Genomic DNA, 143,283 nt, shown 5'->3' with positions numbered 1-143,283 from the left:
AAAGTACCAAGTCATGTGGCAAAGCTAATGTAAGAGTTAGCTAGTAACAAGCCTGAGCTATTGGCTGAGTATTTATAATTAATATTGAGTCTCCATGTCAGACTGGTGGGGGAGAAAGAAAATTCCACCTACAAAGCACACTATGGCTTGTAGAAACATAAAGACTTTTAATCGGACATTTATCGTGTGTGAGCTGGTGTGCTATAGTTCACTCATCAAGGGTCATTTTGTCACTGTTGACTAGAACAAATGAAATATATGAATTGACTTTAGTGGCCGCATTATTTATTGTTTGGAAAACATTACTGATACAAATATATTCCACATTCATCTGAGGCTAACAAATAACCTTATCTATAGATAGATATTCATGTTCATATAATAAAATGTGGAATAATATGTTCCAAATTGGCAAAAGAGGGCAAGACTCAGATCATCAATTTTATTATAGCAGTTCATTTGAATTGTTTCAATAAGCATCTCTGTGTGTATATGTGTGTGTGTGTATGTGTTTCTCTCTCTGTGTGTGATATGTATAAATGTGTGTATGCAGGCATAAGTGAGGGTCAGAGGTCAGTGTCAGCTGTCTTCATTACTTTCTTTCCGTCTTATTTTTGAGACAAGGTCCCTCACTAACCCAGGCTCTCACTGGTTCAGCTAGGCTCCCTGGCCAGTGAGCTCAGGGACCTGCCTGTGTCTGCCTCCCCAGCGCTGTGGGTGTTGATGCAAGCGCAGCTTTTATGTAGGTGCTGGGGATCCGAACTCAGGTTCCCAGATTGCCACAGCAAGAACTTTACTGACTGAGCCATTTTCTCCGCTCCCACTTTTGTAATTTAAATATTTGAAATTTCAAAAGTAAAACCTCAGCGGGCTTGGTGTCATTCACCTGTAATCCCGGCACTACGGAGGCAGAGGCAGGAAGTCAACCTAGCTAGCTTCCCAGCAAGACACTATTTCAAAAAATAGACAACAAGACATCACTGAGATAGAAAAACAAAGAGCCAAACAAATGGCGCCGACAGTGAAGATGAAAATGTTTCCGTTCTGAGTTGTGCTGACTGGTTCTATGTCAACTTGACATAAACTAGCGTTTATCAAAGAGAAGGGAGCCTCAACTGAGAAAATGCCTCCACAGGACTGGGCTGCAGGCAAGCCTGTAGGGAATTTCCTCAATTAATGATTGATGGGGAGGGCCCAGCCCATTGTGGGTGGTGCCACCCTGGGCTGGTGGTCCTGGGTTCTATAAGAATACAGGTTGGCAAGCCATAAGGAGCAAGCCAGTAAGCAGCACCCCTTCATGGCCTCTGCATCGGCTCCTGCTTCCAGTTTCCTGTCCTGACTTCCTTTAATGATGACTCCAATGATGTGGAAGTGTAAACCAAATAAACGCTTTCCTCCCCAACTTACTTTTGGTGGTGGTGTTCCTCACAGCCATAGTAACCCTGATTAATACAGAAATTGGTACCACAATTGTAGGGTATTATTGTGACAGACCTGAGCATGTGTTTCTGGGAGGACTGTGGAAGGACTTTGGAACTTTGGGTAAAATAAGCCATTGGGTGTTCAAAGCTTGGTGGGCTGTTCTGTGGGAGCTTGGAAGAAAAGAACATCAAGAGAAATGCGAATGATGGAGGCCTGGCTTGTAACATTTCATATGGAACTTTGAGACTCACTTAAAGACTTTTTGGACCATTGTATATTTGTTATTTTTGAATTAAGATTCTGTGGTTCTGGTGAGCTGGGCCTGAAGGGTCAACCGTGGTTAACAAATGCACCAACACCATTGAAGTGAAACCCTGCTTTACTGGGATAACTGTTGCTGGGGTTAGCTGGAGCTGAGAAATTAGCAGCGATTAAGAAGAGACCAGCATCTTTGAGGTGAAGACATCTAGGAAGTGTTTCCTGAGAGTCAGCACACAAAAGCTGTGCTCTAGAGGTGGCCTAGGTTATACCTTGTGTTGGCAGCTGAACTCGGTAATGTGTAAGGGTCACCCAGGTGGTGCTGGTTCTGAAGGTGTGCAGGGGTCATGGAGAGCAGCTGAGGCTTGGCTCTGTGAGAGGCCAGGAGAGGCCATTGGTGGAGGTTCAACCTCGGTGTTAGTTGAAGGCCCAGGACTAAAGGGTCACGCAGAGAAGCGGAGGTTTGGCATCATGAAGAGTCCAGGACTAAAGGTCACGCAGAGAAGCGGAGGCTTGGCATCATGAAGAGTCCAGGGGAGGCTACTGGTGAAAGTACTACCTAGTTGCGATAGAGACCCCAGTAGTTTGGAGTCTCCAGTACCATGGGATGACCAACAAGAACAGCAGCAGCCACAGAGTGGAGCCGGCTTGAGCCTAGAAGACAAGCTGTGGGTGCTGCAAAGGACGGAGCCGGGGAAGTGACCCAAGCCATTTGGAGGAGCCCAGAGACAGCGAATGGATCTCAGACCTTGGCTGCTGAGGTATTTACAGTTGGAGTTTGGTTTGGTTTTGATTTGATTGTAACCATGTCCTGGTTCTACCCTCTTAAAGTAAGAAAGTATTTATTTTTTATTTTATAGGAGCCCACAATGGAAAGATATTGGATTTTAAAATAGAGTAGATATTCTTAAGAGTCTGGGCGGTGGTGCACATACTTTTAATCCCAGCACTTGGGAGGCAGAGGTAGACGGATCTCTGTGAGTTTAAGGTCAGTCTGGTGTACAGAGTGAGTTCCAGGACAGGCCCCAAAGCTACAGAGAAACCCTACCTTGAAAACAAAACAAAACAAAACAGAGAGAGAGAGAGAGAGAGAGAGAGAGAGAGAGAGAGAGAGAGAGATTGAATTCTTAAGTGTTTGAATTTTTAACGACCAGATTTTAAAAATTTTGAATGATTATAATGAAATGTTCATATTAATGTGTGATCTTGGGAATGCACAAGAAAGAAAAGGTGAAGGAAACAGTGATGTGCTGTTGTCAGGTTGTCAAGGGTTCAGTTTGTGCTGGCTAGTTTTCTGTCAATTTGACACAAATCAAGAAGAGAGAGCCTCAATTGAGAAAATGTGCCCCCTAAGATTGGTCCCTAGGTAAGCCTGTAGGGCATTTTCTTAATTAGTGATTGATGAGGGAGGGGCCCAGGCCATTGTGGGTGGTGCCACCTGGGGCTGGTGGTCCTGGTTTCTATAAGAAAGCAGGCTGAGAAAGCCACGAGGAGCAAACCAGTTAGCAGCACCCCTCCATGACCTCTGCACTGGCTCCTGCCTTCTGGTTCCTGCCCTGGGTGAATTCTTGTCCCGACTTCTTCAGTGAGGAACAATGACATGGAAGTGTAACTGAGAATATGTACATATCCAAGCTATTTAGAGAATTTTACTTCAAGTGGGTCTTTGCTTTCACCTATGAATAGCACACTGCTCTGTCTGTGTGGCAGATATAAAGGACGTCTTGCTCCTTTTCTATTGCTGTGACAAAGCACCATGACCAAGGCAACTTATAAAAGAATGTGTTTAATTGGTTAAATGCATTTAATGGTTTAATTTCAGAGGGTGACAGCCTATGCTTGCGGAGCAAAGTATTGTGGCAGACACAGCTGAGAGCTCACATCTTGATTACAAGTTAGGACCCTGTGTCTTCCTGGGGTTGCCTGCCCTACCAGGCCCCACTTCTTTCCCCCAGGAAATTGCTGAGCAGTGGGTTACAGGGTTCCATCTGGGATGGTGGAGCCCAGGATGATGCACAGCCCATTGGCACCCTCACCAACATAATAACCCATTAGCTGCTAGAGTTGGCCAGGTAAAGGCAGGACCTCAGCTAAGGTAGGAATTTTCCATATAGGACTTGGCAGAATGGCCTCGGGATCCCAGGTTGGGCAACCCCTTCTGAGCACGGAGGGCCCTGGTGTCTGATACCCACAGCTGAGGAATGGACACGGCACAGAGGGCCCTGGTGTCTGATACCCACAGCTGAGGAATGGACATGGCACAGAAGGCCCTGGTGTCTGATACCCTCAGCAGTTTTGCTCTCAGACATCTCCTGAACCAGGTTCCACATTGGGGCGCCTTGAACAGACACTTCCTCTGCTAAACCCAAGTCTGAAATGCCACGCTGTGCACAAGGGCCATGCTGGCTCCTTCCTGTGATCCTCAAATCAAAGATCTTCCCCCAGAAGGTATGAAGGCTGGAAGGGTTACTAGCGACTAGTCGTGTATGTATGCATGTGCGCATGTATGTACGCGTGTAAGTAATCATTTATTCAAGACAGGGTCTGTAGGGTGCCTGAACCTGACAATCTTGTCTCAGGACAACACACACACACACACACACACACACACACACACACACACACACACACTACGCCTGGTAGCTACTTACTTCTTAATGTCCTCGATACCAATGGAATGTTTCTTTGTGGCTATTTACCTTTTAAAACTTGTTGTAAAATACATGCGGAGATCACCATCTGTACTACTTGAGAGCATCCTGTTTGATGGCATTAAATACATTCAGTCCTCCTCCTCCTCCTCCTCCTCCTCCTCCTCCTTCCTCTTCCTCTTCCTCTTCTTCTTCGCAACCATCTTCATCCTTCGTTTCCAGAATTTTTGATCAATTCAAACTGAAACCCCTCATTTCAAACTTAAACCTCTTTCCCAGTTCTGCCAACCACTGCTCCCCTTCTGTGTCTATGGATCTGGCTGCTCTCCCCTGTCAAGCTTCGCGTTTGAGGAATCACACACTGCTTACTTTTTGAGTATATAGGGCACTTAGGATAAGGACCTGGTTCTAGTTTGTTCTCTGCTGCCTTGAAAAACACCATGACTATGAACAGCTTGGGGAGGAGAGGGTTTATTTATTACTGGCTGGCCCAGGGGTGGCACCTCCCACGCTGGGCTGGGCCCTTCCACATCAATCATCGATCAAGAAAATATCCCACAGGCTTGTCTATTGGCCAATCTGATGGAGACATTTTCTCAAATGAGGTTTCTATTTCCAAGAAAAAAAATCCTAATAATCCATGCTATAACTTGTGCCAAGGGCTCCTTTTGCAAAGTTAAATAATGTTTTACTACCAATCCCAGTGATGTATTTAGGCATTACTGACCACTTGAGCTACGTCCCTCCAGGCTACAGACAATTCTAAAATGGCATGAACATGGCCGTGCACCTGCTTTTCAATCACATTCTGACATGTCATCATGTGTCTCATCACCCACCCTACTGCATCTTCTCCCAGCCTCCTCTGCCTTGGCTTAATGTGGCTTCCTCTTTCAGATCTGTTACCCTTCTCAGCTCCATAGTCTGAGCTGTGGCTAGCCAGCATGGGAAAAGATCCCTAGAGCACTGTGGACTCCTTCCAAGGGCTAACATCTCCTGTCTCGGCTCCCACGTGCCAAATAACCTGAACCCTGCACACCATCCCTGCTCCTACCAGTGACTGAACTACCCAGGATGGACAAGTCAGCTGGGAGACTCCCACAGAGTCCACATGCCAAAGCAGTGTTAAAAAAAAAAATAACAACCCTTAGCCTGGCAGTGGTGGGGCCCACCTTTACTCCCAGCATTTGGGAACTCTGTGAGTTCAACGTCAGCCTGGTCTACAGAGTGAGTTCCAGGATAACCAAGGCTATACAGAGAAACCCTATGTTAAAAAAAAATCAAAAAAACCAAACCAAACAAACAAAAACAACCCTTAAACCACCTCAGCTCAGGGAGGACACAGGAACAATTCTGTCCCAATTCCAATTCCTCCCAATTTCCTCTTTCTCTTTTCCTTTCTTTCCTTTCCTTTTTTTTTTCTTTTGCAAAACACACAAAGGGTTAAAGACTTTGCCATGAGGTGGATAAACTTCTTGGATCTGCAGTCGACTTGATTGTCCTGACACCACACTGTGTGGGATGCCCCATCCCTTTTGTTGATTATAATAGCATGTCTTCATTATTGTTCTAATACTCCTTACACACACACACACACACACACACACACACACACACACACACACACCCTAATCTTTCTCTGATGCTGGTGACTGCTCCAATGTGGAGATGTTTTATTTCTCTCCCCTCTGTCCTTCCCTTAACCCTTTATGGTTGCCATAGTCACGCTGGGGCAATAGCGACAGTGCAGGGTGGTTTCTGTACTGTACCGCCCCGAGCTTATTGTTGGAAATCTGTATTATCCCACCATTCTGAAGATTTACATTTTTAATGGCTCATTTATGTAATCCCATAAATAAAGTAGCGAAAAAAAGCATCCCACACAAATGAGTGAATTGGAGTTTGAAAAAGACCCTGAAGCAGGTCACCCAGGGTCTCAGCTGTGGGGCCTTGATTGGTGTGGCCGGTGTTAGCCAGGGTGGCAGTGGGCTTAAGACCACCCAGTCAGCGCCCAAATGGGGCATTACCAAGGAATAACAGGATGATGCTGGGGTTCAATCTCCCCTATTGATCAGAGAACACAGTTACGCTGCAACCCATTTCAATGTAATGCTCATTTACCTTGCTGCTCCGGCAGCTGCACCTCTCTCTGGCAGAGAAGTCCCTCCCTTAGCGGTTTCACTCCTGGCAGCTGATGTTTCCCTGCCCCCCCTTTCTTCTTCTTAGCCAATATATTCCTGGGGCTGCTAAATTCTCTCTAAAAGAGCCTGTGAATTCAAGCACCTGCCTCAAGAATGTATTTGCCACAGTGAACAGACATATCGTTCCAACAATTCCCTGTTGGGCCTCTCTCTACCAGGCTCTCTCTCTCTCTTCGTCCTCTTCCTGCCCCTGCCTGAAAAGCTTCAGTGAAACTTCTGCTCCTTTGGGGGAAGTTTGTACTAATTAACACAAATGAAGGAAATGGTCCAAACATAACTGAATCAGCAAATGTGGCCCCTGGGTCTCGGGCTGCTTAGATGCAAAACCGTGAAACATTGTCCCGTGCTCTAAGGCACTTGTTTAATACTAATTATTTAAGGCTGTCCCTGGAAGCATTTGTTATTTTAGGATCTTTAAGCAAAGTGTGGCCATGGGAGCTCTCTCTCTCTCTCTCTCTCTCTCTCTCTCTCTCTCCCTCCTTTGCATCTTTGCCGTGAACTCCGCGTATGCCTGTCAGTCAGAAATGCACAGCAGCCAGTCCGAGAGTTGCCTGGGAACTGGAAAGTGTTGTTTATGCACAGAGGTGTTGATATTTACAACAACGGTCCCCCAACAAGAAGGCATTCAAGTCCCAGCTTGCCCATTTTCTTGCCGTGGAAAAGTGAATTCTAGTTGCTGCAAAATGAGGACTTGTAGCCTGTCCTCTCATTTTGGCTGTTTTATGAGAAAGAATAAATGGGTTTTCTGTTATATCTCCCTGGAGGGGAAAAGCACTGTCTATGCCAGAGCAACAGTCAAGGAATTTTATTGCTGCTTTCCCCACGGAGATGGGATGGAGATGAGATGGCGATGGGATGGAGATGGGATGGAGATGATGGGATGGAGATGGGATGGAGATGGGATGGAGATGATGGGATGGAGGTGGGATGGAGGTAGGATGGAGATGATGGGATGGAGGTGGGATGGAGATGGGATGGAGATGGGATGGAGATGATGGGATGGAGATGGGATGGAGATGGGATGGAGGTGGGATGGAGGTGGGATGGAGATGGGATGGAGGTGAGATGGCGATGGGATGGAGATGGGATGGAGATGGGATGGAGGTGGGATGGAGGTGGGATGGAGGTGGGATGGAGGTGGGATGGAGGTGGGATGGAGATGGGATGGAGGTGGGATGGAGGTGGGATGGAGATGATGGGATGGAGATGATGGGATGGAGGTGGGATGGAGATGATGGGATGGCGATGGGATGGAGGTGGAATGGAGATGGGATGGAAGTGGGATGGAGGTGAGATGGCGATGGGATGGAGGTGAGATGGCGATGGGATGGAGGTGGGATGGAGATGATGGGATGGAGGTGGGATGGAGATGATGGGATGGAGGTGGGATGGAGGTGGGATGGAGGTGGGATGGAGGTGGGATGGAGATGGGATGGAGGTGAGATGGCGATGGGATGGCGATGGGATGGAGGTGGGATGGAGATGGGATGGAGATGGGATGGAGGTGGGATGGAGATGATGGGATGGAGATGATGGGATGGAGGTGGGATGGAGATGATGGGATGGAGGTGGGATGGAGGTGGGATGGAGATGATGGGATGGAGGTGGGATGGAGATGATGGGATGGAGGTGGGATGGAGGTGGGATGGAGATGATGGGATGGAGGTGGGATGGAGGTGGGATGGAGGTGGGATGGAGATGGGATGGTGGATGATGGGATGGTGGATGAGGCTGGAGGTCAGAGGCACGGATATTCTAGGACTCACTGGGCAGCCTCCCAGTTGCTCCTTAGAGTAGGGGCTCTGAACTCTCACGAACCTTCCCATATTTGCTGGTGGAAACACAATCACCAGGAGCAGCGCCTTGTGTGAGGTGTGACGGGAGACATGGAAAGAGAGGGAAACACTTACCTGAATCCTGTGGTCATCTGTGACCCTGTCGTTTGGGCATGACCAAAACCTGTGAGCATCCTTCATGAACCACAGTTTGGTGTTTCTTGTCAAGGCAATGGAGATAGAATTTAGAGCCTTGCATACTCAGGCGCAGGGCCAGCCCTCTGTACTCCCCGCCCCCACCCTGCCTCCTGATGGAGCATAAGGGGCTTATGGGTCAGACTTTCCATCATATGACAAAATGTCAAACAGAAACAACTTCAGGGAAGAATTGACTTCAGCCCTAGTCTCAGAGGGTTCAGTCCCTAGTCCTTGTTGCTAGGCCTGTGGGGCAGCAGAGTTCGTGGGAGTGGGGACACGTGGGGGCGGCTATACAGTTTATGGTAAAGCAGAGTGGAGGAAAGGAGGGCACCCTACTGTGTAGGCAATATCTCCAGGGAAACACACAGAAACTTTGTGTTTTCTGTGTTTCCTTTTCAAATTTTTCAGCATCTGTACTGGGGTTATTTATTATCTTTCCTAACAAGAAAGTATCACATTCCATCAGTTTAATCTTTCACAAACAAAGGTGATTTGGCTGGAATAATCTTGAAATCCTGAGGGCTGGTTTGTTTGTTGTTTTTTTTTGGGGGGGGGCGGGGAGTGCCCACCTGTGTTGTTTGCTGGGTTTGTTTTGTTTGCCAATTTGATACAATCCAGGGTCATCTGGAAGTAGGAAACTTCAATTGAGAAAATACTTCCACCTGATTGTCTTGATTAATGACTGGTGTGAGAGGCTCAATCCTCTGTGGGTGGTGCCACTCCTAGGCAGGTGGTCCTGAGTGATATAAGGAAGCAGGCTCAGCAAGCCACGGGGAAGAGCCAGTAAACAGATCCTCCATGGATGGCCTCTGCATCAGCTCCTGCCTCCAAGGTCCTGTACACACACACACACACACACACACACACACACACACACACACACCTTTTATAAGATTGATCATGATCCCCTCACAGTGATTTAACAAAACTGAGCTTGAATTTCTAATCGGTCTTTCCACGCTAAGCTTAATGTCATTGACAAGGGAAGGTAAGCCTGAACAAAAGCACTATCACCTCAGAATTTTCACACCAGGTACGTGTGGGACTGAAGTCCCCAAACACCAGCCGAGGGTCCTCCAATGAGTTCGGTTCTGAGCCTGTCTTCCTGGGGACAGCATGGGTTTCCACATTAGTCCTGCGACTCTGTCCCCTGCTATATGGGTGGGGTGGTTCCAAGTATTTTTATCTTTGTTTACATCCAACTGACTATAAATCAGGATTCACAAGACCCCTCTCAAGTCCAACTCATTTGTAGGATGGCTGAAGATACTCAGATAAATAAGTTGTTGATTTTCTATAAAGACTATTATTAAAGATATAGATTAATGCCCCATATTATTAAGTTGCCCAGTGAATTTGTTTGTGGTCATGCTCCCTCAGCCTTTTTAGTAGTTGGGATTACAACGTGGAGCCACAATGCCCGGATTTGGTGGAAATTCTAGCCAAGATCCAATGAGCATTGATACTGTTAAAAATGTAGAGGTCCTAGGACAACATAAATGCTCACTTGGGCACCTTGATAAGACTTCATTTTGATCAACCTGTTCTTTCTAAAATCCCCGTTCCCCGAGCAGCTAGCAGAGGGAAGTGGTGGCGAGTCCCAGCCTGGCGGATTTCCTGCGGGTGCTCATCCTGGGCGGTGGGCTGGTCCTGCCATGCGGCTTGGAGAGCCAGCCCGTGGCGGGTCCGGGAGAGCCAAGTGGGCGGGTGTGGACAGGCGGCGAGTAAAAGACACATACACACAGAAAATAGGCATAAACATTTATTAAAGGAGAGAGAGAGAGAGAGAGAGAGAGAGAGAGAGAGAGAGAGAGAGAGAGAGAGAATCTCACTGTGTAAGACTGGCTGGCCCAGAGCTCAGAACTCACTAAATAGACCAGGTGGCCTTGAATTCACAAAGCTCCACCCACTGCTGCCTCTTGAGTGCTGAGATTAAAGGTGTGTGCCACCACACCCAGTAAAAATTAGCTTTCTTAAAAAAGCTATTTTCGTTTTGTCTACTGTGTGCCTGTGTATGTATATGTACAATGCCTGCCTGTGGTTCCCAGAGGGCAGAAGAGGGCATCAAATCCCCTGGAACAGACTTACAGTCACTGGTGAGCCCCCATGTGGGTGCTGGGAACTAGACTCAGGCCTCCTGTAAGAGCTATATGTCGTCTTTACTGCAGAGCCACCTACCTCTCTTGCCCGAAAAGGAGATTCAACTTTTTTCCCCCTGATACCTCTTTGAAAAATGTTTGTGCCGGGCGATGGTGGCGCACGCCTTTAATCCCAGCACTCGGGAGGCAGAGGCAGGTGGATCTCTGTGATTTCGAGACCAGCCTGGTCTACAGAGCTAGTTCCAGGACAGGCTCCAAAGCCACAGAGAAACCCTGTCTCAAAAAATCAAAAAATAAAAAAAATAAAAATAAAAATGTTTGTTTTCCATTTTCTGGAAATATTTGTTTCTGTTGAAAGCCGTCAATGGAGCACTCGGGGAGAGGGGTACCACAAGTCCCAAGCTGGTCTGGTCTACAGAGAGAGAGAGAGAGAGAGAGAGAGAGATTTTAAGTGACAAAGTTTATCATCTATTTTCAGTCTTTCTAGATCTATGTTCCTCTCAGACATACCACACTGGCAATCCTTACTTCAAGAGCCAGTATCCCAATTGTAGTGTGATTGCTATCCTAGCTTAGAGGCAAGAGAGGGCATAATTGACCAGTAACAACCACACGAATGGTGAGTCAAATCAAATTCAGAGGGACCTAAGGCTGGCTGTATTCTTTCTATAGTTTAAATATTAAAGGGTCTGGAGAAATGGCACAACAGTTAAGAGCACTGGATAGTCACCCAGAGGATCTGTGTTAGAGTCCTGGTACCCACATGTTGACTCACAATAGGCTGACTCCAGTCCCAGGAGATCCAGCGCCCTCTACTGGCCTGTGAGAACATGGCATGCACATGGTGTGCAGACGTACATGCAAACACTCATACACATAAAAGAAAAATGATGAGGAAAACTAAATATTAAATCAAACCAAAGAATATATTTATCACAAAGAATAAACCTAGCAGAAGAGTCCAAGAATGTTACAAGGTATAAAACCCAAAGTTAGAGAGCCTCCCAATTAAATAATCATTTTGTATTTATATGCAAAGTCACTGGCTTAATATTAATTAGATTGAAATCATTAATCACTTAAAATCATAATTATTTATAAATTATAGTTCATTATAATATATAATTACACTGATTTACAATTGTGAGCCCCCTTTTTTGTTTTTGTTTTGTTTTTGAGACAGGGTTTCTCTGTGTATCCCTGGCTATCCTGGGACTCATTCTGTAGAGCAGGCTGGCCTTGAACTCACAGAGATCCACCTGCCTCTGCCTCTTGAGTGCTGGGGTTAAAGCTCTGCACCACCACCGTCTGGCTTTTTCCCCCTTACTTCATGTGAAGAACCAGTTTCAAATATTACTGGAGGTGTATCTCAGACAGATTGCTTGGTCGGCATGGGTAAGGCCCTGGTTCTCCCTAGAACTTTAAAATGAGAAGAGAACCACAACAGCAAAACAGTTACAAAGACTGTCTTAAAGACAATCACAAACAAGGGATAAAATCTCCAGGTTGGTGGTTTGGTTTTGTGTTGCACACAGTGTTTCAGGAGCATCCAGTTGTGCTCCGGATCCATTTTCATCCTGACTGCTGCCCTTCCTGGTGTATTAAGCCGGTAAGGGCTGTACTGAAGTAGCTGTTCAGCCTCTCCTATTGGAAACAGTCAGCCCTGTGCATCCATTGTCAAGTTGACCATGTAGCGCAGTCATTTGAATGATCACTGTAAAGTGGGATATAAGAGGGAAATGAATAAGAAGGAGAAAGTAAGTTGTGGGATCTTTCAAAGCTCTAAAGACTTGGGCCCAGATGCTGTGACATAATTATTTGACATGGGAACAGTGTATAAATTTTCTTTGGAAAAAAAAATCTTCCTTCTAAATCAAGGGTTTGCGGTCAGAGTAAACACTTGGTTGAAGACCACACTTGGGAAACTGCGTAGCACCAGTGAGGAGGCATTGACCAAGCAAGGAGCTGCGATGCAAAGGCCGCAAGTGTTGTGTTGGGAATGTCCCTCTGTCCAAGGCCAGGATCCAGAGTCCTCTCCAAGGACATCCCGGACCTTAGGCATTTTGTGATTGCCTGGAAAAAAGTAATTGTTAGGAGTTACCCCAAATGAACAAAATAGTATCAGTGGCTAACTTGGAGAGGCGTGCACACACACACACACACACACACACACACAAACACCCCTGACGCTGTTTGTGGAGAGAGACACAGCCCCCTCCTGCTACATTATTCCATTGATGGAAAACATTTACATCTCCTTTGTCAGCCGGTTTTCTGTAGGAGTTTTCTGATCACAAGGCAGCTCTCTTTGGCTGCTCTGTTCCCCGAGGAGTGTTGCTGAGGGAGGGGCAAGGCAGGCACATGTTTTCATTCCAAAGCCAAAACATTGTTGTTGTTTTGAACGTTAGTCTATCATACATCAGACCTGTCAAGCCTTTTCATCAGAGTTCATGGTTTTTAAGTTCATTGTAAATAACTCAAATTGATTTTTCAAAAGAGGGCAGAATGCTTTGCCCTAATGTTGCCCATTACAAACTGTTGTAATATTCATTGTCAAATGGGCTTTCTCAAGTGGATTTCTCAAGAGAGGAAAAGGGTATTTAAATAAATAAAAATACTTTGAGATTTAAATCAGGGTTTTGTGAGTTGACTTCTTTTTTTCTTCCCCTAAGTCTAGAAGTTTTTGTTCAGTTAACAACAACAGCAATAACAAAGCCAGTGGCAGAGCTGGAGCGATGGCTCAGCAGTTGCAAGCAGTTTCTGGTTGTGCAGAGGACCAGGATTTCATTCCCAGCACCCACACGGCCACTCACAACTGTCTGTAACTGCAGTTCTAGGGTTTCCAACGCCCTCTTGTGGCCTCCTAGGGCACTAGGCATGCATGTGGTGTGCATACACACATGCAAGCAAATACATAAAAATAAATCTTTAAGAACCCAGCAGCAACGTTTATCAAGAGACAGGCACGGAACTCCCTCTGACACCTTTAAGAGTCACTTGGTTGGAGAAGGTTGGAAGTGGCTTTCATCTGCATAAGAAGAGCCGTAGATTTGCTAATAACTCCGAAAATATTTTAAAAGTAATCAATAGCTCGCATGTCCTTTCCCAAAAGCATTTCTTGGAGCAGGGTCGTTGCGGCTTGGCCGCTTTGCGTCAATTATCATTCACTTCCGGAAACAGAAGCTCCATGGCGACACGGAGTAAGAGCCTCTTGGCACCGTAAGAACAGGTGAATGCCCAGGGATGGTCACTGCCTCTGCATCCTGAAGTTGGAGAAACTTCGGGAGAGTTGGGGAAAAACCTCAGGTGTGAAACAGACGCAAGCCGCGGCCCACAGGGACGAGCTTCTCCAGTTTGCTAGCCACTGGGGTTTCTAGGTCTCTGGCTGTTTTCTTTCCAAGCCTGGAATACAACAATGCAAGAGCAAAGCCAGGGAAATAACGACTCTCACGTTGCTCCTTGGATCCCAAGATCCCTTGGCCATGGGACCTTTCAGAGGCTTGGTCTAGTCTGGTGGGAGGCCATGGGGGTGTGACGTCACAGAAATGGCAATTCTGCCACACACACACACTTTGTCATTTTGCCATTTCTTATTAGACTCTCAGTGGGTTTTTTTGTTTGTTTGTTTTGTCCTGGAACTAGCTCTTATAGACCAGGCTGGCCTTGAACTCACAGAGATCCGCCTGCCTCTGCCTCCCGAGTGTGAGGGGATTAAAGGCGTGCACCACCACCGGCCTCTCAGTGGTTCTTAACCTCCCAAACACTTGCAACACTTTCATACAGTTCCTCATGTTGCCGTGACCCCCCAACCATAAAAGTATTTCGTTGCTATTTCAAAACTGTAACTTTGCTAGTGTTATGAATCATAATGTAGATATCTGTGTTTCCAGTTGGTCTTCTTGTGGTCATGACTCACAGCTAGGGGTTGGCTATTAAAAGGAACAGGGTGAGGAGGGGGTGGTACACAAGTGGCTGGTGCCCTATGAAAAACAAAGAGGGGTAGGGGTCTCAACCGAATTATAAGGCTACCTACTTCGGGCGTTTTGTGATTACATAAATCTTACTTGACTTTTATTTATTATTTATTTCTTTGGTTTTTCAAGACAGGGTTTCTGTGTGTCTCCCTGGGATGTCCTGGAACTAGCTCTGTAGACCAGGTTGGCCTCAAAACCACAAGGATCTTCCTGCCTCCTGAGAGATGGGATGAAAGGTGTCTACCACTTGACTTTTAATCTGCTTTGCAAAATTAAAGCTTATGATGGGTTTGCTAATACTGGGGCCCAGCTGGAGCACAATTGCAGTAGTAGTTACAGGACTGTGTGTACCGGCGATGGAAATAAAAGGCCTTAAGGGCCATAGAAAGGTTTAGACAACATGGGTCCAGTGTGGATTTCCAGAATAACTCAGTTCAAATGGCAGCTGCCGGCTATTGAGAGAACACCGATTAGCCATCAATATGACTATGATGTGATTCACTATATAACCATTTCTGGTAAAATGCCGCTTTTATGTGAGTCTGTATAAATATGCCTTTGGGACTGATAGTGGACACCTTCGCCTAGAGAGAACAACATCTGTTCTGGCTCCCTGCACCTTTAATTTCCCAGTCCCAATGATTCTCTTTCCCTGGCTTCAGAGCTCAGACTTGACAAGGCTTGGTGAACCTACTACATACTTTAAAAAGCGAAGAAAGCTGTCTCCTCCCAGTGCTTGCCCAAAGGAACATCCATGGAAACAGCTGTGCTCAGAGAGAGGGAGCCAGGTTTTCTCTAATAACTTTCACATTAGGAGCTGGTCATGATGGGGTAGGACTGGCAGCGTAATGCCATTGGATGATCTGTGTATGCTGTGAATATGTGTTGCTCTCATTGGTTGATAAATAAAGCTACTTTGGCCTATGGCAAGGCCGGATAAAGCTAGATGGGAAATTTAAGCAGAGATACAGGTGGAGAAGAGTGGAGCGAAGGAGATGCCAACCAGTTGCCAAAGAAGCAAGACATGTAGAAAATGAAGTAACAGCCGGGCGGTGGTGGTGCACGCCTTCAATCCCAGCACTCAGGAGGTAGAGGCAGGCAGATGTCTGTGAGTTCGAGGCCAGCCTGGTCTAGAAGAGCTAGTTCCAGGACTGGAACCAAAAAGCTATGGAGAAACTCTGTCTCGAAAAAAAAAAATAAAAAATAAAAAAAAAGAAAGAAAGAAAAAGAAAATGAGGTAACAAATCATGAACCATGTGGCAAAGAATATAAGAAATATGGGGTAATTTAACTGTAAAAGCGCTATAGTAGTAAGCCTGAGCCATTGGCCAAATATTTATAATTAATATAAGTCTCTGAGTGGTTATTCAGGCATTGGTGGGCAGGAGAGAAACCTCTGATTACAAATGATGTACCAACGTGAGGCTCTCAAATTTCCATAGGGCCTAGGAAAGCTTTTTAAAAAAAGATGAGAGGCAGAGGCAGGCAGATCTCTGTAAATTTGAGACCAGCCTGGTCTACAGAGTAAGTTCCAGGACTGGTTTCCTAGCTACTGAGAAACCCTGTCTTGAAAGAAAAAGAAAAAAAAAAAAACAAACAGAGGAGATGGCTTCTTTAAGAGTTTCTGCCGGACAGTGAGCCCTTGAGCAACTAGTACATTAAACTAAGTAAAAATGCTTGCAGCAACACAATCATTGGCATTTAAGAGCTCTAGGAAATATTTTTTTTGTTTTGTTTTTTTATTTATTTTTTCTTGGAAAAAATTTCTGCCTCCTCCCATCCTCCCATTTCCCTCCCCTTCCTCCCACTCCACTCCCCCTCCCCCCACTCCTTTCCCTCTCCCTCTCCAGACCGAAGAGCAGTCAGGTGGAAAGTCCAAGGTTCTCCCCCCTCCATCTAGGTCGAGGAAGGTGAGCATCCAAACTGGCTAGGCTCCCACAAAGCCAGAACATGAAGTAGGAGCAAACCCCAGTGCCATTGTCTTTGGCTTCTCATCAGTCCTCATTGTTCAGAGTCCGGTTTTATCCCATGCTTTTTCAGTTCCAGTTCAGCTGGCCTTGGTGAGCTCCCAATAGATCAGTCCCTCTATCTCAGTGGGTGGGTGCACCCCTCACGGTCCTGACTTCCTTGCTCATGTTCTCCCTCCGTCTGCTCCTAATCCCGCAACAGACAAAGGTCTGATCTCCAAAATATATAAAGAACTCAAGAAACTAGACTTTAAAATGCTAATTAACCCAATTAAAAAGTGGGGCACTGAACTGAACAGAGAATTCTCAACAGAAGAAGTTCAAATGGCCAAAAGACACTTAAGGTCATGCTCAATCTCCTTAGCGATCAGGGAAATGCAAATCAAAACAACTTTGAGATATCATCTTATACCTGTCAGAATGGCTAAAATAAAAAACACCAATGATAGCCTTTGCTGGAGAGGATGTGGAGTAAGGGGCACACTCATCCATTGCTGGTGGGAATGCAAACTTGTCCAACCACTATGGAAATCAGTGTGGCGGTTTCTCAGGAAATTCGGGATCAACCTGCCCCAGGACCCAGCAATACCACTCTTGGGAATATACCCAAGAGATGCCCTATCACATTACAAAAGCATTTGTTCAACTATGTTCATAGCAGCATTATTTGTAATAGCCAGAACCTGGAAACAACCTAGATGTCCTTCAATGGAAGAATGGATGAAGAAAGTGTGGAATATATACATATTAGAGTACTACTCAGCGGTAAAAAACAATGACTTCTCGAATTTTGCATGCAAATGGATGGAAATAGAGAACACTATCCTGAGTGAGGTGTCCCAGACCCAAAAAGATGAACATGGGATGTACTCACTCATAATTGGTTTCTAGCCATAAATAAACGACATTGAGTCTATAATTTGTGATCCTAAAGAAGCTAAATAAGAAGGTGAACCCAAAGAAAAACATATAGTTATCCTCCTGGATATGGGAAGTAGACAAGATTGCCGAGCAAAAATTGGGATCTTGGGGGTAGGGTGGGATAGGGGTAAGGGGAGATGGGGAGAGAAATGTGAGGAGAGGATGGGGGGAACTTGGGGAATTGGGATGGTTGGGATAAAGGAAGGATGGATATGGGAGCAGGGAAGCATATATCTCAATTAAGGGATCCAGCTTAGGGTGGGCAAGAGACCTGAACCTAGAGGGGCTCCCAGGTGCCCAGGGGGATGTCCCCAGTTAGTGCCTTGGGCAGCTGAGGATAAGGAACCTGAAATGGCCCTATTCTATAACCACACTGATGAATATCTTGCATATCACCATAGAACCTTCATCGGGCGATGGATGGAGATAGAGACAGAGACCCATATTGGAGCACCAGAATAAGCTCCCAAGGTCCCAATGAGGAGCAGACAGAGGGAGAACATGAACAAGGAAGTCTAGGAAAGATTTATCGCAATTTGAGAAACGGGTGGAGCCAACTCCCAAAGCCTTGGGCAGAGGTCCCTACCACTTAGCAGTTTAAAGGTTTGCTCACACGGTCAAAAAAGACTAAAAGACAAACGGTAGAAGAGGTCCAGATGGAAAAACCTCTAACCAGGTTCCAGTGTGCTTTACAATGTGTGTAGGCTTAAGAAAGAAATAAAAGGTATCAATAGTTATAGAAAAGAATACATAGTTCAAAAAATATAATAAAGTCTTTAAAGAGAGAGCTAAAACAATGAAAAAAATAAGCCATGTAGAGATGGAAAATACACAGGGAATCTGGATCCTGTGTGTTATTGTGTTGATTTTGAATTTTTGATGGCTGATGGACAAGAGGCAGCTGTTGGGAGACATGGGACTAAAAGAGAGACTGATAAAATACATCAACTGAATTATTTTTTAAATGCCTTAACTTTAAAACAGAAGTAAAAAAATATTATTTGTAAGATGGAACTTAAAAGAAGCATTGCTTTGGAGAAGCGGTTTTGCTTTTGTTTCCACAGGAAACAAGAGGTTATGGGTTTGTTCCAGGTTAAGATGGGACCAGGTTTGATAAAGGGAGACAGGTGGTATCTATCAACAAAGGTTATAACTGGTCTTTCCAGGACTTGGCCATTATCTCAAATTTTTTCAGGGTCCCCATAAGGTTCCCATGAGATCCCAGCAATCAGTAGGAAGTAGTCTTGAGAACGATGCCTAAATTCCCAAAACATTGTTTAGAAATGTTTGTTTTCATGTAAAGGAGGTTGATTATAAATTGCTATTGGTCATAGGCAATCTCTTTCTAAAAGAAGAAAGGGGATATGATACAGAGATGTATGATGTAGAAATGATGGGAGAAAGGGGTAGATTATTGATTCTACTCTTATTTAAAAAAAAACTGTTAATCTCTAAATATTTTACATTGGTATAGATTTTAGTTTATTGATATAAACTTAAGGTCAATTCTGTTATATTGTATGTATATTTCTACTATTGTTTAAAGTATTATGTTTATGTAGCTCATTAAAAAATGTAATATATAATTTAAAAGTACAGATCAATAGTTAGTCATCTATAATAGTCAATCTTATAGTCAGTTAGGTGTTTTAGATATACAAAGATATATTTCAATTTGGTAGGTAATCTTCAAACACTTCCAAGACCTACAGAATGTGGCATTTACGTTTTTTTTAAGAACGTAGACTTTTGTTGATGGTGAGACACATCTGCTCTTGGCAGCACCAATTACTTCAAAGAGGATGATGGGGACCAAATAAATGTGTTATGGAATTTGCTTCCAATGTGGCAAGACTAGTCATTTGGGCAAGAAACTGCTCTTGCCTGGACTGCTTGACAGTATGCTATGTTATAGGAGACTGCTTGTTTGTTCTCAGCTGCTCAGTACTGAAATAATTACACAGAAACCATATTATTTGCAATACTGTTTGGCCAATAGCTTAAGCATATTGCTAGCTACCTCTTACATCTAGAATTAACCCATTTTTATTATTTTATATTTTACTACAAGGCTTGTGGCCTGCCAGCAAGGTTTCATCAGGCGTTTGTCTCTGGCAGGGCTACATGGCTTCTCTCTGACTCCACCTTCTTTCTCCCAGCATTCAGTCTAGTTTTCCCTGCCTATCTCTATTCTGCCCTGCCATAGGTCCAAAGCAGTTTATTTATTTATTAATGGTAATCACAGCATACAGAGGGGAATCCCACATTACCTCCCCTTTTTTGTTTAAATAAAAAGAAAGGTTTTAACTTTAACCTAGTAAAATTACATATAACAAAACAGGTGTCAAACAAGAATTACAGTTACAATATTTATATATACTTTATATTTTATTATAACTAAGGAAAACTATAATTATAGCTATTTTTTAACTCCATCAAAGACTTCAGAAGGATCTTATATTACCTAAGAAAACAGGAAGTTTATTGTAAGCAACTTTTAAAACTCTAGAATTGACAGAGACATCTTACTGCCTGGACAGTCACCCAAAGGTTTTTTGTACTGTTGTGGGCATCCATCTTTATTTAGCCTATTGGTCCATAGTATCCTGCAAACTTTTTCATGAAGCAGCAAATTTTAAAGACAATTTTGCCTATATTGACAGTTTGTCAGTCAAATTTTTTGTGTCCTGCAGAATGTCTTGTAGACTCGTTTATAAAACAGGGACCCCGAAAAACAGTCTTGCCTTTTTTAGGCAAGTTTAGCAGTCCTTTTTTTGTGGGTCCTGCATGTTTAGCTTATACAGCATAGCATCAAGCAGTCCAGGCAAGAGCAGTTTCTTGCCCAAATGGCTACAAACACCATAAGGAGCCTCTTTTTGATGCCCTAGTGCTGCCAGGAGCAGATGTGTTTCACTGTCATGAAAAGTCCTAAGTTTTAAAAACATTTTAATTACCATATTTGTTAGTCTTTGAAAGGTTTGAAGAATAACTATCCAACTGAAATATATCTCTCTACATCTAGGAAACCTAACTAACATGACTACACATTTGACTATTATAGATGATTGTTTATTAACTTGTATTTTTATTTATATTATATTTTTAAATGAGCTATACAAACACAACACCTTAATCAAGAGCAGAAATACATATGATTGACCTAAAATTTGTATCAACAAACCAAGATCCATACCAATGCTAAGTATCCATCTTTATAGCATATTTCCCTTTAAATGTAAGCAAACATTTATAAACAAAAGGACTTCCCACATCAATGCTATATAAATTGGACAGGCAGGACAGGAAAATGACCACTAAACTTTGCCAAAAACAAGGTGGGATGGTCCTTCAGGTTCCTGATTCACAGAAAAAGCTGCCAGACATTCTGCAGGACACAAATTTCTTGCTTCACTGAAAAGTCAGCCAGACACTCTAGGCTTATAGGCTGAAGATGGATGCCCCAACATTACAGAAGAACTTTGGGTGACTGTCCAGGCAGCCAGATGTCTCTGTCACTTCTAGAGTTTTGGAAGTTGCTTGCAATGCAACAGTAATATAATAATTACTCAGGTAATATTATATACTTCTAGGGTCTTTGATGGAGTTGAAGACTAGATATAGTTTTCCTTAGTTATGATAAAAGATAAATTAGATATGAAACTTTAGATTCACAAAGATAGGATAGATGATAGGGTATTTTCTTTAATTTTGCAAAATACAAATAGACTAAATATTATAACTAATTCTTACTTGATAAGTATTTTGTTATATGTAATTTTAATGTTGAAGTAAAAACCTTTCTTTTTGAGTAGACAGAAAGGGGGGAGTGCTGTGGGTCTTTCTATATGTTGTGAATATGTATTGCTCTCATTCATTGATAAATAAAGCAAATTTGGTCTATGGCAAGGCAAGATAGAGCCAGGTGGAAAATCTAAGCAAAGATACAGGTGAAGAAGAGTGGAGTCAAGGAGACACCAGCCACCAAGGAAGCAAGACATGTAAAAAAAAATGAGGTAACAAGCCACGAACCCTGTGACAAAGCATAGATAAGAAATATGGGTTAATTTTCATGTAAGAGCTAGCTACTAATAAGCCTGAACCATTGGTCAAATATTTATAATTAATATAAGCCTCTGAGTGATTATTCAGGAACTGGTGGGCAGGAAAGAAACTTTCAATTACAGTGTAACCTCAGGTTTTCTCAGTTTGCTTCCCCTGGCATGGAACCATCTCCTATGATCTACTGGCATAGAATCATCTCCCATGAATCAGGGAAGTGATAAGGAAACTTGTTGGTGCCAAGATGCACATAGAGCCTTGTTCCCATCAGTGGGGACTGGATGGAATAAGGGCATGCCACTTCTTGGACGCATTTGCCTGCAACAGTCTCAGTTTAAGGTAGATGGAGATAGGATGACAAAGCCTGTGTCCTGCCTCATTAACGGAGCAGATACATTCTTTAGGATGCTCAGCTGGGGATCACAGTATGAGAAGGCAAGGTGCCAAATGCATTAGTGGATTGTGTGAGCAACAAAGCTGTGTACAGGCCATGGTGTTTAGACAACAAGGGAAAGACACAGACATTGAGTTTGAGTCAGCTAAAATGTAGTTGACAGAGCACATCTAGAGACCACGAATAGGTTAATAATGGCTGACAGGGTGCCCAGGGAAACCCCAAGGTAAACAGTGATGTAATCTGTTATAAAATGATTCCGAATGCCGCTTTTGTGTGGGTTTTGTCAAAACACAACTTTGAGCTCAGAAGTCTTTGCTTTTGCCAGACCTGCCTGTGTCTGTCTGTCTGTAGGCCTGTGTGCCCTCCTCCTTACGACCTGTGTGTGTGTGTGTGTGTGTGTGTGTGTGTTCCTGGGTACCTGCTGGCATCTTTCTTTATAGCTAGTCAATAAAGTATGAAATATTTCCCAGCCCCTAAAATGCTCCATCCTGGCCTCAGAGCTCTCCACCAGCATGCTCTCAGCTCAAGGCTGTGAGCACATCCTGCGGATGCTAAAAAGACAGACAGAAGTCCTCCTGATTCTGTCCGGCTTTCTATAAGGCTTTAGCTGAACAAAGGAAAAGGACATCTTGAAGGTATAGTGAGAGTTTACCCCCAAAGTTACCCCCATTGCTTAAAGCCAAAATCATTTTTTTAAGGAAGGTACTTACAGCCATGACCATGGTGCTCAGGCCCGTTTCCACTGCACCTCCTGGGTCTCAGAGTGTTCTCTTGTCACCTAACTCATCTTCCGTCACTGGTAGTCCCTCTTCCACCTGATCCACCCTCTTGAAGATGCTTTCTACCGTGTCTCTCATTTCTAAACTTTCAATCTGCAACACATGCACCACATATGTGTAGTGCCTCTGGAGACCACAAGAGGTCATCAGATCCTCCTGAAACTGGAATTACAGGCAGTTGTGAGCCGCCTGATGTGGGTGCTGAGAATCAAACCCAGGTTCTCTGAAAGAGCAGCCAGTGCCTTCAGTCTTTAAGTCAGTGGTTCTCAACCTGTGGGCTGCGGCCCCTTTGGGGGTCACATATCAGATATTTACATTCCAAGTCATAACAATAGCAACATTACAGTTAAGTAGCAGCAAAGATAATTTTATGGTCACCACAGCACGAGGAACTGTCTTAAAGGGTTGCAGGTTTAGGAAGGCTGAGGACCACTACTCTAAGCCATCTGTCTAGCCCCACAGTAAACTTTCCTTTTTCAGGGTCTCTCCATGTATCTCTGGCTGCCCTGGAACTTACTCTTTAGACCAGGCTAGCCTCAAGCTAAGAGAGATCACCTGCCTTCCTAGTGCTGGGATTAAAGGTGTGCCACCACACCTGGTGCCCACAGTAAGTTCCCTAAAAGTTCTGGTAGCTACTCAGTTCTTAGTCAATAGTCCTGGAAGACACTACAGTGTATTCTATATGGAAAAAAGCATGTCAAATGCAAATCAAGAGTTTAAATTACTCTATTCTGATATCTCACTAAGTTTTATCAGGTTAATGCAGCACTGGGCTAGACCCTCCAGAATCGTATGTAATTGCATGTAGAAGGAATGTACCTCAGCTGATAGGGCACCAAGATGCATAGAGCTCTTAGCACTGCATAGACCAGGTGTGGAGGTGCCTGTCTGTAATCCCATCATTCAACAAGGGAGGCAGGAAGAATATAATTCAAGGTCATTGTTCACTATAGACTGAGACCAGTCTGGTGTATATGAAACCCTGTCTATAAAAAAGTACCAAGATTTTGCCTTTTGAAATTTTATATGAAGAGTGTGATTTACCTGTGTGTCTTTTCCTTTGTCTCTTAACAAATAAAAACAATGTGTAAATTTTGTAACAAAAAGGTTAAAAAAACTTTGTGAAAAAAATCGCAAGACTACAGTGCCTCTCTGTGGCTCTACTCAGTACTTTCCCGCACAAGTCACAGGGGCTTAGGCTGGAGGCAGCTGTGTGGAGCTGGGATTCTTGGATCACTAGAGGTCTTTTGTGTGCAGTGGCTGGGGGTGAGGGTGGAGCTAGTGAGGGCTTAACACGAGGGCATTAGCAAAGACATTTGACTTTAAAAAATTCTTCATGGGGTGGCGAATTCTGGGCTGACAATTTTCTTTCTGTATTTTGATGATCTTGTCTGTTTCTGCTGTACTGATGACATTTTGTCTTAAGACATGGTCTCACTCTGTAGGCAGACTGGCCTGGAATTTACAATGTAGCTCCAGCTGACCTCAATCTCATGGTAATCCTCCTGCTTCAGTTTCCCAAGTCCTGAGATTTCTTGTATGAGCCACCACATCCAGCTATGATATCCTTTCTCCTTATTTTTCGCTGGATGTACAGTATTTTCCACTGGCTGTTTTTCATGTCTCGCCACCAATGGTTTAAAGCGGTTTGGATTTTAGTCACTGTATTATCCAGACTTTATCACTGAGATGCAGTAATTGAGCCAGATGTAAGGAAGCCAAGACTTGCAGAATTAGTTTCAGAGTTCAGCTCACTGTGGTGGGAAGGGTAAGGTGGGACAGAGTTTGTCTCATGGGAGCCAGGAAGAAAAAAAAATACCAGTGCCCACAGGGCTCCCCTTTTCCCACCGCCCAGCTCCCCAGTCCCCCACCCCCGAGACAGGGTTTCTCTGTGTCTCCCTGGCTGCCCTGGAACTCGCTTTGTAGACCAGGCTGGCCTTGAACTTACAGAGATCTGCCTGCCTCTCTGCCTCCTGAGTGCTGGGATTAAAAATGTGCGCCATCATCACCACCTCCTTTTCTCACTTTTATTCTATCCAGGTCGCTAACCTGTGGGGACCCTATGTTCTCCTGTATCTCCCTGTTTCAGGGAGAAGTTTTACCTTTTAGTCAACCCTTTCTGGAAACATCCTACCACAGATAGCCAAAAGTAAGCACTGATAGTCTCTCAGGGGCTTCTCATATCAATCCCTTTAATAATCCAGTGTGTGTGAGAGAGACAGAGAGAATATGAAGATGAGACTAAATGGGTCGCCTTTCTGTAGGCTTTCTCCTTTCCCCCTGTACTGCTGTCTTATCTGGGTCCTCAGCTATGGGATGGTACAGCCCACATCATGGTGGACTGCTCCCTTTACTCAGCCACCCCTGGGGCCACCCTCACAGATACACAGAGGTGTGCCTCAGTAATCTCCTGGGTACTTCTCAATCTACCGAGTGGACAAACAAGATGATCCATCCCGTATTCCTTGCTGTGGCTTTCTTCATATCCTTGTGTTTCTTATTCTTAGAGTTTGTTGAGCTTTCTGTGTTTGTGCATTTACCATTTTTATTATTTGTTTTCAAACAGTGTCTCACTTATAGCCCAGGGCAGATCTAGAACTCACTATGTAGCCCAGGCTAGCCATGAACTTATAGAATCCTGCCTTATTTGCCTAAATCCTAGAATTATAAGCATGGGCCCTCAATTTGGCTTTGATTTTGTTATATTTGGAAAATTTTTGTGATTATTTATGCAAATTTTTTCTCAACTTAGCCCTGTCTTTAGAGAGACCAGCTATCAGTATATTCGGTCATCTGAATTTGCCCCAGTGCTCACGGCTCCTCTGCTTGTTTCTGTAGTTTATGCTAAACATTACCTATTGCTATGTCTTCCTAATACAAAGTCTCGGTCCTCATTTACTGCATCTCAGATGTTATTGTCATGTCTTTTGGTAATACTCTGGAGATGCACATGTGAGTCATTGATTAGAATTTGTTAAATTGAAATTTTTGTATTTTAAGAGATTTTTAAAATTACTTATTAGTGGTGTGTGTGTGTGTGTGTGTGTGTGTGTGTAGAGGTCAGACGCCAAATCTGCAGGAGTTGGCTCTCTCCTACTGTAGGTTCTAGGAATTGAACTCAGGTCATCAGGATTTGTGGCAAGCACCTTTACCCACTGTCATCTCGCTAGACCAAAAGACGTGTGTTTGTTTTGTTTTCTATTTTTTTTCCAAAATGAAAATGAGAGAATCCATACCATTTACTGGAAAGCTCACTAATATGGAAGGTGGGAATCCCTGGGGGGGAACCAGGAGGAAGCAAATGTACTGAACAAGTCCCACACACCCTTAAAAATGGCACACACGGCCTAGAAGATCTGGGGGCGGTGGTGAAATAGTTCATGTGGCACCGGTGTGTGCTTCCTTCGTGCCTGCTTCTCCAAGTGAGCACTGCCTGCTGGCTGAATGGATGGGAACAGAAATGGGCGGGACTTCACACGCTACAGGACTGCCAGAGTCTTGCGGGTCTTCCCTGTAATTGGTCTGTTTAGCCCTATTTACCAGGCCCAGCAGCCGTCATCTTCAGTTCAGCTATGCCTGCTGCATAGAGAGCACATCAGGGTTGCTATCAACTGGTAAAAAAAAAATATGATATTCTTAACTATTGAGGGTTCTTTCAAAAGAACTGTCCAAACCACATGTATTTAAAAGTCAGTACAGAAAACCACCTTATCTAAGGGATGAGTTTGAGAATGGAACAGTCATTCTCTTAACCTTTGCGAAGTGATACAGAGCATCAAGTCCAAGTCACGTGAGCATGCCTCTGCTCATCACTTAAAAAGCACACAGCACGGCTGAGTTTCACCAGGATGGCGCTAGTCAGACCAAGCTTAGCCTTTGGCATCTAAAGAGGAAAGCATAGCGTTTCTAAGTAGTTTATTTTGAGAAATTCTGGGAAATGACCACAAAAAGTACATCAAAATACTGGGACTAGTTTTTAACAATCTGAAAATTTCGAATTCCAGAATTGCCTGTTTTGAAACTAACTTGCAAACAAGCTAAGATAAAAACAACATGGATGCGCACGGCAACGCTGTCAGCTCACTCTTGTCACGCCACCTGCAGGACAAGGTGGGTAAGGTTTGTTTTAGTAAAGGGTTTTGTTTTTCTTGTTTTTTGCCTGTTAACAACAACAACAACACAGTAACAACAGCCTCCTTAGAGCAGAGGATGCATTGGAAAGTCATTCTCAGGTGTCAGAGACCTGCCACCTCCCTGTCCTCACTGCACCCAGTGGAAGGAACGTGCAGTACTGGGCTGGCCCTGCACCTCTGCTCATCGCCTGCTGGCTCGGGAGTCGCGTTTGTCCCGGGAGGCCCGCTTCCTTGGGGGTGAACTGCGCGCTGAGTGCAGGCTGCGCTTAGAGGAATGGCTTCTGTGCTTCTTTGAGTTTGTTTCTTTCTGGTCTTGGCTTTGGCCAGGTTCCTTGCTGCCCTCTTTTTGTTCATGGTCTTGCTCTTTATGGGAGGGCAATGTGTTCTTAATTGTGTTAATTAGGAATCTTTTATTTGTACCAGCGAGAGGACACTTCATCCTGTGGAGGACAAGAGGGAGGAACAAGCCATCATAAACAAGAGCGGTACATTCCCTCCCAATGTGACCCACTATCCAGATCAGTACAAAAAAAATTCAGCTCCCAAAGAACCAAGGTTCTGTGTTGGTTCAGCTTTCCTTGCCACGCAGTGCTGGGGCAGGAGGACCGCCATGAATCTGAGGTCAGCCTGAGACACATGACAATTCAAGTACCAGGTTGAATTGTCAGGGTGCTACATACAGCAGGACCCTGGGAAGATGGTGCAGTGGCCTGTGCCTGAGCATTGTCGTGTCACCTCAGGAGACTTCAGACACCACGGTGGCAGAGTCAGTCCTCACACCACAGCTTGGGCACTGCAGAATCGGGGAAAACTGGCTGCATTCTAAGCGGCTAGTGACCAGAACCAGGGAAGCAACCGCAGCTGGAAGTGCATCATTGTACTCGGAGCTGAGGTTCCTCCATCCGGCAGAAATGAACAGAGGCATAGATAGCTAAGGATGGCTGGCTACTCAGGGACACAGGCCAGTCACAGCAGGGGCAGTGTTGGGGCAGAAGCATCGGCTGGCTCTGAGGTGCATACAGTATGACAAACACTGGGGACTGGTGAGTCACAATTATTTTTATGGCAGACAAATGCCTTGGACGTGAAGACAGGCTGTGTGTGGCACAGTTCACTGCCCCCTGGCGTAGACAAATCCATCCCCACACCCGCAACTGACTGGCAGTCCATCAGCTCCACAAAAACCCTTTACACTAAGGAGGCTACAAGACTAGAATGACATCTCTGCAAAGACAGACCGCAAGTCCTCGGTGCAGAGGTGATAGTTATCTTGATGCTATAGTTGATTACAACTCATATGAATGCCACCACAGCTACCATGATCACCCACGGGAGTGCAGTTTACAGTCTGGTAATCAAACGCCTCAGCATGTGGCCCTCTGAGAAACCATACTCCTTAGTTACCTTTCATACGACACTCCTGAAGCTTACTGTGCCCAACACTGTACCTAAAAGTGATGTGAAATAGTGGGTGCATGTGTGCAAATATATATGTGTGTGTGTTTATTCATTTTCAAAATCCAAGTCCCTTCCGTCTGTGGGATATTACATTTGGCCTGTGTGACAAAGACAAACCAGGCTATCCGTCGGTGCATCTCCGCTACGTGGGAAAACACTGAACAGAAGCAGGTAGGCGTACACGGGTTTCCAGCGCCCAGCACACCCTTTGTCCAGACTATGATCCCACAGGAGTCCACGCAGAGCCAATAGGTGCTGCACCACAGAGCATCATCAGGCAGTAAGAAAAGAGTGGTGGCTTGGCATGGGAGCAGACAGTGTGAGGCTTCAGCCTCTCACCAGAAAGTCAGGTGGGGTGGGGGTGGGAGTAAGGTCTCAGGAAACTTCTCTAGGCCCCATGATCTTGAAGAATAAAGAAAGTATAAAGGTTTGGATCTCTGCTGTCCTAAAATAAATACTGCAAAGGGTGGTATTTCTGTGACAAAGGCACACCCTACCAGCCTCCTCACTGAACTGGGATCACCTCTGTTGTCTATCCACCACCAGTGCATGCCAAGCTGCCTGGACTACCTATGGCAAGCAGCAAGTCCAAATGGATCTGGAAAACTGTATGTCTGCATAGAAACTGGGGAAGTGATTTGCTTTCCAATAATCAACCATTCCCAGCAGTGCTGGGAATCTCGCTGAGCTGTGTGTGAGAGGTCCTGGGTCAACTCCCAGCACTTGCAAGTAGAAAGCAGACAGCATAAAAAGCAGCATCATAACGTAGATGTTCTCCTCTCTGTCTCCAGACTGACCCCAACCCCTTTAGGAAAGCACCCAGCATTTACTGTAACACAACCGTGTTAAGTAACTACATGAAGCTGCTGTTCCATGGACCCTTGAACTGCTAGTTCTTCCCCTCGGGCATCAGACTTGGGAAGGACCCTGGGCTGCTGAGAAGCTAAAGTGAATGGAGCCAGAACAAAAACGGCTTTGCAGACAAGGAAGCTAGGCGAGCACAAATGTGTGTGTGCGGAAACACATCCAAGGCCATGCACAGCACCAAATGGTCCCTTTCTGTAGAAAATAAAAATGGCGTCCCACCCCCACTTCTCTAGTTCAGCAGCCTCTGGTGCCTGCTCAAGTTCCTAGGATCATTCTTAAGGAATAATCCCAAAGTAAGCAATCCCACCCAAGTCCTATTTTAAAAATTTAAAACCATTCTGGGTAAATACAGCCTTTCTATGCACTCTGGAAAACAAACCATGGTTTATAAGTGAGTAGTAACTGACTCTCTGTTCCTTTATGATCTGTGCAGAGAGCCATTTTCTGCTCTCCAGGCAAGACCTGGTGTCTGCACACCCAGCCAGGCTACTTCAGTGCAGAAGTGCTGGCTGCCCCTGACCTAGGTGCAAGGCCATTTGAGAATTTGCCTAGCAAGTAGTTACAATTCTTTTTAATAACTAGGATTCGTGTTTTGTCAAACACATGTGTACTTTTAGAATCACCTGGGTGTGTGTTTTGAGTAACAAAGCCCAGATCCACTCCAAAATCCTAACGGTGGGACATAAATAAACACCAGCAGTTTTAAAGCTTGCCGGTGAGTCCAAATATGCAGATAAAGTTGGAAACACACCAAATGTATTTGACGTGGCAGGTGGAATGCTTGCTACACGAGACTGACAGCATAGATCCCCAGAACCAGGAAGGGCGGAAGCAGAGGACCGCCCCACACAGCTGTGCCCTGACCTCCACGAGTGGGCCCAAACTCACTCACACATTAATAATTTAAAACAGCAAAACCATTATCAAGACTAAAAATCTACCACAAATTTTCTTGGTATCTTCAATTATCTTCCCTATTTATTTTCTTTTTTTAGTAATGTGTATGCATGTCTGTGTACCTGCAAAGGCATGCAGTGTTCACAGAAGCCAGAACAGGGGATCAGAGTGCTTGAAGCTGGAGTTACTGGTGGTTAGGAGCCACTCAGCATTGGTGCTGGGAATCAAACTGGGATCCTCTGCAAAAGCAGCCATACTTTTAACAGCTGAACCATCTTCTCACTCCCTCATATGTCTTTAAAAAGGGGCAGGGGGCAAGTCCAGTTGTGTACACATGCATACAGAGGCCAGGCGACAACCTTAGTTGTCAGTTTTCTGAATGCTGTCCACCTCCTTTCAGACAAGGTCTCACTGGCTGCAACTCAGCACGTAGACAAAGCTGGCCAGCCAGGAAAGCCTATCTCTACTCCCAGCCCACTGCCAAACCCAGCAGCTATTCCTGGGTTCTGGGATCTGAACTCAGGTCCTCAAGCTTGCAATGCAAGGGCCTGTACATCTGAGCTTGTCCATCTCCTAGCCCTGAATTGTCTTTTAACAGTTGCTTTAGTTTTCATGTGTGTAAGTGCTCTGTCCGTATGTGTGTCTGTGCACTATGTGTGTGCTTGGTGCCCAAGAGACCAGAAGAGTGCACTGGATCCCCTGAACTGGAGGTAGCGTTGTGAGTTAGCTGCCATGTGGGTGCTGGGAACTGAACCCGGGTCCTCTGGAAAAGCAGTCAGTGCTCTTAACCACTGAGCAATCTCCAACTTCCAATAGTCATTTTAGACAAAGATTCTGGTTGTGGGATATTTTGATAGCACTGTGATGCTCCCAAGACTGCCAATAAAGTTTGCTTTGAATCAGAGGGTGGAGCTAGCTACTAGTTGACCAAAATTAGCCAAAGAAGTTTTGGAGGACAAAGGACAGATAGAGACACAGGAAGCAGTAGTGCAGGGCTTAGAGAGAAACACAGTCTTTTTGGATTGAGGAAGAGAGAAATGGAAGGTCACTTCTACACTGCTTCTCTGATCATTCAGGTTCTTACCCCAATATATAACTCCCCAGTTTTTATTGATAAAGAATAACTAGATAAATGTTTCAGAGCCTAACAAAGTATTGTTCGATATGCTTCAAATCTATTAATTCACAGGATTCTTCTTTTCTTTATAATCCACTTGCTAAAGGCACTGCATCCTTGACCTGTGAAACTGTACATCTTGGATGCTGTGATTATAGCCTTTAGAGATGGACTAGACCCTGGCTCAGTGTCTTGACTAGGGTGTGTATGTGTATTCTTTTTATTGTAGCTTTTTTGTGAAGAATCACCAATGTGAGGGCTGTGGCTGTGGCTCAGGAAAAGAGAGTGTACCTAGCATTGTGTAAGGCCACACACAGGCTCTATCCCCAGCATCAGTCATCAGTCATCACTAATACAGTTGGCTACGGCACAAGAGCAGAAAGTGACACAAGCTACAGTTATCCAAAAGGGAACTGCAATTGAGAAAATGCCTCTCCGGGTAGGACTGGCCTGCAGGACTTAGTCTTGATGGATGACTGATGTGGAAGGGCCCTGATGGATGACTGATGTGGAAGGGCCCTGCACACTGTGCCACTCCTGGGCTGGAGGTCCTGGCTTCTATATGAAAGCAGGCCGAGCAAGCCAGTAAGCAGCAACCTCCATGGCCTCTGCACCGGCTCCTGCCCTGATTTCTATGGGACTGTGACCTGAGAGCTGTATGATGAAATAAACCTCTTCCTCTCTAAGTTGCTTTGGGTCACAGTGTTTTATCACAGCAATAGTATTCTACCACTTTTCACCTGACAGATTCAGCAGCCACTGATAGTCTTTGCATGGACACCATCAGATGCTGTCCTGGGAAACCAAACACACAACTCTGTACATGCTAGACAAGCGCTTTAGCACCGCGCTAAGTCCCTCTTAAAATATGGTTTACCATGATGGCATAATCTGCGTACAACTTATCTCTTTTTAAAAGATGTATGTGTATGAGTGTTTGCCTGCACATGTGTATGTGCACCATGTACAAGTCTGGTGCCTATTAGACCAGAAGAGGGTACCAAGTTACCCCCTCCCCATAAAGGGCATTTTGGGTGTTTGTGAGCCACTGTGAGGGTGCTGGGAACCCAGGTCTGGAAGAACAGTGCTCCTAACCACTACTCCTCCTCTCCAGTCCTCAAATTTATCTACTCAAGTGACAAGTTTTCTGGGCTTTGACAAATGCAAGGAATTAGATTCTATCCACAGTCAAAACACAGAGCATTCTGTAGGTCTTCCTCTAGCCTTCTATCTCCCAACAACTGGTGATCTATTCTGTGTTCCTAGTTTGGGGTCTCTATAAAGCCAAGCAAATAGAACCACACTTTGTTACGTTGTGTGTCTCCTGATATTCATCCAGGCAGTTTATTTATCTCAATCATTCTGTTTCTCCAAACTCTTGGGCAGTGTGGGTTTAAGGGTACAACCACAATTTGCTCATTCATAGTGAAGTGACAGCCATTTTGATGGTTTACAGCTTGGGGCTTGTGATAGTCTGAAAGAAAATGGCCCCCCAAAGGAGTTGTTTTGTTGGAGGAAGTGTGTCACTGTGGGGGTGGGCTTTGAGGTCTTTGCTCAAGCTTCTCTCAGCATGACAGTCAATTGACTTCCTGTGGCCTGTAAGATGTAGGACTCTCAGCTATTCTCCCAGCAGTACCAAGCATGCCTGCATGCTGCATGCTCCCCACCATGATGATAATGGACTGAACCTGTGATATTTATTTCTTTATTTATTAAAGATTTCTGCCTCCTCCCCGCCACCGCCTCCCATTTCCCTCCCCCTCCCCCAATCAAGTCCCCCTCCCTCGTCAGCCATCAGCCCGAAGAGCAATCAGGGTTCCCTGCCCTGTGGGAAGTCCAAGGACCACCCACCTCCATCCAGGTCTAGTAAGGTGAGCATCCAAACTGCCTAGGCGCCCACAAAGCCAGTACGTGCAGTAGGATCAAAAACCCACTGCCATTGTTCTTGAGTTCTCAGTAGTCCTCAATGTCCGCTATGTTCAGAGAGTCCAGTTTTATCCCATGCTTTTTCAGACCCAGGCCAGGTGGCCTTGGTGAGTTCCAAATAGAACATCCCCATTGTCTCAGTGTGTGGGTGCACCCCTTGTGGTCCTGAGTTCCTTGCTCGTGCTCTCTCTCCTTCTGCTCCTGATTTGGACCTTGAGATTTCTGTCCGGTGCTCCAATGTGGGTCTCTGTCTCTGTCTCCTTTCATCGCCTGATGAAGGTTAATATTCAGGAGGATGCCTACATGTTTTTCTTTGGGTTCACCTTCTTATTTAGCTTCTCTAGGATGAACCTGTGATATTTCTTACACACTGTCTTAGTCAGTGCTATTATTGCTAAGATAAAACACCATAAGCAAAAGTAAGTTGGGTAGGAAAGGGTTTATTTGGCTTACACTTCCACATAACAATTCTTCATCAAAGGAAGTCAGGACAGGAAGTCAAGTGGATGCAGAGTCATGGAGGGGTGCTGCTTACTGGCTTGTTCTTCATGACTTGCTCTGCCTGCTTTCTTATAGAACTCAGGACCACTAGCTCAGGGGTGGCACCACCTACAGTGGACTGGGCCCTCCTCTATTGATCATTAATAAATCCTTAATAAATAAATAAATTTAAATAAAAAAAAAAGAAAATGCCTTACGGGTTTGCCTACAGCCTGTTGCTGTAGAGGAATTTCCCAACTGAGGCTCCCTCCCTCCTCTTTGATGATTCTAGCTTGCGTCAACTTGACATAAAACCAGCCAGCACACAACCTTAAGGGTTTCAACATGTTTTAGGTGATTCAATCATTATACTTTCATATTTTTTGATCAAATTATTCCATCTTTGACTTCAAACTGGTTCCAGAGACTTCCTAACCTGATATTAGTCTTTGATAGTTTCTTTGCTTTCTGGCATGACAAGATTTTCCAGACCTTACAGTGTTTGTTCCTACGGAGTAAGAGTTTGGCTTGACCTAAAGGGAGGGCCGCCTTTGCCTTTAGCTTCTGGAAAGTAATCTACATCATACGTGATAGAAATGTCTTTGTTGAGGGTGGAGCTGGCCACACCTTTCAGTCTTAGGAGAGTGCTGGCCATACAAGAAAGATTAACTATGTTGACAGAAGGTGAGAGCTTTAGGTCATGTGATATGGGTGAACCTGGAAACTAAAAATCAACTACATAATCAACCAGTCAACCATGAAAACAATCAGTCAAATATGTTATCAATCAATCAATCAATCAACCAACCAACCAACCACACCTACACAATGGGCCACAATAAAAACTTTGAACACCAACATTCATGGCCCTTCCTTGGCTGGCATCACTCAACCCCTGATGAGGGGAAGGCAGCAGGTTCTGGTTCCAAAGGGGAGAGGCTAAGTGGCTTCCGGTGTTGAACCCTTCTAGATCCCCTGCTTCAGGTCTCATATCCTGCTTTACTTTCATCTGTATTCCTTTCCTGTAACAACCTGAAACCACAAGTGTAACAGAGTCCAGCAACTTTGTGTTAGTGAACCTCTGAAGCCTGAAGGCATTTTGGTAATTTTGGTATGAGAAATGAAGGCTATTTTATGAGACTGTGACCTTCAATCCCGCAGTCCGACTTATTCTGAGCACAGCTTCAAATGTGCAAGCAATGGTCCCTCTAGGGACGCCTGTGTCCTTTCGTGAGAAACAGGACTTTGGTAACAGGCTGGACCAGACTTCACTGCTAAAGGCTGGGCAGTCAGTATTTCTAGGGCTTTTCTGTGTTCCAGAACTTAAAAAAGAAAAAGTGTTATCTGAAAAGTCATGCAGTACAACTTCCTATGATATTTCTAATTCACATTTGGGCTGAGATTCAGTTTTTACATCTCTGGCTTTGACCTTTAATCTTATCCTACTATACAATGTTTACAGGAGAATACAGCAATTCCTCTTCACTCTCAACTGACAGACTCAGAAGCCACTGATGTCCATGGTGTTCAGGATATCAGCATTATCATCAACACCACATGAAGGAAAAATAGTTCTTTTGTCTTCTAGAACTACAGTCAAATTTTAGACCACTTGAAATACTTCCTTTTTGTGTGCCTCTGGTCTAAGATACCCACTTAATGGTTTATTCCGGTCTATGTGCTTTATTTTGCTTGATTTTTTAAGAGTTAGGTATTTTTTTCTCTATTTTGATTTAATTTATCTCTATATTTCATGAAAATTATGTGCATGGTTCTAAAAGCCAAATTTACAAAACAATGGGCTGGGATGTAGCTCAGTTGGCATAGTACTTGCCTAGTTGGCTTATATAAAACCCTGGGTTAAAGCCCCAGAGACACATGCCTGTAATGTTAGGACACAGGGGGGAGAGGCAGTAAAATCAGAATATTAAAGTCAAGGTGGCGGAGAGAAAGCTCAGGAGTTATGAGCACACACTGTTCTTGTAGCGAAGACCACAGTTTGAATCCCAGCACCCACAAGGCAGCTTACCACAGCAGTCCCAAGGCTGGCCAAAGGGCACCTGAACATACATATGCACACACACAAAGTGAAAAAATTAAACCTTAAAAAAATTTCAGAGTCATTCTTGGCTATACAGGGAGCTTGAGGGCAGCCTAAGATACAAAAGACCCTGCCTCAGAAACAAAACAAGGGGCTGGAGAGATGGCTCAGTAGTGGTTAAGAGCACTGGGTACTTTTGCAGAGAACTGGAGTTCTATTCCAGCTCTCACACAATCACCGTAACTCCAGTTCCAGGGGATCTGACACCCTCTTCTGGCCCCCCTAAGCATCAGGCATTTATATGTGGTACACAGATATACATGAAGGCAAAACACTCACACATACAAAATAAGAAAAACAGGCATATTTAAAAGTAAAAATTAAAAAATGGAGAGGGGTGCTGTGAAATGCACATTCTAGACATGACCTGGCATCCCAGTCATGAACTCCAAGCAGCTGTGGCCACCGGCACAAGGGTAGGCCAGCCCAAATCTTAGCATAGGTGAGGTAGGTAATCTAGGTACCATACCTCACTGAGGAGCTACAGGAAGCTGACAGCTAGTGGAGAAGGGGGAAGCCCCCAGGGGATAGCCCCAGCCCATATACCCACGGGCAGCACTAACTAGACCTAGTGAGTTATTTGAGAGAGAGAGAGAGAGAGAGAGAAGTTGGGAGAGGGAACATGAGGTGGGTTATGGGGGCGTTGGAAAGGGAAAATTAGAGACAGATATGATTATATTTCATTGTATACATGTATGAAAATCTCAAAAAGAAGAAATAATACAAAGGGGAACAAAACACGAAACGAGATGTAAAGGAAACTCATACTTCTGTTCTTACCCGTGTTCCACTGTGGTGAGCTGTTACTGTAGAAAGGACCCAGCACCAGCACATTTACAGAACAGCTACTGGACGCCGTACTGAAGGATGCCTGACGGACTAGAATTGGGTCTTACGGTTCAATTCTTCTGCTGCTCATATTATTTTACATTTTATCTATTGTGTGCGCAAGTAGAGGTCAGAGGACTACTTGAGGAAATGACTTCTCTCCTTCCACCATGTGGGTCCCTAAGATCAAACTAAGGTTGGCAGGCAAGAAGTCCTTTACCCACTGAGCCATCGCACCCACTCCCTATTATTACATTTGGACAACTCTAGTCTGCATAGAGACTCCAAGGGTAGATGTTGGTTCTGCTGACTAAACCAATGATGATCACAGGATTAACACTGCTATCTGGGCCCAGAGGTATCTCCAGATCTTGGGGCGCCTTGTGAACCAGATCGATGCTATAAACCCATCACACATTCTCTAAACATCCCCAGCGCCCACTGTGCTTATCCCCTAAGTGTTCTTATCTTACACTGGGATTTCCACAGCACCCAAGACTTTGCAACCTCTATGCACATTCTGGCATCTCCAGTCAAGACTTACAGGCTGGTATCATCCTTGTGGCAATCCTCCTGCCTCAGCTTCCTGTTTTGCTTTTTAAGTTTTAAGAAGGCTTTCTCAAGAACTTACCAGCCCATTGGTCCCATCGTCTCTGCTCTGGTTTTCCCACGCTTGGCCTCCTTTAGCAACTCTTCTATGGCTTTCCTGTGGGGAAAAGGGAAGATTTCTGAAAAGCAGCCACTAACGCATTTCTGGAAATCATTATGCATGAACAGAACCTTGCTGGGACCACGATCTAAAAATGACTAATAGTCTCCAATACAACGGAAACAGAAACTCCTCTCTCTCTCTCCCTGTGTGTGTATGCATGCATGTATGTGTGCGTGTGTATGTGTGTGTTGCTGTAGATCAAAGGCCTCACATGCTAGGCAAGCACTCTACCCTAGAGCTACATCTCCAGCCCTGAAAGAAAGAGTGTTTTATGGGGAATAGTGGTGGGGACAAACTGGAAATTGCAATATAAATTATTAAATCATATATCCTTAATAAAGAAATCTGTCTTGTCTCAATTTGAAAAAATAACCAAAAGATGTGAATTGCCAGATGAATGTGTGTGTGCATTCAAAATTTTCATACTAGTAAAAATCGACAATCTGAGGCTATAGTGCAGAGCCAGAGCATAAAGTGCCAAGTGCTAGGTTTGATCCTGAGCACTGTTCTTACACACGCGCGCACACACACACACACACACACACACAACTGTCAAGCCAGGTGTGGTGGAAGGTGGCTGTGAGTTTGGGGCCAGCCCAGCTACAATGAGACTGTGTCTCAGAAAACTAAAACAACAACAGAGACCACGAAACTAAACAAGCCTGTAATGTCAGTTGAGCCAACAACGGCAATCATTTCTGTGCATCATTGAGGGTGTACTCTTCTCCACACATGAAGAAAAAAGGTGAGGGGGCTGGGCATGGTGGCATACATTTTTAATCTCAGCACCAGCTGGTATACATGGGGAGTTCTACATTGGCCTGCATTCACTTTAACCTCAGGAGCAATACTACTATGTCTGCTATGATGGCAGCCTGGCCTCTTCACTAAAGAGAGGACTGCAGTGTCAGAATCATCTCACACCCAAAGTCAAATCAATTCGTTTTGAGATAACTTGGTCTGTTTTTCTTTTAAAAAATTTGAACATTGATTTGTGTGTGCGTGCGCACACATGTGTGCTAGTAACCCAGTAATGATCAGAGGACAACTTGTGGGAGTTGGTTCTCTCCTCCCACCATGTGGGTTCTGGGGATCCAACTCAGAGCAGGTTTGGTAGGCCTTCCTCACTGATCCATCTCACTGGCCCCTCCCCATTCCTTGAGTTAGAATGATGTCAGTCTATGGAGTAGTAAGTATTTAAGGCAACTAACACGAAGAACCAAAAAATAAAGAACAAAGGAAAAAGAGAATTTACAAGAACTCAAGTTGGAGCAGCTATATCTCAAATAGCTCAGAACTACGTTAGCTGACCTGCAGACATCCAGAGCTGAGGGACAGCAAGAACACAGGCTACACACACAGCACTTTCCCTGCTTGTACCTTTGATCAGCTAACTAGAAAGTAAAGGATATGTCACAGGGCAGATGGAAAAACAGGTTCAGATAAAGGATGTGTTCAAACAAGCAAGGCTTAGTGACAAAACACAGGCGTCTTAGGGAAGTGGCAGAAACTGAATCACTCACGCACACTGTGAGGAGCGTGCAGCGAGAGGAGTTTCGCTGTAGCCATTTGCCTTTCTTCCCAGGTGAAGAGGAAGTGGACAATCGCTACATCTTCCAAAAAGGCTGGACAGGGGGAGGGGAACTGGGTGTCCTGGCTCATGACTGGAATCCCAGCACAATTCTAAGGCAAGTACTAGACTGCCTGGGCTACAGAGAGAAGTCCTGTCTTGAACAAACACAAAACCAAGAGCAGATGATTGGATTTCCACAGAACAGCTGCAAACAGCTGCCCACAGCTACTGACAAGCCAGCAGTGAGAGGTTGTTTAGTGATAAGGTTGTACGGATCTGTAGAAACAAGACAGAGTATGGGTTCTTCATGATTTACTGTCTAAAAACAGACAAAGAAATTCAGGATATTTGAACTTAATTTCAGAAAACCATTCAATTATCTGTTAGCAGCCAAGGAGGAAAGTTTACATGTAGGAGGTTTTGAAGATGCGGGGCGGGGGGGGGGAGGGGGGCTCAACTGGAACACTGAGGTAATTTGCAAAGTGAAAAGAATTATTCAGAGATACAAGATGAAGGTCTGGGCATGGTGATATGTGCCTGAGGCCCCAGTATTCAGGAGACTGAGAAAGGAAGTTCCATTCCATGAGTGTGAGGCCAGCTTGGGAAACATAATAAATCTCTGCCTTAAAAACACCTTTAATTCCAGTATTAGGTAGGCAGGGGCAGGCGAATCTCTTTGAGTTTGAGGCTAGCCTGGTCAACAGAGCAAGTTCCAGGACAGGCAGGGCTACACAAAGAAACCTGTCTCAAGAAACCAAAACCAAACTAAAAAAAAAAAAAAAAACCCACAGGAACAAATGAATAAAGCACACACCTGTAATCTCAGAATTTGAGAGGTAGAGGCAGAAGGATCAGGAGTTCAAGGCCATCCTCTGCTATGAGGTCATATATGAGACCCCCAACTCATAATCCCCTAAAATGACCAAAAAATGGAGGCACAAAATAATTTCTGTAAGTTGTATTATATTTAATCATTAGTTGGTAAATACTACAGATTCCAAGGTAAGCCAGGCCTTTCCCTGCAAAGGCTATCAGGGGGTACTGCAAAGGGAGACCGACACACGAGCTCTACAGCTGAATGTAGTGTGCACTTAGGAAAAGGAGCTCACTTTGTAGGCTCTTCCTGCAGCCCTTGCTGCCCTGAGCTCCTTTTGTAAAGCAGGCTGTTCTCAAGAGATCTCCCTGCCTCTGGCTCCTGAGTGCTGGGATAATAGGTATATATGCCACTGTGGCATACTTAGTTTTGAAAATACTTGTGTCATGAATTTGAATGGCGTACTATTGAAACCCTTTCATTTCATGTCCATATAGCCCAAAGAGAAAGAAGAAAAGTACTATTTAATCAATGCAGAAAAACCAAACAGAAATGGAGAGAGGGCTGCTTTGTGTAATGATGATGATTGTCTCAGCTGCCTCACAAGGTGATTAAGAGGTGGGTATTTCATTTGGATCAAACTGTTCTAGATTTCACAGGAAATATGAAGGCAATTTTTTTTTACCTTCCTCGGGTCAGGGGACCCACATCTTACAGCTGAGCTCTCCCTGAGCCTGGTGTGTGTGTGTGTGTGTGTACATATACAGTGGATTCTCAGTTTGATATGAGCGATTTGAATTGGGACATGGTAAAATACAAAATTCACAAGAACTAAAATACCTCAGGAAAAACCTGACTGAACAATGGGGGCAGGACCCAAAAAGACACTTCCCTAAGAAAACATGAGAGCTAGGAAGACAGCTCAGCTGGGAGAGTGTTTGCCAGCAAATATGAGGACTGGAGTTTGGATCCCAGCTCTATGTGAAGAGCCAGGCTGCTTGTGCTGTTTGGGGCAGGTTATGCAACCTTTAGGGATTGCAGCTTGCTGGAGGAAGTATATCACTGAAGGCCCCACTTCTTATTCTCTCTCCCCATTCCCCACTTTCTGTGATCTCTCATCTTTCTGAGTGATGTGGGAGGTGATGTATACTGTGAATATGTTTTATTGCCATTGGTTAATAAAAAAACTGCTTTCTGCTAAAGACTTAACAAAGTAAAGCCAGTCTGAAAGAGATACATAGAGAGAGTAGGTAGAGTCAGTGAGAAGCCATGTAGCCGCCACCAGGGACAGATGCCTCTGCTGGAGCCTGCTGAAACTTTGCTGGTAGGCCATGACCTTGTGGTGATACACAAATTAATGGAAATGGGTTAGTTTAGGATATAAGAGCTAGCTAGCAATGCACTTAAGCTATTGGCCAAGCAGTGTTTTAATTAATATAGTTTCTGAGTAAATATATATTTTTGGTCTGGGCATCCAGGAACAAACACCCACACCTGGGTCTGTCACCATACCTTTTCCACCATTATAGACATTTAACCTTCTTGAACAGGAGCCAAAATAAATTCTTCACAGTACCAGAAAAGTAACCAATACATTCACGCTGAGAAGGTAGCTCTACCCACATGCTCAGTACAGAATTTTTCACAATAGCTAAATTTTGAATGCAATTTGTGCTCATTCAGTGAAAACAGGGGCAAGGAAAACTTGTGTGTGTGACACAGGTACCCACACAAGAATTCTCAGTTTTAAAAGAAGAAGGCATACTGCTATTTGTGACAACACAGGGAAGACGCTGACCAGGAAAATGGGCAAGGCAGCCAGGAGCAAATATTCTGTCATCTTACTTACACTGGAAGCTAAAAATTAAATTCAGAAGCAGAGAGCAAAGTGGTACTAACCAGGGCTGGGGGATGGATGGAGGGAGAAGAGTCTGGGAGATGGCACAGAGGAAGAGTTCAACTGAATCCTTGATCTCAAGAGTTCTCATCATAGATAGAAAAAAACCACATGAAGTAACGTGCAGCTAATCGGCTTGACTGCACCATTCCACAACTCTCCTAGCGCTGCGACCCTTTAACACAGTTCTTCACACTGTGGTGACCCCCAACCATAAAAGTATTTTCACTGCTACTTTATAACTGTAATTTTTCTACTGTTATGAACTGTAATGTAAATATCTGTGTTCTCCAATGGCCTTAGGTGACCCCTGTGAAACAGTCGTGGTCCACAGCTTGAGAACTACCACTTTAAAGCATGGCACACAAAATGTTTTATAATTTTTTATCTTAATAAATTATTTTATATTTTATTTATTTAAAAAAAATAAATGTATTTCATTTATTTATTATTTTAAAACAAATAGAAATAAGCCGGGCGGTGGTGGTGCACGCCTTTAATCCCAGCACTCGGGAGGCAGAGGCAGGTGGATCTCTGGGAGTTCGAGGCCAGCCTGGTCTACAAGAGCTAGTTCTGGGACAGGCACCAAAGCTACAGAGAAACCCTGTCTCGAAAAACCAAAAAAAAAAAAAAAAAACCAAACCCAAAAAACCACTCTTTTCATTCAAGGATACAGATAAAAATGTAAGGGGCCACACAGTTTTGGGTCCATTCTATCTTGATTAAAGGTTAGAAAGTTCTCCTCAAGAACAAATAACAGGATGTTTGTCCAAAGGCTACTGGACAACAGGATGTTTGACTTAGGGCATGGTTACCAGGTGTTTTGAGATGTTAGGAGGTAATTACGCTTGTTTGTTTTTTGTATCATGGAAGTCTTGTGCCCTCCCCTTTTGACTGGGGTACATAAGGACGGTGAGTAATAAACTTGGGGCTTCTGTCACAGTATTCATTGGAAGGCCCCTGATACCTTCTGTCTCTTGTCTATTTCTTCCCTCAATGCACACTCCTCTTCTCAGGAATGAATAGACAAGTCGGCCAGTCCCGACATCAAAACACCATGATGGTGTTTCCTACGTTATGAACTGCATGAGCACAGGACCCCACTGACAGTAATATTACATTTGACATATGAACATACCCACTTTGTCTTAGGCAATTTTTCTTTGGATACTGACCTAATACACATTACTGGGGATGTGATACAAAAATAATAGCAATAGTACCTATGTACTATCTACCACGTGTCTATGCCTAACCCTCAGCTCCTCTGTACCAATCAATAGAGGAGGAAGTAAGAAGAAACAGAGGAGGTTGCAAAACTTACCTAATGTCACAATAGCCAGTAAGCAATGGTACTGTGTGTGATATAAATCCAGGTGGACCGACTCTAGGACCCAGGGAATTAACGCTTTTCTAACAGCTCTTCTGCAAGGTATGGAAAATGTCTGGAACTTAGCCTAGTGAGCTACATAAAGGGATGCTCTTGTGTGTGTGTGTGCACGCGCGTGTGTGTGTGTATGTATAAGCATCAGTGTATAACTTAACCGCCTAAAGTGAAACATGGCAGGGGCTGTATTTATGACAAGAACTGCTTAGTGAAGACAGAGCACTGCGCCCTTCACCCAGATTCTGTATTCTCAGCTCACCGCAGCTCCTCACTTGCAGGTGACTGCTCAGAGTGGGCTGGTACCACACAGATGACTTCTACAGCTAACAGTTTATGTGGGCTGGTTCTCACTACCTCAGCTCTTAAAAGAAACATCTCTCAGTTTACAGGCCACCTGCTTCACCACAGGTACGCTGACCTCATTTTCAAAGTATAAGGATTCTTACAAATATTTATTCCTAAACCTTGATATAGAAAATATCATTAATTTTCACCTCATATTACAAGACCTGAGCAAGCATGCCATGGTATATATGAAGAAAAAACGTCTCTTACTGAAAATAACTGTGAGGTGGTGTGGGGGCTGCTTGGAAACAATAAACTCAAAGTCGAAAAGCACATGAATTATGAAATCCCCAGGGCAGCACATCTGTTTGATAGGCCAACTGTTAGACTGAAAAGTGTATGTATATGCCCCTTTAAAGTACTAGTTGGGAGAAATAAACCCAAAAAGAGGAGGTCAAAATAATTATTGGACTTCTTATTCAATAAAAATATGTGCTTGCTCTTAGAGAAGACAGATGAAAAAATAGTACAGATGGGAAAAAGGATTTATAGTCTTGGAAAATGAACGTGGAAGGGAGCCAATATCCTGCCCCCCCCCCGGCAAAGCTAATAGCTAATATGGCAGCTGCCTGAACCAAGAAGAAGATAGGAAATGTGACTAATGACTGAAAAGCACAGACACAAAATAAAATGCCAGCTCTTACCAAACAGCAGCTCAAAATGCAAACAGGAGAAAGGTACAGAAACTGTGACAAAAAGAACACCACAGTGGACAGTCTCTCTGAGTTTCTACTCCAGCTCCCTTGAACTTGGGCAGAGGTTTGGCGTACTCCCTTGATAAATGAATCAGACATAAGAAAACCACCCCACCGAAATCTGGGTCTATATATCACTCTCCCGACCCTAAAGGAGTTCTGTTCTCCAGAGAGTCCCTACAGACTGTCCTAACTGCTGCAGAGCTCTTGGCTCTTGGCCTTGAAGATGGTAATCAGAGCAGGTCTGATCAGCCCGGGGAGTTGTCCTCCTCAGTGTCAAGGATGTGGCTGGCCTACACTAGAAGACAAGTTGTCCACCCCACAGACCTCGGTCACTGATTCACCCGATGACTGTAAATTATTCCCAGAGCTAAAAGTCCAGGAATGAAAACCAATGAAGATGAGAGAAATATTTAGAACTACAGGCTCCTTTAAAAGTGTTTTTATGATTTAACACATGTAGAAACTAATTAGTCCCTTGAATCTAAGTTTTAAAGGGAAATTGTATACCTATCATTAACTGAACTGAAGGTTTTTTTAAAACTAAAATGTAAAACATTTGTACATCTCAAGTTTGGGCCGGAGAGATGGCTCAGTGGTTAGAGCACTGGCGGCTCTTACAGAGGATCTGGGTTTGGTTCCCAGCATCCACATGGCAGCTCACATCCACATGTGACCAACATGCCCTTCTGGCCTCCACAGGCACCAGGCACACATGTGGTATACTTATATATATGCTGGTAACACTCATCCATACAATAAACAACAAACTGATCTTTAAAAACAAGCCTAGCTAAACACCATGAGAAGAGAGGAGGAAAAGTCCATTCTCTATACCCCTTACTCAGGATTAAATATCTGGCTAGGCCTAACAGTAGAGAGCAGAGCGCGGCTCAGGAGGAAGTAGACGACAAAGAGACACAGAAACCGAGCATGTAGCCCACACCAGGGCAAGGGTGCCTTGTTCTGCCACATGGACTGCCAGGAAGGACCTGGTCTCCTCCTGACCACCAGACACTTCTATCATCCAAATTTTAGGTGTCAAACACTGCTTTGGGAGATTATGTATGATCATCTCCTCTACAAAAGCAGCAGAGATCAACAAAACAGAACACACACACACACACACACACACACACAGACAATCATTTGTACACCAAGAATTAAGTACAAACTCCTACACTACAAATAATTTACTAAAACAACTCAGCAAATTCTTGACTCTTTAAGTTCTGCATTGTCGGGTTTCAAGTCTTATTCAGGTATTAACTGAAATAGAATGAACTTAAGTAGGGAAAGGCAATTCAAAATCCCCTCCCCAATTAAGAAAACATCCTACTTAATATACATACCAGGGCTTAGAGAGAGAACTCCATTCCTATAATATAGTAGGTTGATAGAATCCAGAAAGTAAACACACACACAGGGTGGGGGTGGGGAGGGCATCTAACGGAGAGCAGTGGCCCTCCGAAGGCGACGTTTTTAAAAAAGCTCCAAGTACTGGATTGGGGTGGTTCACTGAACAAGTAGGACAGGACTATATGACTAGAAAGTAAAGTGTACAAACATTTGCCTTCAAACCGAGGGATGCTGCGGGTTCTGATGCAACGCAAACATGCTCTCGTGCACACCTAGCTCAACTGCAGGGCCAGTGGCTCACATCTACAACCCCAGCACCTGAGCGACAGCTTCAAGTCTGTAGCCAACCTGGTTGACATAGTGAGTTTAGGCTGGTCGGGGCTACACAGTGAGTGAGACCCTTTCTTTAATTAAAGCATAAACATTAGAAAGGATACAGAGATAAATAAAAGGAAGGAACTAGCTAACGTGAACAAGCCCAAGGCAGAAGATTCCATTAGAGGTTGTGTCAGCCTTTATGCTTCTGTCCCATCACACATCAGGTGCTAAATGAAGAGCCCACCAGAGTCACACACTCAGTGTTTTTGGCATCAGAAAGCAGCAGTGTAAGAACCAAGACCTAGCATACACTAAGGCAGAACTGCATTATTTAGAGATATCCTGTCTTACAGGATATCAAAAGGCCTCAACACATCTTCTAGCCCTTCATTAATTCCAAGCTTTAAATAGCTGTACACCCTAGAACCATCTTCTCTACTACTGAAACACAAACTGTCCTTAAGACAGAAAGCAGCTGTAGCTGAACTGGATGGAGCCATGCTAGCACAGAGTCTAGGATGGAATTAAAAATAGAACAGGAGCACAACCGAGACCACAGGGGAACTTCTAAGTGGAAGAGCACACTGTCCATTCCGATGGTGTACCGGGGCTTCATCCAGTCATAGACTTTATACTTGCTGACCATTTTCACTGCAGATGCTGGGCCATGTAGCAAACTTCTGTTTGTCCCTATACACACTGTGTTTCAAGGCTCCAAATCTAAGTATTTATAGTTCTCTGTTTAATATAATTTATAATGAAAAGCCCCAGATGAACTAAAACACTCTGGTAAAGACCCATTAAGTAAAAGCGTATGTGTTTTTAAAAATGCGAGGTGAAATTACTCACATGTCAGCATTAGAAGTCAGCTAGCTTAACTTGTCATACAAAGCCAAGGACATTATGGTTTAGAGACATTAACTTTCCTAAGACTAAATAATTATCTGACTTGGGATGGTATTTTGATGTGGATTCCCCCTGTATGCTGTGAATACCACTGGTGAATAAAGAAACTGCCTTGGCCTGTTGATAGGGCAGAGTAGAACTAGGTGGGGAAAACTATACTAAATGCTGGGAGAAAGAAGGCAGAGTGAAGAGAAACCATGTAGCCCCACTGGAGACACACCGCGACTTTACTTGGTAAGCCACAGCCTTGTGGTGAAACACAGATTAATGGAGATGGGTTAATTTAAGATATGAGTTAGCCAGAAATACGCTTAAGCTATTGGCCAACCAGTATTACAAATAATATGGTTTCTATGTGATTATTTCAGGGCTGAGCATCTGGGAACAAACAAGAGGCCTCTCCTCCAATAGTACTTAATCCAAAATTATCAACAGTATACCTCCCACCACCAAGCAAGGATGGCCTGTCAGTCACTCTAGGGGGAAGACAAGAAAGGCTAACCTAATGTGATATTTTAGCACAAGGACTGGCATTAACTGCCCCAGTGTTGTGCCATGGCCATTGTGGGACACTACAAAACACAACCTGCACAGCCAAATTTCTTGCCCAAAAAATTCATACTGAATAGAATTACCCAGTAACTGACCCTAACACACTCCTGATGATTTGGGACGAGGTTTCTATTAGTCTTGAACTGAGGACATACTGGAATTGCCTAATAAAAGGAGACTAGCCACGATACTGGTAAGACAATGAGTCTAGTTTGGAGATTTGATAGCTTTTGTGGCATTCAAGAGCACAGAGCTATGGGGTCTGTTAAATGGGGACATTCTCATAAGCCTCTTAGAACTTCTATGGGGACTAAATATAATCATATATATATAGTTATGCAACAGTAAGGCATTGAATAAATATAAGGTGCTATTTCAAGATTTTTCAAAGTAGATGGTTGTACCTTTGTAAAGAAAAGCACACAAATATTACCTAATACCCATCACATACATACACAGTGATTACAGCATGTCACTTCACGGACTCCCAGAAGAACCCTTGACCTTGTTGTCGCCCCCCCCCCCATTTTAGTGATGAGTCAACTAAGGCTTTGGGGTGGTGGTACTGATATTTCCTAAGTGAACATAGGGGCAAAGATGACTCTAAGCTCAAGTCTCTGACCTTGTACATACAAAAATTTCTTAGTTTTACTCATCCATAAAGATAATTTCCATATTTTTGAAGCTATTCAAGAAGTATTTTGGAAAAATGTAAGTGAAAAAGTTAAAATGAATTTATTTAAAGATGATGCCCATGAAGTTTAATAAGCTGAAAAATTCTATTTTCACAAACCAAGTCCTATGAGTAAAGCCTTTTGTAGGCTCTGAAGCAGACTCTAAGCCATGGTTAACACTTGCTAGCTGTATAACTTAAGTCAGCCTCCTTAACTTTTACATACCTTAGTTTCCTTTCCTATAGGTGGGAAGCTACCAACTCGGAAAGGAGGGTGGAGCTGGTTCCCCCACTTGAGCCGGTCTCACTTTACAGTCAGAGCTGTGTGGAGGTAGGCCATCTGCTTTTGGCTAGAAATAAGCCTCGTTGGCGTTCTCAAGTCTTAGCTTGCTGAGAAGCACACAGCTCGGATAGTCAACCCATTAGAACCAGCCAACAGGAAGGAAACCTGCTTTTGCCTGCCTCAAGTCTGGGCAGCAGACAGGGACACACCCATAGGCTGACAGTTCCTAATCATAAGCCTCTAAAGCCCCCATTTTCACCATCCATTTAAGGACAAAGTATAACCTTCACATGCAGACAGGAACAAAATTGAAACATCAAGCCTGAAAGCTTAGATCACAGAATCTGATACAGAACATAGATCCAACTCATTCACTATGACAAGGAAAATGATGGCTGCACTCCACACCTCATCTTTGAAATAATTGAAACTTCTGTCTCCAATTTCATAGATAAATCATTTTTTGAAGAAAAATTCTACTAGGTATTTTTAGCACTAAGATTTACGCTTAAGTATGCAGAACAGTAAGCAAGCCAGGATCTGAAACCACTTTAAATGAGGAATCTCAGTGATGCATGATCCTTGAACTCTGAGTTCCAATTACAACTTATTCTGGGATCCCAGTTGGTTAGAAACTAACACTTATGTAATGCTGCTCCCAGAAGACACAGGTTATTAAATGAAATTGCAGTGCAGGGCATGAAATACCTCCCTTTGAGTTATTGGTGAGGCAGGCCCCAGAAGTCTCCAAAACAACACAGACTATTACCATTGCCCTTGGCTACCCTCCATAATAACTATGTGGTAAGACCCTATTTGACTGCAGGGCTAGAAAAATCAACCTCAGACCAGCCAAGAAACCTTCCTGCTAGTTGGAAGTGTTGGAAGGTGCTATGCAGGCTGCTGGGGGAGAAGACGTCAGAGACCTTACCCAGCACTGGACCCACATGCAACAATACCATCCTGCCTAGGCAAGATGTGCCTACTGGTGCAGTAGCTGCAGCACTGCGAGAGGGGCACTATCATTTTCTGATTGGATTTGAGGTCTGTTCCACAAGAGGATATTTTGTACCTGGTACTATCATCCTGATCAAAAGCCTACAGCTGGGGAGAACCTGCTAGTATTGTTACTTCACTAAATGGTAATGTTGTCACATTGCTTCTTAATATTTTTGTTTCTAGCTATAGACCTGGGCTGCTCTCATACTTGTAGGAGAGCTTCTCATGTGCAGTGGGCAGCAATCAATGCAGACACATTAATTGATCAACGCACTAACAGACTGAGCGCTCAGCCCTAAATGGGAAATCTTTACCTTCACCACTCCAGTTTCCTGCCCAGGCTCAGGGACTATCTTGAAAAGGGAGGCAGGAAGGATGTAGGAGCCAGAGCTTCTGGGCATGCCATGGCTATTCCTTTCGTGAACTCATAGCAGTTGTGCTTACTCATGCAAAATCAAGCCAGTCAAGATTCTGACATAGCTGGGAGTGGGTGCTCGCCAGGCCTCGTCTCAGTGTGGAACAATTGGCACTTAATAGCTGCTGGGGGAGGGAGAGGCATTCTTTTGTGAGGGTGTCGCCAGTGGTAGGCTAGTGCTCATGCTCCAGTAAATGGACCCACACTCATGCACCAATTAGATAAATTTAGTGGGTTATTTAAAAAACAAAACACAAAGTTGGAAGGGGAACATGTTAGGGGAAACATGGGGAGGACAAGGGCATATATATTCCATGACATACATGTATGAAATTCTCAAGAATAAAGAAAATTATAATTAAATAAATAAATTAATATCTATTGACTAAATGTCCATGCGGATGCTAGTGAGGGCTACAAGAGCCTGTTCTTATTGTAAAGCAAATGTGCCAAGATGGCACAACAGACACCCGTCACAGAGTACCCTACTGGATTCTTGCTTGTCTTTTGTAAGGTTCAAGACTGTATCTAAAAGATGGAATTTCTAAAATTCCATACCACCAAGCAAGGAAAAATTAATACTTGAGTCATCCTACGTAAGTTTGTCATCTAGTTTTATTTATTATTTTTTACAATATTATCGTCTGTGAGTCCTACAGCTCTGAGACCAGACTGTGCATATATGAAGTAGAAAAGGCACTCACAAATCCAAGTGTGCTTCCACATCAGCTCTCATTAACATGAGAGGAACTCATTTGCCTTAGCACTGCAAATCTAGAGACTGGACCTCTCGGTGTTCTATTTGTTTGTTTGTTTTGAGACAGGGTTCTCTGTGGAACAGCCCTAGCTGTCCTGGAACTAGTCCTTGTAGACCAGGCTGGCCTCGAACTCACAGAGATCTGCCTGCCTCTGCCTCCCAAGACTGGACTTCTTAGAGATGATAAACGTATCTAATTCTCCTCAGCTCAGGCTAAACTCACCTAGCTGCATGTGGTAGACTATGGAGCTACAGATATGTGGCCATAAACTGACCCAACAGTTATTCTAACATTTGAAATTCAAGTTCATCTTATCAAGCATCCACTATGGGCCAGGCACAATTCCAGGGGCTGTGGATAAGTATCATTCAGACAAAAGTCTCTGTACTCACAGAATTTATACTATAGTGTGCACCAGATTTGGGGGGGGGGTGTAGAGAGGAAACGGACAATAAACATATGTAAATTATATATATAGTTATATATGTCCGTATATACGTACACACACATATATTTAAGGCAATAAGATTATAGAAGGAAAAACCTTCAGGGAAGGGTTTGGGGAAAGGGCTTGCAATCAAGAGTTAGAAGAAACGATAGCTGTCGTTCACCTGCGTATTACTCTAGCACTTCCTGCACATAGGTATGATTCATTGACAAACTCATGCTTTCATCTTTCTGAGTTCACAAGTGTCAGCTGATGCATATGCAAAATCAGGTCATTATGAGTTCTCAGCTCTCTTTGGGCTCCATTCTTTTCCTGTGTAGAACTGACAATCGCTATGCACACCTTCCTTCATTCCCTGCAAACAAGGATACTCTTAGCCTCCATAGAGTTCATAGTTAGAGCCAGTCAGTAAACAAGGCCATCCCAGCTTAGTGAATGACAAGTGCTATGAAGGAACACTTCTATTTTTTTTTTTTTTTTTGGTTTCTCTATGGCTTTGGGGGAAGGAACACTTCTAAAGAATGGTGGCCAAAGCAAGGCATGTTTTTGAGGGTATAAGATTGTTTCAGAGGGGACTCTAACAGGCTGCCTACAAGGTGGTCCCGAGGCTTCCACTACCCAATGTTCCCTTCTGGAGTATGACCACACTGATTGGCATTTAACGTCAGGACTGGTGAGATATCACTTCTGAGATTAGGGTATACAGAGATTTATATTGCTGTGATGAAACACCCATGACCAAAATCAACTTGGGGAGGAGGAAAGGGTTATTTCATTTCACTCACACTGTTATATCACAGTTCATCATGGAAAACAGAGTAGGAACCTGCAGGCAGGAGCTGATGGAGAGATCATGGAGGAATGCTGCTTACTGGTTTGCTCCTCACGACATGGCTCAGCCTGCTTTCTTTTCTTTCTTTCTTTCTTCCTTTCATTTTCTTTTTTCTATTTTTTTGTTTTGTTTTGTTTTAAAACAGAGTCTCACTATGTAGCTCTGGTTGTCTTGGAACTCACTATGTAGACCAGGTTGGCCTTGAACTCATAGAGATCTGCTTGCTCCCACCTCTTGAGTGCTGGGATTAAAGATGTACATCTCTACCATCCAGCTAGCCAGCTTGCTTATAGTACCCAGAACCACCAGGCCAGGAGTGGCACCACCCACTATTGGATGGGTCCTCTAATACTTCACAGTCTGATCCTATGAAGGCAATTCTCAATTGTGATTCCTTCCTCTTAGATGACTATAGCTTGTGCCAAGTTCATAGAAAACTAGCCAGGACAATGATTAATGGTACAGTTACAATGACAGATACACCCATAGATAACAAGACACAGCCTGTGGACATCATTATTTAACCACCATTAACTGGCTTGACAATACAACAACAGATGACATCTGAGAGTGTGTATCCACTAGGAATTGTGTATTTTAATTAATTTATTCTTTATAATAAACCTACTGAGTGTTATTATTCACGCAGTTTACAGATAAGGAAACTAGAGGTTCAGAAAAGCCTAGTCACTAACCCATATTCACAAGCTAGGAAGTGGTAGAACCACCAGGCCTTCTTACCTCAGAGTTCTCACTCTTGACCATTATATAATACTGTCCTGAAAAAGAGGGCTCTACAGAACAGACTCTTCTGCCCTTGAGAAGGGAAAGAAACTCAAGTCCACATAGCTAAGCAAACTGGTTTATCTCTTCCTCCTTAGATATTCTAGGCAATTTGATTTTCTCATGAGCTCTTTATATAGATTGTAGGCCTTTCTTTTTTCCTTTCTTTCTTTCATCCTTCCATCTTCCTTTCTTTCTCTCTCTCTTTGTTGTGGAATATTAGTTGAAGATGTGATATATTTATTTATACTGTGGAACATTTAATCTGTTCAATGATGCAAAGATGTGTTGAGTTTTTTTATAAGGCATTTGGTTAACTCTGTGAAGCTGTGTTAACTTTGCCTGCCTAAAACACCTGATGGTCTAATAAAGCGCTGAATGGCCAATAGCAAGGCAGGAGCAAGGATAGGCGGGGCTGGCAGGCAGAGAGAATAAATAGGAAGAGAAGAGTGGAAAGGAGAAAAGAAAAGTGGGAAGGAAAAAGTGAGAAAAAGGAGAGAAGACAGCAGGGGCCAGTCACCCAGCTATTAAGCAAGCCATAGAGTAAGAAGTAAAGAAAGGTATAAAGAATAGAGAAAGATAAAAGCCCAAAGTGAAAAGATAGATGGGATAATTTAAGAAAAGCTGGCTAGAAACCAGCCAAGCGAAGGCCAGACATTCATAAGTAAGAATAAGTCTGTGTGTTTGATTATTTGGGAGATGGGTGGCAAGGCCCCCAAAGAGTAAGAGTAAAAACAAACATAAACCAACCATCTTCCTTCTTTCCTTTCTTTTGAGACGGGGTCTTTCTATGTAGACCTAGTTGGTCTGGAACTTGTTCTGTAAACCAGGCTGGCCTCAAATTAAAAGATTTCTGCCTGCCTCTGCTTCCCAAGAGAGAGCTGGGGTTAAAGTGCATACAGAATGCCCAGCTGGAGCTTTCCTTTGATGCAGGTAGAAAAGGTTATTTACTGGAAACAGGAGTTATTGTCTAAGGCATACATATGGTTATGCAGTTTATGATCACTGGCCTAGATCGAGGCCTGGCTTCCGACCAGCACTCCAGATACCTGGCACTGTACCAGGTGCCCATCTGCTACAGACCTTTTATTGCTTTGCGTGTTCACCTTTAAGTGTGGGAAAGACTTCGAATGCTCCAGCAGAGTCTTAATTTCTTTTTGAAGAGGAAAATCCCAACCCACCTATTTTTGATTGTTATGTATATTCTATTAATAGGGATGCTATTTCAGAATGGCTTATTTAGAAAAGTTTTAACAAACTGGGAATGTATCATACTTCTTTCCAGTGCTCCCTGGGGCTAAAAGAGTCACAGAAACTACTGAGTTTTCGTTTGTTCCAAAAATCTTCACTCAAGAAGACACATAAACCAATCAATTTGCTCAGCATGCCTAATAATATTATAATAATCAATTAATCACTAATATTGACTGACCGCATGCATTTATTGCCTCTCCGGGCCATTAGAAACTAAGCTGCATGCAGGTCAACTTGTTTCCTGCTGCATCCCTGCATCCCTGTGCTCAATAGTTATTTAACAAATGAATGAAATGATTTTATATTCTGAAGACAAGGTGAGCCAGGCTGGCCTCAAATCCTCCATCCTTCTGCCTCAGCTTCTTAAGGGCTGGAACTAGCTTTGTGTACCACCATGCCCAGCTGGACTGTTTCCTTCGAAGACAACCACATGGTGTCAACAGGCAACAGCAAGGCTCCTCTCTCTTTCTACCCCCAAGTGTTACACCCAGAAGCCCTGGATTCACATCGTCTTTAAAAGATGCCAATTGTTCTGACATGGTTGCCAGGGAGATGGATTTAGTGCAGTTGACTCTTTAACTCCAATTAGTAGGATACACCAGGGGAGAGGTTAATCTTGCCTTACTGGTTTTTGGTTGTGAGAGAATGGCTGGAAAACCTCAATAGTAAGTGAACCCCAGAAGTTTGGGTTCACCTCCAACCTTTCTCTCTGTATCTTTACCATGATATAGGATCTCTCTAAGTTTCTTCTCTAGAAATTTCTTGTATCCAATGTTATCAAGTCTCCAGTCCTACATCTATGTTGGTAGTCCATCACACCTGCACTATGATATGGTCTGAACTCAATGCTGGCTCAACTGTTCTCTGACACTCACAAATTCTGCACACAGATATGGGATGAAAACCCATCATTTATGGAATATATTGACTCAAGACTCATTATAGCCCGCTTAGCTTTGGTGGGGGTGATCAAACTCTGGACCTACATAGGCTAGGGCAGGAATTCTACCACAAAGCTGCAAGTGATGCATCTCATTTACTTGTTTTGAACATGGTCTCAACAAGCTGTTCAGGCTGAGCTTTGAACTTACTCTGTAGTCCAGGCTGTCAATGAACTTGAGGCCCTCCTACTTCAGTACTACTTCCATGCAGCTGAGATTATAGGCATGAGAGAGTGCGCCCAGCTAACAGCTGCTTTATACTGCGAAGAGGAAAGCCATACATCTTTGAATGTTGGTATTTCTTTCACAGTCCACTAGCTTCAGTACTGCAAGAGTTCCTAGAAAGCAGACTATGCCTACCTTCTTTGCTTTCCTCAGCACCTAGGATAGATTGCAGCTGTCAGAGCAGGATGGTGCCCTGGAAACAGCGATTGCCTCAAGCCTGCCTTATCTGTTCCATTCTATGTTCCGAACTTACCTATGCAACACCACACATTAGCACAAAGTCTTCTTTTTCATACATACAACTCATCTGCCCTGCCCCAAATCATAGAAGCTTTGTTCGATTGACTCATTAACACTCTCGTGTCCATCATTTTTCAGGGTGGGGCTAACAGGTGCATACTTGCTGGTAGACAGTGTGAGGTTCAGTGTGGGCTGCGTGTGATAAGCATTCCATCCTTGAAGTAAAAAGACCTACACAGCAATTGTACCACAGTATCTTATAAAATCTAAAAGAAATACAATATTAAGATTTGGCCTGAAAAGGGAAAGATCTGGAATCTTTGAAAACAAGCTGATGGATCTGGTGGCATCTCTTAGGGGCTCTAACTGAAGGATGTTTCAAAGAGCACCTGAATTTATAACCAAAACATGACTTTTGTCTAAGACATGGAAGACTAAAATCTTTTTAAAAAAATATATTTGTATTAGCTGAGTATGATGGCATCACAACCTTTAATCCCAGCACTCAGAAGGCTGAGGCAGGTGGAGCTTTGTGAATCTGAGGCCAGCCTGGTCTACATAATGAGTTCCAAGACAGCCAGGGCTACATAGACAGACTTTGTCTCAACCCCCACCCCCAAATATTTTTAACTAAATTTTTTTTCAAATATATTTTGATTATGCTTTCCTTCTCCTGGAGACTACAATCTTAATAAATGAATTGAAAAGGGTGGTTAATCATGGGTCAAAGAATTTTATGTACTTTCCTATCTCTTGAAGTGCAGAATGTTCTGGGTCACAACTAAATGGATCACTTTTTATGTAGACACTTTTCCTTCTCTACAGAGATACTGCACAAACCTGTATTACGTCAATTAGGGCACTTAGATGTTACTGCTATATGTAATTTAGGACTAGTTTGTAAAGTGCTTTGAAAATGGCAAGCGCTAAGCCAAATACTCAGAATTATTAGATATTAAAAGCCTTTGGCATGTAGGCATATTATTTAATGATTGGCTCTTTAGAGGGCACAGGATTTTACAGCTGAACACAACTTCTGATCTTGAATCATTAACACTGCAGTGGTTTGAGTGCAATGTTATTAGAGAGTAAGATAGTGAGGTTTTTATCCCCCCCCCCCCATTTATATAAATGATTCAAATCCAAGTCGGTCTCCCACATTCTTCTTCCTGTCCTTTCTTTCCCGGCCGTGGCCTTGAACTCATTCTGTAGACCTCAAACTCAGGTATTAAAGGTGTGCACAATCACACCCAGCTCCGGCTTAACCCTCCTTCAATTCCTACTGACTCCAGGTAACAATTTCTTCCACACATGCAGGGGGAGGGGGCGGGGGGGGGGTACAAGCTCCTGATTACCCTCTTTTCTCCCTTCACCCATCTGCCTTCAAAAGATATTTCGTTTCATGTGAACCCGTTTATGGCCACCCTAAACAGATTCCGACTGCATGCCCAGGACTGGTGGTAATTAATCCTTTACTGCAACGATACTGTGAGATGTGGTGCTCACTAGTGGAACACTTTCTGTGTACTAATTGGGCTCCCTCCCCCCCTTTTTTCTTTTTGGTTGTTCAAGACAGGGCTTCTCAACAGCCCTGGCTATCCTGGTACTCACTCTGTAGACCAGGCTGACCTCAAACTCAGAGATCTACCCATCTTTGCCTCCCAAGTGCTGAGATTAAACCAACACCGTCCAGCCTAATGGGCTTTCTTACATCTTCCAAGATTCCTTACTTTTTGAGATTGGTTTTCTAGAATCTTTGCCACCCTAGATATTCTTTATCTTTATACCCTGACTCCAAACTTTCATCACCCTGCTGCCACCTAAACACCCCCTTCTAATGGTTGTGTGCATTTTATCTGTGGAAAACAAACCAAGCCATTCCTCAGCAAAGTCCTCTCCTCAGATCCCAAAAGAATGCTGCTACCCACAGCCTAGTGACCTTGGTGCTAACTCCAACAGACACTGCCCCCCACCCCCGTTGCTCAGCTGACTTACTCAATCACTTCCCCTGGCTTCCACGGCTCCACTTTCCACAGAATTTGCCATCTCATCAGTTACTCCTTTCTCCACACTTCACCACTGAGGTTGTCCAAGGCTTGGTTCTTAGGCCTGAAAGACTTTGGGGCACCTTAGCATTACTGCACGCCCCCCCCCCCCCCCACCTTCCTGGGAACCAGGACGCCGGTAACCAACCACACATGCACTGGAGCTTTGAGTACTTTCCATCCCCTTTGTAGTCTTTCTACAATACACCCAGACTCTGGAACTAGGATGAGACAACCTGCAGATAACCTGCAAGTGTTCCTCCTTGTTCAACCAACCCCGCAACCGCCATAGCATTGATCAGTTAGAGTTAGCTGACCGTTAAATGAACTAGTCAAAATAGTTGACGAATGATTTCTGGACTCTCCCTTTTGATTCTGTACTACCCCCTCCCTGATTTTGTGGGTTTTTTTTCCTTTAAAAGAGCCTGTAATAGACAAAGCAGGGGTCCTTCTCCTCTTGAGGCTGAGGGACCTCTGCCACGGCAGCAGAATAAAAATTCTTCTTGCTATTGCATCAGCTGTGCTGAGAGTGTCTCTTGGGGCGACCTCCTCCTTGGTGGGGCTTTAGGGCCCAACAGGACCCGCCTTTGTCACTCTGCAGCCTTTGTTGACTTACAACTTTATGATTAGGACTCACAAAGTTTATTTTTAGCTTAGATCTCTTCCGTGGCCCTCAACTCATGCCTACAATAATCACAACAAAACATCGGACTTCTTTTAAGCTCCTGGTAGTAATTGGCCCCAGGCCTAGGTGGAAGATGGAGTCATGTTTGTGTGACTTCTACATCCCGGTTCCTGAGGACTTCACCCTTGTCTGCATTGTTAGCTTAACACTGTTCTGGGCCACTTTGACTCTTCCAGATTCTACCTGCTTCTAGTCTGATTTTGCTACATCTACCCCATCATCCCACACTGTAATCAAAGCAACATATCACTTCAGCTCCCCACCACCCAAACCCAGAAAACGGAGTCTTCTTCTGGCCTGCTACAAACACTAAAACATGCAAATCTTTCAATTCTGCAGTCTTTAGGACCAGTTCACATTGTCCCCCAAGCACGCATTTGCTCTCCCCGCTACATAGCTACTTCCTTCTCTATAGCTCTGGACAACCTTCTCTTTCTGCCCAAAGCAGTTCCCTACTTGACCCTGAATTTGCTACCTTCAGAGAATTTAGACTTAAAAGTTCCTATTGTCAAACTAGGTGTGATAGGACACACCTTTAATCCCAGCACTTAGGAGCAGAAGCAGGTGGATCTCTGCGTTTGAGGCCAGCCTGGTCTAGACAGTGAGTTCTAAGACAATCAGGGACATACATAGAAACCTTGCCTTGAAAAACAAAGTTCTTACTGTTATCTGCTCTCAAGGCCTGGTACAATGCAGACACTCAAGAGAGTACAAAACTATCTTTTAAAAAAGTGGGCCAAGTGTGGGGAAATAGAGGCTCTTGGCAGGGTAGAAGGTCAAATTTAACTAAAAGTTTCCATATCTTAAGTATATTGGTGATGTTTTTCTGAGGCAAGCTTTCGTTATGCATATTTAGTCTGGTCTTCAATTTGCAGTTCTCCCACTTCAATTTCTTCAATGCTAAGATTAGGTGTGCACCATCATCCCCAGCAATGAAGTTTTGACTGAAGACCCCAAAGCACAATGCTCTAGAAAATGGGGTAACTGGGCTCAAGGGCTCCAGATATGTAGGGTGAAGTCATACTTGGATAGGATACTTACAAGACAGGACTGAAGAGAAAAATGGGATGATTCTTGGATGTGATATACTTTGCTAATATTTTAAGTTTCCAAAATGTCATTTCTTCCATACAGGTCTCCTCCAAGTTCTGACTTTCTATCAATAGTTATCTCTTCTATGTAACCCTGAGCTCTATTTGCACAACCACCTAAGGACTGGTAATCCCAGTTTTTCCAATAATTAAAATTGGGGCAAGAGTAGACAGCTCAGTTGGCAAAAGACTTGCTGTGAAAATCTCTCTAGAACCCACAGACCTAAACTGAGTAGGGTGCTATGTAGGTCTGTAATCCCAACGCTCAGGAGACACACAGGTGGGTCCCTGGGGCTTTCTAGTAGGGTAGCCTAGCCTAACTGACAAAACTCCAGTCCAGTGAGATTCTGTCTCAAAATCTAAGGTAGGGTGGGGAATAATGGCAAATGCCCTTAATACCAGCATGTGGGGAGATTAAGGCAGAGGCAAGGTGGAATCTATGAGTTTACAAAGTCAAGCCAGTCAGAACTATTTAGTGAGACTTGTCTCAAAACAAACCAAGCATAAATAGGTAGATGGTTCCTGATGAACCATGTTTAAGGCTGATCTCTAGCCTCCAATGCACATGTGTATCCACACGAACATGTCCACACACAACATAATAAAAACTGTCTGGTTTACTTGTCATAACTCTGTATTTCATTGGTGCTCAAGCAGTAAACAGGTATCTATCCTACAAATGTTACGATGATGGAGCTTGAGACCCATTCAAATTCTCGTGAAAAATTATAATTCTTAAAGTGTTCTTCAAGCCATCCTCACCCTTACTCAGTCTACCAATCATATGAAATGACGCATTTACATTAATAAAAATCCAGGGCTGTCAAGATGGCTCAGTGTGTAAAGATGCTTGCTGCCAAGCCCGACAATCTATGGATCCCATATGGTAGAGAGAATCGACTCCCACAAGTTGTCCTCTGACTCCCATATGTGTGCCACGGCATGCTTGTGCATAAAGTAAAACGTAAAAAAATAAAACCAAAAGCAAAACACAAGTTCCCTCTGCCAATCTCTTTCCCGCATTTTTAACTACAGTTTATGTTCTGTTCCATCTCCTCTTTCCTCAGCACTTCAATCATACAGAAATGAATAACCCTTTAATATCCCTGATCAAAACCCTCAACTTGGCCCAATTATCTGTTCACTTGCAGTGTTGGTTCAGTTAAGAGGTGACACCATTCTTGGGGGATCACCTATGTGCAAGGAAGAGAAACCACTCAAACTAGTTTAAACAAAAGAGAGAATTTATTAGGCAAATATATTTGCAGAGATTCCAACAGCTGTAACGGGTCAACAGCCGGAACCACACCTTTCTACAGGACAGAACGCGCTGCAATCACACACTCTAGTTCTGGGTTCTGCACCATCATGAGGGTGGTCCTCCTTGTAACCTTGCATGAGGGACTAGACTGTGGGTTCACTTCTGCTTGCCTTTTGATCTTTATAATCCTTTATGCTGGCCTCAAACTTGTCAAGCACATGCTGGCAGACATTCATGAGCTCATTCAGGCCTTTCTGAAACGGCTCGACAGCTGGAAGTGTACCCCGTGTCTGAATTCGCAAATTAATTTTGCTCTCTGAAGGATGGGTCGTAGTGTAACCACAAAATTCCACTTCCGGGTTCTTCATAATCATGTACCGCAGAGAATTTCCTAGGGTATGGTCCTCCTCGTGCAATACAAATGTCACACACTGTCTATCTGTTCCAGCTGCCTGGACCATTTCCAAGGCTGTCTTCCTCTCGCCTTCAGCCATTGAGGTCTTCAATCCTGATATTTTTCTACACACACATTTTTTTTGTAAGAATGAGATCATATGGATTTTGTGATTAGCTTTTAAATATTCACTACCTCATTTTCCTATCTCCACAGCATCTATCCATAAATATTTAACTCTATTTTCTCTCTACTCCATTTGACCATGTATATTGCCCACAAGGGGCAAAAAAACCCAAAGTTAAATGTTTGCAAAATCTTTCTTTGAATAAAGCAAAAGAAAAGAGGCAGAGTTACGATAAATAGGATAGGCCCTGCTGGAAGATGAAAAGGGAGTTGACAGGCATAAAAAAACACGATTATTTTAGCATAAAAATGGCAACCACAAGTTATCAAGGTGACAGGCTCAGTTACGGCTTCCATTTGAAACAGGTAAGGAAACTAGTAAGCGAAAGGAAGTGAAAAGTTTAATAGGAGGAATCTGGCGAACAGAGAGAATTTACGAGCAGTGTTACAAGCGGAGTTGCAGGAACTTTAGGCGACTTAACACGCCAGCACCGACCGGTGCGTGACATTACACGAGGCAGTTCTAAAGGGGGTGGCAGTTTGGCACTTAGAGATGGATTCCCAACTTCTCTCCCCTCCCCGATGGTTAGTAGCCCCCTGAGCTTTTCTGGATAAATAAGCCCACAGCTTCTCCTCCCTCTTCCCAATCTGGCCCCGCTCTACTCTCGATCCTCCCTTCCTCTGCGCCTCGGGTTAGGCCTAGCCGCCCCGCCGGGCCGCAGTCGGCCGCGTGCCCTTTCGCTACCCGATTCGCTGGCCCGCCCCACCGCCCCCGCTCCACTCTTCCCCCTCCAACTTTACCTCTCCAGCTCCTGATCCTCTTCCATCGCGGGGCGCGGGGGGCGGCTCCAGGAAACCCTCAGGTGGTGCTGGCGAAAAGGACGCTCTTCCCCATGTCGCGAAAGATGCGGGCGAAGCAGGAAGGAAGACACCACCGACGGAAGGAGCGGGTGACGGAAGGAGGGGGGCGGAGCCGCAGCGGCGCGGCAGGGCCCGATTGGGGGGGCGGAGCGAAAACAGAACACGCCCCCGGCCACGCCCCTGCAGGGCAGGCCCGCTCACCTGGAACTGCGGAAGCTAGGCGGCCGCGGAGCACCTGCTGTCCCCGTGTGCTGGCGAAGAGCACTGTCCCTCGCCTTTCGCCCCAAGACACCTAATATTTAGGGTCGGAGTTGGACCTCTGATCTGCTAGACGATCCAGGGACGGGACTGATCCGGGGTTGGCTTTTTCCCGGACTGGAGTCCTCCGGAGCCTTTCATAGGGCACCTTGCAACCTTGAAAAAGCAAAAGAGATTTGTGTGCAGAGCTGACTTTCCTGACCACACTGTGGATGACGGTGCGCAGTTTTCTCCCTGGGGTGCAAATGCATACCTCCATTAGGTGCAAGGGCAGCGTTTCTCTTTCTTTTGGGAGAGAAGTGTGAGTTTGGAGCACCGCCCTCCTTCCTCAGGAGCTCACGCTGACCCGCGGTTCCTTTTTCCTTCGATCCCAAGGATCCGCCCTTCTCTTCCCTCAGGTGTGTCCTCTCAGCTCCCACCTGACTCTGGCCGGGCTGGCTCCCCGCCCCACCCCAGCCGTCCTCTCGCGCACACCTACACGTCAGCCACCCCGCGCCACCTGTTCTCCCTCAGCCTGCTCCCGCAGCCCTCCCCTCCCTTCAGCTGTCCCACGCCCGGCGCGGCGCTCCGGGGTGCAGGCAGACACTTCCCGAGCGTCTTCTCTGTGTCTAAAGGGAGAATCCGGCCGGGAGCGATGGCGGAGGGCGGAGCGCGCTCACTCTAACTCGGGAGTGATGGGCAGAACCGGCCCGGCCCCTCGAGCTTCTTGATTGGCCAAGATGCTCAGAGCCCGCCCTTAGTCCCGCCTTTCCCCGCCATTGATTGGCTCAGGTGCTTGTCGGGTTGGCCCCTGCGCTCGCCCCCGAGGGGAAAGGCAGCAGGGGCGGTTGAGAAGTGAAGTCTTGGCCGGACTTTGCTTCTCGCCAGGAAATCGGCGGCGGCAAGTCCCGGCGGAGCGGAGCCGGGCGGTGTCCTCGTCAGCGCTCCCCCGGGAGCCCGCCGCTTTTCCGGAGTGAGTTACTTCGGCCCAGGTGCGGGCGGGGATGGAGTGTGGCGTCGGGATAGGGGGAGCCCCCTGGGGAACCGGCCGGGGGCCGCGTGGAGTCCGGCCGGGCCCGGTGCGGGTGCCAGCTCCGGGCGCCGCGGTGCGGGTCTGCGCGGCGCTCGCTGTTTAGGACCGGGAGCTTCGGGGACGAGTTCTTGCACTTCGCGTCTGCACGTTGTCGGGAGCCAGAGCGGCGCTAGCTAGCTGCCCTCTGGTTTCGTTCCCTGGAAGGGATGAACGGAGATCCTCCTCCCCGCCCCAGCCTGTTGCGGGAGAATTCTCACCTTTCCTTTCAGGCTAGAGACAGATTTGACATGTTTTGGGGGAAGGGGAGGATCATTTCCAAAATATGCATCTCTGTTTGAAAGCATTTGCTCACGAAGCACCGTTTGGGAAACACTGCTGGCTTTTCGAAGCTTTCTGCCACGTTTCACACAAGGACTTTTAAATGGAGTGGTGTAGTATTCCCGTTTACATTTAAGATTGTGTGTTTGCTTGAAGCCTAGGGGCACTTCCGCATGGCTCTATCGAATCAATTTTTCTTTTCTCACAGTGTAGCCCTGGCTGGCCCGAAACTCACAGAGATCCGCCTCCCTCTGCCTCCTGAGGGCTGTGGGATCAGAAAGACGTGCGTCCCCACACCCCGCCAATTTTTCTTTAAAAAAAAAAAAAAAAAAAAAAAAAAAAAAAAACACAGAAAGCAATGGCAAGGACAGTTGGAGGAATCTGTGAGCTCCAGTTTATCCAAACTGCCTTCACTTTAAGAATGTCACATTCTTGTAGTCACAGTACTTAGAAATTGGCCTCCTTCCCAGGACACATTTTGCTTTTTTCTCTAGCCTGTACAGTGACACAGCACAGATGAAGTTGGATCTCAGTAGGTCAATTCTGTTTGCTCTGATAGATTTGAACACCCTCCCCCACACCTTTGGACAAAAGGACTTTGGCAGGTAAAGAAGGAAGGTGGGGGAATCTAGTGTCCTATTTGGCTGTCCGATCGTGGTTGAGCCAGAACTAACAAGGTTTTGCCATTTCAGCCTGTCCAAATTCCACGTGAGTTTTCCCATAGGGGTCAAATGTAGGCCAAGTCAGAGCCACACTAGAATCACATTGCTTTTAATTCAGCCCACTGTTTAATTCTAATTCCATATTTTGTTTCTCTGATCTTCAAGTTTGAACTCTTTCATTGGATATACATTTAGCCACCCAGCGTCTTACAGCATGCCAGGAATTAGTTGGATTTTTTGTTTGTTTGTTTGTTTTTGTTTCCAAGACAGGGTTTCTCTGTAGCTTTAGAGCCTGTCCTGGAACTAGCTCTAGTAGACCAGGCTGGCCTCGAGCTCATGAGATTTCGCTTGCCTCTGCCTCCCTCCCGAGTGCTGGGATTAAAGGCAAGCGCCACCACCACCCGGCTACCTCAGAGAATTTTGAACTAAGTGATATGGGAACTTGAAAGTAAGTATATCTGCCTAGAAAGTGTCAGAGAAATCCTAGGCAATCTTCGAATTGGTATGGGCTTTCTCCAGGAATGCTTATGTCTATAGAATGTGACATCAACTGCCGTGTACATGGCTGATCTAAAGGGGTTAGGGTTTGTTTGGGGTTGAAGTAATGGTCAGGGCTGGTTTATTGTTCATCTAAGGGTTCATGGCACTTTCCACAGTGGACACTTAGTGGATATTTGATGAAATGATAAAAAGAAGAGATTGTGTAGAACACATTAAGACATTTGGACCTCATCCAGTCAGTGATAGCGAGGTGTTAATTTCAAGCAGGGAAATGCTGTGGTAAGATTTGCATTCCATAAAGATAACTGCAGTGGGCTGGAGGATGGTGGGGTCCAGATGAGAGGTGAGAGACAGAATGAGGAGGGGCACTACTGGAGTCCCTGTGCAGATAATCTGGTTTTGGAAAGGTTTTGTCTCACACACACACATACACCCCGAGCAGCCTCTTTGCTCTTTAGCATTTTTGTCTGGTAGGATTTGGAAGCTTGAAAGAATAAAAGCAAACATGGCTATGGCTTAGACTAGAGCTCGGTGCTCAGTAAGAACTTAGGCAGGGCTGGTTGTCAGTCCGTGCAGGAGCTGGTGTGTTCCGAAGGTCTGGGGTGCTAGGCGAGTGACTAGGTAGAATTAATGAAGAAGATCATTGTTTTGGTCTTCTTTTTTGTTTGTTTTTGTTTTTTGTTCTTGAGAAAGGGTTCACTGTGTGGTTCCCTAGAACTGTGTAGACCAGACTGGTCTCGAACTCACAGAGATCTGTGTGCCTGCCTCTGCCTCCCCAGTGCTGGGATTAAAGCTGTGTGCCACCATACCCTGTGATTCCTGTCTTTTTTTTTTTTTTTTTTTGATTTGGGACATGGGTGTGGACTGAGGCAAAGAGGGGTCAGGTTCTTTCAGTTGACTTTAGAATTACTATTCCATCTGAGTTTTGATTCCCTAACGTGAAGGAAGTAGTCACATTACCTGTTTAGTAAGGTTTGAGGATCAAGTGAAATTACGCATGTAATGCCCTTGACACAGTCTGTGGTGCAGTCCTAGTGCTGAATAAATATTAGTTGTTCCTTTCGTGACGACAGTATTAGTGAGATAGTGGAATGTTAGAGGCTTGAGAAGGAGCCATTTACAATGCCTGATGGTAGAGCGAGAGGAAGGGAAGTGGAAGGAAGATCCAGCTTGTGGGGTACCGCTTGGATGATTGACATGTCAACCTGTGGAAGTTGAATAGACATTGAGAGAAAGGCAAAGAGTCTTTCTGGGTGTGCGGTGAGCGCTGTGTGAGCTCTAGTTTAGAAGGGGAGGCGGGCTTTATAGAGCAGTGATGGCGGAGGCATCAACATGGAGTGGCTGGGGGCTGAAGTGCATTTTGGAGCCGGGCATGGGGGCACACATCCATATTCCAGAGACTCTGACTCAAAGAAATTTCCATGAGTTTGACGCCAACCTATGGGTGCAAAGTGAAATCCTGCCTTTAAAAATTATAAAACCCCAGCACATGGAGGCAGGGGCAGACTGATCTCTCAGAGTTTAAGACCAGCCTGGTTTGCGTATCAAGTTCCAGTCCAGCCAGAGCTACATAGCGAGACCTTGTCCTGCGACTCCTACCCTGCCAAATTAATTTTGGTCATCATCAAAGGAGAATTCCAGGTTCCCACAGCCTGTGGGCTCTGATTCCTTCTCTTTCTCTGCCTTCTGATCATCTCTCCCATTTTCCATCTGCCGACCCAAATCCTTCTTACCGTGCAGAACTGTGTAACATTTCACCCCTGCTTCCTGAGCTATACAGTTCCTTCCAGGTCTGCCTTCCTATAGGCAAGAAGGATGGAAGACGAGGCTGAGCTCTTATTGCATAGGTTCACGTAAAAGGGGTGCTGGCTGAAAAAATTACACACACACACATACACGCACCCTCACTCATACACACATTTGTGCGCATGTGCACACACACACTCACTCATGCACACACTCACATGTGTGAACACACACTGCCCACATGCTCGCACGTGTGCACACACACACTCACTCATGCACGCGCGCGCGCGCACACACACACACACACACACACACACACATCTCACACACTGGATTGTAATTGTGGAGTTCTCCAGGTCTAAACTTGACTGTTAAGGGACCCAGAAGTTTCACAAAACAAATCTTCTTTAGTTTTCCTGTCAGGTTTCTTTACCTTAGGAAGCAGAAACAGCAGGAATATCTGAGGTTGAGTACACTTTTGGGTGGTTTGGTCCAAAAGATGAGAGCTGTGAGCCGACTGAGAAGTTATTCTTCTAGTGCCCCCCCTGCAGAGTGACTCCGCCAGCCCAGTTCGTGTGACTGGAAAAGGGCTAAGTATTATAGTTTCTGTCTGTGAGAGTGTAGTGTCTAGAGCAAAGGTCTCTGTTCTGTTCGCTGTGATTTCCCCAGGTATGTAAGAATTTTAATGGATGTGCACACGGGTGAAAGGTCCACCAGCTTGGGTCTGGTCTGAGGGAGAACAGGAGCGAATGCGGTGTGACAAGGGAGCCAGCATCCTTGCAGACCTCTGAGAAGATGCAGAAGGGAGAGTGGATGCTGTCCTGAGCCAGCTGTGTCTGTGCGGGACGCTGTAATTCCTCACTTTCACGGTTCACTGCCCTGGCTCTGGGGTGTAGGGAGTTCCCCAGCAGTGGAGATGACCCATGTGTCATAGTTCAGTCCTGACTGCATGACACACGGGGTATAACTCTGTCCATAGGTTACTGACCGAAACTCATATCCCATTAAACCTGTGTCCCATTGTGTCCACAATCACCCACCTGTCCTTTTTCAGGCCTGCCCCGCAGCTCCCTCCCTCCTCAAAGAGACAGTTTGCCTGTCTGTCTGCTCATCTCCTATCTGCCCCTCCCTGTGGCAGTCATATCTGCTAGGCTTGCTGTCTTCATGGTCTGATCCTTGGCCCTGGCTTAAGCATCTGGCACGGCTGTCACTGGCACCTTTGCCCCTCTCCAGCTTGTCTTCGGCCCTGTGCTGCCTATTCTCAGTTCTGGGAATTCTCCCAGCTGCCCTTGCCCCTCATTGCCCATAGTTCATTGCAGATCTGCAGAGTGTTCTGACATAGATCCGAGACAGAATCCATCAAAGAATAGAGACATCATCACACAATTCCAAGCCAGGACGTGCTCTGAAGAAGCAGTGCAGGGTTGTGCTCTCAGAACTGGAGTAACTAGCCATATTTGGCCCTGGAGCTTTGAAACGTGGCTGCTCTGTGCTGAGAAATACAGTGGGGTAAAATCCAAACCCCATAAAAATCTTAATAATTACATCTTGGAATGGCAACGTTTTGGATATACTGAACGAGATAAAATACTAAATGCCTTTGCCTTTTGTTTTTTTCAAAGTGTGGGTAGTGGAGCACTTGAGTTGACAAAATAGGCTCACATATTTCTGGGGGACGGTGCTGTGTAAGGTGTTATCTTCTGACGATGTGATGAGGAATACTAGCCTTGTTTTCTGCAGAATAGGGTATCACTGAAGCCTTCCCTCTGTAAGTTTACTTGAAGGGGATATGTGGATGGTTGGCCTTAGAAAGATAACTCTTCCTACAGGAAGCAGTTGGAGGTGGGTGTCAGTATGAGAGAAAAGGAACCGAGTGGCAGGGGATGGGGCTAGGAAGGTGGGCGGGGAGTGGACGGCCTGCTCTCATGAGCCGGGTTAGTGGTAGTGAGGGTTTTCTCTTTGTCACTCATGCATTAGTCCGCACTCTAACCCACTCCCTAGGTCTGCTGTATTCCACAGCAAGCTGGGCTCTATTGAGGTGGCCTGCTATGATCTCTCCCAGCTTCCCTGCAGAAGTCTCAGGTCTGCTGAAGGCTGGCTCTGAGCTGGTCCTCAGTCCCATCCTTTTAAATCTCTTTTGGGAGGGCTTCATGGTTTAATTCTACTCTTTTTCCTTGTTCCTTTTCCACACCAGTCTGTAAAAATGCTCTAATACTGATGATAAAGCAGTCAGCTCCACTGACCCCATCCATGTCTCCCCATTACTGCTCCCAGTAGCACATGTTCTTAAAGTCTTTAGTGAATTGAAGTTTGTATGGTGTCTCACCAAATGCATTAATGTGCCATCACAAACTATGACAGAGATTTCACAATTTTTGTTCTTTGTTATTTAAATAATTTAATTAATATTTGAATAATTTAGTAATTTTAAGTGCTAAGTTGAAGAGGCAGAGACAGGCAGAGCTCTGTGAGTTCAAGGCTAACCTGGTCTAACAGAGCAAGTTCTAGGACAGCCAGGGCTACACAAGAGAAACCCTGTCTCAAGAAAACACACACAACAAAACAAATCTTTAATGATTTACTGAAAGGAATCCTGGCAAAATTAGTGCAAATTTAGCAAAAACCTCCACATTGCTTTGTTTTTTCCCCTAATCATTTGTAAATATATTTATCATGCTTAATGTATTATAAACCAGATCTCTGAGAGTTTTTTTGTTGTTGAACTCTTTCCATGTACAACTTTCCACCCCCTCTCCCAGCCCCTAGACACATTATCTACTTTCTGTTTCGATGCCTTTGACTACTTTATGTATCTCATTTGGGAGATGGGGAATGTTTCCAAAGAGATTGTTTTGCCTAGCATGATGACCTCAGGGTTCATTTGTGTTATAGCATGTGACAGAATTTCCTTCCTTTTTTTAATGACAGAAAATCTTCCAATATAGAATATATGACATTTCATTGAGCCATTTATGTACAGGGGAATTTGGGATTCTTTCACCTCTTAGGTGTTTTGCATGACACTCCTATGAGTATAAATCACAAATATCATATCACTTGATAGATCAAGTGTCAGTCCTATTTTTAATATTTTGAAGAACCTCCTATTTTCTACAGTAGTTGATGATAAGTATTAGATCCCCCATTGCTGGGTTCTTCCGCCACCAATGCAATAAGTCAAATCAAACTTAATTAATAGATCCAGATTTAATAAACGGCAATGCAAAGCAGAGCCATCCCCCCCAGGTGGCTCCCAGGAAGGCAGGAGACCGAACACAGAGATCCCAAACAATTGTGCCACTGTACACTCCCCAGCGCTGTAGATCCCATTCCTCTGCAGCCCAGGCAGCTGCATTTGCTGCTTTCTATCTGGTGGTGGTGGCCGTACTAATGGATGTAGTCTTGATCTCATTTCTGTGACAATAAGTGAGGTTGTACATTTTCCTACTTTTGGTGGCCTCACTGTAGAAAAGTGCTTCCTAGTTCTTTCCTCTTTTGAGTAATTGGAGCTCCTTACTCATTTTGGATATTATCTCCTTGCCAGGTCTGGTTTACAAATACCGTCACCCATTCCATAGATTGCCTTTTCACACTCCTGGCTGTGTCTTTGGGGCTGCAGAAGATTTTAAGCTTGATGTTATCCCATTGGTCAGTCTTTAGTTGTACCTTTGAAGTCGTATATGTATATATATATTGGTGAGGTCACATTTTTCATGAAGCTTTTACCCTGTGTTTTTCTTCTGAGAGTTGTATAGGGTCAGGTCATTACACTGAAGTCTTTAATGGATTTGGAGTCAATTTTTATATATGATGTAAGATTAAGGTCTAAAACTATTTTACCCATGTCTCTTAGACCTTGGCCCTAGAAATAACGGAAGTTCTAAAATACATAGAATAGTTTCAACTTGGAATGGGGGTGGTTGATGGCAGGGATTGGGCTAGGTACACCACACATCACAGTATACCATATTATAAATTTCTCTCTCTCTCTCTCTCTCTTTTTTTTTTTGTGTTTTTTTGAGACAGGGTTTCTCTGTGGCTTTGGAGCCTGTCCTGGAACTAGCTCTGTAGACCAGGCTGGTCTCGAACTCACAGAGATCCACCTGCCTCTGCCTCCCAGTGCTGGGATTAAAGGCGTGCGCCACCATCTCCCGGCTTCCTCTTTGTTTTTTTATATGGAAACAAATGTCTAGGTTTAACTGAAACTAAAACAAAATCAGTGAGGACCAACTAGTTATGGGGGAGTCAGTGCTATGTCCTGTGTCCCTGTTGCTGGGCATAATGTCTTTGGTAGCATTTACATTTCTGAGCACTGTTTAGTCTATTTCAGATTATCCTGAGCAGGTCTCATATGAAGTATGTATTAACTCGGTTCATTTCTCTAATTGTAGACTTCGTGCTTTCATTATAGATGGGATATTTAATATGCTTAAATAGACTGATTTCAGATTTTTTTAAAAATGGGTACAATTTTTTTTTTTATGAAACATTGCTTAGTCTTTTTCCAGGTATCGTATCATGTTTGAATGACTTTTTGTATCTTTTTAGTTTTTCAAGGCAGGGTTTCTCTGTAGCTTTGGAGTCTGTCCTGGCACTAGCTCTTGTAGACCAGGCTGGCCTAGAACTCACAGAGATCCACCTGTCTCTGCCTCCCGAGTGCTGGGATTAAAGGCGTGCTCCACCTCTGCCTGGCATGACTTTTTGTATCTTTGAAGAAATATAATAGCATGAGAGACCTTCCAAGGTTTATATCGCAAACATAATTTTTTAAAAAATGATAGGTGCCTTAGTTCCTTGTACTGTTGCGATAAGGTATGCTGACAGAAGCAACGGCATGAGAGCAGCAGGCGTAAGTGTTTTGGCCCATAATCCTAGGGTGTCTTCCGTCACGGCTGCAGGAGCGTGAGGTGGGTGGTTCTGTTGCCTCCATAGTCAGGAGGCAGAGTGAGCTGAATGCTCATACTCAGCCCCTTTCTCTTTCTGTTGTTCAGTTTAGGCCCACGATGCAGTGCTCCCGTTCTTAGGGAGATGCCTCCCAGACGTGTTTAGAGGAAAAGCCTAGACTAGACGTGGTGGTTTGACTGAGCCTAGAGGCTTGTAGGTTCAAATGCTTGGTCCCTAGTTAGTGGAATTGTTTGGGGCAGATTGAGAAGAGTTTGCCTTGATGGAGAAGGTGTGGCCTTGTTGGTGGAGATGTGGCCTTGATAGAGTAGGTAAGGCTTTGATGGAGGAGGTGTGTCACTAGGATGGGCTTTGAAGTTTCAGAAGTTCAAGCTAGGGCCAGTAGTCAGTCTCAGTCTCTCTCTCTCTCTCTCTCTCTCTCTCTCTCTCTCTCTAAGTTCAAAAGTCTACAACAGGCCCTGTAGTCATTCAGTCCGCCTGTCTGCCTGTCTGTCTTTCTGTGTGTCTCTGCAACTTTTGAATCAGATGTGAGAGCTCTCAGCTGCTACTCTGGTGCCTCCCTGCCTGCCTGCCTGCCTGATGCTTTGTTTCCTGCCGTAATGATCATGGACTAACCCTCTGAAACAGTAAGCAAACTCCCAATTAAATGCTTTCTTTTATAAGTTCCTTAGTCATGATGTCTCCTCACAGCAATAGAAAAGCAAAACACCAGATAACCCCTCATCTGAGATTATGCTAGAAGCTCATTTCCTGGCTTCTTCTAGATCTGTCATGTTGATAATATTAGCACCACAGTACGGAGACTATTTACAGAAAAGATTTATTTTTATTTTTTTTAACTATGAATATACATTGGAGAATACATAAGGATGATGTTGTGTGTCATTCAAGGGTTTGTGAGTTGAGAGCTTGGTACCTAATTAGGTGGTACTTAGAGGTAGTGGAGCTTTTAGGAGATGGGGCCTAGTGGGTGCTCACGAGGTCAATTGGAGACAAAGGGATTGCTGTAAGTCTCTCTCTCTCTCTCTCTCTCTCTCTCTCTCTCTCGTTCTCTCTGTGTGTACATGTACATGTATACTTACACATCTGTGAGTACTTATGTGTTTGGGAACCCACGCATGAAGGCTAGAGGACAACCTCAGCTGTCATTCTCAAGAATACCATCAACCTCTGAGTCAAGGTATTTCATTGCCTTGTGGCTCACTAGGTCAGATTAGCTGACCAGCTAGCCCCAGGAATCCTCCAGTCTCAGTTTCCAAAATGCTGGGATTACTAGTGCATGCCATCATACCCAGCATTATTTTGTAGGTTCTGGGGTTCAAACTCTGGTCCTTGGCAAGGCATACACTTTATAGACTGAGCTGTCTCCTCAGCTTTGGAGTGGGTTTTCTACAACATCACGTTGTCATAAAAGCCTAAGCCTGGTCCTTGAGCAGCATTTCTGCCTTCTTGTGAGCTGGTCTCGCCCTCTCTCAGTTGTTCCTGCCTTTTTTTTTTTTTTTTTTAGTGAGACCCTCATTAGAGACATGACCTTGGCTCTCCAGAACTGTGACTTTGAAATAGGCAAGCCTCTTTCATTCATTTTTTAAAGGTAGCCTACTTCAAGCATTTTGTTATAGCTATAAAGGGATGATAAATACAGATGGTCAAGTCAGAGCACTCTGTTTTTAAATGTGTGAGCGTGTGATGCACGTGGAAGTTACAGGACAACCTATAGGAGTTGAGTTATTTCCCCTCTGACTTGTGGGTTCTAGAAATTGAGGTCAGGAGAAAAATTTGTTGAGAATTTCATTAGATAAACCCTTCCCTCCTCATGACTCCTCCTGAACCCCCTTCCCTACATCTCCTTCTCAAAATCATGTTCTTTTCTATCATGATGATGATGACGACAGTGGTGTAACCTCTGTGAGTCCAGTCAATGTTGCCCACAGGCACCCGTGTTCAGGGTTGACCCCTGAAGCATGCACAGCCTACAAGGGGCTCCTCCCTCAAGAAAACTGCCTCTCCCTCCCCCAGCAGCCGTGACTGCCTGAAGCTGTTCCAGTTGGGGTGGGGCCTTGTGACTCCCTTCCTCATTCATGCTGCAAGCTGACTGGTGAGATCTGTGCAGGTCTTGAGCAGGTAGCTGTGGCTGTTGAGAAAGTTCGTGGGTGCAGCATCCTCATCGTGTCCAGAAGACATTCACCATAGCCCTCCTGGTTCTCTGGTTCCTAGACGCTTCCTGCCCCTCTTCCGCCATGTTCCCTGAGCCGTGGATGTACGAGTTGTGTCACATATGACCCATTATGGATGGGCACGCCACAGCTCCTAGTCTCTGCTTTTTGACCAGTTGTAGTTCTTTGTCGTAATCTCCATTTGCAGCAAAAAGATGTCTCTTTGTTGAGGGGCGGGAGCTGCGCAATCAAGAAAGCCCTTCAGTTCCAAAACCAGAGGACTCCTAAACATTACTGCCAACTGTCTAGTGATGTTTATAGGTTAACTGCTCCTGTTAATAGAATATGTGCCTGTGATCGAGTTCCTCAGTATGACTTTAGCTTCCAAATTTGACAGCATGCCTCAAGTTGCTTTTCTGTGGTTTGATCCTGAGTGAAACTTGTGCAGGAGGAAGCAAAACAGACTATTGGGTAGTTCAGTCCTTACTTGGGATGTAGCACAGTGACCCTAAATGCAAATAGCCTTGCAGGGCTGAGATAAAGGTTAGGAACTGTGAGTAAAGAGCAATCTTATGTGGAAATCAGTTTCATGATTATGCAAATCCTAAGGCAGCTATTTATCTGATTATATTTTCCCTGCTACTATACTGGCATTTTCCCCATTCTGTTACTGGATATTTATTGAATATGTAGTATGATCCAGTCTGTGGTGAGAATGTGGCAGAGCGAAGTTATATAACTTACACGCTGGGGGTGAGGTGGGGGCAGCTGTGTGCTGTTTATTAGACACATAAACAGATAAATACATTTATGGGTGGTTAATGATAAATGTCACATGAATAAAAAGGTGATGTGTTAGATCTGGGCCATCTGTTCCTAGTGGCTGAAGTCTATAGTGGTCTCCACATTTCCTGTTGACTGTTTGTCTTTTTTACCAGGGAACCTTGTAATCAGTTCTTCCACAGAGAGTAGTGTGTGGAAGCCAGCATAGGGCCTTGTGCATCCTAGGCAAGTGTTCTACCACTGAGCCAACCCCCAGCCCTGGCCATATCCTCTTCCCCTTGCACACCCTCTCCTAGAGGTTTTTCCCCACACAAGAGCAAAAGTAGGAAGATAGGAAAAGAAGCCAGGCATTTGGGGAAGTCAGTCTTGAAGAATTTAGCTTTCTCATGAAGGTGGGAGTTTGTGTTTGTCAGCATCTCAGCTGTATTTATCTTCTTCTCTTATGAATGAAGAAAAACAAAACCCCACCAGTTATTAGGGGAACAAGGAAGTGATGTTGTCAGTCCTTGAATTTGCAGTTTGTTTTGAAGTTTCTCACTTTTTACAGCTCATCTCTGCCTCTGCATTGAAAACTGCAATATGTAGCTTGTAGCTTAGACTGTCTCAGAATTGGTGTGTAAAACTTTGTGCTCTGCTGTCTTTGGGAAGGAGGAATTAGACTGTGATCCATGACTCATCCATGACTGATGTCCTGGTACAGTTTTAGAAACAAAGGAGGTGACAGTAGATTTCCCCAAGCAACAGGGGCAGAAGTAAATACGAGAAAAAGATGACTTTGTACCCATGCTGGTGGTTAGAGCTGTGCTTTGAATGAGTCTTAGAAACACGTTGGTTCTAGATGCCTCCACCATTTTGAATAGACCCAGTAAAAATTTTTCTCCTATAAAAAGGTTCGTATTAGCAGCAAACTGGCTGTATTTCTCCCAGTTTTATGTATGAAGTGAAGTAACTTGGCCAGTGAGTGTAACTCTTGCGATTTAGTTTGTTTTCTGTATTCATTGTTGAGCCAAAGGGCTGAATCACTGATAAAGTAACCTGGGCGGGGGCTCACCACATTATCGGCATTCTGGGAAACTCTCTTTTTCTTTTCTTTTGATATGGACATCTCTGTCTGCTTTGTCTTTAATTTTAACCATGTATGTAAGGGCCAAGTTCAGCCGGTTTACATTTTATTTCTTTTTGTGCACACTCCTTTGCCCCTGGGCAGTATATTCCATGAGAAGTTGATGTGCACAAACAGGTATTTAAGAGTTCATTCTCCCTCCTGGGCCCCAGCCACTTCTTCCCACAGGTGACCACTGTCAGGGGGTCCTTTTTACCCAGCAGGCTTGTTTGGTATATGATATCTTGTGTGTACATCTCTATATGTGTAAATGTTTTTAAAATGTATTATCTCATACCTCAATTTAAATTAGCTCAACATTTTTTAAAAATTACATGTCCTTTTGAAATTTCACTTGGAAACCTTTTAGATTCTTGATCACAACTAAATTACATAGCTTTTAAAAAACGGCGTTTATCTCTTTATAGCATGCAGGTGTTACCATGTAGAGATTTTCTTTGTCGGATACAGACAAGGATGACTGTTTGAACTTTTTTGGGTATGAGGGGGACTAGTACTGAGAATTAAACCCAGCAATCTTGGGCACCACAGGCACTACAGGGCTTTGTCCACAGCTCTTTTTTGATATTTTGAGGCAAAGTCTTGCTATATATAACCCATACTGCCTTGACTCAATGTAGCTCAAGCCAGCCTCACACTTGGGATCCATCTGCCTTAGCTTCCCAGGTGCTGGGACTATAGGTGCATGCCACTGCACAGAGATGCTTCCTTCTTTTTAAAGGGAATGCTGAAGGCAAAGGCCATTGCACACATCTGTAATCTCAGCACTTGGCGAGGCTGTGGTCAGAGGATCAGCAAGGCCAAAGCTAAGGCCAGCCTGAATTGTGTAGTGAGACTCTCTCAGAAAAGAATACAATACATAAAAATTGATTTTAATTATCTGTATGATAACTCAGAAGAAAATAGAGCATTCATGGGAGAAAATGCCAGATTATTAGAGAATATTATAGTACAAATTGTGCCTACCCAAAATTTGCTTGTTTGGTACTGTTAGACAGTACAGTGTGTTATACAGCGCTCACTGAGCCTGCACAGCGTTCCTCTTCAGCATTAATGCTGTCATGGACACTCAGAATGTCTTTCGGTTGTAACATTGTTGACTGCAACCATTTTGTAACTAATAGAAGGTAGTCTTTCTGCCAAATTTAATCAGAATATGTCAGATCTGGAGGGGTACATTATTTTCAGATATGTACAAGTCTCACTGTAGAAGGTTTGGGCATTTTCAGTGTTCTGTAGATATATCTATAGATGGAGTTATCTGATTGCTGCTATTAATCACTTGCTGTTGGTCAGCTAGAAGCTCTTCATTTTGCCAGCTTTGTCAAAGGCGTCCCGGGAGGGCCGCACTCCGTACCAGAGGACTGGGGTTGAGACAGCTGGGGAGACAGCCTGGAGTTCGCACAAGGTAAAGGGGCTGCCTGTGTTTAGAACCAGAGCTGCTTTCCACGAGCTCTCTTCCTCTGCACTGTACTGGTTATGTGAGAAGTGAAGGTTTCTGTAGACTCTTAAGGACATTGCTAGCTAGTGAAAAGGACCCTACCATTTGTCTTCTTTAACTCAGAACAAGATGATTTCCCAGAAGAAACTTAACTCAGCTAAACTGAACTGAACTTTGTTTAGTTCAAATCCGTCAGCCGGACTGGATATGCTGGCGCATCCTGTAGTCCCAGCGTTGGAGAGGTGGAGGCAGGAGGGTCAGAAGTTCAAGGCCAGTCTTTAAGACTTTAAGGTCAGCCGGGCGGTGGTGGCGCACGCCTTTAATCCCAGCACTCCGGAGGCAGAGGCAGGTGAATCTGTGAGTTCGAGACCAGCCTGGTCTACAGAGCTAGTTCCAGGACAGGCTCCAAAGCCACAGAGAAACCCTGTCTCGAAAAAAAAAAAAAAACAAACAAACAAACAAACAAAAAAAGACTTTAAGGTCAACCAGGGCTACAAGAGACCTTACCTCAATTTTTTTTCGCCCTGAGACAGGGTTTTTCTTTGTAGCAGCCCTGGCTGTCCTGGAACTCACCCTGTAAATCAGGTTGGCCTTGAACTCAAATATGCCTGCCTCTGCCCCTTGAGTGCTGGGATCAAAGGCATGTGCCCACCACTGCCCAGATAACTTTTCTTCTCTTTCTCTCCCTCTCCCTCTTCCTCCTCCTCTCTTCTTTCTTCTTGCCTTCCCTCCCTTGGTTTGTTTTATTTTTCTAGGTAGGCTTTCTCAGTATAGCCCTGGCTACACTGGAACTCACTTTGTAGGCCAGGCTGACCTCCATCTCACAGAGATCTACCTGGGATCTCTGGGATTAAAGATGTTTGTATGTCCCACCACCTGGCTCAAATGTCTGGGAATTTGCTCTGTAGACCAGGTTGGTCTGGAATTCAGAGATCTGCCTGCCTCTCCCTCCAGAGCACTGAGATGAAAGGCATGCGCCTCCACTGCCCCGCTTTCAAAACAATATTTTTAAAAAGAGAGGGAGGAAAAAGTGAAAGTTTTATGAAAATGGCAAGTGAATGTGGGCTCTCTCTTGTCTCCTGTTGCCTTCTTTATGTTCTATGTTAGCTCATTGCCTAGTTTTGAAATGGTGCTTGGGAGGGTGAGTGGGGAAGGAGAGTAGTTGTTTCTTTGTGTGTCGGCAAGAGCTGTTTTCATTTCATCAAGCCTGGCTTGCAACACTTTGATGTGTACCTGCGTAGTACTGTGTTTTATGTGGAATTTTCAGGAAAGACTCCCTCACCAATCCAGTAGAAAATGACAGCATAGGAGCAAGCACAAGGGGAAGTGCAACAGGCCCACCAGCATCTTAGGTTCTGTTGAGGCCTGGCCTCCCTCCTCCTTCCCTCTTTCCCTTTTTCTCTCCCTCCCTCCCTTCCCAGTTAGTTTGTGGAGCAGTAAAAAAATTTTTTCTCTCTCTCTTTTTCTTTCTTCATGAAGTAATCCAACAATAGAACATTGGGTAACAGATCTTCATAGGTGATTTTCCAGAAGAAACTCGGCAGGCTTGTGTTGCAGATGCATTGTAGACAGGCAGTGGAGAGGAAGAACCTGTCTGCTCACACTGTGTTCTTGTTCCCACTCTTAGTTCTTAAACAGTCTTTCTGTGCTCAGTGACATTATATGACTGAGATTCATGTGCTTTTTATGGGGTGAGACTCCCACTAAGCCCTTGCCAGTCTACTTACCTGGTGTGTTCCACTTCCCAGAAGCTGCCTTAGCTTGTGCTCTGGAACTTTTCTGCATAGCCTTTGGCTGTGGCATGTGGGTCAAACTGTTGCCCAGCTGTTAGGCGGGAAAAGGGAGACCCCACATGAGGAAACAGTTGGTCTTGCTGATCGTATAGTGTATAGGACTGGCCTGTGTGCTCTTAAACCAAAAGCATTTGCACCAGGCAGCAAGTGTGTTGGAAGTAGCTCAGAAAATAGGTGGTAATTGTGTCTGAGGTTTTGTTTGTTTGTTTTTAGGAAAAAAAAATTCAGAAAACATGGAAAAGACAAATTGGCTATTTGCAAAGCGGTACTAATAAAATGTCTGTGTTAAAGTTGGGTTTCTGCTCTCAAGTGGAGGGAGTACAGTAAGTGCAATAGTTTTCTTTTTTAACTGAATTAAACTTTATTGTTCTATGGTATAATGCCATTAGGCTAGTCAGCAGTCATTTCTTAAAACTGTGCATTCAATCATTGGCGTTTGTGTAGAAGAAAAGCTAAATCTACCTATCGAGGGGCGAGCTGCCCCTTGGCATGTAATATTGGTAGCTGTGTGAAAAGAGAGGTCTGGGTTTGAGTAACCTGCTGTTGTCACTATTTCTTTGTTATCGGGCAGATGGCACTTTATTAATTTGGACAGTCACCCACTGGGTTCTGTAATGACACTGGTTATGTAAGGCCCTATTGAACATGGTCATAATGTGTTCGGCGGTGATTCTCTCTTAGTTTTAGGACACTCTGCTGCTTTGTTCAGAATATGTGGTTGTTCTAAAGTGCTTTTTAATTTTCAGGTTGACATCAGGTGTTGTTAGCCTCATTTTCCCAGAACTTGATTAAAATTATTAGCTTCAATTCTAAGAGAGTTGTGTTGGAGAAGGTGTCAGTTCTTTCAGTGTAGAAAAAAGAGATTCACAGTGTCCTGCTCAACGTCCAGCTCTCAGTTCATGTCAAAGGTCTAAGTTATGGACGAAACAAGCCAAAAATTGTTGATGGCTTAAGTAGTAGAGAGAGAAATAAGTTATTCTAATGTCAGTTCCCCAAGTAACCACGATAATATTCGACAACATAACTTTTTAATTAGGTACCTACTGGAAGTATAGCTTCAGTCACATGACTTAAAAATTATTAAATTATTATGGTTGGGGGAAGAGGGGGGGATTGTGGTTGGTCTGTAAAATGAATAAAAAAAAAGAATTGAGAAAAGGTTATAGCAGAGCTGGAGCAATGCCTCCATGGTTAAAAGCACTGGCTATTCTTCCAGAGGATCCAGGTTTGTTTCCCAGCACTGGCAGCTCACAGCCATCTGTCACTCCGGTTGCAGGGAATCTGACGCCCTCTTCAGGACTGCAGTCAGGCAACAGGCACTCACCAGGTGGATAGACACACATGTAGGCAAACACCCATAAACAAAATAAATGAGCACAATGTTTAAAGGTTTTAAAGAATTTTTTTAAGTTATAACATAATTACTCTTTTTGCTTTATATTTTATATAATTTATGCATATGCCATATGGTCTTAACAAACATTCAACTCAAAAGTAATCAAAATATCTATTGCTCACCTGTGACACAGGGACTAAACTTTAAAAGACTGACAACATCAAATATTGGCCAAGAATATGAAGCAACCAAAGCTTAGTCCTTCTTGGAAATATAAAAACATTACAAAGACTCTGAAGGCAGGTCTTGCTATTGCTTAGGAAACTAAGTGTATATCCTGTGACTCCACCCTTCCACTTCTAAGTACTCACCCAAGGGAAGGAAAATATAGGTTCATGGAAGCTCTTGTTCATAATCACCAAAAATGGAAACAGTCCAGTTGTGTATCTGTAGGGAGCATATTGTCATGGGGCGCTCCTGAGCAGCTAGAGGGAAGACATATGTCAGAAATAGCAGACCTCACACATTTGCTGTACGGGGAATTGTGGGTGTGCTGTTCATCCCATCCACCATTCTCGGAGTTTAAGTTCAACCTGGTCTACACAGTGAGTTCCAGGTCGGCCAGGGCTACACTGTGAGACCTCGACTCAAAGAAAAATCTCAGAAAACAACAACAACAAAAACCCTTGATGAATAAAAGAAGCCTTATTCAAGAGAGTGTATATAGTCTGTGCTCATGATTAGAATACCTTAGAATTAGAGTACCTCAGAATGCCCACAACTCAACCATGAAGGAAGATAGCAGAGACTTCTAGGTTCTGGAGAAGGTGGCAAAGCAGGAAAGTGACACAGAGTGCTTAAGTGATGGCAAACCACAGGTGTGACCGGCTCCCTGGATGGACGACTCACGGGAAACCTGGGCAGCCTTGTCTCAGGACTCCCTAGCCCACACCTGGGTAAACTGGCATCCTCTCCGAGGGCCCCAGTCAAATACCTTGTTGTGCGCTGAAATGTCTCGTAAGCTGTTTGGAATCATGAAGGGTTTGTTATTTTATAAGTTTTGTTTCTTTTTGCCTTGGTGATATTTATGCCTGTCTGAGAATTTTTGAGAATTCTCTCTCCTGCTAATTATATAAAATTATAACCTACCCGAGAAGGGACACGACAGAGCAGTGTCGCTCCAGATTATCAGCACATGGCTTTTTTGGCGACTGTCATGGTTTCCTCAAAAGGTCTTCAGCTGTGTGCTACGTCCGTGTGGCTTCTCTGCAGTTGCGTTCCTTTGCTGTGTGGCATGGCTTTTCTCTAGTGACAGGGAAAAGGAAGAGAACAACGGGGAGTTGCCCGATTTCTGCTACCATGAGCATAAACTTAGGGACCAGATCAGCCAGGGTTTGAGTTTCATCTAGTCACTTTCAGCCTGACCTTTAACCTCGCACCCTCATCTTCATGTGTAAAGTGGTGGTGCTACGTCAAGGGCTTGTTCACAGTAGCGATTGCATGAGGTGGTGTTTGTAAAGTAGCTGGTGTGCTGTAGTGGGAACAATGACGGAGTGCTTAAGTCATGAGAGAAGGAAGCAAGACAATCGATGCTTAAATAAAAGTGTATGTGTCTGTCTGTCTGTCTGTGTATGTCTGTCTCTGTGTCCCTGGAACAGCTCCTGGGAACTCTGTATTCTTCTCTGAGGATTCTGAGTGCTGGGCTGCTACAGGAAAGCCCAGTGTGGTCCAGTATAGTGTGCCTGGTGTTTAGAGCGATGCTTGGGAACGAGAAGAGACTGAAGTAGAACCTCCAGCCCCAGTCCTTGATTTCCATCTTTGTAGTCTGTCCTTTGCTATTTGCGCTTCTGGGAAGGTCAACATGGTGCCCTGCTTTTGGAAGTAACCTGCATCTGGCCCCTTAAAGCTTCTCGTGTTCCTGGCTGCAGAGGTTGCTTTAAGTTGCCTCCGTGACCCAAGCCAAACTGTAGAGTCAGGAAACTCTGATTCTGAGGTGTTGATAACATCATGGAAGCTGAGCAAGGGATATGGCTCTGCATTCCCAAAGCTACCAGAGCAGCCACTACACTCCGCTCACCGCACGCACCCAATTCAGAGGAAACAGAGTTGCCCGAGTCAGCCATGCCTATCTTCTGTCGAGTTTTACTCTGATCTTCAGGAATATGAGACTGAACGAGAGCCCTATACATACTTCATCACAGGCAGCCTGCCATCTCCTCGTGGCAGTGTTTAAGGCTTCCTTTTACTTACTAATTCTCTAGTGTGCATCTGTTTCTATGCCCACGTGTTTCACTTAACTGGTTAATCTGGTGGTCAGTTTTGAGTTTATTGAAAGAAGGGACTTTTCTCTCCTGTGCACGGTGTCTTTCCCTCTGTGTGCTCTGTCCAGGACAGTAGCAGGGCCATAGAGGATTATCCGTGTATGAACTGTAGCTAGTCCAAGCTGGAATGTGACATAAGCACAGAAATAAACAGTGTGGTGCTAGAGAGGTGGCTCAGCTCTTAAGAGCTTGTGTTGCTCCTGCAGAGGACTAGGTTCAATTCCGAGTACCCATATGGTGGCTCCCAACCATCCATAACCCCCGTTTCAGGGTATCCAACAGGCACTCACATGGTGCCCATACATGCAGGCAGGCAAAGCATTGATGCACATTAAAAAAAATCTGTAAAAATTTAAATAAACATTGAATTCCAGAATCCTAGCATGAGGAGACTATTAAGCCAGTTCAGTATTCTTTTTACATGTTGATTACATGGTAGCTGATACTTTTGATTTTACTGGATTAAAGCATTGTTACATATTGTAATGGATCCCATCTGCTTCTTGTTAACGTGGCTACTGGAAAATTTAAATTGTATGTGCCTTACGTTGTCTTCTTGCTGTGTCACTGACTAATTAAAGTCCCAGCACCAGACTAGTCTGTGTGAGGGCAGGGACTATTTGTTTAGCCAGAGTAACCCTATCTCTGAGCTCGGTGCCTGGCCTGCAGCATATAATCAACAAATATTTGTCGAATGAGCTGTGACTGCTCTGGCGCTTGATTTCCGTCCCTGCCACGTACCGTGCTAGTTAACTGATAGGATAAAACGAGATAAGGTGGTTTTAAGAACACATTCCCTGTTATGTTTTCTTCGTCCCAAAGTTTCCATGGAAACAGTAACCAAAAGATTGCCAGGATTTCTGTAGTAGTCTTCAGATAGTATTTTCTCCTGTTGTTAACCAAAGCATGAAAGTTTAAATATTTGGAGAGATGTTTTTTGAGTTTGAAGTCCAAAGTCTAAAATTTTAATTTGAAAAAAAAAAAGCTGTTAAATATTCACTTTCCCCCTATATTTGTAAAATTCTACTAAAATAATTTCGTTTTAATTTTTATCAGTTTATGTTAATTATACATGATAATTGGTTTTGCTATGATGTTTTCGTGCATGTATTTATTAATATATTTTGGTACTCTTCATGTCCTTCCCCTGGCCCCCTCCCAACCACACTGGTTCTTCTCCCTTCTCTGTGTATGTGCTGACTTCTGCTCATTTGGTGACCAGTGAGTTCAGGAAGGTGGCTTACATAAGCTCAGGTTTACTTAAGGGAGGATGAGCACCTCACTGCCATCTGAGGCCCTGAAAAAAAGTCTTACCTCCTCCATCAACCATTAACTGCCTGTAGGTCCTGGAGGAGGAGGGTAGGGACTGGGAACCACCCTGCCCTCCCGTCATGGAGTATCAAGGGACCCAACTGTGTGGGCTTTGACAGGTACTCACAACTGCTGTGAGTTCCAGAGGACAGCACTGGCGTGCCTGGAAGACAGTGCTCCTCATCTCTCTCCCTCCCTCAAATTCTTCCTGCTGTCTGCAGAGTCCCCTGAGCCGCGGAAGGTGGGGATGTCCTGTTTAGACCCGAGCTGTCTCCATTCCCTGGATTTTCTCGGATCAGCTCTCTGGTTCTGCAGTAACAGGTGCCCACTGTATGTATAACTCTGACCCACACTGCAACCAGCGCTGATCAGGTTGATTCCAGGCACTCGGCTCTGTGGTGTCATTCCTAGTCTCTCAGCCCTGCTGCAGCCCAGTTCTGAGGCTTCAGATAGAAGGGATTTAAGAGAGGAACCATTTGGCTTATGATTTCAGAGGCTTCAGTCTTCATGGTCAGGGGGGTACAGCTGTTCAGATCATGGCGGGCCCAGAGTGTGGCTGAGGCTGTTGATGTCACAACCGACCACGAGGCAAAGCACCCACGAAGTAGCTGGCTGGAAAAGTAAAGGACTGGCCAAAGACACACACCGGCTGCTTCTATTAGATGCCTTTATGGCTTCCATTTCTCCTCTCTTCACTCTTTCCTAGTGAATACTTAATACACCCACCCTGCCACTTGATTTTCATGTAGATGAGACACAATTGAACGATTGTTAGGAACAGAAATTCAGATTGCATTGAGTGTGCTGGGAGAGGTCGAGGTGGCAAGAGCCATTTCTGTGTATAACCTGGAGCCGCTAGCCAGAAAAGACCAGATGAGACTCCAGATGTTGAGTGATTAAACTAGGGCTAAGATGGTGGTTTTGTTCTAAATGAGAAGGCACAGCAGTTTCTTTTGATTAATGTCTGTGTGTGTAAAATGTAGGAAGAAATCTTAAGCCTGGTTAAAACCTTTCTTTGCAGATCCTTTTGTATATGGAGGTTGTGTTCCAATCCTTATAGAAATTGTGTACCTTGAGACAAATACAAGTGAATGCTTTTAAGATGATTTTGGAGCCGGGCGGTGGTGGCGCACGCCTTTAATCCCAGCACTCGGGAGGCAGAGGCAGGTGGATCTCTGTGAGTTCGAGGCCAGCCTGGTCTACAAGAGCTAGTTCCAGGACAGGCTCTAAAGCTACAGAGAAACCTCTAGAGTGCTGGGTTTAAAGGTGTGCGCCGCTACCACCTGGCTTAGTAATGTGTTAGTCACAGCAAAAATCAAAAACTAGAGTGACAAAATTGTGGGAAAAGCCTGAGAAACTGAAAAATGAGGAGGGCCTTTCTAGTGTGTGGCCTTTGTATAAATAGGAGTGTGCTGTTTCTTCTGAAAACCCATTTCCCAGGTGCTAACTAAAGGAGAGAAATAATTTACCTGTGGACCTGCCATCCATTTCTTTATGTAAAATACACACTTATATGTCTATTTGCAGGGCTGTGTGTGTAACATACCATGTGCAGCCTCTGTGTATTTACTGTTGTTTGTATAATGTGCGCGTGTGAGTGCGTCTGTGCACGCGCATTTGTGTGTAATCTCTGAAAGCAGACTCCCTGATCTGAGTCCCATTTTCATGGTTACAGCTTTGGGATCTTAGCGAACTACTTACTGCTTTTTACAGTTTCTTCATCTGAACAATAAGGAAGCCGGCCACAGTCATCCCAGCTTGGGTTGTCATGAAGGTTGAATCTGTAACCTTGTCTGTCTCACCAGGCCTGTCACACAGGTGTCAGTCAGTACCCATTACCTCCCCAACTGCGTTCCCATGAGGGCTAGTCCCAGGTGTCACACCTGCGGAGGAGGGCGCTGCCTTCACGGTCAGCTCCTTCCTGTATCACACCTCTCATTGTGCCTCTGCCTTGGGACGGTAAGACAGAGGTCACTACAGTGCATCTCCACAGGTCCCCATCCACCACGGCTTTCCAGGGGCTGCTACTGTGGTGAGCGAAGCTAGTGACTGCTGTGTCTCAGGGAGGCCCCGTGACTCCGAAGCTGTTTGCAGAGTCACAGTTTTATAACTTGGTTTTCTCATTTTCTTTTGTTCCTGTCAGTCTCTTGAGGGCATATAGGTTCTTTTATGCTGGTTGCCTCCCTTCACATGCTGATTCTCTTAGTTGGAAAACCATCTCTTTGTCATATACCATGAAACAGGAATTAGAAAGACCTCAAGGTGACCTTGAAGGGATTGACAACGTTGGCTTTTACTTTTAACAGATCAGTCTACATTGAGAATAAAATAAAGGGTAATAAAAAGCTTCCTGAAGAATTCCAAGCATGAGGCAAGGTAGACTGAGCCATAATGGACAGAGCTGAAACAATGAGAAATGACTCGATTTCAAACCTATCTTGAAGGCAAATTCAGCATGATTTGCTGATGATGATATGATCTGCCGATGGCAGGAGAAAGGTCAAGGGTGACTCCAAGATTTTTGGCCTACACAGCTGGGAAGGTGGAAATTGAGACACAGACAAAAGTTTGGTAGAACATATTTAAGAGGAAGCTCAGGTTTAGTTGCAGGAATGGAAGTCCCCATACAACCTCTGGCAGACTCTGGCTAGACAGTTAAGTCTACAGGTCCAATCAGAGGAAAGACCAACGGAGAATGACTGGACTCTAGGAGGGGGCTGCACCAGGTGCAGGAGTGACCATTAACCTAGAAAAGTTCCTGAAAGGAGAGAACGTGAATTGTGGTCCAGTGTCCCATGTTGGAATTTCCCAGTTAGAAGGCCTTGGAGGGGAAGAGGAAGCCAAGGAAGAGCAGCCACCGTGGCTGAGAGGAATTAGGAGAGATCAGACACAGGCGCTTCTTGCAGGAGGACATAATCACTTGTGTCAAATCTTGCAGACAAGGCCAGTTAAATAAGATTAGGACTGAGAATTAAGCAATGGATTTAGCAACATGGAATTCACTGACCTTGACACAGAGTTTTAATGGTGTGGTGAAAGCCACAGCTCCTGGAGTCAGTTCAAGAGACTCAGTAGAGAGGGACTGGGGCAGAGAGCAGTCTGTGAGAGACTGCGTGTGTGGTAGAAATCATGTACTCTAGCCCACCACAGCAAACCATACCTCTCCCCCGCAAATAAAGCTTTTGTTACTTATATCTCTGTATATTCTTAGGGGCTTCCTAGCACCCTTGTTTCCTATCCCATCTCCCTAGCTAGCTGTCATTTATCTCAGCTTTCTTCGGCTTCTTTTTTCTGTTCAACTAAAGAATGTTCATTTATTAACAACTTCAAAAATGAAAGTGTTCTTCCTCAAGGTTACCCTTGTTGTTCTTAATTTCTGGCTGGCTTTCTTGTCTGCGGGTTAGAGGGTAAAGACATTACGCGAGGAAGAAGACACAGACACGCGGCGGTCCCACGTGGGTGCACTTTTAATGGGGGAGGGGTAACTGCGGGCAGGTAAAAGGTGTGCGAACACAACAGGAAAGGGGGGAGAAGAGAGAAGGAGAGAGAGAGCTCATGGCGGCCCTCGCTTTTTAACGGGGAATGCAAAGGCTTCTGGGAATATGTCCGTAGTCCAGGAGAATGCTGGGAGCTGTAGTTCCGCAAAGGAACAACAACCCTTCTGCCATCTTCATTTCACCACGAATATTTCTGGAATGTTAGACCTGCATATAAGAGTCTCCATTCTACCCAAAAGGTTCCCTGCCAGCCACCACATGATTTTGGTCATGAATGTCATAATGTGTACAGAAGATGAATACCCCCCACTGCTTCTCTCCTCAATTCTGCTGACTTTATTAGACCCCACTATTTTGATTCTTGAGTTACTTACTGGTTTTGTTTTGTTCTTTTTTTTTTTTTTTTTGAGTGCTGTCCAATTTCTGTGGATAAACTAAAAACAAAGCATGCAAAAACAAAACAAACAAACAAAACCTCAAATAATCAGGCCAGAGTAAAAAGGGTTAACATTGCACAAACTACCCTCTAGATCAGTGGTTCTCAACCTGTGGGTTGTGACCCTTTTGAGACGTGGAACCACCTTTGCACAGGGGTCACACGTCAGATATTTACTGATTCATGACAGTAGCAAAGTTTCAGACCGAGGTGATGAAGTAGCAAGGAAAACAGATGTATGGCTGGGGGACAGCTCCGCATGAGGAAGTGTGGTAAAGGTCGCAGTGTTAGGAAGGTTGAGAACACTGCTCTGGAGAGTAACACAATTCTGATTCCTGTGAGCCATGTGTTCTTTTCCAAAATATTTCAATTCTGGTTGCTTTTATGTTGATACTTGTATTTTTCTGGATCCAGAGAGATGGCTTAAGAGTACTGGCTACCCTTGCAGAGGACCTAGGTTCAACACGCAGCTCACAAGTTTGTAACTCCAGTTCCAGAGAATCCAGTACCCTCTTCTGCCCTCACCAGTACACGCAGTGCACAACATATGTGCAGGTAAAACACCTGTACACATTAATAGTGGCAGATCCCATGTAACTATCTAGCAGCTTGTTTTGATTTGTTAATATTGTTTTTCAACTTATAAGAATTTTAACTAAGTGCCTTCCTGACTACTTGTTCAAAACTCTCTGCCTTTCTAGGATTCTGTTTTCCTTGCTTCTGTGTGTTCTGGCTTTACTTTGCAGCTAGGGATGCAGTTCAATGGGAAAATCGTGTGTGCCTGAGGCCCTGGCTCTATCTATATCCAGCATTGAAAGAAAATGACAAAACATATATTTTATTTATCTCCACCCAAATGTAAACAACACAAAGGCCAGAGTTTTTTGGTTTTTTAAATCTTTGTCAGTACCGGACGAGAAGCCCCAGGAGAGTCTGGGTTGGTTTGGTGGGGGAGGGGGCTTTTGCGGCAGGTCTTGCTTTCCAGCTTAAACTAGCCTTGAATTTAACAGTACTTCCCGAGCCTTCCAGGGCTGCCACTGCTGGTGTCCACCACCACAACAGACTAGGGGTCTTAGTAAATCCTGAGTGAGTGGGAGGAGGGGAGGGAGGGAGGGGGAGGAGGGGAGGGGGAGAGACAGGAGCGATAGACAAATATTTTGCTTTTGAATATATTTTGGTTGTGAAAGTTACCTAGAACTGTCAGAAAAGTAAATTAGTGTAGTCATTTGTGAAATAATAACATAAAACCAAGAGTTTTGATTGGGTTCTGAAAATCGAGAAATTAATATAATAGGGGTGCATACAGCCTCTTTGTATTTCTTGTCTGACAGCAAAATGTTCCGTTTCCCATCAATACATATTAGTCACGTGTGTTTTGAAAGGATGCTGTACCTGTGGCGTGTCTGCATGGATGCTGAACTGTGACATAGTGAGGATTTTCTGCCCCACATTAGAGCTGCCACTCCCACCGCTCACTTTCCTCATCCGAAGGCCCTCTGGTGGCATATGCGAATTATTCAGAGTAAGCACTAGGCTTTGGGTCCCTGACCTGAGCCCCTTGGCTGTTTACTGTGGGAAATCAGTGATGCCTTTGAAGTCTGGCCCAAAGCCAGTTTGATCTAATAATTTCCATCTACGTTAAGCTATAACTGGAAAAACTGAATAGTGTAGGTCTGTTCTTTTAATTATCAGTGCCTTTGATTCGCCTGGAAAACTGTGCCATTTCAGTTTAGATCTTGCTCATAGTTAGGGTAATGAAGTCTTAATGTGACTTTAATTATTACTGACATTGCCACCATGAGCCCATCTTGACGGGTTTAGTTCCACCTCATGTGTTTCCTTGTGTGGTTCTGATTGCAGAGAAGCACTTTCCTGCTGATTCCTTTGTGTGTGTTGGGGCAAGTTTGTTCCTCTGTAGCTTTGGTACTTTCTATGGAAAATATGAGGTTGTCTGGTAAATTCTGCCATGGAAACCCATCTGTTTATTCTGTTACAATCACTTGTGTTGAGATTGTGTTTTGAGACCATTGCAACTGCATATCCTATAAAGCACCTAAACTGGAAGCAGGAGAGAAAATCATTTGTTTCATTTATTATTATTACTATTATTATTATTATTATTAATTACTATTACTGGTTATTTTCAAGACAGGGTCTCACTAAGTATGTAGCTTTGGCTGGAAATCATTATGTAGACCAGATAAGCCTTGAACTCTTGGAGATCCACCTGCTCCACCTCCCAAGTGCAGGTATCAAAGGTGTGCACCACTACACCCGGCTGAGAAAATTCTCTTTGTTTACAGGTTGTAGTTTCAGTTGCTGTGAAAGTAATACTAACCCCACCATTCCTTTAGTATGTGGCTCTTACCTGGGAAGATAGGGATTTTCAGGTCAGATGTTTAGTGACAATAGAGCAAGCACAAGAAAGAAACAAAAGTCCCATACAGATTGGACTTAGAGCAGGTCTGTGGTGACCACAACTGGGGCAGCAGTAAAGACAACTGTGCTCCTCTGGGGCTGGAATGAAAGGAATGCGTGAGGGCAGCTCATTTCTAGCATCATTCTGATCAGTGAGTGACAGTCCTCTAGATCAGTGGCTCCTATACAGGTAAAGGCAGGAAGGAGCTGGGGAGGCCCAGGTGAGCCTCCTGGTCACCAGTCTAGTGGAATAGCACATCTGCCTAGCACTCCACCACCCTCTCCCTTTGGGAACTTGGAGTCAACTTCCTCTTAAGATACTTTGTGGCAGTGAGAAGTTACTCCACCTTGATCTGATAGGATGCTATCTATCTCTACTTCCCTCAGAGAGACCGAGGTTTGCAGGTATTTTAGTGGTATCAGTGACTGGTGACAGGGCCGGATTCTGAACTAGGACTCAAATTCAAATCAGTGCTTTGTTGATGACCTTTCTTGCCTTGGGTAATTTTGACCCAAAATTATAGAAGGTAGAAATTAAGAAAAGCTTTGAAAGAAATTTTATCAGTCCCTTGAAGATAATTTTAAAAGGATTTCTTCTAGGAATAAAACATTTGAAAGCTTTCATCTGTTAAAAGAAAATAGGCAACCATTTGATTAAAATTTGAGCCCTTGCCTTTGAGTGTATTTGAAGCAACATTTAAATACCTGTGTATCACCTCGGCTGATAATAGTAATGAAACCAAGGTACCGGACGCCATAGCTCCCTCCCCCGCCCCCACTGCTTGTCTGTCCTGTGATGCTGGTAAGTCTGTGGCATTCCCGGAGATGTTAGGAATGCCACTATTCAGCAGGCTGACAAGGCGTGCCCTGGGAAGGAGCCATGCGCTGTAGGCTGTTCTGCATGGAGTTCTTTACACAGAGATCTTTTTTGCGTTTTAAAGATAAGATCTAATATGTAGAAGACTGGCTTCAAACTCGATATATAACTGAGTTTGAACTTCAGCTCCAAGTAAATCTTTTTTTAAAGATACACAAATGAAGCTGGAGAGGGTAGTTCGGTGGTTAAGAGCACTTGGTACTTTTGCAGAGGACCCAGACAGATCCACTTCCCAGCACCCACAAGGTGATTAAGAGCTATCTGTAACTCCAGTTCAAAGGGAGCCAAAGCTTTCTCCTGGCCTCTGGGCACCAGGCACTCATGTGGCATACATTAAAAAAAATTACATGCAGACAAAAACCTGAGACACAAAATAATAAATACAATCCTTTAAAAATAGATAAAATGATAGGAGTTTCCAGGTTAAATTGCTATGGAATGGGCTTGTAAGATGGCTCAGTAGCTCTTGAGTGCAAAACCCAGATCCAAAGGTGGAAGGAAAGACTAATTCTCAAAGTTCCTCTGGCCTCCATATATTCGTTGTGACACAAGTGCATTTGCATGTGCGCGCGCACACACACACATGATGGTGATAAGTAAAATAAAAACAGATTAAATTGCAGTGTGTCTGAGTATGATCAGTAACTGGACACAGCTGATGTTTAAAGACAGGACGCCAGGGCTCAAGGGTACCAACGCTCTAGGGTACCACACAGTGAACACTTGATAAACGTAATGATTGAAAGAACATGCTATGCACTGGTCTGGTCACCCAGCTGACCTAGAGCTGGCTTCAATTTCAGCATGTCTAGCACCTTTGTTTAGCTTAACTAACTTTGTAGATTAGTAAATAGGGATACATCTAATGACAAGCGGCAACTTAAGAATAGGTCTAAATCGGGAAGCAGAGGCAGGCGGATCTCTGTGAGTTCGAGGCCAGCCTGGTCTACAAGAGCTAGTTCCAGGACAGGCTCCAAAGCCACAGAGAAACCCTGTCTCGAAAAACCAAAAAAAAAAAAAGAATAGGTCTAAATGATTTTTCAGATCCTTGCTGAAAGGGGACAGGAGATGAGTTTTGTGTCCATGAGAAAACTGTAAATGTGGGCTTGTTGGAACTCACTGTTGATGGCTTCCTAGTTCTTAGTCCTGTGTGTTAGGATAAAGGTTGATTAAGAGTAGAAGTTATCTGAAGCTCCCATATAACATGCTAAGTATTTTTATGCAGCCAAGGATCCAAAGACTTTTTCAGACAGAAAGAGGCCCTGGTGTTCCAGGAAGGCCTCCTCCATCAGCACCCTGAGTTCACTGTTACCATGCAAATGCCTGCGGCAGTTGCTCCATTCTTTTGACACAATTTCAAAGTTAGACTTCTGTCCGTGTGTCACCCTGGGCAAGGGGGTGGGAGTTCCGTGACAGAAGGCACCACTAGACCCTACCTTGTAAAGGACCTGCATCTTCCTCTAGCGCCATGCTGAGGCCCACTACATGGGCCTTTTGGGGACATTTTAAGATCTGACCTATAGCAGGCAGGGCTCATCCCAACAGGCTTCTCTTTTCAGTTTTTATTCTTGTGAAAAGAGACAGGCCCTTTTGAAAGAAGAGCCGCAGTATCTGCACCCATCACCCACCCTCCCTTTCCCAGGCAAGGTCCAATCACTTTCCTAACTTTGCTTACTCCTTCCAGTTGTCCAACATGCATGAGCTCATAACAGGCTGGAAACTGGAGAAACAGAAGTGCAGAAATGCAAGGATGCAAAGGAAGGGGAACCCAGAGAGGGAGTGTGGTGGTCAGCAAGGCTGCAAAGGAAGGGGAACCCAGAGAGGGAGTTTGGTGGTCAGCAAGGCTGCAAAGGAAGGGGAACCCAGAGAGGGGAGTGTGGTGGTCAGCAAGGCTGCAAAGGAAGGGGAACCCAGAGAGGGGAGTGTGGTGGTCAGCAAGGCTGGCAGGCAGGACCAGCTGAGTCAGCCCTTCCACATCAGACACAGAGCAGGATTTGGAGTTTGCCCTGCTGGGTTTCAGTCCTGCTTTGTTCCAATATTTCCTTACTATGCTTCCATTCCTCCCTTTTGGAATGTGAATTCTGCACTATTGTATGTTGAATGAAAGTATGTAATTTGCTTTTTTAATTTTATAGGAGATTGCAGTTAAGAGAGGTTGCCTTGAACCTCAGAGGAGATTTTGAACTTTGGAATTTTAAACTGAAAAATTATGAGGATTTTTGAAGTTGGATTAAGTGCATTTTTGCATTATGATATGGCTGCAAGCCTGTGGGGGCCAGAGAGGAGAATTTAATGGTTTGAATGAGACTGGCCCAGGTAGGCTCATACATTTGCTTGCTTCCCAGTGTGTGGAACTGTCTTGGTAAGGGTTAGGAAGTGGCTTGTTAGAGGAGGCATGTCACTGGGAGTGGGCTTTGAGGTTTCAAAAGCCTGTCCTGGTCTCAGTTAATTTCTCCCCCCCTCCCCCCCCCCCCCCCCGCCTCCTAATTGTTGCTAAGAATGTAAATTCTAAGCTACTGCTCCAGCACCGTGCCTGCCAGCCAGCGGTTGTGCTCCTTGTCATAATAATCATGAACTCACCCTCTAAACTGTCGCCCCATTAAACCCTTTCTTTAAGTTCCATGGTCATAGTGTCTCCTCACAGCAATAAGAAAGTTTATTTTGAGACAGGATCTCATGGTGTAGCACAAGGGAGCTCAGAACTATAACTACTCACATTTTTATTTTATTTTTATTATGATGATTTGTAATTTTCGGAGGAGGCAAAAAAAGGTTCCTTTTCACAAAAAGGTGAGTGATGGACTTACTGGTTTATAAACACATGAATGTTTAGCTTGAGCTACCAGTACAGTAGATGTGGATGCTTGAGCTCTTCAGCGATGTGTTAAACAGCTTTCTCCTTCAGGGATGTACATGTAGGTTCACGTGCTGTTGTAAGAAGAGATGACACAGAGCTCACTTCCCCTGTGATTGCTGTTTACAGACCAACAGTTCAGGAGTCCACCCAGGATGGGTGTTAACAAGATAGAGACCATGCCCACCCCCACAAGACCCTTCATGCTGCCTTCAAACCTCAAACCTCAGCAGCCATTGAGCTAGTTTTATTTGAATTTTGTCATCTCAGGAATGTTATAGACTCATATAGACTGAAAGGCTTTTGTCTTATTTATTTAAAATACAATTTTAAAAAGTTATGTGTTTACAGTGAACCTGTATGAGTTTATGTACAGGAGCCCAGGGAGGTGGGGGATGGTATTGGGTCCCCTGGAACTGGAGTTGAAGACAGTTGTGAGCTGCCGTGTAGGTGCTAGAACCTGAACCCGGGTCTTCTGCAAGAACAAGTGTTCTTAATGCAATTTCTTGTTGTTTTGTTTTGATGTGTTTTGGTTTTTTGTTTTGTTTTTCTTCTTTAAAGACGGGATTTCTCTGTGTAGATCTAGTCTTCCTGGAACTCATTCTGTAGACCAGGCTGGCCTCGAACTCACAGAGATCCGCCTGCCTCTGCCTCCCAAGTGTTGGGATTAAAGGCATGCGCCACCACCGCCCGGCCCCAGTCACACTCAATCTGGAGATTTGGTGGATTGCATCCGTGACTTTTTTTGCTGAGTAGTAGTTTATGGGACAAGTGTGTCACGGTTTGCTCAGCTGGTCAGTTATTGAAGGGTCTGTGGGTTACTCCTGTCATCTGCCCTTTGACATTTCTGTGGGAAGCGAGTGTTTTAGTTTCTCCACAATGATGCACAGGGATGTAGGTGTTGTGTCTATGGTAGTTGTGAGGTTTTGTTTGGATCCACTTTGCTTTCATACACTGTTTTCATTCCACAAATCCCAGAGTGGCTAAAGGGATTTTGAGGTCAATTTCACAAGCACTGCTTCATGAAAGGCAGCTGTCAAAGCTGAGCTGCGGTGTGGACTGTAGGGAGAGCTCGGTGCTGGCATCATGGAGAGCATTTTTCTTAGCCTTTGAGGTGAAGGAGCAACATTATTTGTTCTTTGTCTGTAAATTGCAGGATCAGTTCCAGCATGGTCATTGCTCTGTGGAGCCACAGTTTCCTCCTGTAGAGTCACATACTCCAGGCTCACCTAAGTCTCCTTTCAGTTGTTAGTATGTGCCAAGAAGTAGAAATGGGGAGCGGAACTGCTGTTGTTTAGCCGAACCCATACGGCCCCAGGCTGCCTCCTAACTGTGCTTACAGCCACAGACTAGTGCTTGGCACTGAACGCCAGTCAATGCAGAGACACAGGTCTGCTTGAGGTGCTCAGAATAAGGGACAGTTGAGTGTTCTTCCCTACACGGGACATTTATACCACCCCCTCTTAAAGCCTCTGGACATTGCGGAGGAGAAGAGGGAAAGGAGAAGGGCTGTGAAGTGCTCTGCTGCATGGCACATTCAGTGTGGTCAGGATTTCCCACCACTGTGGCTTCTGCAAGGGGCTGCACAAGATGGGCCCTGCCTGCATTCAGTCACGGATTGGGGAGGGGTTCCTGGGGCGCCACCCCTCCCTACAGAGCTGTTGGCTAGGACAGAGTCTGCAGGAGGTGCGATGCCTTTAATTGTGTGCTCACTGATGAGCCACCCGGGCTCCAATGGACAGTTCTAAACACAAATGACTCTGGTTAAACTCAGTGGGTCACAAAGTGAAGCAAAAAGATGTGAGTGTGGGAAAAGGACTAGTGGGGGTGGTTACAAAAGTGGGAGGGAGATAAAGAGGGTGGGCAAGAGAGTAACCAGAATGTTTGAAATTGTCCCCAAATTTAGTGAAATTTACCAAAAAGAAAGAAAGAAAAGAAAAGAAAGACACCGCCTTTCCCTTCCAGTAAGGGATGAGATACATAAGCAAATGCCGCACACAGAAGTTGTTAAGATGAAGGTGTGTGAAGAGCTGATGGGGAAGGAGCCACCCCAAGAGCTGGCAGGGTTCCGGAGAACCTTCAGGGTTCAGGGAGGGCATGGTGAGAAAAAAGGAGGATGAGAGAAGAGGGTTTTCTCCAGTGCTGGGCCTTGGTGAGTCAAAGGGACTACAGATGTTTCCCATGTGACATAATTGGTAGCACTGATGTTTGCCAGCACTTATATATGTGCACCCTGTGTGTGCAGTCCTGCAGAGGTCAGAAGAGGGAATCAGAACCCCTGGAGTTCAGATGGTTGTGAGCCACCACGTGGGTGGTGAGGTCAGAACCCAGGTACTCTGCAGGAACTAAAAAGCTCTTTAACTGTTGCTGCATCCCCAGCCCTTCATTCCACATGAGCTGAGCTGTGTTCTCTGTAGCAGACATAACAGATAAAAACTATCTTAAGTCTGTTTTCTGTCATTATAACAAAATACCTGAAGCTGACTACTTTATAAGGCAGGAAAGGTTCAAGAGCAGCATTCTCGTCTGTTGGCCCTGGTTACAGAACAGCAGAGAAAGGACAGGAAGTTGGTGACATGAGAAGCCAGAGAAATTCTGGACCAGGCTTGTTCTTGGACCCACTCACATTTGTGGGAACTAGCCAGGGTTCTGTGAGTGTTCAACTCTCCAGGATGTGTCCTCAGTACCAGAATGCCTTTCACCAAGCACCTCTCCAACACCATCATGCTGGGACCAAGCTCCCGGGTGTAGGGGCCTTTAAGGGATGGACACTCAGACAGTGACTGAGCTCTGAGTGTGTAAGGCTCATCCTGGACTCCACACAAAGGGGAGGGAATGGACCTGCCGAGCTGGCAGACTGGAGAGCCGTAGGGATTGGAAAGTGGGGCCAGGCCACCTTCCTTTGCTCAAAACTCACCTCATGTCACACTTCTCTTCCTGAGATCACTTCGTTCACCATCCACCAGTTGGAAGAGAGAAAGAATTGGGGTTTCTTCTCTTAGTAATTGCTAGTTGTTAGTTGTTAGAGCAATGACAGCCTGGTCCTGCCGTTCTATCGTATTCATTGCTAATGTGTAAGGAGTGCGTCCAGTGCTCACTGTTCTTTATACAGGCCCACTGCCACCACTGACAGGTAGGGAGCCTGGTCAGTGTCCAGCAAGGGCTTGACCCCTCCCCCCAGGCCCACTCAGGCTCTGTGCTCCTAACTGCTTATGCCAAGTTCAGTTTTGAGTGCGTGTTTATTCCGTGGCAGCAAAGACAAGTTTCTTGGGTGGGGGTAACGTAGTTGTTATTATGCTAATTTTCCTCATGAAAAGATTTTGTGATAAAATGGAAATAAGGAACTGAAGATATTTGGAGACATAGGGAACACTAAACATAGTAGTCTTAAGAGAAGTGTTTTCTTAGTCATTATGTGGGAGGCTACAGTACCATATATTTTGAGGAAAGAAGAATTAGAATAAGCACTATCACATGGAAGAAGAGCAAAAGATATGTGGATTTTCTTGCAGAGTAGGTGGAAACAAGAGGCTGTAGGAATTCTGAGTTAGTGGTATTGCTTTCTTCTTCTCATGCGTCCTGCACTGACAGAATAGCTGCCGTGTTCAGAGCATGAAGAACAAGACTCAGGAGCTCCCTCAGGAAGAATTTGCTGTCTTGATGGAAGGAGGGGGTCCACAAGTACTATTATTTTACTGGTTTTGGGGGAGGAATGATTTATCTGAGGTTGGATCAAGCTGACCTGCCTGAATCCCTCTCCCAATCCACGGCCATTCTTGTTAAATCTCTTAGAATGCTGGTGTTTGCTTTGGTTGGTTAATATAGGTGTATTTGACATACAGTCGTCTGATGTCGTCCAAGCCAGCTTTGAACTTGCCTCAGTCTCCCAAGTGGTGGGATTAGGAGTGTATGCTACTCTGCCCAACTTTATGTTGTTTTAAAATGAGTACTCTACATAAAATATCAGTTTCGGGGCTAGCAAGATGGCTCAGCGGGTGAAGGGATCTGTCTCCAAGCTTGGAGACTTGAGTTCAATCCCCAGGTTCCACATGGTTGAAAACTGACTCCCAGCTGGGTGGTAGTGATGCACACCTTTAATCCCAGCACTTGGGAGGCAGAGGCAGGTGGATCTCTGTGATTTCAAGGCCCTCCTAGTCTACAGAATGAGTTCCAGGACAGCCAGAGCTACACAGAGAAACCCTGTCCCCTCCCCCCGCAAAAAAAACTGACTCCCACAAATTGATGTTTGATCTCTACGTGTACACATTTGTGTGATTTACATGTATACACACACATTTATGTTCACACTAAATAGATAAGTGTTTGTTAAAATAGCAAAACTAGCACAGACCCCATAGTCCATGTGGCACCGCTCGTGCTGTCCTTGGTGAGGGGCTCTCAGGCTTAGATTTCCAAGAGATGTTTTTCTGCTTCTGTTTCCTGGCTGTGCCATGTGCCCCCTGGCCTCTCTGCCTTGTGTGGTGTACTTCTCTCCTGAGATGCCCTTATCCCACACTCACATCCCTGCTCTGACTGATGTATCCTATCACAACACAGAAGTATAGGGAGTTTTGTTTTGTTTTATCCTTTTGAAATATTTCCACAAAGCAAAACAGAGTTAAATGCCAATCTCTCCTTCTCTCTTGCATTCTTAGCCTATCCTGTGCTTGACTTAGAGTGTTCATCACGTGCAATTTTAATGATGGGTTTTCATAACCATCCTCCCTGCCTGCGTTCACTGCTCAGCACACATTGGAGGCTCAGCCAGTATCTGCCGAAGAGAGGCAGAGGACCTTTGCCTTTGGAGTTGCATTTTTAACCCCTAGTGCCTTAGAGCAGCATCCTCTTGGAGCCTCACCTCCAGGTGGAGGGTGTTGAGAGTCTGGTGTTAGTGAAGGCATGCACACACAGCTGCTCCGTTAAACATGACCAAAACAGATCTAATTTATAACCTTTCCTCTGTGTAATTCAATTGTAGCATTCTTTCCTTTGGAATAAGAAGTATTTAGAGCCGGGCGGTGGTGGCGCACGCCTTTAATCCCAGCACTCGGGAGGCAGAGGCAGGCGGATCTCTGTGAGTTCGAGGCCAGCCTGGTCTACAAGAGCTAGTTCCAGGACAGGAACCAAAAGCTACGGAGAAACCCTGTCTCGAAAAATCAAAAAAAAAAAAAAAAAAGAAGTATTTAGAGAGTTTGCACAGATGTTGTTTTTATGTGCTGTGATGTGACTTTCCCTTTATTTTGCGTAGGGAGACTATTGAAATTCTTTGTGTTTTGAAATGTATTTTTTCCATAATGTGGATGGAACAAAGATTTTTTTTTAACAAAGAATTTTTTTTTTTAGTTGACGAACAGAATTAGCCTTGACTACATTTAAGAAACACTGCTTTTATTAAAGGCTGTAGAGGGATCAGCTCAGAACAAGGTGGTGTAAGAGATGACAAAGCCGCACTGTTGTGCACTGGGGGATTGACATTCCCAGTGGGCAGTGGGTGCATGGGGGCTCCATTCAGTGGAGCGAGGCCGCATAATTGATTAATTAGCCTTGAGATTCCCAGTGGACAGTGAGGTGCGGGGGTTTGGGGACCTAATCAGTGGAGCAAGGCAGTATAATTGATTAATTAGCCTTCCCGCTGGATGGGGTGTAGGTGTAGGGGGACTCCAGTCGGAGGAAGAAGTCAGCTGTTGTCATGTTGTTCTGGGTGGCACCCGTTGCTTTCGCTTTGACTCACAAGTTCCTTCCTTGCCCACATCTTGGCAGAGTGAATCATTCTCACTCTTTCTTCCTTTCTCACCCAACTGGCAAATTAATTTCCTTTATTATTTTTATCACTGTTTTGTATCCAATAAACTTTTTTGCTGAAAACTTGTCTAATATTTTATTGATCCTTTTACCTACCTTAATCGATACTAATTACTTTTGTTTGTTTGTACTTGGCTTTAGTCACACGCGAACTCCCGACAGTTGGACCCATGAGCCTGCTGACTCTGCTGATCCAAGATGGGAACAACCAGTGATGAGATGGTGCCCGTGGAGCAGGCCTCCTCCTCCTCCTCCTCCCTAGACCCCCTGTGCTTTGAGTGTGGCCAGCAGCACTGGGCAAGAGAAAACCACTTATACAACTACCAGGGTGAAGTGGACGACGACCTTGTCTGCCACATTTGCCTTCAGCCCCTGCTGCAGCCGCTCGACACACCCTGTGGACACACGTTCTGCCACAAGTGCCTCAGAAACTTCCTACAAGAGAAAGATTTCTGCCCACTGGACCGCAAGAGACTTCATTTCAAGTTGTGTAAGAAATCTAGCATCCTGGTCCATAAACTTCTAGATAAGTTACTGGTTCTGTGTCCGTTTGCTTCCGTGTGCCAAGATGTGATGCAGCGCTGCGACCTGGAGGCACACCTTAAGAACAGGTAAGCACAAAGGAGCAGAAAGGGCACTAAGGAAGTGTTACAGAAGGGTGGCTATAACAGATAGTCAAGCACACGGCTCAGGAAGGGTGCCTCATGCCTATAAGCCCAGCATGACATGCAGAGGCAGGGGGATTGAGAGTTTGAGTTCTGCCTGGGCTACATGGTGAGACCCTGTCTCCAAAAAACTTACACACAGTAAAAAATAAAGCACCAGTGAATACATGAACCAAATCAAGTGAGAGATGCGATAAATTAGTTGCATTGGTCCGTACTTAATAATACATCTCAAGCATGAGTGTGAAAGCCACAGTGTACAAGTACCACTTAGTAATATTTTCTTCATCATACCATGCAATTTAAGCTCAAATGGGTGACAGGTGATAATACTAGATTCCTTTTACAAGGGAGTAAGGGAGTTTGGCATTAAAAAAAGAAACTAAATGAAAACATTCTTTTGTCTGGTTTATTTTGCTAAGGAAAAATTGTACATGAAGATTCGTATTGCAACATGGTGCATGGTTGGTGCATGGGAGTCAGTCTAAGAGCGGTGAAAGGCGTTTGAGGTTGCGCATGCCTTTGGCGGGCAGACCTCTGTGAGTTCCGGGCCAGTCTGGTCTAGGTAGTAAATATGCCTGTTACAAACAAAACAAACAGCAAAAAGAGTGGCGAAGGGTTAAATACACCACAGAACACCAACTCACAGCCAGTGAAAATGGCAATTTTATTGGGGAAAGTATAGAAACGTGTTGACTGTTTCAGTTTGCTGAACTCTCGAAGATTCTGTGTTGAGAGGTTTGACTGAATAAGAACAGCAATTAGAAAAGTAAATATTTAGGGCCGATTTTTGCTCTGATAAAAACATTTGTTTAAAATGTTAAGTAATTTATTTGGATAACTAGTTGGTGAGTCCTATAATTTGATTTTAGTAAGAAATGACCTCCAAAATAAATTATATAAACCTGGAGTTGGTGCCATAGCTCCTTGAATAAAGGCACTTACCACCCAGCCTGACCATCTGAGTTTGACCCCTGAAACCCACAGGGTAGAAAGAGAGAACCGACTCCTGCTGGCTGTTCTCTGACCTCCTCATGGACACCCACACATAATATACTCACTCACACACACGGGTATGCAAATAACAGCGCATGTCTGCAGACTCGCATGAAGCGTCAGAAATACATGGATTTGTTTCAAACATCAGTTCAAGTGGCTTGTGTCGTGTTGCCTTGCACATCGTACTGGATTCTGATGAATCACAGGTCTCATGTAGAATGATACACCAAATCATGGAACTAAAGATTGATCCAGTCCTTTCATCTCCCAGTGCATAAGGATTTAGAGCTAGTTAATATATGGTTAGGCTTAAACTCTGTTATCTTGTGTATGAATACCACATTACTCTACCCTGGAGTATGTCCACTGCTCTGCTATAGCAAGCATTCAGCATTTCATAGGCACGTGACTGGATGAATGTATTCTGTTCTAGGAGAACAGTGTTATAAAGGAATCTCATTCGTTAGAAATAACTGAATCGTGAGAAACTGAGGCATGGGGATTGAGAACATCATGTTTTGTTGGCATAGAGCTGAGGGCGAGGCCCAGTAGTAGCAGACTTGCCCAGCATGTACAAGACCATGGTTTCATCTCCTGCACTGAAGGGGGAAAAGTATTTAAAACTTGAAGTGTGGAGATGTATAGAGGAATTGCTTGAACCCAAGCTGTGTTGTCTAACACAGGGAGCCAAGAGAAGGCAGGATTAATAGAGACTTGGGAAAGCACATAGCGTGGCTGTATATTCTGTGTCTCCAACACCAGCAGGCATTGAGCTACCCACCAGAGACTTTTGAATGTGCTAATCTTGGTCAAGCCTAACTGCATGAATAGTTTCTTCTCCTCCGCCTCCTTCTTCTCTGTGATACATGTTTTGTTTTCTTGTTAAGTTAGCATACAAAGTACTCGCATGTGCCCTTTAGTCGGCGTCTTGTCTCAGAACTAGTCTTGGATTCCTTTGTGTTATACCAGATATGTATGATCAAGCAGTTGTGAAATTCGCCATCAGCGTCGTCTGTAAAGCACTTCCCCTTCCTACTCCCTCTTCCATCTCCCACACCTAACATTCAGAACGAGTGGTCATGCTTATATGGGGGTAAATAAGTTGTGCGCTTGGGCGCTCGTTTAAGACAAGGTTCAGAACTGGTTTCTTTGCTCCAGCCTTTTAGGAAGAAAAGAAAAACCCACGGAAAAGCTGGGAAGGCCTCAGCCTGGATAGTGTCAAGCAGCCTGTCTCTTGAGTGTGCCGCCTGCTGTCTGGGCTGTCGAGCTCACTGAATTTCCCGTTTCATTCACCACGCTTTTTAACTGTGGGGTTTCTCTGTTACGCCGCATGTTTCTCTGTTGATTGTTGCTGGTGAGATGTATTCTCCTGTTCACCTTCAGTCGCTCAGATGCAGTTGCCTTTAGTTCTTGGATAGTTACAAATTTAAGTCATTGCCTCTTTGTCCAGTATTGGGGCTTCCTTCTGTCAGTTTCCCTTCATTCTGTCTTTTCCTGTGCGTGGGCCTCACTTGTTTCTCTGACTCTTCATTTTGTATCGAGCACTTACATATTGTAGTGTGTCAACTCAGTGAGCTTCAGGCCTTTTGTGGCAGGCTCCTCCTGTGTACTGCAGGCTGTGGAACCCCCAGACCTGACTCAATCTCCAAGTGCTGGAATTATAGGCATGGGTCACCATGCTTAGCTTTATTTTATATAAGTACTGTGAATTAAACCGAGGACCTGATAGGCTAGGTGAACACTTTACCAGTGAGCTGTTTATCTCTGGCTTCTTTTGTTTTTGATTTTGAGAACAAGAGTAATTATTTGCCCGTGCTGGCTTTGAACTTACTCTGTAGCCCTAACCAGCCTTGAGCTTGTGATCTCAACCTCCTAAATATTAGAGGTCTATGCCACCAAGCTGTCCCCGACCCCTGCAATCGAGACAGAAGTTTTGGGATATTTTTTTTGGTGTGGGGGGGAGTTGTTTTATTTTTCAAGACAGGGTTTCTCTGTGTAACCCCTGCTGTCCTGGAACTCACTCTGTAGACCAGGCTGGCCTTGAACTCAGAGATTTGCCTGTCTCTGCCTCTCAGTGCTGAGATTAAAGGTGTGCATCACCACCACCAGCTCAGGGTTTTATTTTTTAACAAAAGCAGCTGGGCAGTAGTGGCGCATGCCTTTAATCCCAGCCCTCAGAGGCAGGAGGATCTCTGTGAGTTTGAAGCCAGCCTGGTCTAGGACAGGCTCCAAAGTTACATAAAAACCTCGTCTCAAAGAACAAAAACAAAACAAAAAGCTACTGTGAGATGCCTAGGCTGTTTATACTGGGCCAGTGCCGAGTTGTTCTGGTGGGCAGCGGTACAGGGGAGTCTTCTAGGAAACCAGACAGGCCCATGAACACTTCTCTGAGCACAGGGCTATTGAAGATGCTGTGACCTGCTGGTCATTGCTTTCGATTGCTACTGAAGGCCTACAGCTTCCCAGTGTGGCATGCAGCTGAGGAGCTAGGGCTAGTAGCAAGGCTAGTCATGTGCAGAGTCTTTCCTTCTTCCTGGGAGTCAAGCACCTTGAGAGAAAGAGTGAGCTCGCACACGGAGCTCAGAGGATGGCCTCAGGCGGTAGTACTCACCCCTGACCTTCTTTCAGACAGGGTCCTCTCTTTGTCGACTCTGGTGAAGGCCAAGCTTGCACGTTTCTGATGACTCACACACGTACACACATACACACACACACACACACACACACACACACACACACACACACACGTGTGTACACCCTTTCTGGGATTACAGACACTCCCCCAGTGCTGGGTTTTATTAGGTTCTGGGGATCTGAACTCAGATCTTCAGATTTGCCTGGCTTAAGCACTTTACCGGCCGAGCCGTCTCCCCAACCCACCAGCCACCTTTCTTAAATAAATGCTTTCTTGACCACTATCACCTTTTGCCTTGTTTCCAGAATTCAAACGTAGTTGGTTCTGATGATTTCTCCAGTCTTCTCATTGCTTTTATGGAGGGGAGACTTCAGACACCCTTGCTGTGCCATTTTGCTATCTGTCACATTGGTTTTGTTTGTGTTATCTGTCTTTATTATATTCTAAGCCACTCACACTATTTCATATTCATGAAGGACCTGGAGTAGCATGGACCTTAACAAGTATCCCTTTACCATCTCACAACCATTGCTACTGATACTGCTGATACTTCATTGTGCCTTTTGCCACACTGTGCCTCCTAATGCTCCTGTGTACCTCATAGCAGGGAGTGTGTCTCTGTGGCATAAAACAAGTTACTTTGCATGTGATTTCTTCAGAGTGCTAGAATAATGAAGCAGATGCATGACCTATAGGAAAGAAAAATCCCTCTGTTTGGGCTCTTTGCTGCTAAATGAGCCCTTTGGTTTTATTTTAATCAGGGGTTGGGGTAGACCTGCGCATTTGAAGTCCCCGAGGAGGGGCAGCCCACAGCTTGTGGCTGACTGCACTGCTCCTACCAACTACTGCCTCAAAGCTCTGCTTGGACAAGTGTGTTTCAGCCCATATATCTCCTGATCAAATTCAATGCCGCATGCATTTCTAGCCGTTTGGTTTACTTACTGTTTTAAGCCCTCTATACTAGTTTCCTGCATTCACTAGGTCGCCCCCTCTAATGCTAGCTGGTGTCTGCATTATTGTTGAGTGCTCCATCTCCAGTGTTTCCAAAGCCAGCTTTAGACTGGGACTTAAACATCCTCTTGCCTCAGCTACTAATTAGCTGGGGTGACCCTCTCCACACCTGACTCTGCGCGGGTGACCCTCTCCCACACCTGACTCTGCACAGGTGACCCTCTCCCACACCTGACTCTGCACAGGTGACCCTCTCCACACCTGACTCTGCACAGGTGACCCTCTCCACACCTGACTCTGCACAGGTGACCCTCTCCCACACCTGACTCTGCACGGGTGACCCTCTCCACACCTGACTCTGCGCAGGTGACCCTCTCCCACACCTGACTCTGCGCAGGTGACCCTCTCCCACACCTGACTCTGCACAGGTGACCCTCTCCACACCTGACTCTGCGCGGGTGACCCTCTAACACACCTGACTCTGCACAGGTGACCCTCTCCCACACCTGACTCTGCACAGGTGACCCTCTCCCACACCTGACTCTGCTCGGGTGACCCTCTCCCACACCTGACTCTGCACAGGTGACCCTCTCCCACACCTGACTCTGCTCGGGTGACCCTCTCCCACACCTGACTCTGCACGGGTGACCCTCTCCCACACCTGACTCTGCGCGGGTGACCCTGTCCACACCTGACTCTGCTCAGGTGACCCTCTCCCACACCTGACTCTGCGCGGGTGACCCTGTCCACACCTGACTCTGCGCGGGTGACCCTCTCCCACACCTGACTCTGCACAGGTGACCCTCTCCCACACCTGACTCTGCGCGGGTGACCCTCTCCCACACCTGACTCTGCACAGGTGACCCTCTCCCACACCTGACTCTGCACAGGTGACCCTCTCCACACCTGACTCTGCGCAGGTGACCCTCTCCCACACCTGACTCTGCGCAGGTGACCCTCTCCCACACCTGACTCTGCACAGGTGACCCTCTCCACACCTGACTCTGCGCGGGTGACCCTCTACCACACCTGACTCTGCACAGGTGACCCTCTCCCACACCTGACTCTGCACAGGTGACCCTCTCCCACACCTGACTCTGCTCGGGTGACCCTCTCCCACACCTGACTCTGCACAGGTGACCCTCTCCACACCTGACTCTGCACAGGTGACCCTCTCCACACCTGACTCTGCACAGGTGACCCTCTCCACACCTGACTCTGCACAGGTGACCCTCTCCCACACCTGACTCTGCACAGGTGACCCTCTCCCACACCTGACTCTGCACAGGTGACCCTCTCCCACACCTGACTCTGCACGGGTGACCCTCTCCACACCTGACTCTGCGCAGGTGACCCTCTCCCACACCTGACTCTGCGCAGGTGACCCTCTCCCACACCTGACTCTGCACAGGTGACCCTCTCCACACCTGACTCTGCGCGGGTGACCCTCTACCACACCTGACTCTGCACGGGTGACCCTCTCCCACACCTGACTCTGCACAGGTGACCCTCTCCCACACCTGACTCTGCTCGGGTGACCCTCTCCCACACCTGACTCTGCACAGGTGACCCTCTCCCACACCTGACTCTGCTCGGGTGACCCTCTCCCACACCTGACTCTGCACGGGTGACCCTCTCCCACACCTGACTCTGCGCGGGTGACCCTGTCCACACCTGACTCTGCTCAGGTGACCCTCTCCCACACCTGACTCTGCGCGGGTGACCCTGTCCACACCTGACTCTGCGCGGGTGACCCTCTCCCACACCTGACTCTGCACAGGTGACCCTCTCCCACACCTGACTCTGCGCGGGTGACCCTCTCCCACACCTGACTCTGCACAGGTGACCCTCTCCCACACCTGACTCTGCACAGGTGACCCTCTCCCACACCTGACTCTGCTCGGGTGACCCTCTCCCACACCTGACTCTGCTCGGGTGACCCTCTCCCACACCTGACTCTGCGCGGGTGACCCTCTCCCACACCTGACTCTGCGCGGGTGACCCTGTCCACACCTGACTCTGCTCGGGTGACCCTCTCCCACACCTGACTCTGCGTGGGTGACCCTGTCCACACCTGACTCTGCGCGGGTGACCCTCTCCCACACCTGACTCTGCGCGGGTGACCCTCTCCACACCTGACTCTGCTCGGGTGACCCTCTCCCACACCTGACTCTGCACAGGTGACCCTCTCCCACACCTGACTCTGCACAGGTGACCCTCTCCCACACCTGACTCTGCACAGGTGACCCTCTCCCACACCTGACTCTGCACGGGTGACCCTCTCCACACCTGACTCTGCTCGGGTGACCCTCTCCCACACCTGACTCTGCTCGGGTGACCCTCTCCCACACCTGACTCTGCGCGGGTGACCCTGTCCACACCTGACTCTGCGCGGGTGACCCTCTCCCACACCTGACTCTGCACGGGTGACCCTCTCCACACCTGACTCTGCACAGGTGACCCTCTCCCACACCTGACTCTGCACAGGTGACCCTCTCCCACACCTGACTCTGCACAGGTGACCCTCTCCACACCTGACTCTGCGTGGGTAACCCTCTCCCACACCTGACTCTGCTCGGGTGACCCTCTCCCACACCTGACTCTGCACAGGTGACCCTCTCCCACACCTGACTCTGCACAGGTGACCCTCTCCACACCTGACTCTGCGCGGGTGACCCTCTCCCACACCTGACTCTGCGCGGGTGACACTCTCCCACACCTGACTCTGCGCGGGTGACCCTCTCCACACCTGACTCTGCGCGGGTGACCCTGTCCACACCTGACTCTGCGCGGGTGACCCTGTCCACACCTGACTCTGCGTGGGTGACCCTCTCCACACCTGACTCTGCGCGGGTGACCCTCTCCCACACCTGACTCTGCGCGGGTGACCCTCTCCCACACCTGACTCTGCACGGGTGACCCTCTCCCACACCTGACTCTGCACGGGTGACCCTCTCCACACCTGACTCTGCACAGATGACCCTCTCCCACACCTGACTCTGCTCGGGTGACCCTCTCCCACACCTGACTCTGCGCGGGTGACCCTCTCCCACACCTGACTCTGCGCGGGTGACCCTGTCCACACCTGACTCTGCTCGGGTGACCCTCTCCCACACCTGACTCTGCGTGGGTGACCCTCTCCCACACCTGACTCTGCGCGGGTGACCCTGTCCACACCTGACTCTGCGCGGGTGACCCTCTCCCACACCTGACTCTGCACAGGTGACCCTCTCCCACACCTGACTCTGCACAGGTGACCCTCTCCCACACCTGACTCTGCACAGGTGACCCTCTCCCACACCTGACTCTGCACGGGTGACCCTCTCCACACCTGACTCTGCTCGGGTGACCCTCTCCCACACCTGACTCTGCTCGGGTGACCCTCTCCCACACCTGACTCTGCGCGGGTGACCCTGTCCACACCTGACTCTGCGCGGGTGACCCTCTCCCACACCTGACTCTGCACGGGTGACCCTCTCCACACCTGACTCTGCACAGGTGACCCTCTCCCACACCTGACTCTGCACAGGTGACCCTCTCCCACACCTGACTCTGCACAGGTGACCCTCTCCACACCTGACTCTGCATGGGTGACCCTCTCCCACACCTGACTCTGCTCGGGTGACCCTCTCCCACACCTGACTCTGCACAGGTGACCCTCTCCCACACCTGACTCTGCACGGGTGACCCTCTCCACACCTGACTCTGCTCGGGTGACCCTCTCCCACACCTGACTCTGCTCGGGTGACCCTCTCCCACACCTGACTCTGCGCGGGTGACCCTCTCCCACACCTGACTCTGCGCGGGTGACCCTGTCCACACCTGACTCTGCTCGGGTGACCCTCTCCCACACCTGACTCTGCGCGGGTGACCCTGTCCACACCTGACTCTGCGCGGGTGACCCTCTCCCACACCTGACTCTGCGCGGGTGACCCTCTCCACACCTGACTCTGCACGGGTGACCCTCTCCCACACCTGACTCTGCTCGGGTGACCCTCTCCCACACCTGACTCTGCACGGGTGACCCTCTCCCACACCTGACTCTGCACAGGTGACCCTCTCCCACACCTGACTCTGCACGGGTGACCCTCTCCACACCTGACTCTGCCCGGGTGACCCTCTCCCACACCTGACTCTGCTCGGGTGACCCTCTCCCACACCTGACTCTGCGCGGGTGACCCTGTCCACACCTGACTCTGCGCGGGTGACCCTCTCCCACACCTGACTCTGCACGGGTGAACCTCTCCACACCTGACTCTGCACGGGTGACCCTCTCCCACACCTGACTCTGCACGGGTGACCCTCTCCCACACCTGACTCTGCACAGGTGACCCTCTCCACACCTGACTCTGCGCGGGTGACCCTCTCCCACACCTGACTCTGCGCGGGTGACCCTCTCCCACACCTGACTCTGCGCGGGTGACCCTCTCCACACCTGACTCTGCGCGGGTGACCCTCTCCACACCTGACTCTGCGCGGGTGACCCTGTCCACACCTGACTCTGCGTGGGTGACCCTCTCTACACCTGACTCTGCGCGGGTGACCCTGTCCACACCTGACTCTGCGTGGGTGACCCTCTCCCACACCTGACTCTGCGTGGGTGACCCTCTCCACACCTGACTCTGTGTGGGTGACCCTCTCCCACACCTGACTCTGCGCGGGCGACCCTCTCCACACCTGACTCTGCACAGGTGACCCTCTCCCACACCTGACTCTGCACAGGTGACCCTCTCCCACACCTGACTCTGAGCAGGCGACCCTCTCCACACCTTACTCTGCGTGGGTGACCCTCTCCCACACCTGACTCTGCGCGGGTGACCCTCTCCACACCTGACTCTGCGTGGGTGACCCTGTCCCACACCTGTGCCTTCGAGGTTTGGGGTGCTCTTGTTTTGGTTTGTGTGCATATGTGTGTGTAGAGCCAGAGGACAGCCTTGGCTCACCACCCAGGGCACTGGCCACTTGCTTGTTTGTTTTTTTCTTTGTTTGTTTTATTTTGTTTGCTCGATTTTGAGGCAGAGTTTCTCGCTGGCCAGCAAACTTCAGAAAGCTGCCTGGCTTCCTGGCTTGGTAATCCCAGCACTGGGGTTATGAAAGTGCACCACCACACCCGTTTTGTTATAATATGGGTTCTGCAATCCAACTCACATCTTCCCTCTCATAAGGAAGCCCTTTACCAAAGCTTTCTCATTCTAGCACTGGCTTGGCTTTCTTTCCTGTTTGTTTCTTTGAAAACAGGATCTCCAAGTCAGTAGGTTGCCTTTGGCTTTGTGGGAGCCTAGACAGTTTGGATGTTCACCTTCCTAGATATGGACGGAGGGGGGAGGACCTAGGACTTACCACAAGCAGGGAACCCGGACTGCTCTGTGAACTGGAGAGGGAGGGGGAGAGGAGTGGGGGGAGGGGGAGAAGGGTGGGAGGAGGGAGAGAAGGGTGGGAAGAGGGGGAGGGAAATGGGAGGCTGGGAGGAGGTGGAAACTTGTTTTTTTTGTTTATGTTTTTTTTTCTTCTTTTCTCAATAAAAAAAAAAAAGAAAGAAAACAGGATCTCCAAAGAGGGAGACTCTGACTAGCCTGGAATTCCCTTTCTAGACCAGACTGGCCTTGAACTCAAGAGAGCTGCCTGCCTTGTCCTCAGTGCTTGGTGCTTCCTCAGCTTGCTTTTTGTTTTTGTTGTGAGATTTAGGGTCTGTGTGTGTTGAGAGGAGATCTCCCTTAACCTGCTGGCTTTGAGCTAAGTACAAGGAGGACAGCCTTGGACTCTTGATCCCTCTGCCTGCACCTCTTAATGCTGTGATTATAAGCACTTGCCACCACACCCACCTTGACTTTTTGACGATCCCATAGGTCTGTTTAGCCCTAATATTCCGTAGTGGCGTTTTGAAGTACTTGTTGGTAGAAAAAACTCAGTTTGTTTTTAAAGGACTTAAAAAGAATTCCACACAAATAAACTTAGTATTGCTATTGAGAAAAAAAGCCGAAAGCCTTTGAAATCTGATCTGAGGGTTCTTGGACTGTATCTCTGCAATTCAATTGCTTTTGTGATGTTGACTTAGCTGAGTTTTCAGTGTCCTGTGTACTAATAGAACAGTTGTGCGGATGCAGGAGTTGGTGTACATCACGGTGTTACACAGGGACCACCAGAGTGTGGCCTCCTTGTGCTTCCGTACTATGTAGCAAGCGAGGATGGCTCTGACCAGGCTGTGGTTGTGAGCTTTTCTGTGTTTGAGCCTGCTCTGAGCTGCTCCCCCCTTGGGCTTTTAACAGCTCTGCTGTGCGTTTTGCATGTGAAATTCACCTCTGTAAAGTGTATGCTTCAGCGCCTCTTTTGTGTATTCCCAGTACTGTGTGTCATCCAGGTTCTAGAACATTACAACAACTGGAAAGGAGTCTGAAACCCATTAGCAGTCTCTCCTCCTCACACACCCAGGTTTTGTTTTTTGTTGTTGTTGTTGTTGTTGTTTTAAAAACAAAACAAAACACAGCAGTCACTTTATTCTGTACTTTACAAACCCACAAGGAAGAAGTCCTCGAGGGGAAGGTGTCCAGAGTCTGAAGAAGGAAAGGGGACAGTCAGGAACAAGCCCGCTCATCTGGGGCCCCAGGCAGATGCTAGGTCCAGGCCTGCACAGTAAGGCCTTGCATGCCGGCTGCACAAAAGCTCAGAGAGTGGCCTGAGAGTATTTCAGCCCTGAGACTGTTGTCATTTGATGGGCAGCCCCCAGCAACGGCTTCAACGGAAGTGGACTTTTGCCAGGCCAGGGAAGTGGCCAACAGCAGGCAAGGCCACCCGTCTAGGAGCTTCAGAATGCTCTCCCGCTCCTTCAGGGTCTTCCAGGCCTGGTCCTTTTCCTTCTTCGTGGGGGTGCGCTTCTTCTGCCGGGCAGCCATGATCTTGCGAAAGGCATCCATGACCTCATTGTCGGCCATGCGGACCTGCTGCCTCAGCTCCTGCCGGCTCACCTCTTCCTTCGCCAACCTCAGCAGGTCATGCTTCTTGGTCCGGTTGTGTGCACTGAGTGCCTTCAGCTCCGCCTGTCGTTTGCGCAGCTCAGCAAGGACCTCATCCTCTGAGTCCTCAGCAGGCCGGTCCTCGGACTCCAGGAGGCCCTGGGCAATCAGCTCCTCCTTGATGCGGCTCTCCAGGGACTTGGTATATGGCACACTGAAGGGCTTGTTCTGATTTCGGGGAGAGGTGCTTGCTCCATCAGCCCCTGATTCTTTCCCAGACATGTCAGGAATAGGAGAGTCCTCCATAGGGGAAATAATATTTTCCTCCACCAGGGCCTGCAGCAAGCGCTGTGTCAGGGCACCAAAGGGACACCCATCTTCTGGCTGCTCATGCTGAGCCTCAGACTTCTTCAGCAGGGCATCCACATCTTTTGTGTCCAGTTCAGTCAGTGGTCCCATGAGGCCTTTCTTCTTATCAGCCACGGCTGCTGCCCAAGCCCCATCCTTCTGCTCCTCTAGCAGATCTTCCTGGGCCCAGCGCTGGGAGTAGTGTTTCCCTAGTGAAGGAATCTTGTAATGTTCAGCTTCATCTTCAGGGGGCTTCAGGAGCTCCTCTAGTGTTCGGACCTCCTCACTGGTGATATCGGCACAGTAGGGCTCCACAGAGGCCCAGAACCTGTTGGGAGCATCATTCTTGGGGATCCGAGGCACGTCGATTGGGTCATCAGTGAATTCATATTCCTGGATCTTGGGTTGAACATTTTTGGATTTGGGTCGTCCTGGGCCAGGACCTGACCCGTGTCCTGCCTTCCCTTCCAGTTTCTGCTTCTTGGGCTTCCCATGTTTTGGAGGAGCACCAAGCTCATGGTCTCGACCCAGCTTCAGGAATCGTCGGTCACCTTTCTTATCCTGCCAGTCAGTAAGGATCTGGGTTTCAGCTTCCAGTACACACAGCCGCCGGCTAGCAGAGGACAGCAGGGTCTCAAGCTCCAGCTGCAGGGTGTCCAGCTCCTCAATCCCAATCCCATCGTCCTCAGTGCGGGCCAGCACTGCTGTGTACCGGGGACAGACCTTCAGGTGGTCCACAGACTTGAAATCATGGAATTGCAATGGGCAGTCCTTCAGCTCACTCATGGCCCAGGAGATGGGACCCTGGAAAACTCCCTGGAATGTTCTGAGGATTAAGAAGTGATGCTCGTCAAATGCCCAGTTCAGTGCCTGGCACAGAAGTCCACACCCAGGTTTTGATCAAGCTGCCCTAACTTAAGTTCTCCACTTGTAACTGTAATGTCCAGTGTTTATTTTTTGGAGGATGTGGTTGTTGTGCTAGTTATGCTGGCTAGTGTTTTACCAGCTTCACACAAGCTGAGGGTACATGGGAAGAGGGACCCTCTCCTGAGGAACTGCTTCCATCAGGCTGCTCTGTAGGCAAGTCTGTGCAGCGTTTTCATGATTAAGGATTGATGTGGGCAGTGCCACCCCTGGTGCAGGTGGGCCCTGGATTGTATAAAAGGCAAATTGAGCAAGCCATGGAGAGCAAATGTTTCTCCATGGCCTCTGCTTCAGTTCCTGCCTCCAGTGTCCTGCCCTGACTTCCCTCGGTGATGGACTCTAAACAAAAGGGGAAATAAGCCCTCTCCTCCCTGAGTTGCTTTTGGCTGTGACAGAAACGCTTGTGTTAGCCAAGCAGTTCTGAGCTGCTGCTCCCTCTTTCTGTGGAACTCCCCACCTTGCTGCCTCCTGTGAGTGCTGGGGCACAGACAGACACCACCAGCTGCCTTCTGATGTCAAATCAGACTGACACTTTTTGATCCTTGTGTTTTGCAAGATTGTGTCCCTGGGATTGAAACTAGGACCTCAGCCATGCTAGACAAAAGCTCTGCCTCTGTGCCACACCCAAGCCACTGGGTCTATCCATTTGTCCCTTTGGAGAACTTGTCTCATGTTGGCTTTTTCTTTGTGGGCCCTCTTTTCTGCCTTGATTGCTTTGCTGTCTTCCGCTCACAGTCTCCTGCATGATGGCTCTGTCGTGGTCTCCTGAACTGTGGCCCATCCTGTTAGTATGGGTGTTCCCAAAGCTTCTATCTATAGACTTCCTCCCCTGACACTGGCCAAACGAAGTCATTTTCCCATGTTTTTACGTGATACCATTTTAGTCTTTCCTGTTCTGCGGGTGGCTTCCTGTTGTTAAGCGTTTGCTGTCCCATCAGAAATGTGAGCATGCTTGCTTCTTCCCTCTAGCAAGCTTAACTTTTCCATTTTAAAATTAATTTTTACTGCATTTAATAGCTATAGGATAGGTGTTGTTTTCCTTGTACGGCTCTTCGCTTGGCTAACTCTGTTCATGTAGACCAGGTTGGCCTCCTGAGTGTAGGACCAAAGGCATGCACTGCCATTGAAGACCAGCTGTTACCCATGTGGGTGCTTGTGTGTGACATGTATTTTGGAAATTAAATCTTTTTAGTTTTTTTCTTTGAGATTAGAGTCTCACTATGTAGACCAGGCTGGCCTTGAATTCAGAGATCCCTTCCACTGTCTCCTGTGTACCTGGATTAAAGGTATCCATCATTTCTGGCTTTAAAAAGATGTTTTAGGTTATCATATAGAGTAATGGGTTTCTCATGGCATTTCCATACTAGAGTAGTCATAAATAGAAGAAAATATAATGGTATGTTATTATGTTTTGTTCTTATTCATATTCCTCCAGGACTGTCCTCCTCCTCCTGTTGTGCCCCTTCCTGCCAAGTAGCCCTGCTCTCATGCCACATGTATTCCGTTACGTGCCCTTCCTTCCTTCCCCTCCCCTAAGATTTCTGGCTACCTTCTCATGGCCTCTTTTTACTGCCATGACCTATATATACATGGGATTCTCATGGAAGAGAAAATGCACAGGGTTTGTCTTTCTGCATACGGCTTATTTCACATTATGATCTTAGTTCCATCTATTTTCCTGCAGATGTCATGATTTCAATGTTTTATGTCTGAATAAAATTTTCATTATTTGTACATACTATTTCCTTTATTCATCATTGATGGCTGTCTAGGCTGGTTCTGTGTGGATCTCTGAGTTCAAGGCCAGCCTGGGCTACAAACAAGAGCTAGTTCCAGGACAGGCTCCAAAGCTACAGACAGAGAAACCCTGTCTCGAAAAAAACAAAAAAAGAGAGGTTTATCTGGGTTCTGTTTTTCACTTGTTGTTTTTGTTGGTGTGTGTGTGTGTGTTGTTTTGTTTGAGGCACCTCAATACCAACCCCCACTGTGACTGCACAAATTTGCATTCTCAGAAGCAGCAAATCAAAAGCCCCTCTTTTTCCACCCCCTTCCCGGTGTTCCCTCTTGTTTTCTTGGTGGAAGCCATTTCCATGTTCCATGAGGGTGCTCAACGCTGTTTTTGAGTAATAATGGCCATTTGTGTTTGTCCTGTGGGAACTACCTATTATTTTCATCAGCCCATTTATTCTTCGATGATTTAAGAGTTTGCTCTTTAATTTTTGCAGTTACTCATGCATTCTAAATATGAATCACCTATCTTACGTGTTCTTGGTGACGATGTTTTCCCCATTCTGTAGGCTCCTCCTCACTCTGCCTCCTCTGTGGGTAGAAGCTTTCTAATCCAGTGCAATCACATTCGTCAGCCCTTGAGTTTAAGGAACTCAAATCTGAACCCAGCTTTTCAGTCACGACACTTTATTGCCTCCACTTCAAGGTAGCTTTCAAATGTGTCTCCAACGAATCCACATCTTTGACAAAGGTCCTGTGTTCCTTGATCTCATTTTCAAAAATACTTGCCAGGTGTTTTCAATAGTCCCTGGAGTATTGTGCAGCTGTGCAGAAGGGAGACTCAGCTGTGTCCCTCCATCACAGGGTGTATGTAGGGAACAAGAACTAAGAGAAAAAGAAAGCGGTGCTTCCATGATTATCTTTTTCAAAACTTGAAAGCAAAGTTGGAAGTTAAAAAAAAAAAGTTTATTTCTTGGGGAAATGTCCTGCTTTATGACTTGGGCAGCTTTCCATTTTAACGGAATCTGTTCTGTTCTTTGTGGTGGTACAAATGTTGGAGTTTTTAAACATTGTCATTGAATGCCAGACTGTGAGCTCAAGTGTGTGGTTGGTGTGTCAGTGGCCCTTCCCTAACTCAGTGTCTTCCCTTCTGCATCCACTTTTGCCGTGTCCAGTCAGGGCATCAGGTGAGAGGCGTGTGCGTGTGCTCTGGCCTGCTTCCCAGAAGGCCAGCAAGGGGAGCTTTGTTTAAGAGTCGTTGGTCTTGAGTTTAAATGTACCTCTACCCGGAATTCGCTTAAATAAAGCAGGATAGCAGTTCTTTCAGCTCACAGAGCATATCTTAAGGTTCTCATTTTACAGGCGAGGCAATCCATTTCGTCTCCTGTGTTTAACAAAGGCAGATTGGCTGGGCCTTGACTGGGCCTTGCTGCAAGTTGTCAAGCTTCCTGTGTCTACTTGTCCGCCGAGTGTGGAGAGGCCCAGTGGCACAGTCACATGAAGAAGGCTGCAGGTTGCCGCCCCCTGCTGAGACATCTGGCCTGTAAAAATCGCTGTTGATGCAGATTTCACACTCATTCTTTCGTACAGACAGCCATGACTCTTGGGGTGTTTCCAGGTGACTAGTGTCTACAAGTATTGGGTTTTGACTGACATTGTCTTCATGTCTTTCCTGAGTCTGCCTGCCGGGTAAAGTAGTGAGGACTTAGTCTGGACAGAGATTAGGAGCTGCACTGCGGCTGCTTTGGGCTCTTTTGGCGCACGAGCAGTTGCCGCGCACTGTTAATTAAGCACACCCTCCCCCTCGGTCCCACCCAGCTCTTCCTTTCCAAACCATCTGAAAACCACCTGCTGTTTGTAGGTGTCCTGGAGCCCGTCACCGGAGAGTTGATCTAGAGAGAAGGAAAACTAGCCAAACTCAGACACAGATTGAAGGTGAAACTGGATCCGCTGTACTAGATCCTCCTGGCACCTGCCCCCCAGAAGCGGACTGCCTGGGCACTGTGCCTGCAGAGCGAAACTTGACACCTGCCCCTCTTCCTGTGTGGCCTGAGGAGCCTGGCCTGGACAACCCTGCCTTCGAGGAGAGTGCTACGGCTGACTGTACGTGCGGCTCACCCCTTCTGTCTTAGTTGTCTCCCTTGCCTTCCTCCCCTCCTTCTGACATCTGTCTAAATGGTTGCACTGGAGTATGCTTTGCATGCCATGCCTTCCGCCCTTTGCACTGTGCAGCTCTAGCTGGCTGCAGTCTGGAAATAAAGGAGTCTTAACCTGGAGGAAGACAGTCCTCCCTCCTTCCCCACTGGAGAAACGTGCCTACATCAACAGCAAACCACAAAGGCAACAGCTCAAGTAGTCACTATTCCCAAACGCTGTATGTTAAGTAAAGTTGGTGTTTGCAACATGAGAACGCTTAAAAAAAAAAAAAATCTGAGCCCCGAAAGATGACAGCTCAGACAGCTCCAGTGTGACTGGGAATGCATCACCAAGTCATCCACACCCTTGCTTTGGGTACACGTGCTCAGACACACACAAAGGCCAGGGTGGCAGTCCACTTACTGGTAGACCTCATTTTCTCTTAGAAGCCGTAAGTCACCCTCCATGTTCCTAGAGTTCTTGACACATCCGCCATGTTTTCACCCCTTAGGGCGCAGTGCAGCTGTGGCCTTCCTCCGCTCCTCTCGGCTCCCCCAGACCACAGTTTTCTTTCTGCAGCCTTGCACGATCTGTGCTTGGTTCATGGCCGTGGCATCTCATCTCTGAGAGCACGGTGGCTTTCTGTTAATGTGTGCTCCCTGGTGACCCAGTACATAGTAATTTTTTATTGGTGCTTATGGAGCACCTGTGGAAGAAGAGAGTGTGGCTAGTTTTAACAGCGTTTTTTTAGGTCAGTTATTGTTCACCTACAGGATCCCATGCTGAGCTGGAGAGAATCTGAACATATACACTGTTCTTGTTTCACTTGGCAGCTATACAACAGCCACTTAGTTTACCAGAAGGGGAGATCACCACCATTGAGATCCACCGCTCTAACCCATACATCCAGTTAGGAATCAGCATCGTGGGCGGCAATGAGACACCACTGATCAATATTGTCATCCAGGAAGTCTACCGGGATGGGGTCATCGCCAGAGATGGAAGACTCCTCGCCGGAGACCAGATTCTTCAGGTAACACTAACCACTCTATTGGTTTGTTCCTTTTTGTTTTACAACTAAGACAATTGTGATGGTATAGAGCCCGGACTATACAAAAGTTGGTTTTGCTGGATTGATTGATGGATTGATGGATGGATTGAATTGAGACTAAGTAGCTCTGACTGGCCTAGACCCTGATATGTAGTCCAGGCTGGCCTCAAACTCATAGAGATTTACCTGTCTTTGCCTTCTGGGTGCTGGGGTGAAAGGTGTATACCACCATACCCAGCTATTTTCATTTTAATTTTGTTATGCTTTGTTTTCTGAGTCAGGCTCTTACTATGTAGCCCAGGCTGGCCTAAAATTCTCTGTTACCCAGGCTGGCCTTAACCTCTCAAGTGCTGAGGTTGCAGGTGGGGCCATCACACCCAGCTAATAGCTTTGCTCTTTGTGTGTGCAGAACAGGTCAGGGATTGTGTGTCATTTGCTTTATTTCTTCCCGGTGCTAATTTTCTTCTCTCCCTTGGATTATCAGTCCTATGTGTGACTGGGCACTTGGTACAGGGCTCTCTGGGCTTGTTTGACACTGACACTCTGACTTGGCTCTTCTAGGGACACCATTGAGCAGGCTAGATGTTTCTTTCTTATTGGTTTATCGTGCCCAGTTTTCCATCCATCTCTTCCCCGCGTGTCTGATTGACCGCTCTGTTTATTGCTGGCTAGAATGTGACGGCAGACCCGCACAGCCCTTGTCACTGGTGATATCCTTTCTTCTCATCATCCCGGGGAGTCTGTGCCCGCGCTAGGCAAGCACCGTCCCACTGAGCTACAACTCAGCCTGAGGTAAAGAAGTTTGTAGCACAGGTGCAGTTGGGAACTCTTGCTCCTGATGTCCTGCCAGTATCCATCTCCGGGGTTTCAGTCAGCCCTCTCGCTGTCCTCCCTTCAGGACCCCAAAAGCACTAACTTAGGACCAGGCATTTTCTCTTATTAGAAGGCTTTGCTGAAGGATGGAGACAGTAAGCATGCTCTTTCACAGAACCGGGGTCTGAAGGAACACTGTCCTAGGCATTTGAGTCACTGAGATAAGAAAAGAAAAAAGTGGGGGTGGGGGGGGATAGTTTCTATGAGAAAAATACAAACAAGGGAAAAACCACCTTCTCAGAGCCCAAGCACAAGGGCCCTTCTCGTCCCTCTTCAGTCCTCCACCTTGATCTGCCAAGGCCTCCCACCTCCCTGTTCCCTGCTTCCTCTCTAGTCTAGGCCTTCACCACTTCATTCCCATCCAGTGCCGCACTCCCTCACTGTCCTGTCTCCCGCTCTCCTCCCGGGAGTCCAGCTTGTTCATGTCAGGGTAGCGCCGCCAAGGACAGTCAAGTCTGGGCCCAGGTGCTTCGTGAAGCCTCGCTTCTTAATAGGATCTCCTTCCTAACATTGTGTCCCTTTCCTGCCGTGCTCCCGGCACCATACTAGCTACTGGGGACACATTTCAAAGTGAAAGTCTGTCCTGCTCTCATAGAATGCCCCTGCCCCTGGAAGAGCTGGGCATGCCAGCCTTCCTGTGGGAACCCAGCTCTGTGCCCAGCCTGCTCCAGTCTTACTCTCTCACCTACAGACTGTCCAGCCCAACACCCCCCACACTGATCCCGCTCACTGGGGTCACACTTGTTGAGGAAATCCACTGCAATAAGAAAGGTAGCCCAGTGTGACAGAGAGGTTCTGGGCCAACAGAAGAGTGAGCTTGGCTATGACAGACAGCCTGTTGAGACTACCCACCTCCTGGAGCAGGACAAAGCAGGTCGGGCCAGGATGCAGGGCAGCAGGATTGGGATTTTCGCTGGAGGTCCTTGGCCCTGGTGTGTCCAGCCGCTTGACCACTTGTTGCTTTTTTTTTTTTAAGTCCCACGCCCCAAACCCTTTCAGGACCACTGGTATGGCTGAGACACCCTGAACTTCCCACTGTTTTTTGAAATTCAGTTTCTGGTCTATGGTTCCTGTGTGCTGTATCTTTGCTGTTGTTTTATGTGGGGGCTCGGGCTGCACAAGGCTGGCACCACTGTGAGGACACGTGCTGTATTCCTCGATTCCTAACCTGTGTCCTGTACTTAGAGGGGATCTTACAGCTGCTTCCCCAGGTTCACCCCTCCCAGGCATCCTGACTCTGTGGTCTCTACAGCAGCCCTTGTGCTGTTCCTGCTCCTCATCTGGCCTTTCTAACAGTAATTTAAGTGTATATATCTGTCTTTTTTGCTTTCTAACCCAGTGTACCAGTTTGAAAATCCCATGCCGTAAGGTGGTTCATTTGCAGACTAGTGAGCTACACTGTGCTTTTGTATTAGTAGACACGAGGCCAATGGGAGTAGATTTTTCCACATTAAAAAAAAATGGTTCATATTGAAACACACATGCAATCACGTATTCAGTGAAGTAGCATCTTTACAAAGGGAACCCATGTTCTCATGGCTTTATGTACTCTTCAGAGGCTCATATGCAGCCTTTTGAGCAATTTTAGAGGAAAAAATTCTGCTCTTTATAAATTATGTCAGTAGTATTAAAAGTGATACAGATTTTAGAACATTAAAAATAAATATTTTTAGTTTGAGCAGAAACATCAGTTTACATCGCGTTGGTTAACAACAAAAACCATAGCCAAAATACGTGCTTGTTTACCATTTGTGCTCTCTTTTACAAAATCGAGAAACAGTATGTTACAGTCTGCTTTCTTTGGAGTTCACTGACAACCATGCATTCATGGAGAATGTGCCTTTTCATAGTTGAGTATCCCCATCCTGCTCTACAGAGAAAGTAGGCTGCATGCTTGCATACTTCTGGAGCACAGAGCTGTGTTTCAGCCAGGCATTGTGTCCTTTGTGACTGTCTGAAGATGCAGAATGTGAACATGGCAATAGTCTGCTCTTAGCTGGACAGCTGAGATGATGATGGGCCCGCGAGTGCTGGCAGCCTGGTTTTCTGGAAGATGCCTTGGCGTTCTGGTCTCGGACTACCGTCAGTTATCTGTCTGTCAAAGCCCGCATGAACACTAAAAACATGGGAGGATAGTAAGCTCGTGCATGATGCCCGCAGATTTGATGACTGGATTTTAAAAGGTGTCCATAGACAAAACCAACAAAATTCAAGGTAGTATTGGTCAAACCTATCAAACCCAGAAAATAAGCAAAACAAAAAAAGCAGCTCAAATCCAGAAAAAAAGAAAGAACTGTCCGTCTCCGATATTTAAGAAGGGGAAGGCTTGGTTAATGCAAACTTGTTGGAGAGTCGTAGGATTCCAGGTGATTTCACACATTCCTCACCCAGAGCTGTCTCATTAGAGATGCTCTGTGAGCATTGGTTTTATCTCAGATGGATTCAAAGAGCTCTAATTGTGATAAATAGGAAAATTATGCCCAGCTCCTAGGTGGATAATTGAAGCCGGACTATTTTCCTAAGTGATGTTGCGTGTTCAAAGATCAGTCATTGTAATTGTATCAAGGCTGTACATTCTAATGAGACATGAATATTGAATTACACTCAGCATATTAAATATGTATTATATGTGTATGCTGATAATTAGAATGGACTTGTAATTACATACTTTAAAAGTCACTCAGAATATGTAACTTTTTAAGAAATGAAACCATTTATTTTGTCTATCGTAAGTGTGCTTCATTAGGGAAAGCAGCTTTGAAATCCAGAGGAACCTGAGCCTGCGAGCCACTAGAGCTGTGCTAGTTGCAGGCTTGCCCTGGCGTGATGCCACCTGCTCCCTCCCACCCTGGTCCTGTGAAGAAGTGTCAGCCCCAGAGGAGCGGGTGCTGGAAGAGTGCCCTGTTCCCCTGAGGTTATCAATATCTAGCAGCGCCAAAGACTCTAACGTCAACACTCGGGTCCCTACTACTCCTCCGCACTGTGCTGCTAGTTCATTTTTAAATTCTATGCTATAGAAACCTTTAGAGTGGTTTTCTTTGTAGGTAAGGGGTCCCTGCATTTTCTCCATGTTGGCTTTCTTTAGATATGTCATGTAAACATTTCTGCAAGTGAGGAAAATAAGATTTTGTCATGCATCGGTCATAGGAGTTTTGTTTTGTTCATTTGATGTTTCAGGTCAACAACTATGATATCAGCAATGTGTCCCATAACTATGCCCGGGCCGTGCTTTCCCAGCCGTGCAGCACGCTGCATCTCACCGTGCTGCGGGAGAGGCGCTTCGGCAGCCGAGCAAACAACCATGCGGACGGCAGCGCACCTCGGGATGAGGTCTTCCAAGTGCTGCTGCACAAACGCGACTCGGCGGAGCAGCTGGGGATTAAATTAGTCCGAAGGACAGATGAGCCAGGCGTTTTTATTCTTGACCTTCTGGAAGGGGGGCTGGCAGCTCAGGATGGCAGGCTCAACAGTAATGACCGGGTACTGGCCATCAACGGACATGATCTGAAGCATGGGACCCCAGAGCTGGCCGCCCAGATCATTCAGGTAAACAGTGCCCAACACTGGCCCTGGATCGTCGGTCACACAGCTGTCTCTGTTTTCATTGGCAAATAAGAATTCCAGGGTCACCGATGTTTCTTTGGAAAATCACACATGGTTCTAGAAAGTCTTCAGAATCCACACTGCTATATATAACTAACCCAAATAGAACTGTGTTTGTTAGGGTTCTTTTGCTGCTGTTGACTTTTGCTTTCCTGAAACCTGTGTCCCCGAGTACTTTGGCTTCTGTTTGTGCAGTGTAGGCACCACGGCTTTACCTCTTTCAGGGGAGCAAGGGTTTACCTCAGCCAGTAAGCTTGTCAGAGTAGCTCTCAAGGAAAGTTGCAATGCGGATTTGGGGCTCTGAGGTGTTAACATCAATGACAGTGAGTGTTCATTGTAAGGAAACCCCAAGCAGCCGTTGACACCTCCCACAGCATGGTGAAGTCATCAGAGCTGTAAATGCCAGGATTCTAATTGTCACCTCAGCATTTACCTGTTGAACCCTGGAGATGCAGCCAAAGTGACGAATGATTAATGTATAGTATTAAAGTTGCCTTTCACTTGCTTTCCAGTTGAAGAGCCAAAACTGAAGTAAATTATTATGTTATGTGTGTATGCGTGTGTGTATGTTTGCGTGTGTGCGCGCCATCCATGGTGCATGTGGAGATCAGAGGACAGCTCTGTAGCTAGCTCTCTTCCACTATGGAGGCCCAAGGGAATGAACTTAGATTGTCGGACATGGCAGTGAAGTGCCTTTACCCTCTGAGCCACCTTTCCAGCTCAGAAAAGAGTTTCTTAGCATCATTCATTTTAATCACAAAGAAGGTTTTTACTTCTTACCATGGTTCCTTAAAGCGGGCTGTCAGTTTCTGTAGGAGAACCAGTTTGTGGTGATGACCGAGGAAAAGCACCGGGTGTCGGATGTACTTTAGAGAACATGACCTTGTATATAATATATGTATGAACCTTTATGTTTAAACACACACACAGCAGACCACAAGCCTCCAAATACTTAACTCTTAAAGACATGTGTGTGTGTGTCCACACACCTGTGTGTGTGTCAGTGTCAGAGGTTTGAAAACATTAGCCTGTGACCTTTTTCCTGCCACCAGTTAGTAACTATCCAGATGAGGCTTTGGTGCAGTGACTAAGACATCCATAGATAGTGAGTGTCTCAGGCATTGTCTACTTAGAGCATTTATGGGACTGAGTCAGGAGCCTCTAGCTTGTGTTACAACCTGCTTCAATGAGGAGAGGAGGGGAAGGGAGGGGAGGGGAGGGGAGGGGAGGGAGTTCCACTTGAGATCTCTAAGCCACAAACATCATTTGTGATGGGTAGTAATGAATGTGTCTTCTCCAGGCCAGCGGAGAGAGAGTGAATTTGACAATTGCCAGAGTGGGGAAACCGCAGCCCAGCAATGGCACCCGTGAAGCAGGAGCTCACAGCATCAGCCAACAGCATACACAGCCGCCTGCTCACAGCCGCCCAAGCTCACACAAGGTGAGGACGCCCCCTCCTTTAGTTCGGATCACCCTCTCCTAGCTACAGCCTGAGAAGATGGGCTGAAATGCAGGCTGTCATGCTGTTGGGAGCCCTAGGTGTTTGGGGTGTGAAGCCTGAGAGTGGCCTCTGTAGTTTCTTGTCAGGGAGACTTCCTCGGTGAAGTGATTGACAAGAAGTGATCTTCCACGTGGAAGTCGGATCTTCTCGGGTTGCATGTTTAAATGTGATCACTGGTTTTACGGTTAAAAATGCATCATGACTTACCTGGCAGGGGAGATGCCATGATCATGAAGGTGGTTTTCCCAGGGCGAGACTTCTCCATTGCTCTCAGGATGTGCCAACCCCAGAGATTTCCCCAAATGCGGGAAACTTGACTGCATAATTTGTGGTGGGGGACTACATTCACGCTCTCCTCTGTTTAAAAAAACGCATCATGAAAACGTGATTAAATCCATGGTTAGCAGTTAGGCCTGCAGTGACAGAATTAGCTATAAGAACACTAAATCGAGGCATCATAAGCTTTGACAGGCACACAATAGCATGTGCTGTTATGGTATTAAAATCCCTATCTTTTGGGCATTTTCCCACAACTCAAAATCCCACAACTCAGGACGCAGAAAGAAGCAGATCTCAGTGAGTTCAAGACCAGCCTGGTTTACAGAGCAAGTTCCAGGACAGGCTCCAAAGCTACACATAGAAATCCTGTCTCAAAAACAAAAACAAACAAAAAACCAAAGAGCTATGCACTATTTTCAGTCCTCACTAAAGAGTAGAATATACAATCCCTTTATACCCACCGCCAACCCGTCACCTTGTTTAGCCTGTTTTCACCCCATCTTTTCCTCTTTCCCTGCGCAGGACCTCACGCAGTGCGTCACGTGCCAGGAGAAGCACATCACAGTAAAGAAGGAGCCGCATGAGTCCCTTGGGATGACGGTTGCTGGGGGCAGAGGGAGTAAGAGTGGTGAACTGCCCATCTTTGTGACCAGCGTGCCACCCCATGGCTGCCTTGCACGGGACGGCAGAATCAAAAGAGGTGAGACAGGCTCTTGGAAGATCTGCCGTGTGTCATCTCAAAATTAAGGTCACACTTTTTTAAAGAGTAATTACTGTGTTTCATGTTAAACATGGCTTTTTAAAATCTTTTGAAGTGTCCTTGCGTAGAAAACATAATATTTTTCTGTGAGGTTAGGAAATTTAACCCTGATGGTGGTTGAAGACCCCGCAGTTGCTCAGACTCTTGGCTTATTTTTGTCTTGGAAAAGATCCATCTTACGGCAGATGAGGCTGAAGGGCCTTCTCCCTGGAATACAGCGCTGATTATGATCAGGTGTCAGGGACCTGGGTGATGCTGAACTGTAGAGGCCCCCGCTGCCCAAGCCTGATGCCCCAGGCTCTATCCCTGGAGACGGAGCTGCAAGGAGACAAGGCTCCAGAAAGTCCTCTCTGACCTCGTGCAGAAGACAAGAGGAAGTAGCGGGGGACAGACTTGGTTTTAGAGATTGAGTCCTCGTGCCCTTTGTCCCCTCACAACTCTGCTAGCGCAGGGAGAGGACATGTAACCGAGCACTGTTGCCATGGTAGAATCGCTGTCTCTGCTGATGGACCTCATGTGGGGAGCAAATTGGAGCTGAAAGGTTATTTTCCCAGGAACGAAGGCAGGCTCCTCTCCCCCCCTCCCCTCACAAAAGCTAGCACTTGGGAAAGCCCACATGAAAGTAAAAGTCCTGTGACATGTAGTTAGCAGCAGTGTTTTAGGTGACCCACAGAGTGGGAGAAAGCGTTTACAAGTCCTGCGTTCATGTATGGGTACATGGCATATCAAGAAATTGTGAAGAACTTCTCCGACTCAGTAAAAAGACGTAAATTACCTAATTTAAAGACAGAAATCGACATATCTCCCAAGAAGACAGTGGTATGGAAATGTGCTCGGCGTGGCTGACTGTCAGAGCAGCGGCCTCAGGCTGCCCTGCAGTGCTCTAAGTCACAGTGGTACTGCTCCTCCTCAGCCAACTAATGAGCCCAGAGCTGGCGGGGAGGGGGTTGGTTTTTTGGTTTTACAAGACAGGGTTTCTCAGTTTAACAGCCCTGGCTATCCTGGAACTCACAGAAATTTGCCCATGTTTACCCCCCAGTGCTGGGATTAAAGGCGTGTGCCACCCCACACAGCCTCTATAGCTCTTTTTCCTTGTGTTACTCAGGAGACCAGCAAACATGTTGTTCCCACTCAAGCAAGGGAAGATGTTCAAGTCATGTTTTATCTCACTAAGTAGCCTGAGGATGGCTGTTCTCAGATCCCAGCATGCATGCCCTCACTGGGGCTCTTTCTGTGTATAAAACTGTGTAATATTGAATAGAATCTGCTAAGGTTATTTCTAAGAGTAAAGGATCAAATAGTTTGGGGATCAGAAAGAACCATAGAGCCCTCTGGAGCTCAAAGGAGAGAAGCAGCACTCACCCCGTATACAGCTACGAAGGCTAACGATTCAGACTCAGACCTCACAAGGTGCTTCAAGACACAGTCTTTCCCTCTCTAGTCTGACATTATTTTGAGTTTTGAATTGTTTGGAATGTTCTCTGTGCCCTTGGTGGTACAAAAAAAAAGTACAAATAAGTAAAAACCCATCCTCATCCCTTCTGAGTTCTTGAAAATGACCTGTTGATTGGTTGGCAAGGGAGAGTCGAGTGGTGCTCACACCGTTCTCTGGTTTCCCCAACGGCACAGGTGACGTGTTGCTGAATATCAACGGCATTGACCTGACCAATCTCAGTCACAGTGAGGCTGTGGCCATGCTAAAAGCCAGCGCTGCGTCTTCAGCCGTCGCCCTCAAAGCCCTGGAAGTCCAGATCATGGAGGAGGCAGCCCAGACCTCAGAGGAGCAGCCAGGCGCTCTCAGTGAGAATGAGTACGACGCCAGCTGGTCCCCGTCCTGGGTCATGTGGCTCGGGCTGCCAAGGTATCAAGAGCGCTCTCATTGTCTTACACGGTGACCTTCTTAACCTTTATCTGCATGTTCCACAGTTAGCTCACCCAGTGGGTGCATCAAATTATAAAAGCAAGTGTTTAGGTAAATTGAATAACATCTAAGCTAAAAAGATTTGTATCTGCTTGTAAAAAGAAGACAATTTTGCCAGATCCCATTAAAGGGGGTTTGGTTTTGTTTTTTTGAAAGGGATAGAATATGTACTTGTCCACATGTGGGGATGGCAGACAGACCCCCACACCTGGTTTTTCTATGTGGGTCCTGGCTGTCCAAACTCAGGCCTCATACTTACATTGCAGGCATTTATCCATTGAGCCAACTTTCCTTGAAAAGACAGAATTTTGGGTTTCTAAGGCAGGGTCTCACTCTGTAGCCCAGGCTAGCCAAGAACTTTTGATTATTTTGTAAAAAGGTAGTTAGAACTCAGTCTGTATTGGACTCGGGACACATGACCAGTGACATGTTCTGTGACTGGCTGACGAGGGTCCTGGAGACAGTGGAACCTCCACGGGCACCCCAGGGTGCTGACCTTTCTCTAGACAGCCGATGTTTGGTGTTGAGATAGGAAGAGTATGTGTAACTATGGTTGTTTGTATCTAAAATAATTTAGATTTTCATTATCTATAAAAAGCATTGTGAATCATGTTTAACTATTAGCCAAATATGAGACTGCTGGTTCTTAAATAAAAATAGACCAGAAAATGCACAGTTTCTGAGTTTCTGACTCATGTGGGTGTAACTTACAGTGAGGAGCGTTTACACACAGTGCAGGCCTGGTGACGTTCTGTCCTGTAAGGACAGCAAGAATGTCATAGGTATTGAATTTTACTTGTTGATAGTCGAGTTGACCAGCTTGTTCCCATGAATTTTGTTTTGTTTTTCATTGTAAGGCCTAGAATTCATGTCTCGTAGACATCGCAGGACCTTATGGAGTGAGGTTATAGTAGCAAAAATGATGCCGTGCATGTTTATCAGTGCATTGAAAGTGGAAATCAGGAGCTAGAGAGATGGCCCAGTGGTTCAGAGTACTTGCTGCTCTTGCAGAAGACCCAGGTTCAATTCCCAGCACCTACATAGCATCTCACAACCATCTCTAACTCCAGGTCCAGAGGATACAACACAGTCTTCCTGGTTTCCACTGACACTGTACATGTATGTGGTACACAAACATAAATGTAGGCGAACACCCATACACATAGAATAAAAGTAAGTCCTTTTTAAAAAAACGATGTAAATGGTTGTTATCAAACTGCTGCAGAGCTACAGTCTAAACTAGGGAACCTCACAAACCTTGTTCAGCTGATACCTGGGTCATCAGAGCTTTCTAGAGCAATGGTCTTGTTGACAGGGCCGAGGAGGTTTTGAGACAGCCCAGGCTGTCCTGGAACTCGCCCTGTAGACCCAGACTAGCCTTAAACTTACAGACATCCACCATGGCCAGGTGAGCAGTGGTTCTCACCCTCCCTAACATTGCGACCCTTTAATACAGTTCCTCCTGTTGTGGTGACCCCAACCATAAGATTATTTTCATTACTACTTCATAACTGTAATTTTTCTACTGTTGTGAATTGTAATGTAAATATCCTTTGTACCTCTCTGTACTCAGTGCCGAGGTGCGGTTAGTACTAGAATCGCGGTGCTGTGAGGAGTACCAGTCCATGATCTCTGTGCACGTTTCTACAGTATAACTGGCAGCCAGGCTGTAGGCTTCCTCCGTGTGTTCATGTCTTCACTTGGCAAGAGAAGCTGGAGGAAGTGAACCTGTCTAGCACTGCATCATGCCAGAGAATGGGTTATCAAAATAATAACAGACACATGTGGGGCTCTGGGCTTGATCCCTAGCGTGCAGGTACACAAGCACAAAAGCACTAACTTCTCTACGCCTGTTGTGACAAAGATGGAGAGTGAGAAGCCTCCGTGTCAGCTTTCTCTGTGTCTTTGACAGTGCCCTTCATAGCTGCCATGATATAGTCCTACGAAGAAGCTACTTGGGAAGCTGGGGCTTCAGTATTGTGGGCGGATATGAAGAGAACCACACCAATCAGCCGTTCTTCATTAAAACCATCGTCTTAGGAACCCCTGCTTACTACGATGGGAGACTAAAGTGAGTCTGGTGTTCACTGACCATGTGGTGTGGGTTGTGTTTTTCGTACTAGAAGATGATCCAGCTCGGGGCTCAGCACTCATGCCTGTGCCGGTTTTGTAAACAGAGTGTTAGTTCAGTGTGTTGCAGAATGGCAGCGTCCTCTGAGCATTCTTGTGCAGGTCTCCTGCCGTCAGATAAATCCACTTTATTTTTCCTGAGGCTCAATGTCTGCCTGACTTTGTGTTCATGGGAGATCCATGAATGGGCAGCCATAGCAGCGAACCAGGGTTGACAGGCGTACCCCTGAGAGCTGTGTGTTTATTTTAGTGCAGGTGCCCATGAAAGCATCAGACCCCTGGAACTCGAGTTACAGACGGTTATGAACTGCTTCATACAGGTGCTGGGAGCCAAGCCCAGGTCCCGAAAGAGCAGCAAATGCTCATACAGTGAGCCATCTCCCTGGCCTTGATTTGGCACTTTTTAGAGAGATGGCCTCACCAAATGAAGTTGTTCTTCATGTCCTTAAGTCCCCACCAGTTATGGGCAAGTTGGCTCAGTTAGTTTTGGTTGGTAAAGGGGAAAGTACCGGCTTAGAAGTTTCCCTAGAGGTGGTAACATTCCTAGCTGCTGACGGCCAACCAGAGCAAAATTGTGATTTTGATGCTAACCCACTGGGCCCGTGTTTGGATGCCATTGAGATAATGACACTCTGCTTCTGCTTGTGTTTTGTTCAGATGTGGAGACATGATTGTAGCCGTAAATGGCCTGTCAACTGTGGGCATGAGTCACTCTGCTCTGGTCCCCATGCTGAAAGAACAAAGGAACAAGGTCACTCTGACAGTCATTTGCTGGCCCGGCAGCCTCGTATAGAGTCTTGACGTTGGCTTCCAGTCTCGCTTCTTCCTACAGTCTGAAGGAAGTCCCTCTGGTTGTGGCACTTCTACAATCACCCTACGCTTCCTCTCTGCTCAGAGATCAGCCCCCACTAGCCCCGGGAGCTTACATTTTGAACACACTCAGTGGCCACCCTCTGGGGCGGTGCTTGGATCCTCCCAAGACTGTCACCAGCTGGAGGGAAGCAGCTTTCTGACCTTCAGACGCTAGGTTGTGAAATGATTTACATCTGCAATTCCTGCATCAGCAGCAACTTACTGCAGCATTTGCAGCAGCTTTCCTGCCCTGTAAACAGCCCTACAAGTGGCTGCATTTTGGGTTTTGCTCATTTTCCATTGGTGCCAACATTTCAAAACTTTTATACCATTTATAAAGCAACTTTTGGGTTGTTTCTACCTTAATTTTCAGTACTTAAATGAAGACATAAGTCTGACACCACTAATGAGATTTCTTTTTAAATAATGTAGAAAATCAAAAATAATGCTATTCAGGGACAGAGCAGCCTGGGAGGTGACTGTCCTCGGCTGGCAGAGCTGCCTTGGCTGCAATGGCCCAGGAGCGTGAAGATTCTTTTCCACAGGAATGCTTTGTTATGTAGGAAAAGTTTGAAGATGTTCTTCTAAAAGTCATTTCTAGAGTTTGTATTTATCAGCAATCTTGTCTGGAGATGTTTCTGTGATTTATGCAATTGAACCAGGTGATTAAGAACATTACTGTGTTAAATGCACACACAGCACAGCCAAGTTGGAGAGAAGACTTTAACTTTGTTCCTGTGTGTTTTAGAAGTCCTTAGTTTCCCCAAGAGACCAAAAAGCTCTGTTTTTGTTTTTTGTTTTTTGGGTTTTTTTTAATCTGAAATAGTAGATTTTAGGTGTTAATATCTTCAACTGGTTGGTCACTAAACTTTTTTCTTTTTTTTTTTTTGTTTTTTTGGTTTTTGTTTTGAAAACTATGTCCTTTATTCAACACAGTCGTCCCTTACAAGGCATAATGAGAAAGAAAGTCAGAGGAAAAATATCTTTACCTGGTTAATATTTATACTTGAAAAGTTTTATTTAGAAACCTAGTTCAAAATCAGAGCTAACTACAAGTGACCTGAGATAAACGGCATTGATAATCAGAATGTGGGCTTCTGCATGGCCCTGGGCTGAGCCCACCTCCTTCACAGTCATCGCCGGGCTTTGTATCCATATCACTGATTAGTCCACTTCAATTTATATTTTAAAAAAAAAATTTCTTTGTGATAAAGCAACAGTAGTGGCTACTGGCGTCTCCCCCGCCCCTTGGCTTCCCATGGTCACCTTGCTGCCAGCCCACCAGGGAGGGATGCGGGTGGACTCTGTTGTGGGACAATCGCCTGTGAAACAATTTGATACTGAAGTGCAATTGATGTGAAGCAATGTTTCCTGCTCCCCAAATACAATTTTGTAATCAACCTTGCTACTTTTGAAAGACTTTGTAAAACTTGTCATTTCTCTGGGGTGGGACCATCCAACAGTATCATAACTGCCACTTTGTTATACATAAAAATATGTCCAACCTGGTGGTCTGGTGAATATTTGGGGGGGAGGGGAGGGTGCTTTTCAATATTATTTTTCTCATGAAAATCTCTCAGAAAACACTGGCTTTCCATCTGTAAAGGAAATTTGTCCGGATCTGTTACTATTGAAATATTTGCATTTTCTCATTTAAGTGCTTGCAGTTGAATATTTTTGGTTTGTTCTGTGCCTTCAGTTTACACTATTCTAGAATTTTTCAGATTTGTTTAAATAATGGTGTGATAATCATTCTGGATGGAAATAAAAGCCATCCTTTTCAGAGCAGCTCGGCGTTCATCTGAGAGCGGTGTTCTTGTTGGCAGCTGCCGACCTCACTGCTCGCTGCACCTGAGCCCCCCACACCCACCTCCTGCTCCTGCAGACAGAACACACCCCGTAGAGCCTGCACCGACTCGCACTTCTCACAGCCACAGGACCTCTGGCATTGTGCTGTCCAGCGTGTGGCTGTTGAGCCAAAGCCTGGCCATGCAGCGTGCAGAAGTGACAGCATTGTGGACGCACTGGGTTATAGAAACTGCAGTAAGATTAACTTGCATTATTAAGATTGATTTCACCAGGTTTTTTTTTTTTTTTTACTTTTTCACATGTGATTTACTAGAAACATTTCGATTGTTTTTAGTTACATCAGGAGCCCAGTTCATGTTTCCTTGCCATAGCATTCACCGTGTCAGGCAGGCCTGGCAGAAGTATGGCTTCTGTTTCCGCTAATGGTTAAACCACATGCTCTGGGGGAGATGACCGCCGGGCAGGTGCGTTGTCCTTGCACTGAGGATGTGTGCTGCCTGACATTTGGTTCTGTCGCACTGAAAGGTGACGTTGCACCTTCCTTTTACAACTGCCCAGTTTCTGATGCAGACATGCATGTTCCCGATGTTCAGCCACCCTGGAAACCTGGGGAACAGCCTGCTGGGGGGCAGTTTTTCTCATGAGCCATTTATGTTTCTCTGGCCTTATAGAAATCCCGAACACTGGGTAGTGGATTATTTTTGGTGCAAATAGCTCACCCCACTTTGTGACTTTCCTCTTTAAATTTTTATTTGTTTTTGAGACAGGGTTTCTCTGTGGTTTTGGAGCCTGTCCTGGAACTAGCTCTTGTAGACCAGGCTGGTCTCGAACTCACAGAGATCCGCCTGCCTCTGCCTCCCGAGTGCTGGGATTAAAGGCGTTTATTTGTTTTTGAGACAGGGTTTCTCTGTGTAGTCCTGGCTGCCCTAGAACTCACTCTGAAGACCAGGCTGGCCTTGAACTCAGAGATCTGCCTCCCGAGTGCCCCACTCCACATCCATTCTCTTTAACTTTGAAATCCGATGATCATCTGAGTTCCTCATCATAACCCTGACAGATGTGTAACAAACACATGAGCAGATCCCTTTCTCCCACATCTGCAGGGCTTGGCCTTGTAGGGTTTTTGGATTTTGGGGATTTTTTTCCTTCCGACTTAGGTGTGCTTCCAGTTTACTCCAGGCATGCCGCAGTCTAACTGGTTGGTCTAATCACCTCCAACCGTCAACTTGGCACAAACTAGAGTTACCTGGGACGAGGAAGCCTCACCTGAGGAAACACCTCTATGTAGGTTGGCCTTTGGCCATGTCCATGAAGCATTTTCTTGATTGAGTGACTGAGTGACGTAGGAGGATCCAGCACAGCGGATCCATTGATTGACGTAGGAGGATTCAGCACTAAATAACCCAGGCCTCCAGTGCCATCCCTGGACAGGTATAAGACTATATAAGAAGTCCAGCTCGGCAGGCCTATAAGCAACCTTCCTCCATGGTCTTTCTCCAGGTTCCTGCCTTAATTCCTGCTTTAGCTGCCCTCACTAGTGGACTGTAGCCTCTAAGGTGAAATAAACCCTCCCCTCTCCAGGCAGTGTTCAGTACAGCAACAGAGCACAGCGAGAACTCGGAGGAAACATTGTGGCAGTTCCTGCTTTGTCCCATCTCTGCATTAGGTGCTGGGTCAGATTGTTTCCAAACCACATCAGTACTGGGAAAGCGACACAAACATAGTTCACGAGGTGAACACACCCAGTGGCATCCCACAGAGTGGAATCGAGTGGACAGTGGCAGCCCAGGAGGTGACAGTGTGTTCCAGCCCGAAGGGACAATGATGTCAAAGCCCAGGATATAGCCACAGCCTTATGGGTTGCCTGGTGCACATGTTCTGAGTGCGAGGGTCACTGATGGAATTTCTTCTCCAGCAGGGGAACAGGTGGTGTGACAGAGAGTACCTGTACCAGCTTTTCCATCTCGTTAGACACCCGGAGAAATGGAGGAAGAATCGACATGCCTTAGCTTTCTTTGTTATAAAACATCCCAGAGCTACTACTTCAGAGGAGGAATGGTTGACTTGGGCCCATAGTCTCAGATTTCAGACCATGGTTGGTTGGGCTTTGGGGCCTGTGTAAGGTAGCATATATTGACAGGGAGCATGTGGTAGCATGATGGATGCTGTTCACCTGGCATCAAGATGGGTAGCAGGAAAAGGATAGAACCAAAGTCCTGCCATCAAGGGCATGCCCTGCTCCTTAAAGGCCCTGCCACCCCCCAGAGCACCAGATGCCAGGCACCAAGTGTCTGAGGACATGTGGGCCTCTGGGGACACTTACCCGAGCCACAGCAGTTGATTTAAAGGGTTTAATTTTCTTAGAGTACTATGCAATGTGATTCGGTTTTCAAATGGCCAAATCCTCCCTCAGCCCCAGCTGTTAATCTTTTCTTTCTAATTCTGGAGCTTCAGAATTGGATCTCTAGTTCTTTGTACTTTACAGAGGACTGCAGTACAATCCCTCGGATGTTTGAAGCTTTAGCCGGGTAACTGGGTGGTTAAAATTCAGTCCGAAGTTTGCACACCTGGGTTTCAGCTTCCCCTTTCCTCAAGCCCTGTGCACACATCACAGTTCAGTAACATCCTAGGTTGTGGTTTGAAAAGCTCAGAGTTGAAGCGGTGAGTATCTTTTTGTTCTGAAAATATTTTTTTCTGTTTTTATTTACTTGGATATTTGTATGCGTGTATGTATTGTGCTGGTGCCAAAGGAGGTCAGAAGAGGGCGTCTGACCCCCTAATGCTGGAGTTCCAAGTGGTTGGGAGCTGACAAATGTAGGGGTTGGGAATTGAACTCCAGTCCTTTGCAAAAGCAGCAAATGCCCTTAACCACAGAGCCGTATCGCCAGCCAACAGTAAGTTTCTCAAATAGACGTTAAAAAATGAGAGGTGGCCAGGTATGGTGGCACACATCTTTAATTGCCAGTCCTCAAGAAGCAGAAGCAGGAGGATCTCTATGAGTTCGAGGATAGCCAGGGCTACAAAGAAAAACCCTGTCTCAAAATAAAAACGGGGGTGGAGTACTTAAGATGCATGATGACGTTCCTCAAGTGTCCACAGAAGTGGTCAACCCTTTTGCTGTCTGAGCACCCTATCTAGGGCCTACCGTGCGTACTGCGGAGAGGTCATGACTTCATCACAAGGGATGATTTTATAATTCAGCTTTTCTTTCATTCGTTCAGCTTTGGTGATCAACCAACGTGGTGAACTTAGGAATTCGGCAACTGAATTTGTCTCGAGTCTTCTCTGTCTGCAGAAGGAATGGTTTCAGCCCTTGGGAGTCCTTATCTAAAATCCCCTTGTCACTTTGTAGCGTAAATCTGTCCCATTTAACTACACTACCAATCCATTTCTATGGCAACTCAGAAGCTCTTTAGAAGTCAAGTTATATGCCTGAGAACTACCAATTCCCAAGAGAAGCTGAAGTGTCAATCACATACAAGAAAGGCCTATGCCAGGAGACCTGACCTCACTGCACCAGCAAAGCAGGGCTCCCTCCAGCCAGAAGTGCCCCGAGTTTCCCACAGGCTGTTTTGCTGGCTTGAGTCAGTACTTTGTTTCTTCAAGAGCTTTCCATTTAAGTCAGTGAATCCAACCACAACCCATTTCCTTGAGCTACCCGAAAAGACTGAGCTTTCTGATCAAGACCATTGATTGCTTGGGCTCTGACAGAGTAGTAACAGCTGTCCAACATCAAGATTGGGAGGCTGGAGGTGGTGGCCATTAATAGGGTTAATAGGGTCTTTTTTTTCTTGCATTATTGGAGATTGAACTGGGGGCCTCACACATGCAAGGCAAGTGTCCTGCCACTGAACTATGCTGCCAACACCACTTTTAGTCTTTATTGACTAGTAAACTTTCAAATGACTTCTTTAACAATCGTGTGTGTGTGTGTGTGTGTGTGTGTGTGTGTGTATGGCACATACATATGTATGTTTATATACCCCTAATGCACTTTGATTATATTAACCCATTATTCTGTCTTCTTATCTCTCTCCCACCTCCCACTAAACTTCCCAAGAAAGCCCCCTTGTTTTTAGGGGTAGGTTTGCCCTATTGCATTTAACTAGGATTGCTGGTGTGAGAGTCATTTACTTGAGCAGGGGCAACTTACCCTTGGCTGCCGAATTGAGCAGTATGACTCCCCACTCCACTCAAGCAATCATTAACTGTCGCCAGCCTGGGCCTGCAACTCACTTAAACTCTTAGCTACTCATCTGCCTCTCAGGCACAAATCATTACAGATTTGTATCGCCACTCCTGGCCCTTTCCCATTCCTTTTGTCTGGGATATTTATTTTCAATTTTTCCATTGTATTATCTAATTTTTTTTTTGAGACCAGATTTCTTTGGTGGTCCTGGATCTCAATTTGTAGACCAGGCTGGCCTCGAACTCACAGATTCTCCTGCCTCTGCCTCCCAAGTGCTGGGATTAAAGGCGTGCACCACCACCACCACCCGGCTGGCTTATCATCTGATTTTTAAAAAATTGTTTATTTTACCTAAGAGCAGTCAGTGCCCTTAACCACTGAGCCATCTCCCCAGCCCCTATTTTAATATCTAAATGGGAAGTTACTTGGAGGTGCCTTCTGCCTTCATTTGGCAACTCTTAAGTATACATCAGGATTCTTCAACTGCTTAAGTTCAATTTGGACAAGATTTCTTTGTCCCACTTGAGAACTGACTACGTGCCAAGTGCTGTTCACATGCAGGGTTGTCAGTGTCCCTCACTGCAGCCTCCCAAATCGAGCGTGGGCGGTTAGCCCGTCAGCTTGGCCTCCAGCAACATCTAGCACCCTTGCTGTGTTCAATCCCACGGTTACTGTAACGCGCACTCCAGGGTTCCCTTTGCTTGACCACCACAGAGAGTCTGCAGCCAGCGGCTTGGTCCCAGTGCATCACCCCAATCTTCCCATTGCACCCCCGCCTCCTGATCTGCCAAGATCTTGCCACCACTAGACTTGCCTAGGCAGCACCGGGAAGATGGCAGTGGTGCCCTTGAGAGATGACACTGTGGCGGAAGCAGCCCCTCCCTGGAAAGTTCCTGCCTCGGAAAGAATTTCTGCCATGCCAAACTGTAGTCCCTAGCGGGCTCAATGCTCCATTGTCTCCACCTGATCTATAGACGAAGCTCCTATTTCCAAGACTAAATGTGAGATGGGCTTCTTAGGAACGCTGTGTTCTTGACAAAAGTGCCCATCTCCAGCCTGCAGGCAGCTGTTCATGGTCAGACTCCCCCAGGACAATATATATATGGCTGTCTGCGGAGGCCTCATCTGTGCCGTGCGTGAACCCACACGCCACCTCTGAAGACTGGTGTGTGTGTGCAGGAAGCAAACAATGACCAGACCACAAAAGGGTTCGTCAGGCTGCCTTCCTGCCCTCCACCATGGGTTCTTCTCTGGCTCTGCCTGCCTTCTGCCCTTCCTTCATCTTCACTTGGCGCTTGCCTTCCATTCTTTCTGTAGTTCACTTTCAGTCTGGAGAGCACATTGCTTCTAACATCACCTTCTAGAATGGTTTGTCTCTACGCTGCAGCTTTTCTGGAATTGGTAGGGTTTTCAAGTTACTTTGGCATGGATTTCCAGTGCTGCTGTATGGTCTCTCCCCAGGGAAACCTGCACCAGGATACTTGGCCAGGACCCATCTGTCCCTCAAACCCCCATTATCCAAGCTGGATGACCCTGAGCCCTGACACCAGCCCCCATCATTGCCATGTCCCTTCCCATGTTGCGCCAGACTACATGGATAGGAATGGGCTTTGCTGTTTAAACAACTTTGATCCTCCCTGCTGCCCGCCACTCAAAAGCTCCCAGCCCCTTGGCAGAAGCAGCTACTACAATGGCTCTAGGTCCTGGTCTCAGGACACAGGCACATCCCATGGATCCTGTGGTCCTACCAGGCCTAGTGGGTGCCCAGCACAGCCTTTTCTACTGCCAGATACACAGCCAGGGCAGTGGGGACATCCAGGGACAGCCAGAGGCCCAGCCGTGTGACCTACCAAAGCAGGGCTCCTCACTCTTTATTAGCTACTGCCTCTTCAGAAAGAATTAGGAATGCTTCCTAATTCTTGGCATACTGGTTTTGCGTGTCTGGGCACAGTTGGTTCTCCCCTCACTTGTGAGGCTCAAGCACAGTGATCCAGCCCTGTCTGAGCCACGCATGAAGTCTGTGGCCAGCCTTCACTACAGGGTAAGATCAGGCAGGTGGCTGGTCGCCCTGAAGAAGTGCACCACTGGCTGAGCTCAGCTGTCCTACTCAGGTCTATACTGGCTACTGATTTTATCAAGTTCTGTTTCAGCTTTGCAGAATTGTCCATCCCTCTGTATCGGTTCATTCTGATTACTAACACTGGTTAGTAATCAGTGTTCCTCCATGGCCTCTGCCTCAGTTCCTGCTTCCAGGTCCTGCCTGAGTTCCTGCCCTGACTTCCCCCAGCAAAGGACTGTGTTTGAGACAACTAAGCCAAATAAACCCTTTCTTTACCAAGTTGCTTTGGGTCATGATCTTTATCACAGCCATATAAGCCCCAAGATGTAGGCATAGTCCTGTCTTGTATGGCACAAGGAACCTCAGATCTGTAATCAAACTGAAAAGTAAGGCGTGTAGACACCACTGTCCTTCTCCGGCCATGAGTAGCCATGTCTGCAATCTACCCGATTCCTGTAGGTGAGTTTAGCATCTATGGTATAAGGCTCTCTGGATGCCATTGTCATTGAGGTTTGGATAATTATGCACCTTCAAAAGATGCCCAATGTAATTCTGATCATTCTCCTCTAAAAAAGCCCCAGATTAAAAGCTTTCGCTAGCTCTTTAGACCGCAGGCCTGCAATTACAGAGAAAGAACTGCATTTTAGCTTCCCATTGAAATTAATAACAACGTCTCCCCAGTTGACTCTGTGAATAGTTAATGGAACAAATAGGATACTTCAGTGCAATGTGGGCTGGAAAGCCACCTGAAGTCTGGGCTTCAAATGGGAAAATAATTCATGCGCCACAAACCCGCACCACACGGCAGTGTGCAGGGTGTGTTCCTCCATAGCAGAAATGGAGCTGGTTAACGAAGGACTGACCATACCTCAGTGAGTGAGGACCTGCTGAAGACAACTGTTTAATAATAAAGTCACCAAGGAGGCAAAGATGTACTACAGAAAACTACAGAGTGCTAAAGCAGGTGAAACGACAGGAATGGGAAGAGCCTGTGTCCATAGATGGGACACTTAGGAGTATCAGGAGACTAATGCTGTCAAGTGCTCTGCGGTGTCAATGCAATCCATGCCAAAATCCCACTGATTCTTTTTCTTGCAAAAACAGAAAGATTGGGCAGGGGAGAGGGGGTCCTAGATCGATGGCTTCAAGATTAAGAGCACTTGCTGCTCTTTCAAAGACTCACATTGGGTTCCCAGCACCAACATGGCAGCTCACAGTCTCTGTAACTCCAATCCCAGGGGGGACCTGATGCCTTCTGTCATCTCAGTGTACTGCCATCCTGAGCGACACAGTAAGACACTATCTTAAAAGGAGAAAGGAAAAACTTGAAGGTGAGAGAGGAAAGGGGTACACACACAGGATAGTGAGAGGGAAGGGATGCACACACAGGACAGTGAGATGGAAGGGGTGCACACACAGGACAGTGAGAGGGAAGGGATGCACACTCAGGAGAGTGAGAGGGAAGGGATGCACACACAGGGTAGTGAACACTGGAGGAACTCCCAGCAGGTGGTCATGGACATGGCATTTAGTACATGCAGACATACCGCACAAATAACACCCTGGCTTGTCTGAGCTGGGCCTAAAATTACCTGAAAGTCTATCTTTCTAGGATTAAAAAAAGATTAATTTGGGGCTGGAGATGGCTCAGTGGTTAAGAGTGCTGGCTGTCCTTGCAGAGGGCCTGTGTTCAGTTCCCAGCACCAATATGGTGGCTTACAACAATCTATTGCTCCAATTCCAGTAGATCTGGTGTCCTTTTCTGGCCTCTTTAGGCACTGCACACACTCATACATATTAAAAAAAAAAAGCTGGGTGTGGTGCTGTACACCTAACCCCAGCACTCAGGAGGCAGAAGCAGAACTCTGTGAGTTCAAGGCCATCCTCGTCTACACAGTGTTCCAGGACAGCCCGGGATACACAATGAAACCATATCTCAGAAAATTAACTTGTAGAGTATAGAATGGATATTATTACTATGTTCTTGACTAGTCCCGAGTGACTTTTTATTTCAAGCGGGCACAAAGCTGGGTGGAAAAGCTGAAAGGCTAGCTGACATGCTTTCTGAGCTTAGGCAAGCAGCTCCTCTGAGCTTGAGACACTCGCATTTTCCTAGGGAGGCATGTGTGTGTCCATACGACACTGTGTGTGCTCACCTGAGAAAGCTGCCATTCCCTTTTACCTCCGTCCCACACAGTTTGTCTCTGTGCCCTGCCCTGGCCTGTAGGTAGCCATGCTCTGAGTACCAGAGCTGCTCAGGACATGGGGGTAGGTTTGGGAGGGGAAAAGCAGGAGGTCCAAAGGGACCAGAGAGAGGGAGGGAAGCATGCATGGACAGACCCAGCCCTGCATTTCGGGCCTTAGCTTCCCGGTCCGCAGATGGGACCTTTTGAGAAGTCTCCATGAACCAATGACTGAAGGAAGCAGGACGTGTCAGTTTGCTCTGTGGTGCTGTACTAAGATGCCACAGGCCATAATGTGAGGTCAGAACACCAGCCAGCAGTTCTGCTAGCTGGGGAGTCCAAGGTCAGGAAACCAGCAGGCCAAGCGTTCTCTAGTCAGGGTGGCTCACTGGCTGATGTGTCTCCCAAAGGGCAGGGACACTTGGCCCTCTTCAGGATGGAGGTAGAATGGACAAAGAACCAATGGGATCCAGCTCACCTTTCAGGAATGGCATCAATCCCATCCAGGAGGGTGGAAGTCTCATGGCCTCCACATGCCTTAAATGCCCCTCCTTGGAAAATGTTCCAACGGTCAATGCTGTGTGGATTCCACGAGAGACAGACACCATGCAACTGCAAGATGTAGCAAGAGTTCCTGTGCTGGGTGGGGTGGGGGTCAGCTGCTTGGCTCTTGGTTAAGCACAGCTCCAGGCATACCAGAGCTGCCAGGACACTGGGGGAGTTGACTGTGTCTGCCCTGCCTGTCTCTCCAAAAAAACGCTGCCTTCCTCTTTAGCCTCGGGCTCTGGGTGAGCAATCTGTGCCGGCCCCACTGGTAAAACTGTTCCCGACAGTGTGCCTCTGTCATCCCACTGAAGCCGACCTCAGAGCATGGCATGCGGCCCCGCCCTGTTAAACAATCAACCTGGGTGTGACTTCGTACCCACAGTAGATGGATCCTGCTGTGTCCTTCTACTCATCTATGGTGGGCTCATGGATGGAACTTGCTTGCCAGTGACATACACCGAACTGCTTTTGATGGGGACCTTGGGGGGGGGGGGGGGGCTAGACGTCCTTGTGGGTGATTTCTGCTGCTTCCCATGGCATCCATGTACCCAGTGGCCCATTCAAACTGCTGGTGTCTTGTCACTGGACAGAACTGGTGAGTTGGCTATTGGTCACTGATTGGACTGAGGGAGTGTAAATGAAGCGCACCTCCATTTATGTGTATCAGTGTTTGCCTGCAGGTCTTAAGCAGGAAGCGGAGAGAGAGCTCTCACCTGGCTACAGACTTTCAAAGTCCACCTCCGGGGATGTTTAGAAATTGAGGTGGTACGTTAACGTCAATGACAGTAACTTAGAGGGTTTTGTTGTTGTTGTGTTGTTTTGTTTTGGGGGTTTTTGCTTGTTTGCTTTTTACTGATTATTTGGGAATCTCACATCAAGAAGCCAGTTTGCCCTCCCTCCCCCTGGAGTCCCACCCCCCCCCCAAAAAAAAAAGAATGGAAAAAGAAAAAATTTAAGTCCATTTTGTGTTGTCCATACGCTTATCGGAGCATGGTCAGACTCCTAGGGGCCATTTCCCCAAGGGAAGCTGTCTTTCTCCACCACCCAGAAGCCATCTACTGTGGAGAGCCATGTGGCAGCTGGGGACAGACAGCTCTCCTGCATCTACTGCACGGCTGGCGCCACTGGGCAGGGGCTGGCGCCGTTGAGCAGGGGCTGGCACCATTGGGCAGTGGCTGGCAACAACCAGGGTCAACTCTCCCGCACTCACACACCACCCCCACTGCCGGCAAGGATGGGCCAGCTCACCCAAGCAGGCTCATTCCAGCAATTCTGATGAGGGGCAGGACCCGCTCTCCAACCCGTCAAGCTGGTAGGAAGTGGGGGGCGGGGCCAGCTCTGCCATCCATCTGCTCTGCAGCTACAGGCCAGGGGCGGAGTCAGCTCTCTCGAAGGACAGGGCCAGACCAGGTACGCAAGTCTGCAACACCTGGCCCTCAATGGCTGCACCAACCACAGGTCTCTCTCTCTCTCTCTCTCTCTCTCTCTCTCTCTCTCTCTCTCTCTCTCTCTCTCTCGGTGTGTGTGTGTGTTTGTTTTGGTTTGGTTTTTCGAGACAGGGTTTCTCTGTAGGCTTTGGAGCCTGTCCTGGAACTAGCTCTTGTAGACCAGGCTGGCCTCAAACTCACAGAGATCCACCTGCCTCTGCCTCCCGAGTGCTGGGATTAAAGGCGTGCGCCACCACCGCCCAGCCACCCACGGGTCTTAACACGGCTACACATTCCACTCACATCCAAAAGGTCCTCAGAGCCAGCAAAGCCCAGTGGCATCAGTTGGCAACACAGACCACATACATTACATGGATCTCAGGCTTCCACAGGGCACCGTGGACCACAGACACCAACGCGGCCTCCGAAGAGAGAAACTTTTCCTCATCGTGGTTTTCACGGTGGCCCAGAGCCAAGGCAATCCCACATTCAGGCAGAGCCAGGGCAACCGCACATTCAGGCAGAGCCAGGGCAGTCCCGCATTCAGGCGGAGCCAGGGCAGTCCCGCATTCAGGAGGAGCCTGGGCAACCCCACATTCAGGCGGAGCCAGGGCAGTCCCACATTCAGGCACTACACTTGCATAAGCCCCAGGCTGCTGTGCAGCACTCACCCGACGCTGTGCTCTATTTTCCTGTTTTTCCCAGAGTGGTCTGATTGGCTTCCGTCACCTGCGCTGAGAAGGCAGGTGGTCTGGAAATTATAAAGTTTTTATGAGAGAAATGAGATACTCCAAAGTTGGGCTTGGGGTTTTTTCCTCCTGGTGAGTAGGAAGATTTGAAATAGTAAAGGTCATGACAGAGACATCAAAGACTCCAAATCGCCACAGGAAGTATAGTTAAAATCTATTTTTTTTTAAAAAAAGTGCAATCAGATAGATCTTTGTGTTAAGAAAAAACATAATCAAAGGCTTTGACTTCTCAAATAATTATTGCATGATGGGCTGGAGCGGTGGCCCAGCAGTGAGAGCTCGGGCTGCTCTTGCAGAGGAACCAGGTTTGATTGACAGGATTCCCAGCACCGGTGTGTTGGCTCACGGCCATCCGTAACTCTAGCTCCAGGGACTCTAACGCCCTCTTCAGGCCTCTGCGGACACTGTATGCACATGGTATACAGACACACATGCAGGCAAAACACCTATACACATAAAGTAAAGTAAAAATTGTAAATTGTATGATAATGGCTTAAAATAGAAAACTTTAACTAATGGAATACAGCATAGAGCCCTAATAGATGCCCAAACTGTATGATTGCTATTAGTAGCGGAGCGTAAGAGAACGGTGTGTGGAGGGGGGGATGGCTTTCAGAGGTGTCTCTGAGGAGACTGGCTGACAGCATGGCCAGTATTTAATCAACCATTTAATCAACTGACTCTGCACATGCAATGACCTAATCCTAACATGTTCTTTGTCATCCCAGCTTCAGATATGAAAAAGAAGGCTCCGAAAGCTTGTTCAAACTTGCCAGAAGCCACACGGGCAAGTTAGCGATCCCCAGGCCACAGCTCACCTTCATGCTGTGGACGTACTTATTCTCTAAGTCAAGAGTGTCTGGAATGGAGAGACAGCTCAGTGGTTAAGAGCACATGTTGCTCATGCAAAGGATCTGAGTTTAGTTCCCAGCACCTGCGAGGTGGTAACTCCAGCTCCAGGGGATCCTGCTACCTCTAGTGGCCTTTACAGGCACTGCACACACACAGTACACATAAAGCCATGCAGGCAAAACACCATGCACATGAAATCATCTTTTTAAAGGACAGGAAAAGAAGAGATTTGGCCCAGT

At 46.0% G+C, this 143,283-nt stretch overlaps 4 protein-coding genes and 1 non-coding gene across 7 annotated transcripts; 2 read left to right on the top strand and 3 right to left on the bottom strand.

Moving 5' to 3' along the window:
• Positions 1-26,601: 26,601 nt before the first annotated feature.
• On the bottom strand, positions 26,602-61,446 carry LOC121464788 (protein POLR1D-like). The gene is made up of 3 exons (XM_041677888.1): positions 61,321-61,446; positions 37,140-37,214; positions 26,602-27,274 (listed from the first exon to the last, which is right to left on the bottom strand). Exons 1-3 carry the CDS (start codon positions 61,344-61,346, stop codon positions 27,016-27,018), a joined length of 360 nt encoding a protein of 119 aa, XP_041533822.1. The 5' UTR covers positions 61,347-61,446; the 3' UTR covers positions 26,602-27,015.
• Positions 59,965-61,454, bottom strand: LOC121464787 (DNA-directed RNA polymerases I and III subunit RPAC2). Its single transcript, XM_041677887.1, has 2 exons — positions 61,321-61,454; positions 59,965-60,518 (listed from the first exon to the last, which is right to left on the bottom strand). Exons 1-2 carry the CDS (start codon positions 61,344-61,346, stop codon positions 60,143-60,145), a joined length of 402 nt encoding a protein of 133 aa, XP_041533821.1. The 5' UTR covers positions 61,347-61,454; the 3' UTR covers positions 59,965-60,142.
• An 827-nt stretch (positions 61,455-62,281) lies between these two features.
• On the top strand, positions 62,282-130,738 carry Lnx2 (ligand of numb-protein X 2). Of its 3 annotated transcripts, none has more exons than XM_041677885.1 (10): positions 62,282-62,409; positions 99,066-99,535; positions 115,986-116,227; positions 117,094-117,293; positions 121,362-121,730; positions 123,088-123,228; positions 124,090-124,267; positions 125,957-126,188; positions 128,161-128,319; positions 129,036-130,738. In XM_041677885.1, exons 2-10 carry the CDS (start codon positions 99,123-99,125, stop codon positions 129,169-129,171), a joined length of 2,070 nt encoding a protein of 689 aa, XP_041533819.1. In that variant the 5' UTR covers positions 62,282-62,409; positions 99,066-99,122; the 3' UTR covers positions 129,172-130,738. The 3 variants fall into 3 exon arrangements, with proteins under 3 accessions (XP_041533819.1, XP_041533817.1, XP_041533818.1); XM_041677883.1 differs by lacking the exon at positions 62,282-62,409 and adding an exon at positions 62,424-62,590; XM_041677884.1 differs by lacking the exon at positions 62,282-62,409 and adding an exon at positions 62,424-62,609.
• LOC121464786 (transcriptional adapter 3-like) lies at positions 110,704-112,473 on the bottom strand. The gene has a single exon (XM_041677886.1). It carries the CDS (start codon positions 112,256-112,258, stop codon positions 110,786-110,788), a length of 1,473 nt encoding a protein of 490 aa, XP_041533820.1. The 5' UTR covers positions 112,259-112,473; the 3' UTR covers positions 110,704-110,785.
• On the top strand, positions 123,488-123,648 carry LOC121465226. The gene has a single exon (XR_005976650.1). It is a non-coding gene; the product is annotated as a U1 spliceosomal RNA (small nuclear RNA).
• Positions 130,739-143,283: the final 12,545 nt, after the last annotated feature.

Source organism: Microtus oregoni, unplaced genomic scaffold (genome assembly GCF_018167655.1).
Source record: "Microtus oregoni isolate MIOR12 unplaced genomic scaffold, Mior012 000029F_ref0000214, whole genome shotgun sequence".
NCBI lineage: Eukaryota > Metazoa > Chordata > Mammalia > Rodentia > Cricetidae > Microtus > Microtus oregoni.
The sequence above is the reverse complement of the archived record's forward strand: the minus strand, read 5'-3'. Positions and strand labels throughout refer to the sequence as shown.

Coding starts and splice junctions, on each gene's coding strand:
- LOC121464787 (XM_041677887.1), bottom strand. CDS start 61,346: ATGGAAGAGGATCAGGAGCTGGAGAG. Junction 60,519..61,320: donor GAGGATCAGGAGCTGGAGAG/GTAAAGTTGGAG, acceptor ATGTGTGTGTAG/AAAAATATCAGGATTGAAGA.
- LOC121464788 (XM_041677888.1), bottom strand. CDS start 61,346: ATGGAAGAGGATCAGGAGCTGGAGAG. Junction 37,215..61,320: donor GAGGATCAGGAGCTGGAGAG/GTAAAGTTGGAG, acceptor TTTTCCCCACAG/GAAAGCCATAGAAGAGTTGC. Junction 27,275..37,139: donor ACGATGGGACCAATGGGCTG/GTAAGTTCTTGA, acceptor TGTCCTCCACAG/GATGAAGTGTCCTCTCGCTG.
- Lnx2 (XM_041677885.1), top strand. CDS start 99,123: ATGGGAACAACCAGTGATGAGATGGTGCCCGTGGAGCAGGCCTCCTCC. Junction 117,294..121,361: donor CCGGAGACCAGATTCTTCAG/GTAACACTAACC, acceptor TTGATGTTTCAG/GTCAACAACTATGATATCAG. Junction 123,229..124,089: donor GCCGCCCAAGCTCACACAAG/GTGAGGACGCCC, acceptor TTCCCTGCGCAG/GACCTCACGCAGTGCGTCAC.
- LOC121464786 (XM_041677886.1), bottom strand. CDS start 112,258: ATGAGTGAGCTGAAGGACTGCCCATTGCAATTCCATGATTTCAAGTCT.